The sequence below is a fragment of the Ovis canadensis genome, chromosome 6 (assembly GCF_042477335.2).
Source record: "Ovis canadensis isolate MfBH-ARS-UI-01 breed Bighorn chromosome 6, ARS-UI_OviCan_v2, whole genome shotgun sequence".
Classification (NCBI taxonomy): domain Eukaryota; kingdom Metazoa; phylum Chordata; class Mammalia; order Artiodactyla; family Bovidae; genus Ovis; species Ovis canadensis.
Window position 1 is genome coordinate 121,374,772 of NC_091250.1, and position 142,674 is coordinate 121,517,445.

The window sequence follows — 142,674 nt, forward strand, 5'->3', positions numbered from 1 at the left end:
AGTTTCACGCACTTGCTCTCGCTTGGAAGCTCCGTAGACAGAGCTACAAGGCAACTCACTCTGCAGGGGCCAGCGCGGCTCTGCCGGGCGGCGGAGAGGAAGGACACATTCAGAAGCTGTCAACAGCCAGGCCCTGGGCAGGTGTTTTCAAGTGGATGAGATCATTTGAGCCCTGTAAGACTACCAAAAGCTGTTCACCTCGAGCTACAGAGAAGTGGGAGAAGGCAGTGGCAACCCGCTCCAGTGTTCTTGCCTGGAGAATCCCATGGACAGAGGAGCCTGGCGGGCTACAGTCCATGCGGTTGCAAGAATTGGACGTGACTTAGTGACTAAACCACCACAGAAGAGTGAACCCACAGAAGGTTCTGAGAGGTTGAGGAGCTTGCCCATGACCTGACCGGGATGTGGCAGCCAGGACCCAGGCTCTGATCGGCGGGTTCCTGAAGCCACTGTCCAGGAGGACGGAATAACGGAACCTGTATTCATCCCCAGGGTGAGCCCTCCTGGGTGCTTTTACTTTTGGCCGCACCAGCTCTCTGTCGCTGTACACGGGTGTTCTCTAGTTGTGGCAAGTGGGAGCTGCTCTCTAGTCGCGGCGTGTGGGCCTCTCATTGCAGCGGCTTCTGTTGTTGCAGAGTACGGACTTCAGTAATGGCGGCTGAGGGCTCAGCTGCGTGGGGATCCTCCCAGACCAGGGATCAAGTCCATGTCCCCTGCACTGGCAGGTGGATCCTTAACCACTGGACCCTTTAACAACAACAAAAAAAGCCTTTTTTAACCCTTCAACAACAACAAAAAAGCCTTTTTCTTTTTTTAAGCGTTCATTTATCTGGCTCTGTCAGGTCTTTGTCACGGAAGGCGGAATCAGGGTGTATGGCTTTTCTCTGGTTGCAGCAGGCAAGCTCTCTAGCTGTGGGGCACAGGCTCTGTAGTTTGGCTTAGTTGCCCAGAGGCATGTGGGATCTTAGTTTAGAGACCAGGTATCCAACCTGTGTCCCCTGCATTGGAAGGTGAATTCTTAACCACTGGACCACCAGGGAAATCCTGATGTTTATTTTTATACCACTATTGGAGAAGGCAATGGCAACCCACTCCAGTACTCTTGCCTGGAAAATCCCATGGATGGAGGAGCCTGGTAGGCTGCAGTCCATGGGGTCGCGAAGAGTCGGACACGACTGAGTGACTTCACTTTCACTTTTCCCTTTCATGCATTGGGGGAGGAAATGGCGACCCACTCCAGTGTTCTTGCCTGGAGAATCCCAAGGATGGCGGAGCCTGGTGGGCTGCTGTCTATGGGGTCGCACAGAGTCGGACGTGACTGAAGCAACGCAGCAGGGTCTTTAGGTTAGGGCTTCCCTGGTGGCTCAGTCAGTAAAGAATCCACCTGCAAAGCAGGAGACCTGGGTTCCATCCCTGGGTGGGGAAGATCCCCTGGAGAAGGCAGTGGCAACCCATTCCAATACTCTTGCCTGGTGGCCTACAGTCCATGGGGTCCACAAGGGTCCGACAGGACTTGGCAGATAAACCACCACCACCACGTGGTCTTTAGGTTAATAAGAATGTTGGAGGAAACACAATATTATGCAGAAAGGCAACTTCCATTTATTCAAATTAAATTATTGTATGAGTTCCCTATACAAATAAAATCTTTTTTGTAAATAAACATACAAAATGCTACAAATTTCAACCATGTAAAAATGCAAAAATAGTATCTGGATTATTATAGATGTGTCCTTTCCCTTTACCATGACCAAAATGTGCAGCAGTTCCCCGCAGTCCATACCACCCGGCCCCTGAGCCTTGTTCAGTCCCGTGTGCACCTCCCCGAGGGGCCAGGAGGCTTTCTCCCGCACGCTGAGCTCAAGGTGCTGAGATGCTCACCCCTGCCAGGTCAGGGTCGGGCTCTGTCTGGAGCTGGTGAGAAGGCGTCCCGCTCCGAAGCCCGGCCCCGGCCCCGATGCCGAGTGAGACCCGACGGGGGCCTCATTGGTCTAGCTCGCTTTCGTTCTGCAGCGTCTTCATCGCCAGCCCCCAGAGGGTCATGCTGGAGAAGAACTGGCCCTCCGAGTTCCTGTAGGCGGGGGCGGGGGCGGTGGCGCGGCTGCCCAGGGGGTCGGTGCAGGGGGGGTGGTCCAGGGCCGCCAGGGACGATCGCAGGGCGGCCACGCCGTCGGCCTGCAGCGGCTCGGCGCCGGCCGGAGAGTCCATGTCCGGGTAGCCATAGGCCTGGTGCTGCGCCGGCGGCACATGCGGGGGCTTGGCCAGCTTCACCGGCTCCAGGCTGAGCTTCTCCGGCTCACTCGGCCCGTGCGGGGGCTGAACCACCGACTGGAACTTACAGGGGCTGTCAAACTCCGCCACTGAGTCCTCATCTGCCGGGTGCGCGGGGATTTTGACGGTCACGGCGGGCATCAGAGGCACGGACACGTCCTGGGAGAAGGAGTCGGAGCTCTGGGAGCGCTCCAGGTCCGGGGCCTCGATGGCCCGCGCGAGTGCCTCCAGGGCGTCCGGCCCCTCGTCGCCCGCCCGGCAGTGCGTCTTCTTGTGCCGCCGCAGCACGGCCGAGCGCGTGAAGCACTTGTTGCACACGTCGCAAGTGTATGGCTTCTCCCCAGTGTGCGTGCGCACGTGCCTGCGGAGGTCGCCCGACCCTCCGAAACTCTTCCCTGCAGGAACAGACAGGGCGCTCTTCAGAGGAGGACTTTCGGGAGGGTGTCCCCGCCGCCCCCAAGTGCCCCGCTTTCCTGTGAAGTCGGCCAAGCGCTGCCATCACCCACTCATGCCGGTTCCAGACCCTTCCATGCCCCACCAATGCGGCCCCCCAACCTGCAGCCTCGGTCTCCACGAGCCGTGTCACCTGAGGGTTCCGGAGCCCCATCTCCCTGCTCAGAAGCATCCCAGGGGGCCCTGGGTGCCTGATCGACAGCCCAAGCTGAGAAACCGCATCAGCGCTATTCAGCTATTCCCAAATCGACCACAGCCAATCTCTACTTTAGAAGCATCTTTTCTAAAGTTACTTATACACTCAATTTTTAACGTAATTTTATGCTCCTTCTCCAGGTCCTATTTCCTTTCTCTAGGTATAAACTAGAGATAGGTGACCTAAGGCCTGCCATGAGGTCAGAACACCAGAAGAGAAAAACCAATATATAACCTTATAGAAGCCATTTACAAAGGACTGAAACAAACTATGCTTTGTTTGAAAAGACGTTTGCTCCTTGGAAGAAAAGTTATGACCAATCTAGACAGCTTGTTAAAAAGCAAAGACATTACTTTGCCAACAAAGGTCCGTCTAGTCAAAGCTATGGTTTTTCCAGTAGTCATGTATAGATGTGAGAATTGGACTATCAAGAAAGCTGAGTGCTGAAGAACTGATGCTTTTGAATTGTGGTGTTGGAGAAGACTCTTGAGAGTCCCTTGGACTGTGAGGAGATCCAACCAGTCCATCCTAAAGGTGATCAGTCCTGAGTGTTCACTGGAAGGACTGATGCTGAAACTGAAACTCCAATACTTTAGTCACCTGATGCAAAGAACTGACTCATTGGAAAAGACCCTAATGCTGGGAAAGATTGAAGGCAGGAGAAGAGGAGGATGACATCCACCTCGGTGGATGGTATCACCGACTCAGGGGACATGAGTTTGAGTAAACTCCAGGAGTTGGTGGTGGACAAGGAGGCCTGATGTGCTGCGGTCCATGGCGTCACAGAGTTGGACACGACTGAGCGACTGAGCTGAAACAAACTATATGATTTGCACGGACACACCTTCCAGAACTTCTCACTTAACCCTACGCCCCTGTGTTTGAGTCCTCAGCTATCTAGCCCTGGTCAAGCAATGGTGGGCTGTTTGGACTGCTTCCAACTGTTTGCTACTGTACCTGAGGGTCAGCTCACATCGTCCTTTCCCTTGTTTCCTTAAGATAGATTCTCAGTAGTGGACTTTTATGTGGCAAAAGGTGTCAAAGGATATAAATTTCAGCTGCAGGAAAGTTTCCCAGAGAGGGGAAATGGGAGGAGGAGTCTCTCCTTTGTACCTCAAGTCAAGACAGGGGCTTGATGTGGGTCCCTAGGAGGTCTGAGTGGAGTAGCACCTGCCTCCGGCATGGGGGAAATGGAGACAGCTCGCTTACTGTATGGGCAGCCGACAGAGAGAGAGCAGACGGTCACCTCTGCACCCACGTGGGCCTGCAGACCTCAGAGCACAGAACATGAGTATTTCCACAGATCAGACGAGGGTCATGCTCGCAAGGAAGCCAGCCTTGGAACCTCAGAGGGCTGCCCAGAGGGGCGATGGGACACCGACAGGGAAAGCCTCCTCAGGATGAACGGCTACAAAACCGAGGGCTTAAAGGAGAAAGTCTGGCCAGAAGAAAATGCACCTTTCCATCCTGGAAAGTGCAGCTAAGTGGGGAGGGAGAACAGGGTATAAGGGGGAGACTGTCTTAGGAAGAAGGTAAAATGCTGCAGGGAGGGGGAGGGGGAGGAGGAGCGAGGGAAGAAGAGGCAGAGAGGGCCAGGCTTTCAAGTCAGCAAAGCTCAGACTGTGAAGCCACCATGAAATGGAAACTGTCTTTTGAATCCAAGAAAACGAAAACATACACCCACACATACACTTGCATGTGAATGTTCATAGCAGACTTGCTAAGCGAAATGAAGTCAGTTACAAAAGGCCACACATTACAGGATGCTACTTCTATGAGCTGTCTGGAACAGGCAAATCTAGGGACCGAGAGTAGGTTAAGGGTTGCCGAGGGAGGGAGTGGGGAGTGACTGCGAGTGGGCACGGGGTTTCTTTCCTGGGGTGATGGAATGTTCTAAGACTGTGGCGAGGGCAGCACAGCACTAATGCACCCCAACTGCTGACTTGCTTGCTCCAAGTGAGCAGGTTCCATAGACAGGACTCGACTCAGCAAAGCTGCTAATACAGATTCGAACCTGCCACACAGAATCACTCTTGCTCCCTTCCTCTCCCTGCTTTCCTAAAAGCTGACCTCATGTGGGTCAGAAGCCTCAGGCAGCGAGTAGCGGGGAGGGGTGGAAATGAAGGACGGGGGAGAGAGGGGCCCACTTCACTGCCTTCCCTAGAGGGTCGTAGCTGGCAAAAAGCAGGTCCTGGCTGGAAGGAACAGTTGAATCTGAGGTCAAGTTCACAGTCGTAATAAGAATAACCGACATCCTACACTAGGGATTTGAGACTGCAACTGTGATTGAAAGTGATGCAATTTTATCCTCTAAGAGGGAGCAGACAAATCACGGAGCTGCCGATACTGGTGTCCAGGGAATCTGACCCAGCTTAAGCGGGAGACATGAAGGAAGCTGCCTCCGGCCACATCCCACACGTCCTGCCCCATTTTAGGGACCAACCACAATGAGAACAGAGCCGCTCCGAGGATGCCCCAATTCCAGGCTCCCCATGGCCTGACTCTGAGCATTTTTCCTCTTTGTTCTAACCAGGTAATCATAAAAACGGTTACTCACTGATTCAGTCCACATTGCCAGTGGCACATGTGTACACAAGTGTGCGTGCACACACACATGCACGCACACACACACACATGCACGCCCTCCCCCAGTTCTTCAGAAGCTCTAACACTCTGTGATCACAGGTACTTAACTCGAGGCCCCAGTTCCCTGGCTTGTGCAGTGATGTGCCTGAAAACTGAGCCTCCCGACGATGTCACGGATGCGCCAAATGCCGCAGAGGTGACCTTTGCTTTGTGACATGTGACACGATCTCAAGAAGCCCGCCGTCCCGAGCCCACTGTGTGCCCTCGGTGTCCCGCAGCCCGCTGTGCCCCGGCCCTGCAGCTGCACCACACGCTCTCCCCCACCTTTCCCATTGCCAATGCCCCGTGGCATTTGGGACTCTGTTATCAGTCATCTTTGTATCTAGGGCAGTTGCCGAAACCTTGGGTAAATGGCACATGAACACAGATGAATCAGAGAAGGCCACAGTGATCAAGAAATAGCAATCACTTCCATGTTACCCATGAGAAGAGGGGTGCTCAGATAAGTCACCCAGGACAGTGTGTGGGCACAGAGCCCAGCATCCTTCCCACGGGGCCTGGGGTGGGCGGAAACTTACCACAGGCAGAGCAGCTGTAAGGCCGCTCGCCCGTGTGCCGGATTCTGTGCTTTACCAACTTCCTCTGCATGTTAAAAGACTTCCCGCACTCATCGCAGGTGAAGACTTTGTCAGCCGTGTGCGTCTTTTTGTGTTCCTTCAAATTACTGAAGTTACTGAACCCTAGAGGAGACCACACACCGGGGTTAGGCTGAGGGACGGAGAACATTTTAATCGGAAATCTTCCGAAGGGAGACGCTCAGCCGTACCTCGACCACAGATGTCACACAAGTGTGGCTTTTCTCCTGAGTGGATGATAATGTGACGCTGGACATCTCCCGAGGCTGCAAACCTGCAAACGCAATTTGGAAAGTCAATTAAGAGCCTGCCTGCGTCACTGCAGACCTTTCTAACTCCAAGTCACCCAGGGAGGGGACGAGCTGCTCCCTCGGAATGTGACCAGGAGTGGCCTGATTTCGTTTGAGATGCTAGTTAGAAAAGAACATCTTTTTTTCCTCTTCTTTTTAAAGGAAGAGTAGAGAATGATCCTAATGTTTCATTTCTAAAACAGTTTTTCCCTACCTACTTGCGTTAACCTTTCTTCCTCTGAGGTGATCGCTAGGTGGGCTGGGGGCGGGGGGTGGGAGGGCAATCCTGGCCCAACCCAAGCCCCAGTGTGGAGCTAAGTTCCTCTCTGTCCTGCCTCACTTGATTTCAGGACCACAGGTTGCATCTGGGAAGATGTATCTGGTAACACTATAAACACATTTACTTCTAAATGGGAGTTCAGAAGGCTCACACTGAAAACACCCTGAGAAACAAGACTCTCAAGGACCCGCCCCGCAGCAAAACAGCAGAGGGCCTGTGCTACAAGGCACCCCAGACAGGCAGGACCCAGGACCTGGGTGCTAAACCTGGCCTTCAGCGTCTGGGCAGCTGCAGAGACACTATCAGGCCAGGAAGCCTTTATTTCTGTTTTCTACCATCTGTAGAGACAACTGCTTTTTCTGGAACTGAATCAAGGGTGCTGCCCCATCCCAGTAGAAGACTGTGACTATAACTGCCCCGTATCATCCCACCCCCACCCCCGACTCCTGAATACAAATGTATCAGGAGCAGAAAATGTCAGTGTTCCCATCACAGCACTTAGCATACAGTAGGTGCCTAATAAATGCTGAATGGCTGAACGGTTAAGTAACTGGTAGAGGCCTGGCCATTGCCTCCTGTCCTAGAACGACCAATCACCAGATGATGACCAATCCCAGATGACAGAGGGAGTGGAATCCCAACGAATGCCCCCGAGGGGCAGGGGGTACGCTGCAGGCCGGTGTGCCCACAGGAGGGGGCACCTCCACCTCCAGGGGGAGACTGTGGTCCCCCAAGTCCTTGGCCTCCCCGGCCCTGAGGCTCGCCTGTTCTTCCTGCGGCTGCACTCTGCCTTTCCACGGGTCTGCGAGCGGGGCTGGCGTGCCCCCAGCACTCCCTCTCCTGATTCCAGGCATTCAGGCTGCCGAGTCTCATTTCCCTACCAGACGGTCACCTCCATGGGACCAGTCATCTTTTAACAGACATTTCTGGAATGAATGGAAATTTTAGCGTAATTCTGTTTCCCGTAAAATCCCATTTCCTACAACTGTGTCCTAGATTCTCCTTTGAGTAACATGTCCATCTCTTTCCGCTGTTCTCATGTGTGTCACAAGGAAGGCCAGCAGGCTGGGCTCTGCTGTGTCCCTGGGTGGCAGCAGCCCCGTGGGGCTCGGAGCTGCCGAGCCGGCTCCCCTTGGGCAGCTGACCAAGCCCTGCACTGACCTCTTCCCGCAGACCTCGCAGATGTACGGCTTCTCCCCAGAATGCCGACGCAAGTGAGTCTGCAAGTTACCCGCCTGCAGGAAAGGAAAAGAAAAAATATGCCAATAATGGAAAAAACACTTTTTTAAGGGCACATACATTCAAAAGGGACACTGACAGATTTAGCCAGGTTCCAGTCCAACTTCCCAGTGAAGATCCCAGATGCACGACTCAGAAGCAGCCACGTGCAAGGAGATGGAGGCCCAGCCTGGTTCTGATTTGGGAGCGGCCCCTGCCTGGCAATGAACTGAACAGGGGGCGACTGATTTCAGCTCGGCTCCATGCCAGCCCCTGGCCCGTCCCTCAACAGGGAGACAGGCCGCCATGTCCCTGTAAAATGGGCCCGACATTCTGTGGGGGCTGCTTTTAGGTTTGCTAAGCTTGTATTTTGAACAGCTGTTGATGTCTTATATTTCTTTTTTTTTAACCTCGACCACCTACATGCAAACATCATTTGAAAAAAGGTAGCACTTGTACTTGGTCATTTCGGTATTCATTGTTTTTTCTTGAAAAACATGCTTTTGTTCATAAGGAAGGTAAGACATTTACAAAAAGTATTTCTTCTGGTGGTACAGTTGTTCTTACTGACAGGTTGGTCATTTTTACTTCTGTGCAAAAAAAGCAAATCAGGAGCTTCATGGTGGTCCTTCAGCTGCAGGCCTTTTATGTCTCTAATCTCTGGAACAGCAGGGCTTCACGAAGAGTAACTGATTTAAATGGAGATCACAAAATAGATTTCCATGTGCTAATCAACAGGAAATCGACACTAAATTGCCTAAAGTACAGTGAAATTAAACCTGCAAATGCCTGACTTTACAAAAGCTACTGGCAAATGTTTCAAATTAGGACTGGAAAACACAATCTTCCATCGCTGTGATTTACATTAACAGTCTCAATCTGCCACTTCCCAACTTAATTTTTCATAGTGTTCTGCTATGAACAACACTGAGGAGGACGAAGATATCCAAGGTGATAATGTGCAGGCCTTACGTACAAAATAAGCCAAAAAAGAGAATGAACAATAATCCCCAACTCATAACTTTGGCTTGTAATTTTTTTTTTTTTTGGATAGGTAAGAAGTGGATTTATTTAGAGAAAAACACACAGACACTGTGGGCCACCTCAGAAGGCACGAGTGGCTGGCTTAAACTATATTTTAGATGAGATTCAAAGATAGTTCATGGTTATAGGACTGAAAGTATAAAGAAAACTGCGGATTTCATGTTATGTAACACAGAAGATTCTTTAAATCTATCAGAGTCTGAAAAAACTGAGTTAGATACTGTATTTCAAAATATGATAAATATGGCTTAAGGAAAAAAAAGCTGGTTTATTTTAGGTAACCAAAGAGAAAGTATTTGGCAAAACAATGGGAAATACCTAGCTTTTAACTGAATGACTATTAATAACAATAATAAAACAGCAAATGTCAACAGCAATAGACATTTGGTCTACTCACACATAACCAAATTACCCTCAGAAATTGGTATTATTGTCTCTGTTTTCTAGGTGTACAATTGAGATTCAGATAAATAAATCAGTTGTTCTGGTTACACAGTAGGCCAGAAATTAATGCTGGTTGATCTGAGCTTAAACTCTTGTCTTCCATGAGGGCCTGCAAGCTTCTGTGAATAAGCTAGCTTGTGCTGATTTCTCAGTATGGCAGTGACTGTGCTATCCAGGAAACGGCTCACTGGATTTAAGATAACACACATTTTAAATCAGTCACTTCCAACTTTCAGAAAAGCTGGTCATTTAAATAACAATTTGTATGGCACCATCTGCTCAATGGTTTAATTAGATCCTTTGGTTCAAGTTCTTATATAAACCATGTATTATGGTTAAAATACATTCGGATTCAATTCTTAGCAATGGTGCATCTTTCCTTTTTAAATACAGCTTAACAATTACTTGTTTTCAAAGTAAATAAAACCGAATAGTCTTCCACTTAACATTACAGTGGTGGTGGTTTAGTCGCTAAGTCATGTCTGACTCCTGTGACCCCGTGGACTGTAGCCTCCCAGGCTCATCTGTCCATGGAATTCTCCAGACAAGAATACTGGAGTGGGTTGCCATTTCCTTCTCCAGGGGATCTTCCCAACCCAGGAATCGAACCCAGGTCTCCTGCATTACAAGCAGATTCTTTACCGACTGAGCTACAAGGGAAGTTCAATATTACAGTAAACAACAGTAAAACAAACTTTAAGATGTTTTCTTAGCTATTTAATACTGAAAATGTATAATGAAAATGATTATCATTCCCCTTGATAAAGGAGTATATATTAGTCTGATAAATGGCATAAAAGTAGATTAAATAATGGAAAGATTCAGGCAAAAAAATTTCAATCATGCACTCAGATAATGTATACCAAATTACATAGCAAACTGGGGCCCCGATTATTTGCCCTTTAGTCAAAAGTCGTCATTTTTAGTAATTTTGCTATGCCCTGCGTGCTTGCATGCTAAGTCACTTCAGTCATGTCTGACTCTTTGTGATCCTATTAACTGTAGCCTGCCAGGCTCCTCTGACCATGGGGTTCTCCAGGCAAGAATACTGGAGTGGGTTGCCATGCCCTCCTCCAGGGGATCTTCCTGACTCAGGAATTGAACCCTAGGCTCCTGCATTGCAGGTAGATTCTTTACCACTGAGCCACCAGGTTACTAATTATATCCTAAGTACAAGGACGACATCTTAGAAATTATCTACGTACTGCTGGATCCATGAAAACTCCAGCAAGGGGTAAATACCAGGAGGTCTCCTTTGTTAAGAGTTTACTACGAGTGGAACACTTGCTCACCAGTTACAAACTGACTTTCAGAGAGTCCTTACAATGTCCTCATAAAGTGCCATCACCAGCTCCAGGAGGTAAACAGAGGCCCTGGGAGGGGAGCAGCCATGGCCCCTACAGCTGGCATGGAACACTCCCCAATTCGACTTTGTGGACTCAAAAAGCTTGTGCTGCTGTTGGGGTGAAAAATATTAGCAAAAAAGGAAATTCTACCCTTTCTAAGTGGACACCACTTTAGTTTAGGATGGAGTTGTCAGAACTCAAAAACTCTGCTGCAGAAAAGAAGTTAACACCTGGTTTGTTGAATAATTTAAAAAAGAAACTCCTTCCAACAGGTACCTGAACCTCAGTATTTAACCGTGATCAAATCAAGCACATGTTCTCGAGCAGAGTACCCCTCTAGTGTTTCTGTACAAAATCGGGAACTGTGAGACTTTACAGACCAAACAGAAGTCAGATCTTAAAAATCATCGTGAGAAGTTTTAAGACTATGAAACAGAAAAAAAAAAATCTAGAGATTAGCAGAAGGCTGTCACCTAAGGGACAATGATTACTCCACTGATAAAAGGACATTTAACATCAAAAGTGTGGGAAACACCACCGCAGAGTCAGAAGATTTAATAATTTAGGTCCACTGAAGTATTGCTTCTGGCATATTCACCACAGATGGGATGCAGCTTTGCCACCTCTGGCATGGGGCTGCATCAGCACCCTGGAAAATGTCTCAGCAGCCTCCCAGGGATGCAGCGCCCTGCCAGTCACACCCTGCACAAAGGAGATGCGGGGATGGTACTGAACCTCTCAGAACCCGACCTTCCGCAACAGCTGTTCAGGGTCTCTATTCTGCTTCACTGGAGAGGCGAGGCGACTCCCCTCCCCTCCCTCAAGACAGCTGAATACACCGGGTTTCCCTTTGCCTGTTTTTAGATTTCGCCTGTTTGCACTGAACAGCCCGGGTTCTCCTGCACATGGGAGACACGTGGCTCCCAACGGGGCCTCAGGCACACTGTCAGCTACTGCGTGACTCTCACTTGCTGCTATCCGGGCAAGGGCCGTGTCTGAAATTGCGTTAATACATGCAGAGCCAGCTGTCACAATCTAGGCTTGTCACAGCTTTTCCAAAGCTGAAGTAAACTGTTTGCTGACTCATTATTAACATTGTGGCTAATTTTTTTTTTTTTTAAAGACTAACCAACCCTATTAAATACTACAATGAATAAAGTTAATTCTTATTGGTAGGTCCACTTTCTGAATCTTCCAGAAGGGAGGGTATTTCCAGTCCACTGTAACCACATGTTTTCCAGTTCATATGAGAAATGAAGGCCCGGTTACTAAGTGTAAACACTGCCACTGCTCCCTCCGCCTGGAATGCCAGAGCCTCAGGCCCATCAAGGCCTCCCATCCTCAGGGCCCCGCCCCAGTCACGGGACACATCCCATGACCTCACCCACCCAAACATCACAACTTTCAGGCAGGAATGACCACGCCCCTCTTCGCCCAAGCTGTTCCCCGCACAGGAGCCATGGAAATTCCACCGTTTCATTGTGCTTTACCACTTTATGCACCTGTTTCTTCCTCTAAACACAAAGCTCCTTGAAGCCTTATTCATCTTTGTGCCGCAGCACAGGCAGAGCTCCTCAGACACTGCAGGCTTGTAATAAATACTTGTTCAAAGAGTCCTTATTCACAAAAACTTCATCATTACATTAGGAAGTAAAACAGCGATATACATCTAAAAACCGTAAATATATGGTTATGTTCATTAAAAAAAAAAACTCGATGTCTATAAAAGTCTGATAAAAACACAGACACCGATACAGAAGAGGAGGATTTCTGTAGCGTCTATCAGACACGGCTGCCCTTGGTGGGACTTGAGGGGAACATGTAGGAAAAGTCTGAAGCAGAGGACGGGGTGCTATCAAAACCACCGTACTCAAACGCGCCGACACTGAAGCCCCAGCCCCAGGCAGCAGTGCCAGAATCTCTGAGGGTGAGCCCAGCATTAACTCCAAGAGAGAAAGCTGAAGGCAGACCCAATGCCTCAGTGTCTGGTTTCACTTTATTTGACTAACAGTGAAAACCCACGGGATTCTGAGCAAGAAAAGGATAGAACCTAAACTGTTACCACAGTGTATATGTATAAAGGACTTTCACGTCCTTTTTTTTTTTCATTTAATCCTCCTAATATTCCCATGAGGTGGTATCATCTCTATTCTAAGAATTAGAAAAATGAGACCCAGAGAAGTTGTGATTGCTATTATTAATGGTTGTTAAGCCACTTTTTTAAGGCTTCCCATTACACCAAAGCTGGAAAGATTAAAGTGGTGGGGGGTGGAGTAGTGGGGGAGTGTCCCTTCGGAAGACTGGTCTGTAAGAGCAGAGAGGACAGAGAAATGAGAGGCAATGGCCACGGGAGAGGGGCTACTGATGTGTCCTGAGGACTCACCACGGGCCAGGCGTGATGCTGAACATCTTCAGTTGCTCAGTCGTGTCTGACTCTTTGCGACCCCATGGACTGTAGCCCACCAAGCTTTTCTGTCCATGGGATTTTCCAGGCAAGAATACTGGAGTGGGTTGCCCCATCCTTCTCCAGAGGATCTTTTTGACCCAGGGATCAGACCCTCCTCTGCCTGCATTTGCAGGCAGATTCTATACCACTGAGCCACCTGGGAAGCTGACTGTCTTATAAACTCATTTACTCCTCACACACCACGAGGGCCAGTGGTCCCACACACTTGCTTCACAGATAAGGAAGCCAAAGTGCCAAACACGGAGACTGTCCGAGGTCAAAGCAGAAAACCAGAGGCTGGATCCAAATCCACACTGTCTGGCTCTAGAGGCTGAGTTCTGACCTCCAGGGCAGGCTGGCAGGAAGCAGCACAGGCCTCAGCTAGAGTGCATGGCAGGTAGACCAGCAATCCCTCCACTCAGCTCAGCAGAGGCTTACGGAACACTTGGTGGGGTGCACAGCCCCTGCCTCGACTGATAACGACAAGGACCACACTGGGGCATGGTGAATTATGGCTCACAGCCAGCAGGAAGAGTGAAAAGCAGCTAGATGGCAGGTCTGGGGGTGTGGGAGGCTGAAGTGGGCATCAGCGCTAGGGCCAACCTGCGGTTCCTGTGCTCCACGGGGCGAAGGGGTCCAGCTCCTCCACCGAGGCCCAGCCCCAGGGTCCTTCCCCAGTCAAGGAGCATCTGTACATGCTCTTACTCCATGATTGCCATGCGAGTGTAGAAACGGTTGTGAACTATCTCCTCTGGGCACTGGGCCTTTCGAGCAGCTTCTGGGAACAGCTACCTTCTGTTGCAGAAGGATAAGCAGGTTCCCACAGCCATTCTACCGTGTTCAGAATACCTCTGAAACCTTCGCTCTCTCTGTCTGGTGCCCAGATGAGTACAGAGCCTACATGAGGACACACACACTGGCCAAGTGAGAGGACATGTGCAAAGGCAGGGAATGCAAAGTGTGTGGTCTTTTCTCCAACACCCTAACATCTACAACCCCAATCAGAGTAAGAAGGCATCTGTCTTGGGTCCAGGCTGGCATAAACTGCAGCCCCCACGTGTGTGTTCAGTTGTTCAGACTCTTTGTGGACACGGACGGTGTCTCGCCAGGCTCCTCTGTCCATGGGATTCTCCAGGCAAGAATACTGGAGTGGGTTGCCATTTCCTTCTCCAGGGGATCTTACCCACCCAAGGATCAAACCCATGTCTCCCATACTGCAGGCGGATTCTTTACCACTGAGCCTCCTAGGAATCCCCCAGCCCTCAAGTGGTGCTCAATATGGTTTATATCATGCACAGGAAGAGAAGAAATACACTAGAATTAGACCCATCGTTAATGAGGGATAAGGTATTGTGAGAGTTCACAGTTATGCTTATAAAAAAATGGTACCCCCACAATGAGCTAGAAATTTTTTTTTCTTGAAAATTTTCTCCTGATTTAGTCTGAAGTCTTTTAAGTTACAGATATCATCAGTCTTCTCTCACAAGTCCCAAAATTATGTCTCATCTGTAATAAAAATAAACACTGGGTTTCAGGTTTCTGATTATTAACAATAAATAAAAGTATTCCCACCTGAGAGAAGTGTTTCCCACAAATGTTACATTCAAAAGGTTTCTCACCTAAAACAAAAGAAAACAACAGCGGGTAAAATCATTAGTAATACCTGCACGACAGGTTTCCACTTACAATGTTTAAACTGCCTTCTGTGTCCCACCATTCAAACAGAGCATAACGTACTTCACCATCAGGGTACGAACATGGGGAGCCTCTGTCCTCACCATCTCTCTTACCCTCAGATGACAGGCAGAGATGATAAAAGTGAGATCTATATCTGTGTGTGTGCTCAGTCATGTCTGACTCTGTGACCCCATGAACTGCAGCCTGCCAGGCTCCTCTGTCCACGGGGTTTTCCAAAAAGAATACTGAAGGGGTTGCCATTTCCTCCTCCAGGGGATCTTCCTGATCAAACCCATGTCTCCTGCATTGGCAGGCGGATCCTTTACCACTGAGCCACCTGGGAAGTCCCAATCTATATTTACTTCTCTCTTTAAAAAAAAAAAAAAAAAAGTGGTTCTTGAAATTTAAACCTGTATTGAAATCAAACATATTTATGTGCACTCAAAGTACACTGGGGCTTTGGACACAGATTTCCCTTTCAGTCGAAAATCAAATGTGAGTTTTCTTGCTGAACAGCACAAACCCATCTTTTAGCCTGGCTCCTGCACTGACCACAGGTGAGTCCTAACAGAACCAGGGGGACTCATCCATTTCACATGAGGTATGAACCTCAAACTGCTCCAAGGAGAGCAGGACCTCCTGAGCGTGTGCTGGGAAAAAGCCCCTCCCCACTGCCTTTTAGCCTTGGTTGAAACGTGCTAACAGAGTAAAAGAAGATTCCACCATGGGACGTGTTCCCTTGCTGACTGCTTGGCCCCTCTGACTTCACTAACTTTGAATGATCACATGTTGGGACAGAACAGATGTAGAGAATGGAACTCTACTACAAAGAAACCACAATGGTTCTGAAGGCAGTCTCCAGAAAATCTGTTTAAAGACATACTTCAGGTACTGCCTTTAACCTATAGAACCCTAATAAACAAACAGACCCCACAAAGGCCAAGAACCTTTCACTTTCCCCATCCCCTCAAATCAAGTGCTTTCATTAAAATCCCTTCTAAAAAATGTTTCCCCTCCTATTGTGTTGCTGGAGTTGGCTAGCTTTCTGGGCTTCTGCTAAAGTACTTTTGATCTTTTCCTGAAACTGTTTAATGGCTTCCCCAGGGATGAGTGGGGAGCTCCTGAGCAACAAGTACAGGTGACCCTTGAACCACAAGGTTTTAACCGTGCAAGTCCACTCACACGTGGATTTTTTTCAATAGTTAGTATCACAGTACTACATCATGGAGGTTGGCTGAATCTGCAGCTGTGGAGGGACCGGTACATGCAGGACCAACTATAAGTTATACCAGGATTTGACTGCTCAGATGGGCAGCATCCCTAAGCCTGGCGTTGTTCAAGGGTAACTGTAATTATAACCACATGGATGCGGCATTTTGAACTACATTTATGTCTGAAGATAAGGGAGATAATAGATAACGTTACATTAAAGCCCCCACTATGAGATACGAGAGTCTGAAAAAAGAGGTTACTAGTTCCTTAGAGTCTCAGGTGACCAGGGTTAATAACCCTACACCAGTGGTTCTCACACTTTTTGCTCTCAGGACCCCTTCACACTCTTAACAGTTGAGGACCCTAAAGAGCTTTTCCTTATGTGGGCCATATCTGAGGGTACAGTCTGTATTAGAAATCAAAACGGAATGATTTTTGAAAGAAACGGCCAGACATTTTTCACTGGCCACCAGGTGAAGCCCTCATCACACATTCTGCAGCCTTGAACTGACGCCACTGTACACTTGCCCTGGAGGAGGAAACGGCACCCAGCTCCAGTCTTCTTGCCTGGAAAATTCCAGACGCAGACGAGCCTGGAGAGATACAGTCCACGGGGCCACAAGGAGTTGGACACGACTGAGGGACTGAGCACTGTACACTTGTGGGGGAAGCAGGAGGGAAGGAGGAGCATCCTACATGAGGCTACAAATGGTTCTGGCCTCACTGACCCCCTGAAAGGATTCCCCAAACCATACTGAGAACTGCTGCCCTTCTCAATCTACTTATGTCCCAGGAAGCAACTGTGCCACAGAACTGTCTGACTGCTATTATTCAAAGATGTTCTTGCAGGATAAAAACAAGTCTTGTTTCCTTTAAAGCTAAAGCAGGTAAGTTTCTCAAATAAAAATTATACTGATCTTCAGGCTCCAGAAAATTACAGAATGATCTAAATTAAGCTTTTTCAGGGCAAAATTTAGTCAATGGTACTGTCTTTGTATGGAATAATTTTGAGCAACTAGTAAAAATAATGATAGTAGTTTATATTCAAATACAACAAAATTTATAGAAGGCTTTCATAAATATTAGTTCAGTCTCAACAATGCAATAAGGGAGCAAATGGAGAATCAGGAGTGATAACAGGACATCACACCAATAGTCACAATCACACAAGCACCTTGAAAGCAGTTAGTTTAGAAGCTTCCTGAACATACTCCTTCTCATGCCTCGAAGATAATTGCCAATAATGTGTAATGTGTACTAGGGTCATCAGGCTTAAGTGCAAGAAAGAAAGTAATATACATGTGTTATATTACATACTGTATAAATATTGTATAACACTTTTTCAAAAGCTTTGGAAAAAATAAATATTTTGGAAAGGGGAAGAGGTATAAGCTAAGGTAACAGAACTTTGAAAATTCAGTGTTCAAATGGAAGAATTTTTCACTTGAAAATACCAAATGGTTAAAGCTGATCCTCATTCAGAAGTTTACCTCCTGCCTCCCAAATCACAATTTTTAAAATCTGACATTCAAAGAGGGAGGGGACATGTACACCTATGGCTAAGTCATGTTGATATATGGCAGAAATGAAACCAATATTGTAAAGCAATTCTCCTTCAATTAAAAATAAATAAAATTTTAAAAACACATTAAAAACAAAACAAAAAATTTGACATTCAAATTACTTTCCAAAGCTTTCAGAATTACTCAAACTAAACTACTTTGGTCTGAATTAACCAACATCATGCTTTAAAAAAAAAAAATCTAATTCTGAAGAAAGAACTAAATATTGCTTATCTGTTTTAGAATTAATTTGAAAATCTGAGTGAATCAAAAGAATCTGCCATACTTTGAAATGGAAAGCTTCTCATAGAAAACCACAATTAAAAGATGAAAAGTGCACCATCTTTTAAAAATGGCTCTATGAAAGCTTTTACTAACTTAAGATTATTCTTTAAAAGACATCACCAAAAACACAAAGCAGAAGACAGCGAACACTCTTTGATTTGGGGGGTAAATATCAATGACATCATCAAGCAATAGCAAAACTTCTTACAAAAACGGGAGCAGGCAGTGGTATCTGATCGTCTGGTATTATTTGCTTTCCTTCTGCCTGCGGGGACCAAATCAGTGTACCTGTATGAGACCGTCTGTGCAGCTCCAAATTGCTGGGGTGTTTAAAAGGTTTCCCGCACAATTCGCACGCGTACTGTCTCTGGGACTGCGGCATCTGGGTCTGGTCTTCCAGGGCCGCGGCGTCTTCGGGCCTCTCTGTCTCATTCACGCCATTAAAGTTCTCAGAACTGCTGAGTTCCTCGCTTTCCTTTTCTTCGGCGCTGGGGCTGTTCACTTTCTCCACACCATGTTCCCTGGCAGCTTCAAGCCTCATGGTTAAACTGTCATTGGGTTTCGGTTCAGAGGTTTGCTCTGCAGATTTCTGTGACTTTAGGAAGTTGAGTTTCTTAAGGTGAATGGCTTTCTTGAGCCTCATCTGCCGGGTAGGCTGTTGGCTGGCGTGGTCGGAAGCGGGGTCTGGGGCATTTTCACCCAAAGGCTGGGCCAGGAAGTTGGAAGGCAGGTGCTGGGAGGACTCGAGGACACACTCGGCGTGGCCGACCGCACAGGGCTGGCGATCCGTGGCGTGAAGGTCTGCGGAGGCGCTGAAGGTGAAAGGCTGCTCCGTCACTCGCTCGTGACTGGGACAGCCGGCATGTTTGTAGTACTGCTTACTGTACAAGTTTCTGAGCTTATAGTAACAACTGGGCTGTTTGAAAGACAGTTCTGTGCAGCTGCCATCGAACGGGTCGGGGGCTTGTTTGGAGGTTTCGGCCGTGGGCGGGTGAAGGCCGACTGAGGGTGGGGTGTGCGAGAGTGACCCGTCCACGGCCCTGCCCTGCTGGGTGCCCGCGGAGCACTCCGGCAGCAAGTGAGGCGGGTAGTTTTCACTGAGGACACAGTTCGTGTCGGGAGTCAGGGTGCTCTGCAGGGAGAAGGTGCCGTGACAGGGCAGGCCTGGAGGCTGGTCGACGGTGGCTGACTTCAAAAAGGTGTGACACAGATTGAGGACGTTCTGAACCTGCAAACACTGGGCTGTGTCCAGCATGACTTGTATGTTGTCCTGGTTAAGATCCAGATGCGACGTGTACATGAAGTCCAGGATCTGCCCAATGCCACTCACATTCTTAATATCCAAATGAAAAACATCATTCTTCTGGCCTGAAGAGTTCTGAAAGAGGCTCCTGATAAAAGAAACGATATCTGCTTACAGGGTTAACGATCCATACATTCTGATAGCTTTTTCTTTTAAGTAATATGCGTGCTAATGTTCAAAATGACTATCCTTCGATAAATGCTAAGATTAAAAATTAAGCATGCTTTTGAGAATTCCATGGACAGAGGAGCCTGGCGGGCTACAGTCCATGGGGTCACAGTCAGACATAACTGAGCGACTAACACTTTCACACTTCTATTTACAATAGCTCAGACCTGGAAGCAGGACTTCCCAGGTGGTGCTAGTGGTAAAGAACCTGCCTATAATGCGGGAGACACAGGTTTGATCCCTGGGTCGGGAAGATCCCCTGGAGGAGGAAATGGCAACCCACTCCAATATTCTTGCCTGGAGAATCCCATGGACAGAGACTGGCAGGCTACATTCCCCAGGGTCGCATGGAGTCAGACAGAGCTAAAGCAACTTAGCACAGCACAGGACATGGAAGCAACCTAGATGTCCATCGGCAGATGAATGGACAAAGAAGTTGCACATATATATGGTAGACGCTTACTCAGCTATGAGAAGGAATGCATTCGAGTCAGTTCTAATGAGGTGGGTGAACCTAGAGCCTATTATACAGAGTGAAGTAAGTCAAAAAGAGAAAGACAAATATGTACTAATGCATATATATGGAATCTAGAAAGATAGTATCAACGATGCTGTGTGCAGGGCAGCAAAGGAGACACAAAGAATAGACTTTGGGACACAGTGGGAGAAGGAGAGGGCGGGATGGTTTGAGAGAACAGCACTGAGATACATACACCCCCATATGTAAAAACAGATAGCCAGTGGGAGTTTGATGTGTGACGTAGGGAACCCAAAGTTGATGTTCCACGACAATCTAGAGGGATGAGGTGGGGAGCGGGGAGGGAGGTGGGGTTCAGGAGGGAGGGGATGCATGTATGCCTATGGACGATTTATGTTGATGTATGGTAGAGGCCATCACAATACTATGAAGTAACTATCCTCCGATTAAAATATGTAAATAGAAAGAAAAGGTAACAGTTGTTACGCGACATGAATAACCGCTAGATCTGCTATGCAGCATAGTGCCTATGTTAACAACACTGTGCCGCACACTTAAACACATGTTAGGTGTTCTTACCACAGCAAAAAAATGTTAAGTCTGTCAATTCTAAGTCAAGATCCAGGTGTGTTTGTGATATTATTGATTCTCAATGTTTTTCAGTATTTTTCAAATCACTCAAAATAAAACATGTCCTTTTTAAAAGCAAAAAAAAAAAAAATTAAGTATGCTTCAATCCTTTAAGAAGTGTTTGCAAGCTATTCAATAAAGCAATTTGGATTAACTGAATTCATATGCTGAATATCCAAACTTCCAAGGAAATCTTAAAGTAAGATTTAAAAATATACTCACTGTTCTTTTTTAAGAAAATGTAATTATTCATATGCATTATTCATTGCATACAGATAGATTACAGAAAACTAAAGAAGACACTTTTTAATATTTTGTTTAGTCTGACAAATTACCTATCTCAAACCATAAAACACATACAAAAATACTTCTGTATCTTAAGCATCTTAAAAACATCTGAAAATGAAAATAGCTATAATAAACCAACTCTAGATATACTTCAGATACAGACTCTTAAAAAATATTTTTAATTTGTTAACCATGGCCAAACACACATAATGTCAAACATCTGGCTATATGGTTCATATGATAAATTCAGTGGCACCGTGTACATTCGTATTATTGTGTAACAACCACCACTTCCCATTTCCAGAATCTTTTCATCATCCCAAAAAGCAACTCTATCCATTGAACAATAACCCCCATTATCCCCAACCCCTCAGCCCCTGGCAACCACCCTTCCACTTTCCATCTCTGTCAATCTGACTGATCTAGGTACCTGATGCTTCTCAGAAACCCAATGGTCCATAAACCAGCAGTGAGAGAGCCCTATAAGTTAATGCAGGGAAAAGGCACCATAAAGCCCAGGCACTTTGTTCTGGGCCTAAGTCAAGTTCACAGATGAATGAATTTGTCTCCTGTAAAAATACTGAGTCAGTTAAGTTGTCCTGCAAGTTTGTTAAAGACATTTTATCAAATAAACTAGCCAATGTTTCATAACATATAGACCTAACTGTCCTGGAAAGACAGAAGAAACAGGCAAAGCCCAAGCAGGGGACCACTTTGCACATGGGCAGAATGCTGCCTCAGGGAGTCAATCCACTATAATACGACTTGCAGCACTTATGACAGCTGAGACTTAATTTGATGATTCAGGATTATCAAGGAAAGAGTAAATACTGTTCCGTATATCATTTACTAGAGTAGTAAAATAGTATATATTTTAAGGGGAAAAGTTCTGAAAAAGTGCTTGTGTGTGTGTGTTAGTCGCTCAGTCGTGTCTGACTCTTTGCAACCCCACAGACTGTAGCCTGCCAGGCACCTCTGTCCATGGGATTCTCCAGGCAAGAATATTGGAGTGGGTTGCTGTTCCCTTCTCCAGAAGATCTTCTCTTCTGGTCTCCTGCTTCGCAGGCAGATTCTTTATCTTTTGAGCTACAGGGCAGTCCTGAAAAAGTGCTTCAGGACAGATAAATCCAGTTAACCAGAAAATGTGTGTAGAATACTTAAATGAAATACTACTGCTTGATCTTATTGTTTATAAGTAAATCTTTCATTGAGGCAAAAACAATTACAGGGATAAGTAAATTGAGTTCAAACATGTTTTCTTAGAATAGTAAAATGCAAAACAAAAATGAAAATGTTTTAGTTTTTTAAAAATGGCATATAGGATGTTTCCCCCTCTCAGATTTCTTATTAAGGAAATGTTCTTATCAGAAACTCTATTCCTCAATCTTTTTACCTGGAAAGGACAAGAAATGGATACAGAAGCCTGATATTAATTACAACTCAAAAATCAAAGACAAAGTGCCAAACTACTTTCACAGCCCTAAATATATGCGTGCATGAACGCTCAGTGGCTTCAGTCGTGTCCAACTCTCTGTGACCCCACAGACTGCAGCCCACCAGGCTCCTCTGTGCATGAAGTCTCCAGGCAAGAATACCTGAGTGGGCTGCCATTTCCTCCTCCAGGGGATCTTCCCGCTCAGGTCACTCTAAATACAAAAATGAAAAAGCCCACAATGTGCTACAAAAGATAAGGAGAATGAAATCTGAGGAAAAATAAAATTTAGACAATAGATTTCCATTCCAGAAAAGCTTTCTCTCTGTACAATTAGAACAGTCTAAAACACGTACCTAAAGTACTGGCTGAAAGCTGCTAGAACGTTCTTATGGGCTTTAAAGCAGACTCCTTTCACCACCAACATACAGTCGCAGAGCAGGCCTTGAATCCGCTGCTCGTGCAGCTGCTGGAGAAGGTGGCAGCTGTGGGCAGCAACTGGGTCCATGCTCCACCATCCAGGAGACCTAGGAAAAAGGATGCTCATAAGCAGTGATCCTTGATGCCATGACTGGTCACTAAAGGGCACCCAAACCGACCGACTGATCTGTGCTGCACTGTCATGACTTCCTGTGCCACACGGACGCAGAAAAGCGAGCACTATGTCAGATGGCACGGTGCGGTCCACAGTGCCGAACCCTCAAGGGTGCTGAACGTCCAAATGACTGAGTGATCGGTTATCTACCCTGCCCCACGGTTGCCTGAAAAGAAAAGCCATCTTGGTTTATTATTATTATTAGCTATCATTTACTGGCTCATACAGACCGGGCACTGTGCTAGGAACATTGCAGCCATTAACTCAAATAATGCTACAAGAACCCTTTGATCACCATTTTACAAGCGAGGAAATTAAGAAACGAGGAGTTAAAGTAATGTGGCCATGATCGGAAAACTGTTATATTCCAAAGCCAGGACTTAAATCCTGGTTCCTAAACCCTGAAGTCCATGCTCCTATGCCCATGAGAAAAGGGACAGGAGAAACACAATACAGAACTTTCCTCCAAAGACTTAAATGCTAAAATACAGCAAATGTCTTGAGTCTACATCACACGTTCTCTGGCTATACAGGAGTGACACGCAAAGTTATGAACCATCCCACAACTTGACTATAAAAACTGTAACTATTATTATGTTACTTAGTATAGTTCTCTAACTCCTTCATGATATCCATCCTGTACCTTCCCAAATTAGATTATAAAAAGCTCCAGAAAGAGAATTTGCATCTTACATTTCTTATGTGTCTTACAAATAACCGCCACGAATCATAATGTATCATATACCTCGTAAGGATAATCATCATATTTATCCAATGTTTCCTTTACGTCAGGCACTATTTTAAGCCCTCTACACATATTAACTCATTCAGTTCTCAGAATAACTGTAAGAGAGATACCACGTACCATTAGCCTCACTTTACAGACAGATGAGGACAATGAAGCGCATGGCAGATTAAAGATGGCCACAACATCTACAACTCAAGGGGAGGTGGGATCTAGGTCTCCTCTCCTTGACTTGGGGCAGCCTCTATCTCAATCAACAGAACAGGTGAAAGGAAGGGTGTAAAGCTGCGCTCTTTTCTGGGCCAAGGCCTTTGAGCCAACAGCTCCCACCTTCCATCTGCCGGATGACGGGGCCAGGAGGCCTGCTTTGCCAACAGGCCTGTAAGACGTCCAGCTGGAGCCAGTATATGGGGCAGGAGAAGGGCTCTGCTGAACCGAGACTTCCAGTCATCCCTTCCAAGGGACCAGACATGGGAGCAAAGTCACGCTGAAAGCTCCAGACCAGCCCCACCGCCAGCTGAACCCCATTCGCCACCCACACCAGTGTAAGGCTGGAGAACCATCCGGCAGAGCCCTGCCTGAATTTCTGACTCATAAAACTGTGAGATGAAACAAAACAGTTTTGAAGTTACCAAGTTTTAGGGTAGTCTGTCACAAAGCAAATAGATAACCTGACCACAGTCAGAGAGGACCGACACGGCTAATAATAATAGGTATCAGTAAGAGGCAGAGCTGGGATTTAAACCCAGGGAAAGCCCAAAGCCCACATGCTTAACTGCTACTCCAAGTTACACGCAATAGCTCAAAGGCCTTCCTTGGAATCCAATCAGCACCGTCTTCAGTCTGTTACCAACGCCTGACTTGTCCAGGTGGCCCCACAGATAAGCACCAAAGTAAAGCACAACACACACGAGGACGAACGTGTGCAACACAGGCTTCGTGCTATGACACAAGGAGCACAGTGCGCTGTCTTTGCGGCTCACTCACTTTCTGACGAGCAACAAAAATCTACTGTCTTATCGGTTAGCATATCTTTGGTATCCAGAAGAGTGCCTTGGACATAGTAGGTGCTCAATACATGGTTTTAAGATGGATGGAGACTCTGGGCCTCAGTGTTTTAATCTGTAAAAATAGAGGGTCCCCTATTGGGTTAGATAATCTCTAAGGTATCTTCCTGTTCTAAATCTACATCAAGAATGTGATGGTGGACTGAATGGCATCAAATATGGGAAAGGAGAAAAAAGGAATCATAAGAAAAAGCTTAGACACGAGCGAACGAAGAGGTGCTTCTACTGGGAATAAGAATCAGAATGGAATTTTATCCTGTAGCGACAGCTCCTAGAGCAAAAGCCCTTAGGTTCCATGAGGTGATTGATCAGTTGGCCAAACACCATAGGAAAGAATGTGGGCAGTCTGTTCAGTGGGGCCACTGACAGATTACTTCTCCAGGTGTCCGAGATCCACACACACACTTGCCTAGAGTGGTCCTCCCTTCCTTTCTGGCCATCACGCTTCTCAAGTGGCTTGGTCCCCAGCCCCCTAACCCAATCCTAATGACAAAAACACTGGCCACGTGCACACAAGCCCAGGTTCCTGTCTAAGCGCTACATGACTCTATGATGCTATGGAGACCAACTGAGTTAAGATGATGTTGTGTGCCTGCTGCTGCTGCTGCTAAGTCACTTCAGTCGTGTCTGACTCTGTGGGACCCCACAGACAGCAGCCCACCAAGCTCCCCCATCCCTGGGATTCTCCAGGCAAGAACACTGGAGTGGGTTGCCATTTCCTTCTCCAATGCATGAAAGTGAAAAGTGAAAGTGAAGTCGCTCAGTCATGTCCGACTCTTAGCGACTGCATGGACTGCAGCCTACCAGGCTCCTCCGTCCATGGGATTTTCCAGGCAAGAGTACTGGAGTGGGGTGCCATTGCCTTCTCTGGTTGTGTGCCTAGTACATGGCAAGATATTGTGGTGAGGATGGAAAGTTGATAAACTCAGGATGGAATGCTCCCTGCCCTACACAGGCTGTGTCTCAGTTTGAGTCACTCACATAACTTCAGAGTGCCCACTAAACACTAGGCACTGAGATGAGGTGGTAAACAACTCAGATATAGTCATCCTATGCTTTCACAAAGAGTAAGTTTAGTGAAAGAAACAAAAATAGGGCTGTATTGGCGATATTAAATGGGGAAGGTACAAATTAATTTGGGGGATGAGGGTCAGAAGAAAACCTTCTGGAGGAAAGACATCTATGCTGAAACCTGCAGGTTAAGTTTGCCAGAGAAAGAGCAAAGAGAATTCACCCTGAGTTTCCACAGGGAGCAAACAAACAACAAAGTGCAGAAGAGCACAAACAAGGAAGAGACTCACACATGTGCTCTGCACACAAACCCACCTCGAGTATCCAGCTTTGAAACCCGGGCAACCTGTCACTTCTGTTGGAGAATATTTCCCTCTCTGTCCATCCAGTAAATGCCTTCTTTTGTGGGCTGAATTGTGTTTCCCTCCAAATCCATATGTTGAAGACTGTATTTGGAGATTGGGCCTTAGGAGGTAATTAAGTTAAAATGGGAAAGTTAGGGTAGATCCTAATCCAATCTGACTGCTGTTCTTACAGAAAAACAGGAAAGCTGGACGTTTACACCAGGGATGCTGTGCACAGAGGCAAGATCACCAGAAGGCATGGCCAGAAGATGTGCGGCTGGGAGCCAAGAAGAGCAGCCTCGGGAGCAAACAAACCTGCTGACACCTTGATCTTGGACTTCCAGCTCCTAGGACTGTGAGGAAAATATATGTCTGTTGTTCCGGCCCTCCAGGCTATGGTATTTTGCTACTGGAGCCCTTCCATACACCCTCTATTCCATCCGGACACTGCTCACCTCCAGAGGGAAACCCTCCTTATTACCCCCACACCCGCACCCTAGTCCTAATTTAGCTTCTCACAGCTCTCTGTTCACACCAGGTTCAACCTTCATTTGCTCAGTGAAGCCCCACAGTGACCACCACTGCTATGTGCGGAACCTGTCTTAAGGGTTGAAGTGAGAGTTGCTCATTTGAGTCCGACTCTTTGAGACCCCATTAACGATATAGTCCATGGAATTCTCTCCAGGCCAGAATACTGGATTGAACCCAGGTCTCCCGCATTGCAGGTGGATTCTTACCAGCTGAGCCACCAGGAAGCCCAAGAATACTGGAATGGGTAGCCTTTCTCTTCTCCAGTGGATCTTCCCGACCCAAGAATCCAACAGGGGTCTCCTGCACTGCAGGTGGATTCTTTACCAACTGAGCTATAGAAGCTTAAGTCGGGGCTCCCACATTTCTGGCAAACTCCTTAGCATTGCGGGCAGACTCTTTACCATCTGAGCCACCAGGGAAGCCCCAAAGTGAAACTGAAAGTTGCCCAGTCGCGTCTGACTCTTCGTGACCCCAAGGACTGTAGAGTCCATGGAATTTCCCAGGCCAGAATACTGGAGTGGACAGCCTTTCCCTTCTCCAGGGGATCTTCCCAACCCAGGGATCGAACCCAGGTCTACCCAAGTGAAGGTTGCAGGCGGCTTCTTCACCAGCTGAGTCACCAGGGAAGCCCGAGAATACTGGAGTGCGGTAGCCTATCCCTTTCTCCAGCGGATCTTCTCGATCCCAGGAAATTGAACCCGGGTCTCCTGCATTGCAGGCGGATTCTCGACCAACTGAGCTACCAGGGAAGCCCCTTAAGGGTTGAGAAGAGCAGATAAGCACTCTACTGAGTGCTTTGCAGGAAATCCTACAATAACCTTATCGAGTTAAGCACGGCAGTGTAACACACGTTTACAGACGCGGATCCGAGGCACGGAGAGGTCGCACGGCCACGGGACTGGGGTGGGCTTTAGGAGCTCTGGGGTCTTCAGCGCTAACTCTCTCAACTTTACACGGCGATGGAGGGAGCCGGGGCGAGGAGACAGGACCCGCGGCTCCCGCGGGCGGTGCCCCGCGCGGCCGGGAGGGGAAAGCGGGTGCGGCGTCCAGGCCGAAGGTGCTGCACACGCCGTGAAGGACGCGTTCCGGAGCCCGGCCTGGTCGTCGCGTCTCCTAGCAGAAGCACCTCACGGCCACGGCAGCAGCTCCACGGCCCCTCACGGCGCGGGGCGGCGGCCGGTCCCTGCCCTGACCTGCCCGGCCCGGCCCTTCGGGCGCCCGGCCCGGGGTTCCGTGCCGTTTCCATCGCCCTTAGCCCCGCACACTCTCGCGAGGCCGGCCTACCAGTCAGCAATCCCCACCTTACCCTCAGAGACCGCTTCCCGCCCCGTCGCCTCTTCTTCACCTGCAGCCGCCACCGCCGCCTTCAGCGCTCCTGGCCGGGCTCAGCCGGCAGCGGAAGCATCGCGACAACACCGCCCCTCCCACAGCATTGGGCCGGCGGCACCCGCCCTCTGACTTCCGGTTGCCTCACTTCCGCCAGGAGGTGTGGTCGCGGGGCGCCTCCGAAGCGAATTCTGCGCGCGTAAGCCCTGGAGGGAGGTGCAGGTTATTAAGCCTTGCGGGAAGCCGCGATTCCACGTGCTCCTCTCCGGGCGGGTTGAAACCGTTGGCGGGCGCTGGCTGAGAGGTGAGGGGCGGTGGCTCAGAGGTCCGACCTGGGAGGCTGGAGCTCAGGCTCTGGGGCGGGGGGTGGAATGGGGTAGGGTGGGCGCACTGTGGCCGTTGCCTGCGTTTCCACCTTTAGAGAGTCTTTCCTTTGGCTTAAACGCATGGAAGAAAGAAGTGCATTCAAGTTTCATTCGTGCTCTGGGGGAAATAGAAGAAGTCCTGGAGTTAGAATGACCAGTTCCTCCGGATTTTAAAATGGAAAAGTCGGTGCCGGGAACCCCGCAGAGGGGGTTCCAGCCGGGATGGTTGGTTGGTTCCCCCACCGGACTGCGTTGTGCAGGCTTGCTGCATGTTGGGATCGAGGCGCTTGCCTTCTTTGAGTCTTGGGGAGCTCGATCCCCAAGGAGGAGGCCCTTAGGGCATAATGGTTGAGAGCGCGGGGCTTTAGGGCCGGGAGTAGCTGCGTTGTGAATCCAGGTTTGCCACCAACTGCACGTGTAGCTTGCTGACAGTTACTGAACCCCTTTGTGCCTGGTCTGTCAAAAGAGGATAATAATAGAACCTACCGAACTCAGAGGATTCTTGTGAGTATTACAGGAGCCAGGGCTTGGCACATAGTAGATGATCCGTCAATGTCCGGATTTGCTGCAGCCCCTGCCTTTGTGGAGAGGTTAGAGGCACGAGGTGGGGTTTGATGCTTGCAAGCCTACCGTTCTTGCAGAGTGCCTACCTGGGACTTATACACACAGCACCCCCAGTCCCCCCAGTACCTAACGTAGTGCCTGACGTGTCGGCTTCCACAGGTAGTTATTACACCAGTGAATAGATGCTGTTTAAACCACTGCTGTTGATGTAGTATGTGGGGAGGGTGTGAGACTGGAACTTGGGGTTTGAGAGACACCGCTCAGCTTCTGTGAGCCTTGTCTCATCTGTCAAGTGGAGATGGATGTGCCTTCCTTGAGAGTCTTTGCAGAGCAAGGAAGAGATCCTGCCTGACTATATACCCTACAGTCAGGAGCTTCGGCGTCACGGTGTACAGTGTAAAGTGTGTCCCTTTCACGATGCCCCTGGTTTCTTGGAGTTTTCCTCTTGGGAGGAGGTCCGGGCTAGCCTAGTTGACCTGATGGATTGTTTCACAGCCTGGAGAACTTAAGTCCCTAGGGGACAATGACTTGCTTCAGGTCTCAGGGCTCACTGGAGGCTGTTGACAGCTTGGCCCTTAAAGTGGGCAGTATTGGTGGTGATGGTGTCAGTGGGATTTAGGTCTGTGTGTGTATGTTTGTGAAGGAATTGTTTTTTAAGAATAGCAAGACAATAGAAAAATGTGTAAAGAGGAAGGTTAAAAAATTGCCAACATCCGATGGATCATGGAAAAAGCAAGAGAGTTCCAGAAAAACTTCTATTTCTGCTTTATTGACTATGCCTTTGACTCTGTGGATCACAATAAACTGTGAAAAATTCTGAAAGAGATGGGAATACCAGACCACCTGACCTGCTTCTTGAGAAATCTGTATGCACGTCAGGAAGCAACAGAACTGGACACGGAACAACAGACTGGTTCCAAATAGGAAAAGGAGTACGTCAAGACTGTATACTGTCACCCTGCTTATTTAACTTCTATGCAGAGTACATCATGAGAAACGCGGGACTGGAAGAAACAGAAGCTGGAATCAAGATTGCCGGGAGAAATATCAATAACCTCAGATATGCAGATGATACCACCCTTATGGCAGAAAGTGAAGAGGAACTCAAAAGCCTCTTGATGAAAGTGAAAGTGGAGAGTGAAAAAGTTGGCTTAAAGCTCAACATTCAGAAAACGAAGATCATGGCATCTGGTCCCATCACTTCATGGCAAATAGATGGGGAAACAGTGGAAACAGTGTCAGACTTTATTTTTGGGGGCTCCAAGATCACTGCAGATGGTGACTGCAGCCATGAAATTAAAAGACGCTTACTCCTTGGAAGAAAAGTTATGACCAACCTAGATAGGATATTCAAAAGCAGAGACATTACTTTGCTGACTAAGGTCCGTCTAGTCAAGGCTATGGTTTTTCCAGTGGTCATGTATGGATGTGAGAGTTGGACTGTGAAGAAGGCTGAGCACCGAAGAATGGATGCTTTTGAACTGTGGTGTTGGAGAAGACTCTTGAGAGTCCCTTGGACTGCAAGGAGATAAGCCCTGGGATTTCTTTGGAAGGAATGATGCTAGAGCTGAAACTCCAGTACTTTGGCCACCTCATGCAAAGAGTTGACTCATTGGAAAAGACTCTGATGCTGGGAGGGATTGGGGGCAGGAAGAGAAGGGGACAACAGAGGATGAAATGGCTGGATGGCATCACTGACTCGATGGATGTGAGTCTGAGTGAACTCCGGGAGATGGTGATGGACAGGGAGGCCTGGCTTGCTGCGATTCATGGGGTCGCAAAGGGTCGGACACGACTGAGCAACTGAACTGAACTGAATAAATAAATAAATAAATCACTCCAAATACAAGCTTCCCTGGTGACTCAGATGGGAAAGAATTTGCCTGTAATGCAGAAGACCTGGGTTGGATCCCTTGGTCAGGAAGATCCCCTGGAGAAGGAAATGACAACCCACTCCAGTATTCTGGCCTGGAGAATTCCACAGACAGAGGAGCTTGGCGGGCTACTGCCTGTGGGATACAGAGTCAGACACAACTGAGCGATTTACACGTTCACTTCACAATCCCAGAACCAATTTGAGTTCATGTTATCAGGGAACAGGGTGGTAGTTTAGGCACCCAGGGGATGGGGAGTCAGCAGAGACGGGTGAGTTTATGAAGATAAGATGGGTAGATTGAGGGTCATATTTAAAGAAGCAGTGTTTGGAGGGGACTGGGAGCAATATTACTGATTTGCAAGTAAATAGACCACAAGAAATTTTACCATTGAGTAAGGATTTGTCTTTCAAATCTGGTATCTTTAATTTTCCACACAGTACTGTATGGTATTAGACCCATTTTATAGATAAACAGATTCTGAGAAGCTTAGGTATCAGGTCATTTAGTTTTTAATTGGCAGATGCAGACTCCAGCTCAGATCCTCTGGCCCTGAGTCCAGGCCCAGGTCAACAGAAGGTGGCCACCAGCTTGATAAGAGGAGACTGAGGTCCCTGAATTGCTTCACACGTTCCCAGCTCCTAGGGATGCTATCTGCTACCCATCAGCTCAGGACTGCTGTTCAATACCCATCATCCTCTGCTGTGACATGGGTGGTCTCCTTGTCCAGTGTGGCCTAGCTTAAGAATAAAAGACTTAGGGTTGTAATATTTTTAAATGAACAGTCATGACTTAACAGGGCACTTAGCCGGGTATATAGGTGTCATGAAAGTCTTAATGTAGCATGGTTTTAGCTTTTCTAACTTGTGAAGTCCAAATGTTACAAATTTACCAAAACATCGTTTGAAAATGTGACTGTTTAAATTCCTTTCACATGTATTGAGTCCTGTGAAGTTTGAATGAGTTGTCTTTTGTGTGTAGGAGGTGCTTGCTGTTTTCATTTGGAGGGGCTGCATTTTCACAGGTGTGTCTTTTTGTAAATTTGTAACATGTCCACTTCTGAAATTGTCAAACCTGCACTAGGATTTGCCACACTTGAGTCTGCTGTGCAGTTTGGATGGTTTTGATCTTACGGTTGTTTGCAGCCCCTTCCTCCCACCAGACACACATATCAGAGTTTAGGTACAAAAGAAAGATACTTCTCTGGAGGGCTGGGTGAAGAGGGACGGATAAGCTCCTTTCAGCGCTTATCTCCTTATCAAGCAGGCAGCCACACTGCCCGGTGTAGATCACGGCTCAGTATGCAGCTGTGGCTCTAAAACTCCAGAGGAAGGCCCTAGGAGAATGAGTTCCAGCTTACTGTGCAAGCTACCCATTCTATCTTTGAAAAAAATCCCAACAGATTTCTGAATGTGAACATATGCCACAAAAGACCAAATGAAAACGATTGGAGAGGTATCTTTCCAATCTACATGTGACCAAAATCTAATTCTTTCCTGAATTGATGTTTACGCTGTGTGTGTCTAATCACTAGAGAGAAGACATGTTTTGCACAGATAGGCTGAGCACCATTTTTTGTCAACATCACTGGCTTCATTCAGTAGAGAAATTTTGTCTCCAGCCATCCTTCTCAGGCCTTTTAATTACTGACCTTCCATGACAGGCTGCATCTCTCAACTGGATCTCAAAGCTTGGCAAAGCCTTCCTCCCCTCTCTGCCTCAAACAAGATACAGAATAGACCTCAAAAATAAGGGTTGGAAAGCTGTAGGCCATAGCTGCAGTTTGAGGGGGTTATTCTTTTCGTGGTCGAATCTCACTGTGAAAGTACTTTCAACATTGTCAGCAGGTAATTGAGTTTGTCCCAGCTGCTTCCCCCTGTGTGTAAGGGGGCAGTCCATCTCTCGCTGACTATGGTTTACTCCCGTTTTGAGACCAGAGTGCCCTTGTATGCATGTGCGTTCAGTAGGCTGCCAACTCTTTTGCAACTCCATGGACTGTACCCCGACAGGCTTCTCTGTCCATGGAATTCTCCAGGTAAGAATACTGGAGTGGGTTAGCCATTTCCTTCTTCAGGGCATCTTCTTGACCCAGGGACCGAAGCTGCTTTGCAGGCGGATTCTTTACCACTGAGCCACCAGGGAAGCCCGGCTGCTTTTGTTGCCTGCCAGCAACCTGGTCATCCTTCTGCTGAGAGCAGAATGCTGGCTTCGGGGGAGTGGGTCACAGTCCATGTGAGACCAGCTCCCCCGAACCTGTGACTATTTCATACGTCTTTCACTGTAACCAGGTGAGAAGATGCTCTTGGTTGGTGCACATCCCAGAACAGTCAGGTTTTCTTTCCTTTGGATTTGCTGCTCGGCTGTAACTGACCCCATGTAACCCTGGTGGAGAGCTGAAGAAGGGGGTCTCTGGGTCAGGGCCCCACATTTTATAAGCACATTAATCAAACTGCAGGGCAAGAGACCTCCAAGAGAGACCAACTGAGCTTCTGTAAACCCTGGAGTTGCAGCCAGGATGTACATTTTCATTTGAGGCTGAATGGAGGGGAATAGCCCTGCTCCTTTCTTAGGTTTGTCCTCTCTAGCAGTGACTCAGAAGGTGGGAGCACAGGAGAGATGGTGATCTCGTGCATGAGAATTTTCCGTGAACCAGGAGTAGTCTCTCATTTGTGCCAGAGGAGTCTCAGATGAAGTCTTAACCTGAACAGTGTACTTGACCCTTACCTTCATGATGAGAAAGAACATGCTGGGTTAAACATTTGTTCTCAGTATTTTTGCTCTGAAACTTATTTATGATGTAAAGTGACAATCTAGTGATTAAAAACATCAAGCTCTTAATGACCCAGATAGCCACTATGGTGTGATCACTCACCTAGAACCAGACATCCTGGAATGCGAAGTCAAGTGGGCCTTAGGAAGCATCACTAAGAACAAAGCTAATGGAGGTGATGGAATTCCAGCTGAGCTATTTCAAATGCTAAAAGATGATGCTATGAAAGTGCTGTACTCAATTGCCAGCAAATTTGGAAAACTCAGCAGTGGCTACGGGACTGGGAAAAGTCAGTTTTTATTCCAATCCCAAAGCAAGGCAATGCCAAAGAATGTTCAAACTGCTGCACAATTCTACTCATCTCACACGCCAGTAAAGCAATGCACAAAATTCTCCAAACACATCTTCGACAATATGTGAACTGAGAACTTCCAAATGTTCCAGCTGGATTTAGAAAAGGCAGAGGAACCAGAGATCAAATTGCCCACATCCTTTGGATCATTGAAAAAGCAAGAGAGTTCCAGAAAAACATCTACTTCTGCTTTATTGACTATGCCAAGTCTTTGAATGTGTGGATCACATCAAACTGGAAAATTCTTAAAGAGATGGGAGTACCAGACCACCTGACCTGCCTCTTGAGAAACCTATATGCAGGTCAGGAAGCAACAGTTAGAACCAGACATGGAACAATGGACTGGTTCTAAATTGGGAAGGTAGTATGTCGAGGCTGTATATTGTCACCCTGCTTATTTAACTTATATGCAGAGTACATCATGCAAAATGGTGCGCTGGATGAAGCACAAGCTGGAATCAAGATTGCTGGGAGAAATATCAATAATCTCAGATATGCAGCTGACACCATCCTTATGGCAGAAACTGAAGAGGAACTGAAGAGCCTCTTGATGAAGGTGAAACAGGAAAGTGAAAAGGCTGGCTTAAAGCTCAACATTCAAATAACTAAGATCATGGCATTGAATCCCATCACTTCATGGCAAATAGATGGGAAAATAGTGGAAACAGTGACAGACTTTTTTCTTGGCTCCAAAATCTCTGCCGATGGTAACTGCAGCCATGAAATTGCTCTTTGAAAGAAAAGCTATAACCAACCTAGACAGCATATTAAAAAGCAGAGACATTACTTTGCTAACAAAGGTCCTTCCAGTCAAAGCAATGGTTTTTCCAGTCATCATGTATGGATGTGAGAGTTGGACTGTAAAGAAGGCTAAGTGCTGAAGAACTGATGTTTTTGAACTGTGGTGTTGAAGAAGACTCTTGAGAGTCTTGGACTGCAGGGAGATCAAACCAGTCAATCAATCCTAAAGGAAATCACTCCTGAATATTCATTGGAAGGATTGATGCTGAAGCTCCAATCCTTTGGCCACCTGATGCAAAGAACTGACTTATAAAAAAAGACCTTGATGCTGGGAAAGATTGAAGGCGGCAGCAGAAGGGGGTGACAGAGAATGAGATGATTAGATGGTATCACCTACTCGATGGACATGAGTTTGAGCAAGCTCCAGGAGTTGGTGATGGACAGGGAAGCCTGGTGTGCTGCAGTCCGTGTGGTTGCAAAGAGTCGGACACGACTGAGCAACTGAACTGAATCTTCGAAAGTTACAGTGATTTCTGGCACACTTGTAAATGAATTTGTGTTTTGTTGAGGGCAGTAGCACCTCCATGAACTTTTTAAACAGTAGTTATGTGTAGGTGTGGACCCACTGAATCATGGGGCAATGCTCCAGATGCCTGGGTTTGGGAGCCTTCTCCAGTAGTTGCGCACCCAGCATTGGGACACCTGGAAGGGTTCTGTGGTTTCTGATTGATCCAACAGGGGACCACGCCTGCTCCCATCCACTGAAACTGAGGTGCACATCTGCATTTTTAACACCTGTGGATACATGGTTATGCCCGTATGAGTGCTCTTTGTGCTTATAGGAATGATTTTTAGGCCTCTTCTCCACTCTCTAAACTTTCCGTGATTCCCCTTTGGCTGTGTTCTTACTGTTTTTGGGAACTTGGAGTACTTTTAAGTGCTCACCTAGAGGCAATAGAGAGAAAGAGACTGCATGTGTGCACTTAAAGTTTTTGGAAAAGTAGGATATTGCACATGACGTCCCCAAACTTCATCTCTAGAGCCAACCTGCCAAGTTTAAATCCTGGTTCTGCTACTGCGTGACTTTGGACAGTTTCCTTAGTCTGAGTCCCGATACCAAGTGTAAATTGTGAACAACGATAGTCCTTCCCTCATAGGGTTGCTGTGAGGGTTAATGAAGTCCATACACGTAAAGCTTTTAGAATAAAGCCCAGTGCGTTGTGAGCACACACTCAACCAGTTTTAGCTGTGTTAATATTGTTGAATAGTTTTACTTAGGTGATGGTAAAGGTTAATGTAGATTACGAATCAGCTTTGATTCTGTTGTGTTATTGTCATGTGAAGAGTTAGCTGTCTGAGTCATATATTTGGAAAAGAAGTTTCACATTACAATGATAATTATCTTTTTTCCTTTTTAATTTTTTTTTAGGACAGGGCTTAAAACCCATCTTGGGTAAAAAAAAAAAAAAACTATTTAATCATTTAGCTAAAAATGGTATTTTTTACATGCAATGCATGTGGTGAATCAGTGAAGAAGGTACAAGTGGAAAAGCACGTGGCTCTTTGCCGAAACTGCGAATGTCTTTCCTGCATCGACTGCGGCAAAGACTTCTGGTAAGTCCATGTGGATCTGTACGAAATGTCCAAACCAGTGATGGGATCGTTGGTTCCACAAAGCATTAAAAAAAAAAAAGAGCAAGAGGCAAATTTGAGGAAAGAAAATTAAGAAAAAAATGTAGAGCCTGCCAGGACCATTTGCTCTTTAAAGGTGATGCAAAGGGAAGACTCAGAAAGAAGGGAGTTGCGGGTTTGGTCATAATCTGATGAGTCCGTGGCACTTGCTGACCTGTCCTTGGCACCATTACCGGAGCCAGGGAGGTGACCATGCAGAGCAGGGTTTCTGGGTGTGGTGTGCTGATCACAGGGAAGCGATGGATTTACAGACCAGAAAATGAAGTTATTCATTCACAGTGGAGATGCCTGGGAGAAGAGACCTGGTCCTCTCCCAGAAAATCAGAGGTGATGGAGGGAGTGAAGCTCCTGGCCCCGAGTGTGGCAGGTGCTTCCAGTGAAGGGGTGAGGTGAGGTGAGTCCTCACCTCTCTGGAGAGGTGAGGACTGAGGGGAGGGAGCAGGGTGGGTCCTGCCCATCCAGTGTTTCTCAGGGAGGGTCATCTGCAGTTGGCTAATCTCATTCCTGCACTGACTGCCTTCAGCTTCAGAGGGTTCAGCTTTTGGCACATGGGCCCTACTGGCCTCTGTGGCATTTGAGGGATAGTTGCAAACAGTCCCTTTTAATTTCATTCTAAAGCAGTGGTTAAAAAAAAAAGTTCGGAAACTGATAAAGTCTTTGTTCATACCTAATCCTAGGAGGAAGGATATACAGAAACAGGTGAAAATTGGGCTGTTACTCCTTAAGGGACTTTGCCCCTGACCTCTTCCCAGTGTTTCCCTGAGGACCCTGTAGAGCTTCAAAGGATCATATAAGACAGAATCGAGTGTACTTTTTTTCCAAGACTCCCAAGATCCAGAACTTTGTCATGACCTGATACTACCATTTTATACCACCTTTTAACTTAGTCTATAGCTGATTATTGATTGTGCACTATATATTACCAGGAAACCCTATAGGCTTTGTAACTTAAGATAAAGCCCCCCTGTTGCAGAGAATTCTTTTTTTTTTAAGACTATTTGCTTATGACTTAAAAAAAAATAGTGCCTATCAATATGATTTTAAGACATTTGTATATAAAAATGGGTGGAAAGTTTGGTGATGGGATTTGAACAGTTGGGAGGAAGGAAAATGTGACGTGACGAGGAGGTTATCAGCGTAGTAAGTGAAAGGGATGGGGTGGCCGTGCAGAGCACAGATGGGAAGGTGAGTGTGCACTGCATGCTAGCTTTGCACAGAGACTCCGATTTGGGGATCATTGTAACGGTGGAACTCTCTCACTTTAAGGGGTGATGACTATAAAAACCATGTGAAATGCATAAGCGAAGATCAGAAGTATGGTGGCAAAGGGTATGAAGGCAAAACCCACAAAGGCGATATTAAACAGCAGGCTTGGATTCAGGTAAGGTCTTCCTGATTCACCAAGGAGCTTCATCTGTCACCTGCTTTCTTGGGAAACCTAGATAGCCAAGAATTAATGCATCTTATGCAACCAAGTACATTCACAGGGTTGTACGACCATCACCATCATCCATCTCCAGAACTGTTTCATCTTTTGATAGAGGTTACATCTGAACCTGTAGCTCTCTCTAAGTAGTATTGACATCTTAATATTGTCTTCAGTTCTTGGACATGGGACGGACGTCTTTCCGTTTCCTTGTATCTTCTTTAATTTCTCTCAGCAGTAATTTTTAGTTGTCAGTATATATGTAGTTTACCTCGTTGGTTGGTTAAGTTTATCCCTAAGTATTTTATTCTTTTTGATAGTATTATAAGTTGAATTGTTTATTAATTTCCTCTCCAATTTGTTCTTTGTTAGTGTAGGGAAATACAGCTTGATTTCTGAGTGTTGATTTTTGTATACTGCAACTGCTGAACTTAATTAGTCCTAAAGATTCTTTCTGTGCAATCTTTTGGTTTTTTGACCTGTAAGAAGACCATGTTATCTGGGAACAGAGATCATTTTACTTCTTTCTTTCCAGTGGGGATGCCTTTTATTTCTTGCCTTAGTCATGGGGAGATAGTGAAGGAGAGGAAAGTCTGGTGGGCTGTAGTCCATGGGGTTGCAAAAAGTCAGACATGACTTAGCAACTGAACGGCAACAATAAATTGCTCTGGACTTTGAGCACTCTGTTGAATCTGTAAACATAGGCATTAACCCAGAATCTGGACTTGAGGTCTGAACCCAGTAGTTTGGCTTTCATGAAACTCATCTGTCGATTGTTTATTGCTTTTATCTTCCTTCTCTGTAGAAAATTCATGAATTAATAAAAAGACCCAATGTCAGCCCCAAAGTGAGGGAACTGTTAGAGCAAATTAGTGGTTTTGACAACGTTCCCAGGAAAAGGGCAAAATTTCAGGTATGTATTTGACTGGACTTCCCTGAATGGAGGGGATATGGGCACTTCAGTGACAGCTTCTGTGTACCTGTCAGCATATGGGATAAGTGGGGTTTTTTTCTTTTTTCTTTTTCACCCATTCAGAATTGGATGAAGAACAGTTTAAAAGTTCATAATGAATCTATCCTGGAACAGGTGTGGAATATCTTTTCCGAAGCTTCCAGCAATGTAAGTCCGATCTCACTCTAGACTTGCAGTGTGGCAAAAGTGGTTAGTAAAAATGAAATGGGAATGTCTTATTTTTGGAGGTCAAGACAGCCTTCTTTTTCAGAAAGCCTCTTTGTGCCTTCATTAATGGGAAGGAATACACTGAGTGCACTGCAGAGAAGATTTCCTTATTGTGCAGAGAAAGGTGTTTAATCCTGATGTTTGACAACAGTATCAAACAATCCCGATGTTTGATAGCAATACCAGCTGACTAGACTTGATCGGCTTAGACACCAAGTAGTGGGATGATTGGAAAAGAACAGGTGCTTTGGGTTTCTGACAGACCCAATTTGAATCCTTGCTTTGCTGTTCACCAGGCGTTTGCTCTCGGACATTTTATTTAACCTCTCTGAGCCTTTGTTTCCTTGTCTTAAATAGAGGTGGATCGTTAGACTAAGTAGGGGCTTCCCAGATGGCTCAGTGGAAAGAATCTGCCTGCGGTGTGGGAGACCTGTGTTTGATCCCTGGGTCGGGAAGATCCCCTGGAGGAGGGTATGGCAATCCACGCCAGTATTATTGCCTGGGAAATCCCATGGACAGAGGAGCCTGGTGGGCTACACAGTCCATGGCGTCACAAAAGAGTTGGACGTGACTTAGCGACTAAGCAACAACACAAAAGACCCAGTACTTACTGTGCCCAATACGTGTCAGGCCCTGAACAAAAAACAGAAAAACATCTCAGGAGGGTGATAGTGGCAGGAGGGAAAAATAAATAGGGTGAGGATGAGAGAGGGTGACCAGGTATTCTGGTAGGTGTGGGGTGAGGGGACGTGTCCTAGTATTAAAGCAGATGAGGGAGTACAAGCCTCCCAGCTCATGCCCAGCAGGGCGTGGGCGCTTGGTCGGTGCTGGTCTTCTTCCTTCCGGTGGCCAGAGGGATTGCTTGGAGCACATCAGTAGACCACCTTCCGAGAAGATGTTTTGATCCACGAGGCCCCGGATGTGAAATACACCTGCAGAAAGTTGTAGTGTGACATCTTGTAGGCATGTCCTTGCTTCCGTTGTTCAACATTTTTTCTCATTAACTCGGTTGCACTTTGCCCCTACTTGGGGCTTATATCCCATCTGAAGACCTTATTAGTGTTTCAGAACAACAGTGGGGTCCAACTGGTCTTTTATTCTCCTCACAGTTGTCAGCAGTTGATGTGCTTTATGCAGAGAGAATGGTTTTGACCACAAATTGGGATAAAAAATGAAACTTTCTCTTGGCATGCATCTAGCATTTGTCTCTAAACACACAAATTGGCCCTTGAAACCTTATAACCAATCATTCAATTGGCACTTGTGTGGCACCTGTTTTTTTAAAGGTTATTTCCATTATTTGGGGCTTCCCTTGTGGCTCAGCTGGTAAAGAATCCGTCTGCAATGCAGGAGACCTGGTTTCGATCCCTGGGTTGGGAAGATCCCCTGGAGAAGGGAAAGGCCTGGAGAATTCTACAGACTGTATAGTCCATGGGGTTGCAAAGGGTCAGACACGACTGAGTGACTTTCATGATCACTTCCATTATTTTAATTAACAGTCATAAAAGTTTGTGGTTATTTAGCTTAACTCCAGAGTCCAAAAAATAGAGTTTTCCAATTTCATTTTTGAAGCTGTGAATATATAAGAATTAGATGAGATAACCAGTAAGCAGCTCGTGGTAAACTCTAAGCTCTGCAAAATGTAGCTTGTCGTTGCTTTTGGGCAGTGAACGTCCTGGCATGTGCCCAGAGTCGGAGGTGGAGATGGTGCCAAGGCTCTGGGGGTGCTGGGCTGGAGGCTTTGTATCCTTCTCAGGTGAAACACTCACTGCCCCAGTGCACAGCGCTCCTGGTCCCTGTGGACCCAGCCTTCCTTGGACCTGGGTCCCTCCCTCCAGAGCTGTATTCTGGCAGGAGAGACCAACACCTGCTCTAAGAGCTGATGCTGTGATGTTGGGTGGTGACACAGGCCAGGAAGAAATGGGAGGCAGAGGACAGGGCAGAGAGGGAAGGAGGGGAGCGTCTCGCTGTCAAGACAGAGGCAGTGAAATCGTGTCTGAGGAGACCACATTGGAGGAGAGTCTGGAATGAAGTAGGAAGCTGATGGGGAGTGAGTTTGTTCACTCATTGATTGAGGGGCTGCTGGGTGGGTGACTGTGTGTCTCCCTCCCTCCTTCCTTCCTTCCCTCCTGTCTCCCCTCTCTCCCAGAAGCTGGGGTGCATGCAGGGGGCGGGCTTGGTTAGGAAGTGGAGGCGGGGCAGCAGCCGGAGACTGGGCTGAAGGGGGCAGGCCTGGGGCTGCGGTGCTCAGACCCTGGTGGGTTGATGCTCACAACACACTGTACCATAGGATGGAACTTGTAGGACAGGGCGAGGTGTCCTGGTCCCCCTTCCTCCTGAGTCCTTTCTGAACTCATCGCCTGCCTCCCCCACATGTGCCTGGATGATTTGATCTCTGAATTCTTCCTGAAAAAACTCCAGTTGTTTAGTTTAGTCTCAATACCCTAAATACTACTCTTTGAGCCTACGACTGGGTCTTACAGGCTTTGTGAACTCAGCAGAGTGCTTGTACAGGAGTGAAAGCCAGTCCTCCTCCATTTGGTCCCTTTGTGACCTCGTCTCTGAAAGGAGGAGGACTGCCACCTGGCCAGTTACTTAAGAGACGGAGCTTGACTGTGAGTCCCGGGGTTTGCAGGACACCTGCAGCGGCCCCGGAGCTGCAGACACATCAGGGCTCACGGAGCAGTTCAGTGAATTGCTCCATGTACTCTCTTGGGAAGGGGCAGGCATGGAGGCCACACCATATTTATAGTGAGAGTGTAGCAGGCAGTGGGGCTGGCTGTGCTGAAGTCACTCCTTTTGAGTCAGGTGGTGCAGTAAATAGGAAGTTTGTCTTATTCCAGCATGTGTTTCCATGGTTCCTTACTCACCATTCTTGACATTCTGCCCAGGTGTCCCTCCCTGACATTCCTCTCGGTAGCCATCCATCTGAACAGTGATGGTGATAAGGGCACCTCTGTCTAGTACTCAGGAGTTTACAAAACTCTTCCTGTACATCCAGCTGCTTTCTCAAGCTTAGCTTTTCTCATTTTATTTGTACATAAACTTCCCTGGTGGCTCAGAGGTTAAAGTGTCTGCCTCCAATGTGGGAGTCCTGGGTTTGATCCCTGGGTCGGGAAGATCCCCTAGAGTAGGAAATGGTAACCCACTCCAGTATTCTTGCCTGGAAAATCCCATGGACGGAGCCTGGTAGGCTACAGTCCACAGGGTCGCAAAGTGTCAGACACGACTGAGCGACTTCACTTTCACTTTCTTTCAAACTGTATTAGGTAGGTTTTTTTAATAGATGAGGAAATAGGTTTGGAGCTGATAAATACTTGCTTTGAGTCACCTGGCTAGTGAATAGAGCTGGAACTTGAACCCAGGCCTGCAGATGCATAAATCTGGTGGTTTCTGCCACACCTACATGCCTGTCTTCTACCTAACAGGTGGCTAATGAGCCAGAATTAAAGGTCTGACTTTTCCGTGACATACAGATCCTTCAATTTTCCAGTGGAATGAAAATACATGTTAAAGGCAGAGAGGAATGTGGGCTGGGGGTAGTTTTTCTCATTTTGTGTATTAACTGCTACATGTGAGCTATGGGGCTGGGGTGAGGGTCACAGTTATAAAATGAGAAGTAATAGTTTCCTTAGAGGAATTTATTCAGTAGATACACACAATGATATGTGTTTGGAATGAGTATTTATGTGTGTCTTGGTTTTGCTTAATAATAAGGAACCTGTTGGTAAGGGGCCAGATCAGCAGCCACCAGAGCCAGTGACCAAGCCATGTGCAGAGAACAACACCGAGGTCCCGCCCTCCAAAGCAAACAGCAGCACGGAAGAGCCAGCAGAGGCCAAGAAGAATAAGAGAGAAAGGAAGGCAGAACGGCAGAAGAATAGGAAAAAAGAAAAGAAAGAACTAAGACTAGAAAACCACCAGGAGAACGCAAAGAGTCAGAAGCCTAAAAAGCGCAAAGCGGCACAGGAGGCTGAGCAGGAGGTGGCTGACGGCTCCTCGGGGACGAAGAGCCAGAGGAAGAAGAGCAAGGCCGTGCGCGCCCAGGATGGGGTGGTGGATGGAGGCGCTGAGGTCGGGGAGCAGGCAGATGCTGGTCCAGGGAAAAGAAAGCGCAAGCACTCGGAAGGTTTGTGGCTCATTTACGCTCCAAGGGTTTGTTAAAGAATGTTTGAGCAGTGAGTTGGGGATGGATAAAAATGTGTCAGACCTTGCTGTTTGAAACCACTTGCGGCAAAAAGCATAAGGTTTGGGAGCAGGCCAGCCTGGGCTTAGTCCGGGGCAGGCGACACCACCTCTCAACTGCCCATTTTGTCATCTGTGTTGGAGGAGAAACCTCAGGGCTGGGGTGCCTGGGGGCATGAGCAAGGTGATGGGTGTTTTGTTTTTAGGGCCTTGGCCCTGTAGGCCTCATTAAATAGTAAGTGCTGTTATAAATGTGAAATCTGGTTTTTTTTTCTTTTTTAATCTTCCTAATGACTTAGTTGAAGCAGATTCTAAGAAGAAAAAGATTAAGCTCCCAGAAAATTCCGAGGATGGAGAACCGGAAAACCATGAGGCTCCTGCTAAAGGTATGGCTGCTGTGCTTTGCAGCTCTTCCCTCTCTAGGTTGGGGGAGAGGGGGGAGGGTTGGGCCCGTCGGGTGGGTCGTGCCCTCTGGATGCAGGGAAAAGAGTCTGAAGCAAAACCCATACTCCAAGGTATGACTTCAGAGTAATACTGAGCACTGTCAGTCTCACAAGGGTCTCTCCAGCTTTAAGGATAGAATGTAGAGCCGTCTAGATTGGAGACGTGTATTGTCTTTAGAGCTTAAAGTAAGCCCCTTCTTGTCCCTGCCTCTTGTCCCTGCCTCTTATCACTCCCATAGATGTACCCTGAGGTCCAAGGTACAGGAACAGGCTTGACTCCTCCTCCTGTCTCTGGGTCTGTCCCTGGTGTCCCCTTGCTTGGAGCCCCGCGGCCACCATCTCTTTCAGCCAGAATGCGTACTTGTCAGACTCCAAAGTGAAAGTCTCGTCTGACTCTTTGTGACCCCATGGACTATACAGTCCATGGAATTCTCCAGGCCAGAATACTGGAGTGGGTAGCCTTTCCCTTCTCCAGGGGATCTTCCCAACCCAGGGATTGAACCCAGGTCTCCCACATTGCAGGCGAATTCTTTATCAGTCGAGCCATAAGTGAAACCCAGGAATACTGGAGTGGGTAGCCTTTCCCTTCTCCAGGGGATCTTACTCAGGGATCGAACCCAGATCTCCCACATTGCAGGCCGATTCTTTACCAGCTGAGCCACCTGGGAAGTCCAGAGCTCCTGTTAAATACTGTCTTCTCCACAGAGCTGTTCCCACTGCTCAGACCGGGAACACTCCCCAGGGCTGCCACTAAGAACAGGCCCGAGCGCCCAGATGGGATTTGAGATTTTATTCACGGAAGTTCAGTAACTGCCCAAGTGTAGTTAGATTTCTTAGCTTATAATTTTGTACATGTGAAGTTTTTCTTTTTTTAGTTCTGAGATAATTGTAGATTCACATGCATTTTAAAGAAATAATTAGACTTCAAGGATCCATCTGTGGCCTTACCCAGTTTCCTCTGAGGCTGAGACCTCCCACGTCCGTAGGACAAAACTTCCCTGGGTGTTGACCTTAAACAGTCAAGAGACAGACATTAGACAAACATTCCTGTCCCCGAAGGGCATGCTCCCACTGCCCTCTTATAGCCACGCCCACTCTCCTCTTGCCCCCTCTACCCCAGAGGTCAGCCTATCCCTTACTTCCATGTACCTCTCCGTTTCCCTCTCCATTTTGGAATTGTGTCATTTCCGAATGTGACATAAATGGCATCATTTACTGTGTAATGGGCTTCCCTGATAGCTCAGTTGGTAACGAATCCGCCTGCAATGCATGAGACCCCAGTTCCATCCCTGGGTTGGGAAGATCCCATGGAGAAGGGAAAGGCTACCCACTCCAGTATTTTGGCCTGGAGAATTCCATGGACCGTATAGTCCATCAGGTTGTAAAGAGTCGGACACAGCTGAGCGACTTTGACTTCACACTGTGTAACCTTTTGAGACTGGCCCTTTTCACCCAGCCTTATTCTAGGGAGATTCATCCAGGTTGCTGCACATCTCGGCAGTCCATTCCTCTGCACTGTGAGCAGTGGTCTATGGGGTGAGTGTCCCACGGCTTGGTTATCTGTCATCTGTTGACGGACAGCTGGGTTATTTCCGGTTCATGGTCCTGATGAATAAAGTGGCTGTAAGCCCTCATGTAGAGGTTTTCCTGCGTCATGTTTTCTGGAAGAAGTGTTCAGCAGGTGCAGCAGCTGTGTGGCACATTACTTGGATGTTTGGTGTTTTAAGAAACAGGTTTTCCAAGAGTAGCTGCACCATGCTGGATTCCCACCAGCAGCGTGTGAGAGATCCAGTCTCCCTGCACCCTGGTCAGCATTTGCTGGTGGTGCTGCGTTTGTAGAGCAAGTTTTTGGTCTTGATGAAGCCTCATTTGTCAGTTTTTCCTTTAAGAGATGATACTTCTGAAGTCATCTAAGAACTCTTTGCCAGCATTAAATCCATGGAGGTTTTTTTCTTTTTTCTTCTGTTTTTTTCTTAAAGGTCTTATAGTTGCATATTTTACACTCAAGTCCATGATCCATTTTGAGTTAATTTATATGAGATATGAAACTTGGTTGAAGGTTTATTTCTTTGCTCATCAGTGTCTGGTTGGTCCACACCATTTAAAAAGGCTGTCTTTTCTCTCAGTGAAGGGCCTTTCTCCAGTATCGGTGTGGGTCTATTCTGGGTTCTCCCTCATTGTGTGTGTCCGTCCGTCCACCACACACTCTTGACTAGAGTAGGTATATCCAGAGTCTTGAAAAGGGGTAGGCTTATTCTCACTTTATTCTTTTGCAAAATTAGAAGATTTATAATAATCTTGCCTACATCTATAACAGGTCTTGCTGTGATGATAGAGGAATTGGATCAATTTGGGGAGAATTGATCACTTTATTTACTGTGTTGTCTTCCAAGCCATGAACATGGCATGTCTGTTGATTTAAATCTTTGATTTCTTTCATCAGAACTATGTACCTTCTGTATACTCGTCTTCATCTTCCCAGAAGCAAAGGTTCCCTAGATGAGTCGTAGCCTACTGACAATCTTTGCTTTGCTTCCTGTGTTTAGACAGCCCCTTGATCTCAGCAGATCCTTAGTAAATCTTGAGTTCATTAGACATAACTCATGTCTTTCTACAGGAATTTGTCGGATGGTGGTACTTAATGACACTTAGTTTTTCTGCTCACTCCGAGAATGAGTATTGTAGGCGATAGTCAGTGCCTCTCGGCCACTGTGATTGGACAGGTCAGGTGCCTGCTACACAGAGCTGTGGCATCCCGTTCATTCTGGCCTTGTTCATTTCCTGTGTAGCAAACAGGTGGTGCAGAAATGAGGCCTCATCGAGGCCAAAAACTTGCTCTACAAACGTCGTACCACTACCAAATGTTGACTGGGGTGTAGGGAGACTGGATCTCTCACACACAGCTGTTGTTTCTTAACCCTTTTGGTAGTACCACAAAACACAGTATTTTACATATTATTTTCTATATTGTAGGTAAATTCAACTGGAAGGGAACTATTAAAGCAGTTCTGAAACAGGCCCCAGACAACGAAATAACAATCAAGAAGCTAAGGAAAAAGGTATGAAGGGTGTGAATCAGGTATATAATGCTGGGGAGAATCAGTTCTTTATTTTAAAATGTATAGTGTTGTTGTGTTTTTCTACATCTGAAACACTGTAAACTTGTGTTTGTGTACACACTGTAAACAAAGGTGTGTGTATGTCTCAGTGACGTTCAAGCTTCTCCTTTTTAGCCCTTCAGGGTGCGGGTGGGGATGGAGTCACCCCAATCCACATCTCCTCAGCCGGAGCAGCGTCAGTGTTAAATCTGGAAATCACTGCTCTAGATATGTTACTGTCTTTTGATTATTCCAGGACAGTGTTTTCTTCCCTCTTTGCAAGTGTCACACGCGTGCAGCTGTGTGAATTGCCACAAGCAGGACACCCCCGTGTAACCAGCACCTGGGTTCTTTCATTTGTCACTGTCTGCTTTGCTGGGGGCCAGAGAACTAACACAGAGGGTAAATTTTCAGGACAAATACGTATTTGACCACTCTTTTTCTTTGTGAAGGTTTTAGCTCAGTATTATGCGGTGGCGAATGAACATCACAAATCTGAAGAGGAACTCCTGGTCATCTTCAACAAGAAAATCAGCAAGAACCCCACCCTGAAGTTATTGAAGGACAAGGTCAAGCTTTTAAAATGAACATTTTTATATTTAACAATTGAGTCCATTCTGTTGATCTCTTTCCTTTCATAGTTGTTTGTAAAACATGTAATGAATTGTAACAACGCGAATTTTGCCTTCCAAAGCCGTATTTTTAAGTTAAGAAAAAAGTATATTTTGGTAGAACTTCTATGACAAAATAAAATATATTCTTATCCCAAGTTCTAATTCTGTAGCAGCGAAAATTATTGTACTTAAAATACTCTCGTATGGGAAATAGTACCAAATGTGAGAAGTCAAAAAATAACTTGGTCAGACTAGAAAGCATCTGTTTTTATCACATCATTTTCTAAACATTTAGAGGGCTTACGGGAGTTAATTTTTTGTGTGGTTTAAATGCATGTGAGAGTTGTGTTTCACCCAGGAGCGGGGGAAACAGTCCTTTCTGTGTAATAACCCTTGCCCAGCCAGGAGTTCTGCTCTTCACTGGGGGTTCCTGTGTAAGTCTGGCCCATCCACTGTGGCCCAGTTCATCTTCAGCCAAAGACAGATTGGTCGGTAGCTGGATTTGGGGGGTGTGGCCTGTAACCAAGTATAGGGAACCAGCCATATTAACAATACAGCTAATCCATTGTTCAGCTGTCTTACCATTTCAGTGCCCTGGTTAGATTGGTCTCAGTCCTAGTTCACTGTGCAGGAGGAGAGCCAGGCCACTTTCTAATACCTGGGTAGGTTTTGCCCACGAGTCCCTCAACAGCTGGTATGTATGGTGAGAATCACTCCTTTGGGACTTCCCTGATAGTCCAGTGGCTGAGACCCTGCGCTCCCAATGCAGGTAAGCTGGGCTGCATCCATGGTCAGGGAACCAGATCCCACATTCCCACACTGCAACGGAGATCGAAGATCGTGCATGCCGCAACTAAAACCCGGCACAACCACGTGAAAAAAAAAAAAAAAAGAATAAAATTTAAAAGAAAAGAATCACCCCTTTTACCAGTGTTAACTATCATCCTTAATACCTCTTGCTAGAGGTGAAAGCAAGAGTGGGACATGGAACAAGTGTTGGAAGGATTAGGCCAGGGGGGATTAACAGGAGGAAGTGCAGCGGGGTGGATGGAGATAGGCTGTGGGCCTCTAAGTCTCAGGCCCGCTTACCTGCCCTGGACCTTCCCCACGTTCTGGTCTGATTGGGGACTAGCTGCTGTGTCTTGGCTGGATGCAGGGGCACTGTGTCCAGAGGAAGGAAGACTCTTGGGAATCAGGCCTGGAGTCAGGCCCTGGCTTGGTCCCTTCATTGTTAACCTCTTTGAGCCTCACTCTTTTCATCCAGACAGTCAGACAGTAAAGGGTGTTCTCTGGTTGCGATTGAAGGAACTGATTTGTGAAAAGCTGACAGCACTGTACCTGGAGGCCTGAGGCATCCGTTCGGTGGTTGCCAACTACTGTTAGCAAGAACAACTTCTGAGCCATGAGCGGCTTTAGACATTTTGGAAGTAAAGGGGGAAAAGTGGGAAAGTGAAGCTTGACCCAGAACACATGCAGGTGTGCTAAGTCGCTTCAGTTGTGTCTGACTGTTTGCAGACCTTTGGACCGTAGCCCACCAGGCTCCTCTGTCCATGGGATCCTTCAGGCAAGAATACTGGAGTGGGTTGCCTTACCCTTTTCCAGGGGATGTTCCCAACCCAGGGACTGAACCCGCATTTCTTACATCTTCTGCATTGGCAGGCAGGTTCTTTACCTCTAGTGCCACCTGAGAAGACCCAGGACACAGGGGCAAAGCAGAGCCCTGCGTCCAGCCCAGGATGTCTTCCTGTCTCAGGGCTGAAGGAGCAGAAGCAAGCGACGCTGTCCTCGGTGGGGCGGGGTGTGCAGCACTATTTCCTGTGCGCACGAGCACCACGGTATTTCAGGATTTGTGTGGATTTTTATTCTTGTCAGTTTTGCTGCCTTGCCTTGAAGGCAGAGTTTGGTAAATGTGACAGAAAACTCATACTTGAACTGGGGTGGGTCCTCACTTCTGCCTTCCGTGTCAGCCGTCACCCAAGAGTCTCTGGCGTTACAGCTTGCTGGCAGCACAGCACACAGGGTTGGCTGTGTCAGAATGCTGGCAGAGAACCAGGGCTGGAGAAGGTAGTAGTAGCCCCTCAGCTCCCTGGTGAAGCCAGGCCAGCAGACAGTGATTCTGACAGTCAGAGTCACAGCCACGCGTCTCTTCATTGGAAACTGCAGTTGGCAAGAACGGCTCCTGTGTCTGCTGTCGCCCATGGCTCTAACTGCAAAGCACAACCCACAGGTCCTTCCCGTGGTCTTAGCTCAGAGACCACCCTTTGGTCAGTTGCCGGCTTGACTTGAACTCAAACACACACGATATTGGAACTCCGGGAACTTTGGAACCAGTCTAATGATGTTTGTTTTGGGCTTTACAGCTTTGTTTGTCTAAGTTGAGAGTAAGATTGAATTCTATGTTCTTCTGTCCCCTTGGTCTGATGGGTCTGGTACCTGACTTTCCCCAAACCTGCCAGGGATGCATTTTGACATGTCATTAAAAATTTTTTTTTGATTCATTTCTTTCTAGTATTCCTGGTTTTGTCAGCTGGCCATTTTCTGTGAGGCTGTTTACAAACAGGATTTGAGAGAAGATGGGCTGTATTCTGCCCAACAAAAGATTAAGATGTGTTGCAGGCTGGGGTCCTCCTCAATGTCAGACACACCAGGCATCTTGCAGTCTGATGAGGAAACTGAGCCTCAAAACAGTGAAGGGAGGCCACACAGGAGTGAACCCAGGGCTACCCTTGCCTCTGATCAGTTGTAGCAGCCAGACTCAGGTAATGCAGAAGTCTAAAAATTCAAGCAGCTGATGACAGGGGGCATTGAGGTGGAAAAGTTTAAAAATTGCAAAAGCACTGGAGTTTCCCCAGGTTCATTTTGCTTCAGGCAGGTATAAGTGACTTGTTACCTTGGTATGAAGTAAGACAACCCCTCTGAGGAAAGAGGACCCTGTTCCTAGTTCTCTGTTTAAACCCACCCTCACGGGGTGATTACAAGAATAAGGTAATAAAAGTCAAGATTAATAACATTGTTACAGATCTGCAGATTTTATGAATATCCTTAAAAAATTCCTGCTGCTGCTGCTAAGTCGCTTCAGTCGTGTCTGACTCAGTGTGACCCCATGGACGGCAGCCCATCAGGCTCCCCGACCCTGGGATTCTCCAGGCAAGAATACTGGAGTGGGTTGCCATCCTAGTATCCTTCAAAACGTGTCATTTTTTTTTGAAGTTAAAACTTGAACTGACCAATTGCAATTAAAACACTTTACATTGATAGTATCAAAGCAGCCTGAAATTACTTGTCTTTCCCCCCAAAATTTCTAGGAGTAACAAGAAGATTAGCAGTCTTTGATATAGACTGTTTTCTTTTAGAGAGCACTTTTGCAGTTGAATAAAGAAAGTTTTAAGAAATCAGTGGTTTTATTAGTGAAAGCACATTGATAGTGTATCTTAGTTCTTTATTCCACCACTGAAAACTGATCTTCTTAGCTGTTTTTTGTTTGTTTTTGTGTGTTTTTGTTATAGGGTTTTTTGGTCTCAGTGATGAACCTGGACTCAGCATGAATAATTGTATGTTATTGATTTTTACCTCAATACAGAACCATGATGCCATAGCACTCTAAAGATTATAACTCCTTCCCTGTGGAAGGAAATTAGAGATCAATTATTATGCTCATTCACATGAAAGAAAAGGCATATATATTTACGAGTACTTTGTGGTTACTGGAAGGGCTTTCCTGGTGACTCAGATGGTAAAGAATCTGCCCACAATGCAAGAGACCCAGGTTCAATCCCTGGGTCAGGAAGAACCCCCGGAGAAGGGAATAGCAACCTACTGCAGTATTTTTGCCTGGAGAATCCCATGGACAGAGGAGCCTGTCAGGCTATAGTCCATGAGGTCGCAGAGTCCGACAGGACTGAGCAGCTAACACACACATGGTTACTGAAACAGTATATATTCAGCCTTTATCCCTTCTTCTAATTAAGCATTCAAGATGGCTAGAATAGGCCTTCTAAGTTTCTACTCTCCTTAGTGAGCCAAGAAGAACATATTGTATTTCTCATTTACACTGGAACAGAAGTGTTACTTTATATTGATTCCTAAATTGCACCTGGGCAGGAGGCTGGTTATGTAGTTCATCCTTGTTCTCTCTCCAGTAAGCTGGATTTTAGTATATTTCTACTAAAGAGAACTAAGATTCTGTCTCCAGAAAAGCTGGTCCCTGTGAGAACCTTGCCCCTTTCAGCTTTAGACAAGGAATCGTTGACCATAAGCATGTATTGGGATTTTCCTTGAAGAGATGCTGTTGGGAAGTTGTCTTGTATATACTGATTTTTGCTTTTCCTCACAAACGTGTTTGGGCCTGAATCCTCCAGTACTGGTCCTGTGGTTCTGCTCTAAACTCTCTTGTTGAAATCATTCTAAGTCACAGGAACAAATGAGATAATTCCAGAGTGTCCACCCTGGACTGGGCTGTGTGCTGTCTTTAGGGAGAAGGAGACAGAAGACCCTGAGGCAATCTCAGAAGTCCTGGGGGCTGAACTGGTTGTAGGGTGCACTCAGGGAGGGAGGGAGTCATTCTGCCTAGCATGAGGATAGAATGGTTGGGTTATTACCAGCCCCCTGGATTAAGTGATGGCTATTTATTAACTACTTGCTGATGGGGTCGTCTTTCTCACTTCTGCTACCTCACTGTAACGGAGCAGGACCCTTGAGGCCTTCCCTGAATAGAACCCCCCACCGCCCATGTCCTCCACCTGCCTTTTGTCTGTAGAAAAATTTAGGCAAAGAATAAACTTTAATCAGAGGAGCGAGAAAATGTCAAATCAGACAGAATAATCATACTTTAGCCATTAAACAAAGTCAAGGACCTTTAGTTCTTCCTCAAGGACTATAGATAATATTCTGAGCCATGTCTTTTGAGCTGCTTTGGAAATGGTTAACTTCATGCTGACCATAAGCACTTAGACCCTAGTCCAGTTGGAACCTAGAGGTTGATAATACCGACTCCTGGTGACCTCACCACCAACCAATCAGAATGTCCATGAGTTGGCCACGCCCTGCTCCCTGAACACTGTAAGACTCTTCACTAACCCCTCCAGTTGGGGACATGCAGTTTTGAGGACATTAGCCCACTGTGGGCCCCTTTGCCTGGCAAAGCAATAAAACTGTTCTTTTCTGAAAGTGAAAGTCGCTCAATCGTGTCCGATTGAATTCTCCAGGCCAGAATACGGGAGTGGGTAGCCTTTCCTTTCTCCAGGGGATCTTCCCAATCCAGGGATCAGCAAAGCAATAAAACCATTCTTTTCTACTTCACCCAAAACTCTGTCTCTGAGTTCCTATTTGGTACCTGTGAACCGAGGCAGAGTTTTAGCAACATCACTTACCTTTCACCTGACACCCATTGGTACGTACATAGGAGACAACAGGAGATGATAAACTCTAAACAGTTTACTTTGCCCCAAATGCACTGAAACCGAATATTTCTTAAATTCCATCTCTGTATCTTCATGTATGCATGCTGTCGTGTCCGACTCTTTGCGACCCCATGGACTGTAGCCTGCCAGGCTCTTCTGTCCATGGGATTCTCCAGGCAATAATACTGGAGTGGGTTGCCATTTCCTTCTCCAGAAGATCTTCCTGTCTCAGGGATTGAACTTGCATCTCCTGCATTGAAAGGTGGATTCTTTACCACTGTGCCACCTGGAAAGCCCATCTCTGTATCTAGCTTCTCAAAATAGCTGTAAAATTCAACACTGTCAAGTATAATCTCTGGGGTTTACCACTAGGTTATAAAACTGGAAAAGGTCATCTCCAAGTTTTCACAGATTTCAGTCTTGAATGATGTTAAAGATAAATCAGAATAACAATTTCCCTCAGTTAAAAAAAAGACATCTACTTATTAATAGATACTCTGCGACTGTCCTTTTAGATTTTAGATTTTTTAACTTCTGTAGTTTGGGACTGAACCTTCCTTCTAACTCTCCGTCTTGCTTTCAAACAGTAAGGATTTCTGAGAAAAGCTGTGTGCACCAGTGAAAAAAGAGAGGTTTCTTTGACTGCAAAGGCTAGTTGAGCTCTTTTTGTTCTGGGATCCAGGGAAGTTTTAATTTATTCCCTTTGATAAAAGTGATTAAACTGCCCCTTTAGTAGCTTAAGTTGTAATTGCTGAGAAAATACATACATTTGTCAAGAGTTGAAAGGTCAGACATTGATGGGAAGGTCAGGCCATTGTTTGTCCACAGAGAAGGTATTGTGAGCCGCTGAAACATGACCTTTGCTGCTGGCCTTCCTGGTGACCTGTTGGAAGCCTGTGGTCATCCATATATTAGATTTCTCCATTGTAGATCAAAGGTAGGTAAAGACTCAGTTCTGTTGGATAGTTTGAACAACACTGCTCTTGGGATCTGGCATCACATTGACATCGGATACTAATGGTAACATTATAGGATTGCCCTGCTCCATCCAATTTTATCCTGAACAGAGGGAGACTTTATAGTTAAAAATGGAACGATAATCTCTCTTCTCAGTTTTAGAGAAAGGTTAATGTAATAGAATTTTCTCATTGTTAAGCTGTCCCTGCCTAGAATTTCTTCAGCCTCTTGGCCCGTATCACCCTCCATTCTAGTTTAGATGCTGTGAGAATTGACATAAATTTTTATAGGGTATGGCTGTTTTTATTTTTTGCTTTCTAATGAGAATCAATTCGATTAGAAAAGACCCTGACGTTGGGAATTATTGAAGGCAAAAAGGAGAAGGGGATAACAGAGGATGAGGTGGTTGGATGGCATTACTGACTCAACAGACATGAATTTGAGTAGACTCCAAGAGATAGTGAAGGACAGGGAAGCTTGGCGTGCTGTAGTCTATGGGGTTGCAAAGAGTAGGAAACGACTTCGCTACTGAACAACAAAACTTTTTGCCTCATTTATCCATATTTCATGAGGTCCCCCAAAGTGCTTGGTATTCTACTATTTGAGGATGTTTGAGAATACTGGGTCTGGAAAGAGAGGGAGTGGTTCCAAAGCACTGTTGTGGTAGCAGGCTTGGGCGTACGCCAAGCCTTTTGTGTATATGTATATGCATGCGTATACATATAATTAAATCTTTCAACAGCTCTGGGAGGGTGATATTACCATATCCATGTCACGGATGATGAGTTGCAGGGAGCTTAAGAGACTTGCCCTAGGTCACGCAGTAGTAGCAGAATCAATTCAAACTCAGGTGTTCCTCTGATAACTTAGATTTTTTTCCCTCTTTGGTCAGGATCCCCATCTTTGCTTGCATCTGTCTTTTCTTAGCACTGGTGATTTAGATCATTATTATAAACTCCAGGTAGAGCTTTAAAATAAAAAAAAAAGTCCAGGCCAAGGATTCCCAAGTGGTTTGTTTCCGTAATTTCATGGTTTTATCTAATTCAAGATACTTTGTGGTGACTGGATCTCAGAATGTATTGTCTTTATCCCCTCTACCAATTAAAGTTTTCAAGAAATGGCTGAAATAGGTCTTCTAAATTTGTATATTTAGTGGAAATATGACAGTGTGAGGTAGTGAGGGAGAAAAGGAACAGGCCAAGCTGACTCCATCTTGAAAAAGAAGGAAACTCCATCTTGCACTTTCAGTGAGCTTTGGACTATATGCCTGGTATCCATGGGGATAACATACCTATGGCCAAACTGGCCTCTGGGACTGATAAACACCAGATTCCACACCAAGATTTCCCGACGCCAAAAAGAATGTAATAATTCCCTGTGTAGTCAATCACCTGTGTAATCTTTGCAGCAGCCACTGGTGTAGGCTACAATGTATACCCAGCTGACCCTTCTGGTTATGAATCATGGCTGTAACCTGATTGTATCTCCCTTTAACACTTTCCAGGCTAGGTTTAAGGAATTTGGGGATGTGGGCTTGAGCAGTAACACTTAAGGTATATAAGGTTTTCACCAAAGTCGGTTGGGGTCCTTGGCTAAGAGGAGACTCTGCCTTGGGCTCACCAGTGTAATAAACTTCACTCCGCTATCTGCATTGAGTTTGTTTCCCAGAACTCTCGTGGCTACAACAGTAGAATATATTATTAAAAATACAGGAGTTGGATGAAAGGAAAAAAATTGTTTTATTTGATGACATTAGTAACAGGCCAAGTTCTAGGCTCTGAACAGTTTAGATCATGTCGCTGGTCGACCAGCATTAACAGCCTGGAAGATTCTGGGCACCTGGGGAGCAGAGGCAGCCAGGACACACCTTCATCCTGCTCAGGGTTTGTAAGCCTGATAGCAGGTTTCAACAGCAGTTTAATACAAGGGGACAGTCCTCCCACAGAACCCGGTGGACCCAAATGTAGTTCCCAAACTGGCCACACAGCCAGAAATGTCAGGAGTGTTTGGGGACATGCACTGACTAGGATTCCTGCCTACCTAGCCTCTCAGTGTTAGGCCAGTCCCCACCTACCAACCTCCTCTTCTTTCTCGTTTTAGGAACGATCCTTTTCTGTGTCCTGATCTTTTGGTTGAGACCAGCACCTGTCTCTCTTCTGCCGGATGAGCTGGCAGCCACAGGGAAGTTTCTCCACTCTTCTCCCCAAAGCCCTGTCCAAGAAAACAGCATGCTGCATGGCCTTAAAGGGTGCCTGGAGGCTTCTTTGCTAGTTCAGTAGACATCTGTTTGGTTCATGTTGATTTCCCTTCTGCGAGAATTTCCTCTCTTTCACTGCTAAAAAGGATGGACCAGAGGGACCCCAGGCAGAGTGACATCTGAGCTGAGCAGGCTGGCATGCACAGAAATGCTAAGGGCCGGAGGAATGGGGCTCACTGCCATCTGCTATAGACTTATTCCTGTTTGCTTTCCCAGAGCCATCCTGGGTGTCACCCTCACCCAGACTTGGTTGAAATCCTATTCATCTTTCAGTCTTGTGAGATACTTCAGAGGAATTCCAACAAGTTTCTGTTTTCTTTTTTTGGCCGTGCGGGATCTTAGTTCCCTGGCCAGGGATCGAACCCATACCCCCTGCGTTGGGAGCACAGTCTTAAACGCTGGACCACCAGGGAAGTCCCAAGGTTCTTTTCTTTCTGCTTTTTTTTTTTTAATTGTACATGTATTTTGTAAGGATTATTATTACGGCTGTCATTATTTTTGCTTAGTTATTTTCAGTTGTGGTTTACTAAAATAACTTCTCCTGGTAGTTAGTTGAATGACAAATGGGCAGGGAATAACTAGGTCCACTAAAAGAGGGTTCAAGTTATAGTCACGGTGGAGTGAATATATACGAGCACTGCCTGGGCACTTTCCACCTGCCTGGATCATCCATTTAGACACCCACTGGGCAAATTCATCCAAACTCTTCATCACAGGCTATGGTGAGTGAAGAAAGACAAAACAAAACAGAGGTATGAGCATGATCACCCTCAAAAGGTAAATAATAAACTGGAAAAATATATAATGATAAAAAATAAGAGATGAAAATCCCCAAAGAAAAATGATGTACAAATGGCCAATTAGTGTGTGAAAAGAATTGCTAATAAAAAATTGAAATGATAGATTTTTCCCTCCAACTATCAATTGGGAAAATTTTACCAAAATGATAAAGCCAGTGGTTGGTGTAAATGATGAAGATGGTTGCTCCTGTCCACTGCTGCTAGGAGTTAAGTAGTACAGTCTGCACTTTGTGAATGAAGCTAGTTTTAAAATGTAGATCTTTCTTTCAACTGAGTGATTCCGGTTCTATTGCTTTTATCAGAGAAACAGACATGCAGAGAGACATATTTCACTGAATTATTTATATAATAAAAGGGAGACTTTTAAAAAACTGCCTTTCTCTTTGGAATAAAGGGTTGCATTCCAAATGATAGATATTATCATTTACTGAGCATTTTCCACATGGCAGGTGCTTTTCTAAGAACTTTACATGTATGAACTCACTCCTGGAGGCATTTGCAGTCCAGTGAAAGACCAAGGGGGCAGGTACCAGGTACAATGAGAGAACATTGTACATGAGAGGGTGGTATTGGTATGGCCTCACCAATGGTGAGAAATGGTGAGAAATGGTGAGTGGTATCAGAAAACCACTCAAACTTGCATTAGTTTGAAAAAAAAAATCCTTCTTTTATTTTTGGCTCAGAAATCTGTGAAATGTCAACAATAGATAATAAGAACAGCTAAGACTTATTGAACTATAGTTAATACACCCTGTGTGTGTGTAGTCACTCAGTCATGCCTGATTCTTTGTGATCCCATGGACTATAGCCCGCCAGGCTCCTCTGTCCATGGAATTCTCCAGGCAAGAATACTGGAGTGGGTTGCCATTTCCTTCTCCAGGGGATTTTCCTGAGCCAGGGATCAAACCTGGGTCTCCTGCACTGTGGGCAGATTCTTTAACGTCTGAGCTGCCAGGGAAGCCCAAATATCCTGTAATAAATCATAATGGAAAAGAACATGAAAAATAATATATATATGTGTATGTGTGTGTATATATGTATAACTGAATCACTATACTATACAGCAGAAACTAACACAGCATTGTAAATCATCTGTATTTCAACTAAAAAAAAAGAAAGGCATATCAAGAGCTTTCTGTGGGCTAGGCATTGTGCTAAGCAATTTGCATATATTAATACTTTTAATCTTTACCTAATCTTGTAGGCAATGGAGAAGATCCATTACTTGCTCAAGGCTGAAACAGCTAGTAATGACAAAACCAGTTATGACAGCTGGCCCGGCACAGCTGGCAGCTGGTTCCAGAGTTCTTATTCTTAACTACATCAGCTAGGTCTTGGCTGGATTTGGAAGTTGAAACAGTGCTATGAGACTTCTTAGCTTAGCTTGCATCTGAGCTTCCTTCCTGGGTGGGCTCCTCTGTGTGTCTCCACAGTGGGTGGTATCCCCAAGCCCACACTGACCTCTGAATGATCTTCCCAACAGCCCCAGCCTGAGTCCTGGGGGCTGACAGGTCTGGGCTAGGTCCTGAGCCCTCCCCAAGGACAGAATCAGTCTACTGAGAATATTACAGGGCTATTACAGAAGGGAGAAAAAGTGGTTTCTCAGAGGAAGACACATAGGCAGACATATAGATGTCTATATCAAAGGCCAGACTTAATTGTGACAAGGATCAAACTGAAAACCAGGGAATAGAATCCTTGCTACATGCTAGGTGTTTGCAAAGCACTGCTAAGATGTGACTGTAGCCCCCAGTCAACTGGGAGAGCCCAAGCAAAAGGAAACTGCCACAAAGAGAAACTGGAGCCCAAGGAGAAAGGAAGACCTGATAAGGAGGTAAGCAGGAACCAGATCCAGAAGATCTGGCAAGCCCAATTAAGTAGTGAACAATGACTTAACCTGAACATAACCCTGCTTGACCATGGGAAGCATTAGGCTAAACAGTCAGCATACATTCATCTTCACTCTGGTACCCCTGGTGTCGCTGATGAGGAAACTGATACCTAGGACAATGAAACAACTTGCCCAAGGGATCCAGAACGATGGAGCCAGGATTCAATAGTCTATAAACACCTTGGACCTAACCACATTGCTAAGGGGAGGCCCAGCAAAGATCATGGTCAAATTTATTTTTCCCCCACAAGTAATCCACATTGAAAATGGAATTTCTTGGTTGGTAGCAATCTGATATCATGTATCTATCATTATGGTGCACAGTACACACATTGAAGAACTTATTTAATGGGCCCCAGCCATGAAGATGTGGTCATTAAACCCTGGATTTTTTCCAACCTGCTTTTAAGTATCATCAACGTGGTCTGCAAGTTGTGCATTTAAAATATTAGTGGGAAAAAAGGGCTGAAAGGAGTTCAGATCCAAATACAAAGACTCTGAAACCACCAAAGGGGAAACTGATCGGACCTGAACACACTACATATGGAAACCCTGGAATGCCTGAGATGCTCTTGGGAATATTCAATTACAGGGAGACCCAGCGCTGACCTTTTCGCAAGGAGACAATCAACAGAAGACCGTATTTGATGAGGAATTCGCTTCCTGTTAACAAGGCTTCTAACCTTGTACCAGAGAGAAGAGAAGGGAGGGCAAAGACCCCAGGTGGCTTTGAAGAGGTGAACTCTGGTTATTTACGAGTCTGAAAAGAAAAAGGGGGGGGGGGGGGAAGCAAGACAGGAAAAAGAAGGTATTGTGTAGAAAGGCCATATGATCCACCCAGCTGTTAAATCCTATGCGCAGAAGCGTTTGCTATAAAGGCTGAGGAAATGATACTAATAAACCTGCAGAAACTTGACATTCTTTTCTTGAATATTTATTACATTTCTCCTGCAAATACTCAGGACATATAGAAGATATTAAAAAGCAACCACTAATTCAAATTTTACTTCTGGGGTGACTTTTCGGACTATCCATCCCTGAATATAACCCACCTCAAGCCACTCAGTGATCTCCACACAGTCCAGCAGAATGAAGGGCTGCCCTTTATGAATTGAGTCACTTAGTCATGTCTGACTCTTTGCGACCCCGTGAGCTGTAGCCCACCAGGCTCCTCTGTCCATGGGATTCTTCAGGCAAGAATAGGGGAGTGGGTTGCCAGTGCCTTCTCCAGGGAATCTTCCCGACCCAGGAATCAAACTCGGGTCTCCCACATTGCAGGCAGATTCTTTACCATATGAACCACCAGGGAAGCCCTTTATTCAGCCCGTATACAGTATCTCTGTCATCGCCTTGTATGGAAATTTTGTCCTCCACTAGATCTAACTTACCTCTGTCCTCAGCATTTTAGCAGATGTAGCTGCTCAGAAAACGTTTGTTGACTGAATGAATAAAATGCTTCCACACATTTATATAAACTGCTCTCTACTGTAGTAAGTCTCTGTGGTCATTTTTAGCCCAAGGAGCTACTCAAGTGCAACCTTATGTCTTATCCATCTTATCTCCATTGTCTAGCAAGGTGCCTAAGGGTTCCTTATGGAGGAGGCAATGGCACCCCACTCCAGTACTCTTGCCTGGAAAATCGCATGGATGGAGCCTGGTAGGCTGCAGTCCATGGGGTCGCACAAAGTCCTACACGACTGAAGAGACTTAGCAGCAACAGATAGTAGGTGCTCAGCAAAGGTTGGAAGGGTTAAGAACAAAATTTCTCAACAAATGACAGGGTAGGAAGGAGGCAGGAGACTAGTAAACAGGATTAATTCTTTTGCTTGATTTTTTACAACTCATAACTTTATGTATTTGCCTTTGAAATATTTTTTAAATTTTATTTATTGGCCATACTGCTGGGGCATGTAGGATCTCAGTTCCCTTACCAGGAATGGAACCCCATGTCCCTGGCATTGGAAGGCAGAGTCTTAACCACTGGACTGCCAGGGAAGTCCTGTAAACAGGACTATTGATGGAGTAAAACTTGTGAATTTGTGGCAAGAGCCTTTTTCAGTTTATGAGCATTACTGATGGGAAATGGTGGGTTCCTGGCCAAATACCATGTACATGAGTTTGAGCAAACTCCAGGAGACAGTGAAGGACAGAGAAGCCTGACATACTGCAATCCGTGGGGTCGCAAGGAGTCGGACACGACTTAGTGACTGAACAACCACCGGTTTAGCTTCCACGATCCTGGCTGGGGGCAATTTCTCACAAAAGTCCTAAGAAGGGAGCGAACACAAACCACACACAGGTGCTTCATATTTAAACCCCCAAACATATCCATGAAGCAGGTATAATCCCCATGGTACAGAAGAGCAAACAGGCTCAGAAAGGTTTTTATTTCTTGCCCGGAGTCCGTCCAAGCGGTCAGTGCCAGGCCCAGGCTCCACCGCAGGCTCCCGGCCCCGGCCCCGGCCCAGCGGTCCTTCCCTCCTCCTGGGCGTTCTCTAACCCTTTCAAGTCTAGCTGGGCGATTCCTGAGGAGGAAAGAAGCTGACGGGCTGAGACGCTATTGGCACAGGGGAGCCACGGAGGGGTCCGGATGCAGAGAGCGGGACGCAGCCAAGTACCAAGGCAGGGACCGACAGTCCCGCCCGCGCGCATCCGCCGGCCTGTAAGTTTGATCCTTCTGGGCTTCCGTAGCTAGGAATAAACGGAGCGTCTTTCGTTTGAGAAAGGTCAAAGTTTCGAAATTCAAATCCTGTTCGCAAATTTGAGCACGGAGACAGCGAAGCCAACGCTACCCTACGTTCTTACCAACTAAAACCTAGAAGACAACATAGTCTCCACTTTTCATAGACGGGAACCCCCTCCTTCCGCCCGGATGTCGCTACAGGAAGTTCCGGTGAGGTTAACGTCACTTCCGCCCTGTTTCTGGGTGGTGCCAAGATGGATGCTCTACGGGCTCGGGAGCAGCTGCGGCGGCGGTACTTGTTCCCGCCGGACGCGGAGGTCCCACTGGAACACGAGGGCTACCCCAGGCCGGGTGAGGCGCTTCCCCCGGGCACGCTTCGAGCCGCCTCGAGGTTCCCGTAGGCAAGGCGCCAGGAAACGGCCGGCCCCGCCGACCTCCCGCAGGCCCACCCATTCCGGAGGGACTGGGATTTGTTTTTATCAAGGCTTACCAAGTAGTTTTGCAAGTTAGGTATTTAAGTATCGTAAAAGAGCGTTAGAGGTCAGGTAGCCTTCCGCATCTTCATCTCAGCTGCGCTTCAGGATTCCCTGGAGAGCTGGTTTCACACCTATTTGGCAGTATCCATTAAAATAAAAAAAAAATTTCCACTGGTTGTGTCTCCTAAGAAAAGAAGCATATTTGTAGCAGTACACAAGGACGTATGTGCGTGCAAAGTGTTTCATCTCCGCATTGCTATTGCTAGTTATAGCGAACGACTGGAAGCATCTAATTGTCCGTCAGCAGGGAGCTAGTTAAATACTCTTGGATATCCGTACGTCACACGGCAGGCCGACTTTATGTACCAATGTGGGTAATTTTCAAAGGGAGGCGCAGAACAAAGTATGATATACCACCGCTTGGGTTCAACCCAGATAACATGCGGTGTATGCCCTCCTGTAGATGCATAGAATATGCAGGAACTCAATAGACGTTGATACCGGTAGTTGCTTTGGGCTGGGGAACTGGGGTTAAGGATCGAAAGAGATTACATCTTAGATGTTTTTTGTCCTGTATGATGTTAAAACGTTCTGTATTTATTACCTTTAAAAAATAAACACAGAAAACTTGATGATCAGACTTTCTGGTTTATAAATTTTGAGGATGTTTCCCAGAATTTGTATTATGAGTAAGGCGCTGGGGAATTCTGATGGTCAGCTAAAGTCAGGAACCTCGGATGCATACCAGTGGTTCTCACATGAACTGGGAGAGCGGGTATATCAGTCACCTGGGGAACTTGTTAGACCCCATTTGACCCAGAGCCAGCCAGTTGTTCTTTCAGATCGGGTCCCGGTGGAAGGAATTTGACTTGTCCATCAGTAGTCTAGACAGTGTGGTGTTGGAACTGTACCTCCAGTGTGACCTTTCCACTTTTGAGGTGCCTCAAAGGTTGTGTTTGTTTAAAACAAGTAAATATGTAGTGTTTGTAAGTAGTGTTTTTGGAAAATCAAAGTCCATTTTGTGTTCTAATGTTTGTCACTTGCATTTTTCTGAATTAACAGGAATAATCACTTTCCTAGGCAATATATGAAGCACAACGTGAAAATTCCTATGCTACAGGATAGCGTTATTTCCAAAAGACTGTTTAAGTAAATTTAGATCCAAAATTGATTTGGTGGAAAAAAGTTGATAATACTGAACAAGTTTTATAGCAGCTCCTATTATTTCCAAAAATATAAACCTATTTTGGTGGTTTTACAGAAGAAATTCTCTAATAGGAGAGAATCTGGCTGTTAGAAAGCTCTAGGAAATTATTTTATTTGACTTGAAATAGGTGTAATTTTTCCTGTGAAGCTAATGGTTACTTGATCAGTTGAAATCTCCCTTATTTGCAGAAACCTCTACAGCTGTTGAGAAAAAGGAAAAACCTCTTCCAAGACTTAATATCCATTCTGGGTTCTGGATTTTGGCATCCATTGTTGTTACCTATTATGTTGACTTCTTTCAAACTGTTAAAGAAAACTTCCACACCAGTAGGTAAGAAAACTTGATGGCTCTTATTTTTTCACATTATGTTTTGTTAGACTCTTAGTAAGCACCTGCTTTCTGCCAGCCAGGGTGTCGGAGGGGCTGGTGATACAAAGTTGAAAAAGAGTGCACGTCCTGGGCATGTGCAACAGAGTGGACATTATTTCAGTGGGCCTTTTCAGCCTAGACGTTTTGTAGGATGAGGAAGGCAGTGAATTTAAGAAGGACCTGCTGCTGCTGCTGCTGCTAAGTTGCTTCAGTCGTGTCCGACTCTGTGCGACCCCATAGACGGCAGCCCACCAGGCTCCCCCGTCCCTGGGATTCTCCAGGCAAGAACACTGGAGTGGGTTGCCATTTCCTTCTCCAATGCATGAAAGTGAAAAGTGAAAGTGAAGTCGCTCAGTTGTGTCTGACTCTTCGCGAGCCCATGGACTGCAGCCTGCCAGGCTCTATCCATGGGATTTTCCAGGCAAGAGTACTGGAGTGGGGTGCCATTGCCTTCTCTGAAGAAGGACCTAATCATTTGTAAAACATGGAGAGAGAATGACTAAAGGTGTTTAGGAGATCAGATCCACAAGCCTTGGGAGGAAGGAATGAGAACTGTGGTGGGTAAGAATCAGGTCTCAGAGCTCATTTTTAGAGAGTAGTTAATGGCCAGTGAGGTACATGTACAGGCTGTGATTGAGCTAGAGTTGAGTTCACTGGTGCAAGAAGTGCGGCAGGATGTCAATTAGTCCATCATTCACATAAATTGAGATCTCTTTCAGGAGCTGATGGTGGGTGCGGGGGCGATTGGGGGGGAAAGGTTGTTGATCACTCTCCTGAGTCTTCACTGAATGTTTGAGAGTGTTCTGGAGGCCCCTAGATAACGGAAAAAGGTGGGGAGGTGTTGGTGAGCGTTAGAGCTCTATCAGGAGGGGTGGTTCTCTTAGAGAGCAAGAGTACTTGTCTGGAAGTAGGCCCCTAGATAACAGAAAAAGGTGGGGAGGTGTTGGTGAGCGTTAGAGCTCCATCGGGAGGGGTGGTTCTCTTAGAGAGCAAGTGTACTTGTCTGGAAGTATCAGTAAGACTTCCCTGGTGGCTCAGATGGTAAAGAATCTGCCTGCAGTGCAGGAGACCTGGGTTCAACTCCTGGGTTGGGAATAACCCCTGGAGAAGGGAATGGCAACCCACTTCAGCATTCTTACCTGGAGAATTCCATGGACAGAGGAGCCTGGTGGGCTACAGTCCATGGGGTCCCAAAGAGTCAGACACGGCTAAGTGACTGGCACACACACACCTCAGTGAGGCCAGAAAGGTGCAGACAGGACTGCTGATCAGGTGTTTTCACTGGGGATGGGGGCATACAGTTTTTCTCTGTCAAGGCCTTCAGGAGGGGCGGTGACTGCTGGAGGGGCGCCTGTGGAGAGTGAGGGAGCAGGCAGCCAGGGGACAGCAGGGGTGGGGGGTTGATGTAACCTGTGGGAGGGAGAGAGCTTGTTCACTTTCCTTATCTCCACAAGCAGGAGCTTTCCCCGAACACTCCCCATCACTGCTTCCCCGTCCTGCCCCATCACTGCTCCTTCCCTGGGAGGTGCTGGACCTCCTGATGGGGTTTGGGATGAGAACCAGACTTGTAACTCAGCCCCTTCTTTCTCTTCAGAGCCAGCTGCTCACAGGAAGCAGATTCTGGGATGCTTGTCTGTGCCATAGTTTTTGTTGTTGTTTGTTTTAGTAATTTTGGATCTCTTTTTCTTAAAATTTTTTTTAAAATTTGAGTTTTAATTGTTTTTTATTTTGGCTCCCCTGAGGTTTCGTTGCGGTGTGGTGCACGGCTTTCTCCGGTTGCAGTGTGTGGGGGCTTCTCTCTATGTGTGGCCTCTCTTGTTGGCGAGCACAGGCTCTAGAGACTTGAGCTGAGTAGTTGTGGTGCAGCGGCTCAGTTGCCCTGAGGCATGTTTGATCTTAGTCCCCTGACCAGGGATTGAACCTGTGTCTCCTGCATTGGAAGGAGGATTCCTAACCACTGGACCACCAGGGAAATCCCTGCACCATCGTTTCGTGGGGCAACCCTAAGATGAGAAGGTCTCTAGGTTTTCACTGTGTCTTGAAGCCAGTGGCTAAGTCTGTCTATTCCTGGGTTTCAGTGTGAGGAAGCACTCTGTGACCGTTCACTAAAGCCATCTTCTTTCCATAGCTCCCATTAGTTAAAAAAAAAAAAAAAGCTGACACTTGATCTTCATCAGCCTGGCTCCTTTGTCTCTCTCAGTTGGCTGGGAAAAGAGGGAACATTCACTTCAAACACCACTCGTATCAGCTGCCCCTTCGTTCACTGAATATTTAGCGAGAACCTGAAGTGTGTCCAATTTTGGTGCCAGTGATGAACAAGGCACGTTTCTCACCCTCCACCAGTTCATTTTAGGCCGTGATAGATGAACAGGTCACGTGGTATGTACTGTGTTAGTGTATGAGTGTGTGTGGGATGACATAGGAGTGCCTTGAAGGGGCGCCTCGTCTTGCCCAACCTCGGGTTGTTGTTGAGTTACCCAGTCATGTCTGACTCTTTGCGACCCCATGGACTGCAGCACACTAGGCCTCTCTGCCCCTCACCATCTCCTGAAGTTTGTCCTGGTTCATGTCCATTGCATCTGTGATGCCGTCCAGCCATCTCATCCTCTGACACCCTCTTCTCCTTCTGCCCTCAATCTTTCCCAGCATCAGGGACTTTTCCAGTGAGTCAGCTGTTGGCGTCAGATGACCAATATCCTGGAGTTTCAACATCAGTCCTTCCAAGGAGTATTTAGGGTTGAGTTCCCTTAAGATCAACTGGTTTGAGCTCTTTGCCGTCCAAGGGCCTCTCCGGAGTTTTCTCCAGCCCCACAGTTGAAAGGCATCAGTTCTTCGGTGCTCTACCTTCTTTACCATCCAGCTCTCACAACCGTATGCCAAGCTTGTGAGGTGGGCGTCTTTGAGGTTTTAGGAAAGATGAGAGTATTTATCTATTTGTGTCCTTCTATATCCTTACATAAGAGAATACTAAGTATTAGCAGTTAAGGGAGATGGGAGGTGAGGAATAGCTCCTTCCACCGTGAGATGTTTGGGGGCGCCTGCAGGAGTAAGAGGCACGCCCAGGTGTGTGGCAGAGCCTGACTCAACCGCCAGATCAGGGCAGTGGGGCATGAAAAGGAAGTGGAAGTCATAGGTCTGTCCTCGAATAAGTGTCATCTTAGAGGAAAAGAGACAGAAACACCCACTCAGAGGCTGAGAACTTTGAACAGCGTTGTGTTCTTGGCTAAGGCCTCAGTTCACGGGGAGCTGGAGCAGCCAAGGCGTGAGAGCGCTGCCCAGAGGTGGTCCGTGGAGGCTGCCTTCTGCTTCCTCGAAAAGGGTTCTTTCCTCTGATTTTCCAGATCCGGTCACATCCCGGTGACTGGCCGGGACTGATGAGGGTTCTCCACATACACTGAGCCAGGCCTTGGATGGAGTTGGAAGGAGAAAAAAGCCATTGCCCCTTGGGGGAGTACTGGGAGATAGTCTAAGAACGGGAGGGTTTCATTTGGAAATCTTTTATGACAGGCAGTTTAACTCCTTCCAAACTGATTTTCAGTATTCCAAGAAACCCTGCCTGACTTGGAGAAGTTGATGGTATCTGTTGAAATATTTATTAATCTCACACTCAAAGCTTCAGAAACAACCAGAAAGCTGCTGTTTTTCCTGTATTTTTAAAGAAAATGCACTACTGTAACGAGGGCTCTTTTTTGGTTGGTTAGTTTATGAAAGAGTGTGTGTGTGTGTTTAAAGCCTTCCTTTTTCATCCTTTCTTGCGTATCACTCCCATATTTCTCGCCCATTTCCTACTAGACCTAGACCTTCTGAAACCTGGGATTGAGGAACGGCGTCCCTCTGTGCCCCTTCCCCAGTTGACACCTTCTTAGAAATAGGTATCTTGTCTATTAATGAAAACTTTTAAGATCCCTGATGTGCTAAGTGCTGTCATTCAGCACTTTAAAAAATAAATCATTTTAGTTTTGTGTCCATATTTGCTTAACAGCCACTGAATGTCTAGGCCAGCTTCAGGGAACTGAAGAGCCTTTATAAGTAGTTTATGTTGTCTACACCCAAGTTATGTGCACACAGTTGGGAGCAAAATTGCAGAACATGGGCTTGATCCGAAGAATCGTAAAGACACTTCCTTGCTCTAGTAGCAGGGCTGAGTCACAGCTGGCTGGTGGGACACCAGACACAGGTACAACCAGGAAAAGGGTGCAGAGCACGAAAAACCAAGCTGTCCCCCCGTGGTTGGCACAGTCTCCCAGTTCAGACCGCCTGTATGCAAAGAGCTTAGGAAACCTTCGTCAGGTACATACACTGTTAGGAATGGGATTACTGCCATTGGTATGGTTAGCCAGCAGCTGTCCTGTGTCACACTGGAGATGCGTCAGAAAAGACTCTCTGCCCTTGGGCCTCAGAGACGACGTACGAGCGGCTGACAGAAGGGTGTTCCTTTGTCTCTACAGTTGGTTTCTCTTCGGCAGTGCCTTGCTGCTTGTCAGTGTGTCGATTGCGTTTTTCTGCATCGTCTATTTGGAGTGGTATCGTGGAATTGAAGATTATGATATCAAGTATCCAGCACTGATACCCATTACAACTGCTACTTTTATTGTAGCAGGAATTTGGTGAGTTACCTTTGGAATGACTAATAAGAATAAAGATTGTTTGATCGAGTAGTGATATACATGGTACAGAATTCAACAGGGGGAAAAAGGAATAATGAGAAAGTAGTCTCTGATTTCTCTTTTCAGTAGTGTCTTTGTTTACTTGTATAGCAATTTAAAATACAAATGGTGACATGCTATATATATTTTGCATTTTGCTTTTTAAATCACTTTCATTGTGAAGTTTAATACAGAAAAGTGGAAGAATGAAAATTGTATGGCTGAGAGAATTATCATGCAGTGAGCCTTTGGGTAAACCCTAACGAGGGCAGGAGAACTGTGCCAGCCTCCTGTAACCCCTCCCCTGCCCCCCTGCCCCCCTGCCCCAGTCATTCCCTCTTCCTTCCTGCCCACAGGAGGACACTGTCCCCACCTTCCTGGGAGTTCCTTTCTTTTGCATCTCTTCAGAACTCTTACTTTTTTTGTTGTGTCCGTTTTTTTGAACTCTATAGAGATGGGTTGCTGTAGTATGTGTTCTTTTATCCTTGGCTGTTACATGCGACACGGTGTATGATTCCTCTGTTTTGTTGTGCGTAACAGTTGCTCATTTTCATTGCTGTTCAGCATTCCGTCCTATAACTGAATTCCAATAGATCCATTCTGCTCTTGATAGAATTTGGATTGTTTCCAGTTTGAGGTTATCATCTGTGATGCTGTTAAGTAAGACGTTAGAGACATATACAAGACATTCTTGTATGCGCGCCTCTGTATAATTCTGTTGGGCGTCTGTGTACACGCATACATATGTATACATAGGTCTCTCTAGAAGGGAAATCGTTGGCCTACTGGGTATGCATGCCTCCAACTTCAGTAAATAGTGCCAGACTGTTGTCCAAAGTGATCTCCTTTTTACACTGAGTTTGTATTTCTTCCGTATTGGTGCGTGTAGATGTGGTTCATTATTTTTATGGTTACATGGTTATCACTGCATGGACATAGCATGATTTATTTAACCAGCCTGATATCTTTAAAAAATTCTTTTGCTGTTATTAAAAATGCCACAATTAATATCCCTTTTCCTACTGTTCATGGGGTTCTCAAGGCAAGAATACTGAAGTGGTTTGCCATTCCCTTCTCTAGTGGACCACATTCTGTCAGACCTCTTCAACATGACCCGCCCGTCTTGTGTGGCCCCACACAGCATGGCTTAGTTTCATTGAGTTAGACAAGGCTGTGGTCCGTATGATCAGATTCGCTAGTTTTCTGTGATTATGGTTAGAGTGTGTCTGCCCTCTGATGCCCTCTCGCAACACCTACCGTCTTACTTGTGTTTCTCTTACCTTGGATGTGGGGTATCTCTTCACGGCTGCTCCAGCAAAGCGTAGCCGCTGCTCCTTACTTTGGATGAGGGGTATCCCCTCACGGCCACCCCTCCTGACCTTGAACGTGGAGTAGCTCCTCTCGGCCCTGCTGTGCCCGCGCAGCCACCACTCCTTGGACGTGGGGTTGCTCCTCTCGGCCACCGTCCCTGACCTCAGGCATGGGGTAGCTCCTCTCAGAGTGCAAAAGTATGAGGTCAAGAAACACCTGGGGTAACAGGCAAATTTGGCATTGGAATATGGAATGAAGCAGGGCAAAGGCTAATAGAGTTTTGCCAAGAGAATGCACTGGTCATAGCAAACACCCTTTTCCAACAACACAAGAGAAGATGCTACACATGGACATCACCATATGGTCAACACCAAAATCAGATTGATTATATTCTTTGCAGCCAAAGATGAAGAAGCTCTATACAGTCAGCAAAAACAAGACCAGGAGCTGACTGTGGCTCAGGTCATGAATGCCTTATTGCCAAATTCAGACTTAAATTGAAGAAAGTAGGGAAAACCACTAGACCATTCAGGTATGACCTAAATCATATCCCTTATGATTATACAATGGCAGTGAGAAATAGATTTAAGGGCCTAGATCTGATAGAGTGCCTGATGAACTATGGATGGAGGTTCATGACATTGTACAGGAAACAGGGATTAAGACCATCCCCATGGAAAAGAAACACAAAAAAGCAAAATGGCTGTCTAGGGAGGCCTTACAAATAGCTGTGAAGAGAAGATAAGTGAAAAACAAAGGAGAAAAGGAAAGATATAAGCATCTGAATACAGAGTTCCAAAGAATAGCAAGGAGAGATAAGAAAGCCTTCCTCAGCAATCAATGCAAAGAAATAGAGGAAAACAACAGAATGGGAAAGACTAGAGATCTCTTTAAGAAAATTAGAGATACCAAGGGAACATTTCATGCAAAGATGGGCTCGATAAAGGACAGAAATGGTATGGACCTAACGGAGGCAGAAGATATTAAGAAGAGGTGGCAAGAATACACAGAATAACTCTGAACTCTACGAAAAAGATCTTCATGACCCAGATAATCATGATGGTGTGATCACTCACCTAGAGCCAGACATCCTACAATGTGAAGTCAAGTGGGCCTTAGAAAGCATCACTACGAACAAAGCTAGTGGAGGGGATGAAGTTCCACTTGAGCTATTTCAAATCCTGAAAGATGATGCTGTGAAAGTGCTGCACTCAATATGCCAGCAAATTTGGAAAACTCAGCAGTGGCCACAGGACTGGAAAAGGTCAGTTTTCATTCCAGTCCCAAAGAAAGGCAATGCCAAAGAATGCTCAAACTACCACACAGTTGCATTCATCTCACATTCTAGTAAAGTAATGCTCAAAATTCTCCAAGCCAGGCTTCAGCAATATGTGAACCGTGAACTCCTTGATGTTCAAGCTGGTTTTAGAAAAGGCAGAGGAACCAGACATCAAATTGCCAACATCCGCTGGATCATCGAAAAAGCAAGAGAGTTCCAGAAAAACATCTATTTCTGCTTTATTGACTACGTCAGAGCCTTTGACTGTGTGGATCACAATAAACTGTGGAAAATTCTGAAAGAGATGGGAATACCAGACCACCTAACCTGCTTCTTGAGAAACCTATATGCAGGTCAGGAAGCAACAGTTAGAACTGGACATGGAACAACAGACTGGTTCCAGATAGGAAAAGGAGGACGTCAAGGCTGTATATTGTCACCCTGCTTACTTAACTTCTATCCAGAGTACATCATGAGAAACGCTAGGCTGGAAGAAGCACAAACTGGAATCAAGATTGCTGGGAGAAATATCAATAACCTCAGATATGCAGATGACACCACCCTTATGGCAGAAAGTGAAGAGGAGCTAAAAAGCCTCTTGATGAAAGTGAAAGAGGAGAGCGAAAAAGTTGGCTTACAGCTCAACATTCAGAAAACGAAGATCATGGCATCCGGTCCCATCACTTCATAGGAAATAGATGGGGAAACAGTGGAAACAGTGTCAGACTTTATTTTGGGGGGCTCCAAAATCACTGCAGGTGGTGATTGCAGCCATGAAATTAAAAGACGCTTACTCCTTGGAATGAAAGTTATGACCAACCTAGATAGCATATTAAAAAGCAGAGACATTACTTTGCCAACAAAGGTCTGTCTAGTCAAGGCTATGGTTTTTCCTGTGGTCATGTATGGATGTGAGAGTTGGACTGTGAAGAAAGCTGAGGGCCAAGGAATTGATGCTTTTGAACTGTGGTGTTGGAGAAGACTCTTGAGAGTCCCTTGGACTGCAAGGAGATCCAACCAGTCCACTGTAAAGGAGATCAGTGCTGGATGTTCTTTGGAAGGACTGATGCTAAAGCTGAAACTGCAGTACTTTGGCCACCTCATGCGAAGAATTGACTCATTGGAAAAGATTGTTATTCTGGGAAAGATTGGGGGCAGGAGGAGAAGGGGACGACAGAGGATGAGATGGCTGGATGACATCACTGACTTGATGGACATGAGTGTGAGTGAACTCTGGGAGTTGGTGATGGACAGGGAGGCCTGGCGTGCTGCGATTCATGTGGTTGCAAAGAGTCAGACATGACTGAGTACTGAACAGAACTGAATATCCCTTTTCATAAACTAATACGTTGTCAATGAATAAGATGGTTTTTTTATGTTTATAAAAGTATTTTATAACTTTCTCACTAAAGAAAAATCTGTAAATTACAGAAAAACACAAAGGAAGTAAATCCCATGGTTCCTGCCAGCCAGTGAGAAAACTATATTGAACGTGGTGTATGGCCTTTTAGGGTTTTTTCCTCCCTTTATATTAATGGAATTTTAGTTTGGGGAAAACCACACACCTTTGTACATTTGTTGTTGTTCAGTTGCTCAGTGGTGTCCAACTCTTTGTGACCCCGTAGACCGCAGCACTCCAGGCTTCCCTGTCCTTCACTGTCTACCAGAGTTTGCTCATACTCATGTCCATTGAGTCACTGATACCATCTAACTATCTCATCCTCTGCCGCCCCCATCTCCTTTTGTCTTCAGTCTTTCTTAGCTTCAGGGTCTTTTCCAGTATTCAGTGTAAATGTAATTTTTCTGTGATTTATTTTATGTAGTTGAAGTTTATGGATTTTTGACATGTTACATTGTGATGTTATTATTAACTCTTCAGGAACAAGTGTAGACAGGTGTGTTATTCAACAATTTTTTAAGAAGGCTAACATCACCCCCAAGAATGTTACTTTATTTTTAGCACAGTAGGATTATAGTTATTTAAATTTCTACTTGTCAAAGTGTTATATATTAATCATCAACTCTCTGAAACACTTAAGTGACTATAATTTTCCTTTATTAGCTTTAACTCTTAAAAAATGCAGTCTATAAAAATCATTTGCACTTCAGAAAGTATTTTATTCTTACCTTGGTGACAGGAATAGTGTTTTTCTCAATGGAAAATTTAATAGCAGCTTATAAATGTTTTTCAATCTATTTCTAATGGGAAAATAAGCATCTTTTTTTTTTTTTTTCTCGTGATATTTTGGTGGTGTGTGAGATTGTAACACCAGGCTATGGTCATTTTATTTCATGTTCCTTCACAGACACTTAACTTTTAAGAGACTGATGTCTCTGTTGAGCCAGCCCAGTGCTCATTAGATGAGCTTTCGTGATTCCAGTTCCAAGTACTTTGTGAACAGGTTGTGATATTTCCAGTATTGCCTAAATCACATATCTGAGAAGCTGTATATATATAGTAAAGTTACCAGCTGAATGAACTTTCCCAGCCTGGGTAGAAAGTGAGTCTTCTAAATCTAGAACCTACAGTGCAGTGTATTTGTATAGAGTACAGCTACAGTTGTCAGCGGTGTGGTTTTTTTGTCCTTTTCAGCTTCAATGTTGCTTTATGGCACGTGTGGTCATTTTTCACTCCACTGCTGCTGTTTACCCAGTTTATGGGGGTTGTAATGTTGACCTCACTCCTTGGATGACTTCTAAAGGTAAGATTTCTGGAATTGTAATTCTAATAAGGAAATAGTCTCTCATGACAGCTTTCAGTGAAAGTGAAAGTTGCTCAGTTGCGCCCGACTTTTCACGACCCCATGGGCTATACACTCGATGGAATTCTCCAGACCAGAATACTGGAGTGGGCAGCCTTTCCCTTCTCCAGGGGTTCTTCCCAATCCAGGGATCGAACCCAGGTCTCCTGCACTGCAGGTGGATTCTTTACCAGCTGAGCCACAGGCAGGCATAGCAATAACAGACGAGTGGATTATTTCAGCCATGTTTGCACCAAGCTGTTGCCCATGGAACTCTGGGATGAAAGGGACTGTGATCCCTTCCCTTTTGCATTATTTAGTTCTAAGTGGCTGCTTCTTAGAGAAGTCACCCCGCCCGTCCAAGATCTCATGAAGAGGGTACCTTCCACTATAGATAAGTTCACACGTTAGTCCATTTTCTGTCGTGGCCGACTTCCATCAGGTTCTATGCAGATGACTCTTAGCTAGATCATTCTTGCATGCATCTTCAGTAGCTCAGTTGTGTCTGACTCTTTGTGACCCCATGGACTGTAACCCACCAGGCTCCTCCATCCATGGAATTTTCCAGGCAAGAATCCTGGAGTGGGTTGCCATTTCCTACTCGAGGGGATCTTCTCGACCCAGGGATCAAACCTGCCTCTTCTGCATTGGCAGGTGGATTCTTTACCACTGCACCATCTGGGAAGCCTGGATCACTCTTAGTTAATGGAAGTATAGAATTAATGGGCAGTTTTACCCAATTGAGAAAAAAGGTGTGTTTTCTAATTGTCCTGATTGCCGTATAAAAGTCTAATGGACGGCACATCAGCCTTTTCTTTCCAAGTTATAGAATTTCTGCCTCCCCACAGACCACTGCATCCCTGGGCCTGCCACCTCACAGTGGGGTCTGTTTGCTGATTGTCAGATAACTCATTTACTAAATAAGAATGTCCTGAGAGCCCTTACTCTGAATGCTCAGGGGCTTGGTAAAAAAGGCAGTCCTCTTTTCATGTTGCTGATGTCAGAACTCAGAGGAAATGTACTCCATGTGTCCATTTACAAGTATAAAACTGGGGCCCAGAGAAGTAAAAGTTAATATGCTCAGTTACTGGGGTGCAAATGACTGACATTTCAGCTCACAGAGTGTTCTCCCTTTGGAGTTTGTAAGGAAAGTCCCTGTAACCAGGTAAAGGAGAAATGGCTGTCCTCTCATTGGTCATCTGTCTGAAAATAGTTGCTCGCACACACATACCGCTGTGTGGAGTCCCCTCCACGCGTTGTACTGTGTCTGGGACCGTTTGGACTCTCACAGTCCGGCTTCTGTCCGTGTTGACCTATTGCCACAAAAACGTTCCCTCCTCTGAGCCTCTCTCCTTTGACTCTCTGGCTGTTCAGTATTGACCGTTTCCATGTTTTTGGGAATTATAAATAGAGTTTAGAAAAAACACTAGATTGTGAATCTAGTAACAGAAGACTATACCTTCTTATTTACCCAAAAAGTGTGCAAGAGGTGCTAATTCTATGCTTTTGATTTACTGCTGACATCAAATTATACCTGGTAAGAGAGCCACAGTGTGTTGTAGACGGGGGGATTGAACTGTGTTTTGAAATATTAAATCCAGCAGTCTAAGATAGATTGTCTCATTTGGTTTTTCTTTCAGGGGGAAGGGCGTGTCAGTGATTAACATCCTGCTAGCTGAAGGCACTACAGACACAGTGGTGAAGCTACAGTGTGTTTTTGCATCTACAAAGTGAATGGTTTCCTTGGAAGAATTTTAACTTTATAACTTTATAGCTGAAATCAGAATAAATTATATTTCATTTGCATATTTCTAAACTCAAGTGATTAGCGAATTTTTCAGACTCAAAGTATTCAAGACAGGAATAACTTAATTTGCAATGTTAATCTGTTTGGATCATTGGAGAAACTGTTGGTGTAAAAATTTAAACAAGTTTTCATAGAGATGCATACTGTACTCCAGTATTATAGAGCATTTAAGGGCAACAATTCATTGTATGAAGTGACTGGCTGTGTATTTAAAGGTGTGATAGTGTCATGTGCCTTTAATCCAACTTCAGCAATTCCTATAAAATTTCATTTTGATAATAGTTTTGTTAGGGGGAGGACCAATCGAAAGGATTTGTGTTTTCCCAACTTGGGGTTTTATCACTGTGTAAATTATTGGGTTTTTAGTGTTTGTTTAACATAGGAACTTTTAATCATTTTAAGTATGTGTAATTTTTTTCTTAATATTTAAATAAAATATTTTTATAGCTTTCTTGTGGGTTTTGTTAATATAAACTTTGGAATAGTTTCTGTTTTCAGCTATTAGTACTTTGAATTGACTATAGAAATAAGTGTTCTTTTCAGAGAAGGCTACTTGGCCTTGCCAGGACCAGTGGAAGACAGGATCCACACTTTTAAATGCAAGTATGTTTACGTTAAACCTGAAACATCTTAAGCACTGTGACATCTTAAGTACCCTACATGGGTTTCTGCCCCCCCTGTACCCACCCTGGGGGTTTCAGGGATGGTGTTTCAGTCACTTGTGTCTGGCTGGGCTCACACCCTGTACTTACCCTGCAGTAGTGGTTAATCTTGACCTTGCGTAGCAGTGAACCTTTCTCCAGCTGGAGGCAGGAAGAACATTTGAATTGTGGGTGATGGGAATAATGTTTATGAAACACCTGTTAACAGTGGCTGGCACACAGTAGGCACTCACCCAATAAATGGTAACGGAGAGGGATTGGAAGACAAAATCGACTTAAGGTCAGGAATGGGAATGGGCAGGCATGATCAGTAAACAGAATCAAACCCAATTTGTGTACACATATGGGAGGGTTTGTAGAGAGTCATTCCAGTTAAGCTGCAAAGTTAAGCAAAGGTCAGAGTCAGGAGGCTGAGTCAGTCAGTGATGGGCGGCTCCAGTGCAAAGCTGAGGGTGCAGACCCAGGAAGTGGGATTAGAGAACATGGGTTCAGACTCCCCCGAGAGAACCTGGGTGGAGCTAAGGGATAGCGCCCCAGTGACCACTCCTACAGATTCTTTGGGCAGATTCGGCAAGAAACCCCTTCCTTCCTTCCCTCTTACCTTGTGAAGTTTAACTACTTGGATAGAAACCTAAAGCTGAGAGTTTTTGTTTAATCCAGTTCATTACAACCCAGCCAGCCAATGCTGATACTGTGGCCAACTAGGGTGGTAAGGAGATGACTGTGTTACTTATAAAGAGACTTTTGAATAAATTTGCTTAAAAGAGATCATGCCCTGTCCCTGTTTCTGTAAAATAAGTGCTATGCAGACTGATTATGGGTCTTTTCCTGTTGTTGTTTTAGTCACTAAGTTGTGTCCAACTCTTCACAACCCCATGGACTGTAGCCCACCAGGCTCCTCTGACCATGGGATTCTCCCAGCAAGAATACTGGAGTGGGTTGCCATTTCCTTTTCCCAGGGATGTTCCCCACTTAGGGTTCGAAACTGGGCCTCCCACTGGGCCTCCTGCATTGGCAGTCCAGTTCTTTTAAATAAATAAACATTGTGTCAAATAAATAAACATTGTGTCAAGCAGTGTTGTTACTGCTTCTAAACAAGCCTGTGGGGGGACCCTCCACTCAGAATAGTAGTGAACAATAGAATTAACAGTTGTGAATGTTTATTGTGAGAGGCAAGGATATGATAGAAGCAAGGATGTGCTCTTAAAAATGTCCCTGACTGACAGTCCCAAGTGTCAAGACCAAGTCTTCGACCTGGGTTACACACTTCATCCAGGCCTGCCCCTCCCATGCAGCTGCTGACAAGGCTGTCTTGTGAAGAGTCCTCCAGGTGATTCTGCCCTGCAGCCTCAGTCCAAAACTATCCTGTTCTAATCATCACTTTGGACAGAGATGTCTCTGCAGAAGCTAGAATGTTTTAATTGTCTGGAAACACAAGAGGTAGTGGAATCGAACTTAGCTAACTAGGGTAAAAATCAGATCGAAGCTCTCCCTGGATCTGTGTCTGGGACCTAGCTTGGGAGGCAGTGGTCTTTCTTGGAGACTTAAAAGAGACTTTTAAACAGGATTTAGAGTCCTGGCTTTATCAGGGTTCCTTGGTTTTATGCAACAACAAAAAAAGGTCTCTGGCTATCCTTAAGCAAAAGAGAGATGCATTGAAAAGCTAAGAGCCACATCTTTATAAGTAGGGTTGTTTGGGGAAGGGGAATGGGTCTGGGGAGTAGGGGTTATTAGATGCCCTCTTTTGTGGCCACAGTTAGGAGAACTATCCTTCCCTTACACATGTGCCACAACTACAGAGCGGGGGGAACTGCAACTACGGAAGCCCGTGTGCCCTAGAGCCTGTGCTCGGCAACAAGAGGAGACACTGCGTTAGCAAGCCTGTGCGCATAACTGGAGAGCAGCCCCCACTCGCTGTAACTAGAGAAGAGCCCGTGCAGCAACGGAGACCTAGCACAGCCAGAGACCCAGCACAGCCAGAGACCCACACACAGTCGCTCAGTCGTGTCCGACTCTTTGCAACCCCGTGAATTGCAGCACACCAGGCCTCCCTGTCCATCACCATCTCCTGGAGTTCACTCAGACTCACGTCCATTGAGTCCATGATGCCATCCAGCCATCTCATCCTGGGTCGTTCCCTTCTCCTCCTGCCCCCAATCCCTCCCAGCATCAGAGTCTTTTCCAATGAGTCAACTCTTCACATGAGGTGTCCAAAGTACTGGAGCTTCAGCTTCAGCAGCATTCCTTCTGAAGAAATCCCAGAGTTGATCTCCTTGCAGTCCAAGGGACCCTCAAGAGTCTTCTCCAACACCACAGTTCAAAAGCATCAATTTTTCGGCGCTCAGCCTTCTTCACAGTCCAACTCTCACATCCACACATGACCACAGGAAAAACCATAGCCTTGACTAGACAGACCTTAGTCGGCAAAGTAATGTCTCTACTTTTGAATATACTATCTAGGTTGATCATAACTTTTCTTCCAAGGAGTAAGTGTCTTTTAATTTCATGGCTGTAATCACCACCTGCAGTGATTTTGGAGCCCAAAAAAATAAAGTCTGACACTGTTTCCACTGTTTCCCCATCTATTTGCCATGAAGTGATGGGACCAGATGCCATGATCTTCGTTTTCTGAATGTTGAGCTTTAAGCCAACTTTTTCGCTCTCCTCTTTCACTTTCATCAAGAGGCTTTTTAGTTCCTCTTCACTTTCTGCCATAAGGGTGGTGTCATCTGCATATCTGAGGTTATTGATCTTTCTCTCCAGCTTGTGTTTCTTCCAGTCCAGCGTTTCTCATGATATACTCTGCATAGAAGTTAAATAAGCAGGGTGACAATATATAGCCTTGAAGTACTCCTTTTCCTATTTGGAACCAGTCTGTTGTTCCATGTCCAGTTCTAACTGTGGCTTCCTGACCTGCATACAGATTTCTCAAGAGGCAGGTTAGGTGGTCTGGTATTCCCATCTTTTTCAGAATTTTCCACAGTTTCTTTTGATCCACACAGTCAAAGGCTTTGGTATAGTCAATAAAGCAGAAATAGATGTTTTTCTGGAACTCTCTTGCTTTTTCCATGATCCAGTGGATATTGGCAATTTGATCTCTGGTTCCTCTGCCTTTTCTAAAACCAGCTTGAACATCAAGGAGTTCACGGTTCACGTATTGCTGAAGCCTGGCTTGGAGAATTTTGAGCATTACTTTACTAGCATGTGAGATGAGTGCAATTGTGTGGTAGTTTGAGCATTCTTTGGCATTGCCTTTCTTTGGAATTGGAATGAAAACTGACCTTTTCCAGTCCTGTGGCCACTGCTGAGTTTTCCAAACTTGCTGGCATATTGAGTACAGCACTTTCACAGCATCATCTTTCAGGATTTGAAACAGCTCAACTGGAATTCCATCACCTGCACTAGCTTTGTTCGTAGTGATGCTTTCTAAGGCCCACTTGACTTCACATTCTTGGATGTCTGGCTCTAGATTAGTGATCACATCATCATAATTATCTGGGTCATGAAGATCTTTTTTGTACAGTTCTTCCGTGTATTCTTGCCACCTCTTCTTAATATCGTCTGCTTCTGTTAGGTCCATACCATTTCTGTCCTTTATCGAGCCCATCTTTGCATGAAATGTTCCCTTGGTATCTCTAATTTTCTTGAAGAGATCTCTAGTCTTTCCCATTCTGTTTTTCCTCTATGTCTTTGCATTGATTGCTGAGGAAGGCTTTCTTATCTCTCCTTGCTATTCTTTGGAACTCTGTATTCAGATGCTTATATCTTTCCTTTTCTCCTTTGCTTTTCACTTATCTTCTTTTCACAGCTATTTGTAAGGCCTCCCTAGACAGCCATTTTGCTTTTTTGCATTTCTCTTCCATGGGGATGGTCTTGATCCCTGTCTCCTGTACAATGTCACGAACCTCATTCCATAGTTCATCAGGCACTCTATCTATCAGATCTAGACCCTTAAATCTATTTCTCACTGCCACTGTATAATCATAAGGGATTTGATTGAGGTCATACCTGAATGGTCTAGCGGTTTTCCCTACTTTCTTCAATTTAAGTCTGAATTTGGCAATAAGGAGTTCACGATCTGAGCCACAGTCAGCTCCTGGTCTTGTTTTTGTTGACTGCATCTTTAGCTGCAAAGTATATAATCTATATATATATATATATATATATATATAATCATCTGATTTCAGTGTTGACCATCTGGTGATGTCCATGTGTAGAGTCTTCTCTTGTGTTGTTGGAAGAGGGTGTTTGCTATGACCAGTGCATTTTCTTGGCAAACTCTATTAGTGTTTGCCCTGCCTCATTCCGCATTCCAATGCCAAATTTGCCTGTTACTCCAGGTGTTTCTTGACTTCCTACTTTTGCATTCCAGTCCCCTATAATGAAAAGGACATCTTTTTTGGGTGTTAGTTCTAAAAGATCTTGTAGGTCTTCATAAAACCATTCCACTTCTGTTTCTTCAGTGTTACTGGTTGGGGCATAGACTTGGATAACTGTGATATTGAATGGTTTGCTTTGGAGATGAACAGAGATCATTCTGTCATTTTTGAGATTGCATCCAAGTACTGCATTTCAGACTCTTTTGTTGACCATGATGGCTACTCCATTTCTTTGAGGGATTCCTGCCCGCAGTAGTAGATATAATGGTCATCTGAGTTAAATTCATCCATTCCAGTCCATTTTAGTTAGCTGATTCCTAGAATGTCAACGTTCACCCTTGCCATCTCTTGTTTGACCACTTCCAACATCCCAGGTTCCTATGCAGTATTACTCTTTACAGCATCAGATCTTGCTTCTATCACCAGTCATATCCACAACTGTAATTGTTTTTGATTTGGCTCCATCCCTTCATTCTCTCTGGAGTTATTTCTCCACTAATCTCCAGTAGCATATTGGGCACCTAATGACCTGGGGAGTTCTTCTTTTGGTATCCTCTCATTTTGCCTTTTCATACTGTTCATGGGGTTCTCAAGGCAAGAATACTGAAGTGGCTTGCCATTCCCTTCTCCAGTGGACCACATTCTGTCAGGCCTCTCCACCATGACCCGCCTGTCTTGGGTTGCCCCTCAGGCATGGCTTGGTTTCATTGAGTTAGACAAGGCTGTGGTCCTAGTGTGATTAGATTGACTAGTTTTCTGTGAGTGTGGTTTCAGTGTGTCTGCCCTCTGATGCCCTCTTGCAACACTTACCATCTTACTTGATCATGATCTTAGATAATTAAAAATATCACAAAGTCTTCGATTCAGCTCAGTGAGTCTTGAGGTGGGGAAGCATTTGGCAGATTTTAGGAAATGTTTACATGGAACTTGTAAAAAACATAGCAACCAGGAATAGTTTGTATACACTAAAGACTAATTTTTAAGACGATTTACTTCTTCATTTTTGGTGGCACTGGGCCTTTGTTGCTGCACATGGGCTTTCTCTAGTCGCGGTGAGTGGGGGCTACTCCTTGTTGCAGTGCCTGGACTCAGCATTTTGCAGCTCATGGGCTCTAGAGCGCAGGCTCAGTAGTTGTGTCCCATGCGGGCTTAGTTGCCCCACAGCATACAGGATCTTCCCACAGCGGGGATCTAACTCGTGTTCCCTCCATGGGCAGGTGGATTCTTAACCACTGGGTCACTACCAAGGAAACCCAAGGACTAATTTTTAAGAGTAACATGGAAACTTACATTACTGTATGTAAAATAGACAGCGGGAATTTGCTGTATGGCTCACGAAACTCAAACAGGGGCTCTGTATCAACCTAGAGGGGTGGAATGGGGAGGGAGGTTCAAAAGGGAGGCGATATATGTATACCTATGGCTGATTCATGTTGAGGTTTGACAGAAAACAACAAAATTCTGTAAAGCAATCATCCTTCAATTAAATAAATTTAGAAAAACTGTAAAGTAACAACAACACTGAACTGCAAGCTCTGGGTCAAGGGAAGATTGGGAGTTAACGGAAGAGAAAATTATTCTCCAGAGGGCCACAAAGATGTCATCTAAGTGACGGATTCAGTTCTTGAGGTTGAGGAAGAGGACTTTTCCAATTTCGCAGAAATGTCCTGAGTAGCTGTTTTGTTTCAAAAGCAATGTGAGTGACTAGCTTTTAGCAGAGCTGCAGCTTCTCCAAGCCTTTTCATGCCTCGCTTTGGGTGTATTCATGATGTCTTGAGATGCATCGCTTATGTCTGCACGCCAATGTGTTGAACTGTTTCCCATCTTCAAACAAACACACCCCAAACAGGGCTCCCTCATGCTTCTCCAGTTATTGACCACTTTTTGGGTCTCCTTTCCAGCAAAATAATTCTTTTATTTATAAAATAAAAGAAAATAATTCTTTTATTTATATTTAATAATATTTCCACCAAATAATTCTTTAAAAAAATTATTTATTTGGCTGCACCAGGTCTTAGTTTCAGTGTGTAACTGCAGGATGGTTAGTCGTGGTTAGTCGTGGCATGTGGGATCTAGGAACAGTTCCCTGACCAGGGATGGAACCTGGGCCCCCTGCATTGGGAGCGTGCAGTCTTATCCACTGGACCACCAGGGACATCCCACGAGCCCCTCTTTTACTCGGAAGTTCTGCCTCTTCTGATGGTCACATTAGCTCTGACCCTCCCCCCTCCACCTGCCTCCTTCATTCCTAAGGGCCTGTGTGGATACACTGGGCCCACCCACCTGGTTACCCAGGATCATCTCCCTGTTTTAAAACCCTTACTTTGTTTCAGTGTTCCTTTTGCCATGTAACACAACGTTTTCATAGGTTCCAGGGATGAGTGAACTCCGGGAGTTGGTGATGGACAGGGAGGCCTGGCGTGCTGCGATTCATGGGGTCCGCAAAGAGTCGGACACGACTGAGCGACTGAACTGAACTGAACTGAGGGATGAGGGTGTGGCCGTCTTTGGGGCCATTACTCCGCCATTACTCTGTTGTTCCCAAAGACAGGACATGGAAGCTACTGTTTAAAGCGTAGACTCAGAAGCTGAGCATGTCACTTCCATCCTGTGCTATCGGTCAAGCACTCACAGATCCCAGACTCAAGGGGAGGGGATGTGGCTTCCACACATCCTAAAGGAGTGCCAAGGAATTTGGAGCTCGTGGTTTAAAATGGCCACAGTCTAGCAAACACTATGGAGAGCAGTATGGAGTTTCCTTAAAAAAAACCTAAAGATAGAGTTGTCATGTGATCCAGCAATCCCACTCCTGGGCATATATCCAGAGAAAATTCAAATTCTAGAAGATGCATGCACTCCAGTGCTTATAGCCCTGTTCACAACAGCCAGGTGACAGAAGAAACGAAAATGTCCACCAACAAATGAACGGATAGAAAGGGTGTGGCGCATACACACAGTGGAATACTACTCGGCCACGAAAAAGAATGAAATGATGTCATTTGCAGCAACATGGATGAACCCTGGAGATTATCATACCAAAGTCAGACCAAGAAAGACAAACGTATGATACTACTTCTATGTGGAATTCAAAGTACAATACAAATGAACTTACTTCATGATTCCTAGACATAGAAAACAAACTTGTGATGGCCAAATGGGAAAGAGGGTTGGGGAGGGATAAATTAGGATCTTTGGATTAACAGATCCTACTATATATACAATAGATAACAAGGTCCTACTGAATATATACGTATTCTTTTTTATATATATACACACACACACACACACATATATATATACACACACATATATATACACACACACATATACCAGAAACTAACACAACATTGTAAATCAACTATACTTCCCAATTTTAAGAAAGGGAAATTGCTACAGTGTAATCTCTGTTCACAAATTATCTAGATTCCTTCCACTTGTAAGAGTCACTTACCTTCCAGGGGCCCCACTTGTAGCATCAGGTTTAGGCTTTAGCTCCCTGATCTCATAATCTTAAATCAGTAAAGGGTGCCTCATCAGAGGCATGGTCCTCTTGATCTGCACACCTTTAAAGGTAAAAGTGAAACTGTTAGATGCTGAGTGGTGTTCGACTCTATGCAACCCCATGGACTGTAGCCTGCCAGGCTCCTCTGTCATGGGATTCTCCAGGCCAGAATACTGGAGTGGGTTGTTGTTCCCTTCTCCAGGATATCTTCCCAACCCAGGGATCAAAGCAGCATCTTCTGTGTCTCCTGCGTTGGCAGGCAGTTTCTTTACTGTTTGAACCACCAAGGAAGCCCTTTTGAAGATAAGTTACCTGCCAATTATACACCAAACATAAAGGGATGAGGTAGCCATAGGGTACTCACAATAACATTCCCATTCAGAAAGAGATAAACAAGGCATGTGGCCTTTGGTCCACAAAAATCCTGAATGCCACCTGGGCACAAGTCCCCCTTTATTGATTAGGGACCAGTGCTGCTTCTTAGGATGTGCAAAGCTTTAGGCTCTATCCTCTGGGCTCTATTCCACCCTCTGTGTCTCTTCTAGTGGAAGCCAGTAGTGCTTCCGCTAGGGCAGTTCTCAAAAAGTGAGAAATAGAGTAGCTTCTTGATAGCATTTAAAGAAATCTTCATCTTCTGGAGCTGAAGGATAGACACAGCTAAGGGTCAGCACAGAACTGAATTGTGAGAGGGGCAGAGGGGCAGAGAACGCTGAACTCTCAGTCTAGGAAAATATCTTCCACCAAGTTCAGAGCCCTAATAGGGAAGGAGCAGGACTTTGAGAAGTGAGATGGGGATCTTGGTGAAATGCACTTGAGAACCTTGCACTCCTAGATTCCTCAGAACCTTCTGGACCAACAGAAGGGCCACCTCTGCTTCCTGGGTAACAGAGCCGTTCCTTGCTTGAGGACCATGCGGAGGCCCCAGAGGAGGTATGTGTGTGCTTAGTCGCTCAGTCGCGCCCGACTCTTGCAACCCCATAGACTGTAGCCTGCCAGGCTCCGCTGTCCATAGGATTCTCCAGGCAAGGATACTGGAGTGGGTTGCCATTTCCTGCTCCAAGGGATCTTCCCGACAGAGGAATCGAACCTGGGTCTCCTGCATTGAAGGCAGACTCTACCGACTGAGCTACGAGGGAAGCCCAAGGCCCTGCAAGGGTTCCAGAGGAGGTAGGAACCTCACAAAGCAATGCTTACTCTCTTCAGGATTTGTCCCATGTCACATCCTCCTGGCCACTCAACCGTTATCCTGGATCAAATACTAGCCTTACTGGGGATGCACTGGCCCACTCCTGGCCACTCAACCATTATCCTGGATCAAATACTAAACTAGCCTTACTGGGGATGCACTGGCCCACTAAGAGAGAGGGATCCATACATGGCAAAGTTGTTTCAGGACCTAAATAACTAATGATAAATATCAGGAGTGTGTGATCCTGGTGGTGCTGGATTAAAAGTGGATAAGGGAGCTATTTCAAATCCTAAAAGATGATGCTGTTAAAGTGCTGCATTCAATATGCCAGCGAATTTGGAAAACTCAACAGTGGCCACAGGACTGGAAAAGTCAGTTTTCATTCCAATCCCAAAGAAGGGCAATGCCAAAGAATGTTTAAACTACCATACAATTGCATTCATTTCACATGCTAGCAGGGTAATGCTCAAAATCCTTCAAGTTAGGCTTCAACAGTACATGAACCAAGAAGTTCCAGATATACAAGCTGGATTTAGAAAAGGCAGAGGAACCAGCGATCAAATTGCCAATATCCATTGGAAAAAGCAAGGGAGCACAGAACTGAATTGTGAGAGGGGCAGAGGGGCAGAGAAGGCTGAACTCTCAGTCTAGGAAAATATCTTCCACCAAGTTCAGAGGGAATTCCAGAAAAATATCTACTTCTGCTTTATTGACTATGCTAATGCCTTTGACTGTGTGGATCACAACAAACTGGAAAATTCTTAGAGATGGGACTAAAAGGTCACCTTACCTGCCTCCTGAGAAACCTGTATGTAAGTCAAGAAGCAACAGTTAGAAGCAGACATGGAACAACAGATGTTCCAAATCGGGAAAGGAATACATTGAGGCTGTATATTTTCACCTTGCTTATTTAACTTATATGCAGAGTACGTCACGCGAAATGTCAGGCTGGATGAAGCACAAGCTGGCATCAAGATTGCCGGGGGAAATATCAATAACCTCAGATATGCAGATGACACCACTCTAATGGCTGAAAGTGAAGAGGAACTAAAGAGCCTCTTGATGAAGGTGAAAGAGGAGAATGAAAAGCTGGCTTAAAACTCAACATTCAGAAAACTAAGATCATAGCATTGGATCTCATCACTTCATGGCAAATAGATGGGGAAATAATGGAAACAGTGACAAACTTTATTTTCTTGGGCTCCAAAATCATTGCAGATGGTGACTGCAACCATGAAATTAAAAGACACTTGCTCTTTAGAAGAAAAGCTATGACAAACCTAGACAGTATATTAAAAAGGAGAGACACCACTTTGCCAACAAAGGTCTGTATAGTCAAAGCTGTGGTTTTTCTGGTAGTCATGTATGGATGTGATAGTGGGACTATAAAGAAAGCTGAATGAACCAAATGTAGATCTTGCCTTTGGGTGTGTGTGTGTGTGTTGTGGGTTTAGTCACTTGGTCGTGTCTGACTCTGTAACCCTTTGGACTGTAGTCTGCCAGCCTCCTCTGTCCATGGGATTTCCCAGGCAGGAATACTGGAGTGGGGGCCATTTCTTCCTCCAGGGGATCTTCCCAACCCAGAGACTGAACCTGTCTCTCCTGTATCTCCTGCATTGCAGGCTGATTCTTTACACACTAGGCCATCAGGGAAGCCCAGTTCTTGCCTTTCGGAGTTCAGAATAGGAAAGACAGTTAAAAGATTATGCCATGTGCAAAAGAGAGGAATAGAGAGGTAGATAGGTCCCCAGGGGACCACAGAAGGAGTAAGCTGGATGTCTTAGTTTCCTGCGACTGTTCTAACAAAGGCCACACTGGATGGCTTAAACAACAGAAATTTATAGTCCACAATTCTCAAGACTAGAAGTCCAAGATCAAGGTGTCCACAGAGTTGGTCCCCTCTGAGGGCTGAGAGGGAAAAATCTGTTTCAGGCCCCTCCTAGTTTCTGGTAGTCTCAGATAACCCTTGACTTGTAGATGGCATTATTTCTATATCCTCACATCCTCCTCCCTCCATACGTGTCTATCTTCAAAGTTTCCTTTTTTAAAGAAAGAGGCAGTCATACTGAATGGGATCCTATTACCTTAACTTGATCACTTGCAAAACATTTATTTCCAAACAAGTTTCCATTCACAGGTACTTCAGGGCTCCTCTGCTGGCTCAGATGGTAAAGAATCTGTCTGCAACGCAGGTTCGATCCCGGGGTTGGGAAGATCCACTGGAGAAGGGAATGGCTACCCACTCCAGTATTCTTGCCTGGAGAATTCCATGGACAGAGGAGTTGGGTGGGATACCATCCGTGGTACTTCAACATCTTTTGTGGGGAGACACAATTCAATAGGTATTGATTGAGTACCTGCCATGTGCTGGGTACCACTGTTCTATGTGATGGAGATACAGCAGTAGACGAGACAGGCCATGTCCTTCTCATAGAGCTTTCATTACAATGGGAGAGACAGGCCCCAGAAATACACACATTCCGGGTAACACTATGCAAAGAAGGAAAACAAAGTAAGGTCAGGGGTGGAGCACAGTGGGGAGGACTCATTGGATCCCACTCCCCCCATTAGTGTGATGAGAAGATGACGCCTGGCTTACTTACTCATTCATACAGCCTCCATCCACGAGTGCATTCACTAACTCCTCGGCTTTTTTACTGACAGCGACCTGGCTTACCTCTGGGGACACCCAGGTGAAGGGCACACTCTAAGCTTTGGATGGATGGACACGGTCCCTGATGTTCAGTCCCTTTTTGCACTCATTTCTGTGCATGCGCTCCATCCTCTCTCTTGAACCCCCTCACTTGCCCTCCCATGTCACCTGGCCAACTCCTACTTCTCCCAAGACTGTTCAGGTGCTGCCTCCTCTGGGAACCTCTCGCCTTGCTTGGCAGACTCAGGGCTCCTCCACCCCTCCGCATCCAGACAGCCCTGGGTCATGGGCTCCTGCAAGACAGGGCTGAGTCTCACCTGTGATTCTCTCCCCGTTTCCAGACAGTTAAGTGCTTGTCCCACGAGGGTGTCTCCACTAGAAGGTGAGCTCCATAATGATACTCTTTCAGAGCTGAATCCCCCACACTTAGAGCAGAGTCCGGCAACTAATTCAATGTAGGATAAATGAGTATCCATCACATAAGTGAATGAACAAAGTGAAAATGTGAACGATGGCGGAGTCCTCAGGTTGACTCCCAGCTGGGGGCTCCCTGCAGCCAGGACCCTCTGGCAGTCAGAACCAGCCATACAATTTGCTGGATCCACTGCAGAATGAAATGTGGGTCCCCTGTTTCAAAATTAAGAACTTTAGAATGGCAAACAACAGGATGTTAAACCAAGGGGAAGAGGGTGTTTCCGGGCGCTGAGCCCTCTGTTACTGCACTGTGGCTCGCTGTGAGCCCTGCCCACCCTCCCCAGCCTCCATCTCCCTGCCAGCGGTGCTTCCCAGCTCCCTACTCTAGCCCGGATCTCCGGTGCGCCTGAAGACCTCCGGAGAGGGGCACCTGTCGGACAAGGTCTGGCCGGGCGGGGGGCGGGGGGGGCGGTGCGGAGGGAGCTGAGGGAGGGGCCCTGGGCCTCGAGTTCCAGGGAGGACCCGGGGGCAGCCCCCAGCCCCAGCTCGGCTCAGTCCAGAAGCAGCTCCCCATGCTCCTGTAGGAGGGAGAGAGATGATATTTTCTTGGGAAGTGGCTCCCGTCTTTATCCGCTTCTGGGCATCTCCAGGCAGACACACAGGGACAGCTTCTGCGGCAGACGGGCGAACAGAAACAGCAAAAAAGAAACAGAAAAAGCAAAAAAGCACCAGAAAAAGCAAAAAAGACAAGCCATCCCCATAGTCATAGATCTAGGGACGGGCGCTGCCACTCCGTCCCCTCCTCTCCGCCCCAACCAGGCACACCCAAAGACTGACGGGCCAGACAGAAAGACCCCGCACAGAGAAAACAGACCACAGAGACACGCAGGGACGAGGACAGGCAGACTCACGCACAGGGACACCTTCCCACTAACCCGAGCTTCCGCGGGCTGCCACGCAGACGCTGCGGGCACGGGAGCCGCGCACGCACCCTCCGGGCTCGCGGTTCCCCCGCTGCCACGCCCCCGTGCCCACCCTCTCGGCCGACTCTGGACAACCCCTCTCTCCCTCGCACCCCAACTCCGGGAGCCACCTGTCGCCCGGGCAGGGCTGGGTCAGCCGGCGTCGGCTCAGGGGACAACAGAGCAGCGGACGGCGGGCGGGTTCGGACGCGCTGGGCTGGGGAGCAGGAGGACGCGCGGCCGTCGCGGCAAGGCTGGTGCCCAACCGAGGCATCGGGGACTCCGCGTGGGTCCAGGGTGCTGGGAAGGGTTGCCCCGGACCTTGCGGAAGGAGGGGGAGTGGGTAGTGTGCATAGGGGAGCGCGAAGAAGCTGGGGTCGGCGGGTGGGGACGTGGTAAGTGGATTGGGTGAGCGCCTTGACTGAGGGCACGGGGCAGAAGGCTGGAGACCAGGTGTCCGCGGGTGATCAGGACAGGGGGGCTGATCGGCTGAGGCCCCTCGGGGCTAGGGCAGGGGAGGACGGGAGCAGCGGGTGGCGCGCAAGTCGCAGCCATCCCCGAGGCAAGACTAGGTGAGGGTCACTCAATGATTCGCGAGGGTCAAGGGGCGCCTGCCGCCTCCCTGGCGGCTCCGAGCGACTCGGAGAGGGGCTCGTCCTGGCCCGCGGCCCGCCCGCCGGCCCCGTTCTTGGCTCCGGGGTTCCGGGGATCCCCGGGTTCCCCGGCGCCTCGGCGGGGCGCTGTCCGCGAGAGCTTCCCGCAGAAGCTGGCCGAGGCCCTGAGCAGCCAGTACGCGCTGAACGTGTTCGTGGCGGGGCTGCTGTTCTTGTTGGCCTGGGCCGTGCACGCCTCGGGCGTGGGTAAGAGGGACCTGCTGTGCTTCCTCACGGCGCTCATGCTGCTGCAGCTGCTCTGGATGCTGTGGTATGTGCGCCGCAGCTCCGCGCACCGCCGCCTCATCCGCCTCAAGGACACGTACGCCGGCGCGCGCTGGCTTCGCGGTGAGTCCCCGACGCAGCAAACCAGCGGGCGGGCGGGCTAGCGCACCGCGAAACCAGCCTGCTCGCCCGCTAGCTGCAGCCCCGCGGTATCTCGCTCCCTTCCACCTCCCTCCTGTAGTCTTTTCTGCCTCCATCTTCCTGTCCATCTTTTCTGCGCCCCCTCCCCCACCTTGACTTTTCTCTCTCCCTCCGCCTTCAGGGTCTTGCCTTACATTCCGACGTTGCAGCTACGGTTGCACAAACCTATTCACATCCTTCTTTCCTTATTTAAAGCCCTGCCATGGTTCCACTGACCCCGTGACGGAGGCCACACTCCCTATCCTGGCGTTCCAGGGTCTCTCTGATCGGGTCCCAGGTGACTCTTTGGTTTTATCTTCTCTTTTGTCCTCATTCTGTGCTCCAGGCTCAAAGGCTTCAAGTTCCCGTCACAGTGTGCCATTCCTTCACAGATCTGGCCCCAACGCCACCTTCTCCACGCACTTGGCAGGAATTACTCCTCACCCCCATGGGTCACCATGCCTCTGTGTAGAGCTCTTTTGGCCTTTGTGAATTTCCGCCTTGTCTTATGACTAGCTGGATACGAGCCTGGTCATTCAGATGAGATTTGAGGTTTCTTAGGCTCAGGGACTGTGTCTAGTTCATCTTGCCTTTGGAAAAACTGCACACAACTCCAGGGTGGCCCAAATTCCTGCTCTGAAAGTGGTTGTTTCAAGGAAGTTCATGGTTTTGTGATCCTACAAACAGCAGTGAATCCAGAGCCACAGCAAACAAACATGCAAAAAGAATGGAATGTTACTTTGGGCTGTTGACTTAGGCTCAAAAATATCACACACAGGCTTTTGACCTTCACTTCTCTGTGGTGGCAGAATCTTCCCTTGGTCTTTCCCTCACTTCCTTCCTCCTCCGTCCTTCTGTCCTTCTTTCTTCCCTTCTTCTCCCCTCATCCAACCCTTCCCTTCTCCTCCATGCCTCCCTTTTCCATCTACCCTTCTTCCTTCTTTCCTTTCTCTCTTCCTCCCCTACTTTCCCTCCTTCCATCTTTTCTTTCTCCCACCCTCCCCTTCTCTTTCCTTCTCTCCCTCCTCTGCCCTGGTCTTCCTCTCTCTTCCCTCCTCTCTCTTTCCCTCCTCCCAGGAAGACTCTGAGCAATGCGGCCCCAGTCAATGGGTAGGTGGCACTGCCATGTTCCAAGACTAGGAAGACAGAGGAAGGAGCAGGGTGGGAATGCAGAATCAGGGCCCCTCCTGTGGATGTGTTACATCTGAGATGTCCATTAGACATCAGGCAGAGATGGAATAAAAGAGGCAACATCGAGAGAGCACGAAGTAGGTGTTCAGTAAATGGTGTGGCTGTTTAGACACTCAGCAAGTTGTCCATAATAACAGAACGCTTCAGGTGAGGCATGTGGATGATGGAAGTGGTGTTGACTCTGAAGGCATGGCGCGATAACTCAGCTCTGTTACCCTTGCCTTTCTGAGTCCCAGTTTCCTCATCAGTAAAATAAGAATCCTGGTTGCCTTTCAGGGAAGGAGCTGGGAGATGTTGCCTGAACGTGGTTTGCGAAGCACTGTCTACCCCTGTAAGTGAGCTGTGGTTTATCAAAGAGGCAAGAGCCTAATCATCCCAAAAGTACGCTAGGAGGCCACAGTGCCAAAGGAAGTGCCTTCAGCTGAAGCAGGGACTGAGGTTTTCCTTGGAATCCCAGCTGGAAAGACAGGTTTGACTTAGCTCTGCCCTGGCTTCTGTGTTGGTCTTGGAAGTCTGCAGCTCTGACAGAGAGCCAGCCTGTGGCATTCCGGACACTGAGGTTTTCCAGAGAAAGTTTTTGGGTCTTGGTATGAGCTGTGAAACATTTCTTTGAGCAGAAGACATTCTGTCTCACCTACTGCATATGAGAAAGTGAAGACTTTTGGGGGAACAAAAATCATTGGCTGTCATAAAAAATCAGCAGGCAGGATGAATTATTCATCCAGATCCTCTATTTGCTGAGTAAAGAGACTGATTTCTTCTGGAAGAATCGGCAGCAGCAGGACATCTCATGCCAACCCCTGGTGCGCCGTGACAGGAAAATCCCATGAGTAGCTGTTTCATCCTGTTAATTACCAAGGTCCTGTTTCTGTTGTTTCTGGTCTCTTGAAGGACTGCAGTGGTGAAGGGAGGTTTCTTTTTTCCTGGTTTCTGGCCTGTCTCAAGCCCAGAGAAGTGTTATTAACACAAAATCATGGCAATGACGACAATAGGACTAATAGCCACGTTTAATGAGTGTGTTCGGAATGCTGGTTAGAGATATTGTCCCTAACAAAGTCGTTTGTTACGGTGATGCTTTCTTTGTGTGTGTGAATAATCACTCCCAAATCTACTCCTTTTAAAATGAGATCAGATTTTTACGGAGTGCTCCCCCAATTTTTTTCTTTCTTTCGTTTTTTTTTCTTCTTTTTTTTATGCAAAGAGGGCTTAGGAAAAGATTCATTGGTTGCTTCTCTGCCCTCTCCTGCACCATAATTGATTAGCTCTTATCATTACTTCTTTTTTTCTCTTTCTTTTTTAAAAACTGAAGGATAGTTGATTTACAGTGTTGCACCAATCTCTGCTGTGCAGCAAAGTGGCCCAGTTATACACATATAGACATTCTTACAAAGAGCTTTTTTACGTAGAATGAGGTGCATCTGTGTACACGGCACATTGCCTCTCCGTCTGCTCTGAGCACTGTGGCCCTTATCTGTTAGGGGGCTACAAGTAAAGCCAGGTGCATCTGTAAGACATGCCCAGGACAGGTGGCCATAGAGATAAAGGTTGGGATGCAGTGATGGATTTCAAAAAGAGGCCGTCTCCATGTGTGAGAAATTGAAGGCTGCAAAAACAGATGGTTCCAAGCACCTGTGTGAAGAGAGGTGGGTCCTGTCGGGGATGGTGGCAGGGAGCAGAGGAGGAGATAGAGGCAAGGGATGAAGGCTACAGGATCCAAGGATGCAACTGTCCCTGAACCCAGGGAGCCCACAGTCTGGCAGTGCAGCCAGAAACTCCTGGAGCATGCTTGGCAGGATTGCAAAACCCAGCATGCAGCTCTGTGGCAGTGTCTGTTGTGGCTAAGAAGGGAACAGTCAGGGTGGGTCCCCGTGGGATTCCAGTCCACCCTGCTGACTTCAGGGCGGATGCAGCAAGTTCATAAACGTGGCACTGGGCTTCAGGTTGGCTCCCTCCTCAGGATGCATGTTCATCTCAATCTGATCACCTCAGGCCTCTGCAGACACAGCCTCTCCAGACACCCCTTGTTTTCCTGGGCTTCTGTTCCTGCTGCGAGTATAGTGAGCACGTGTCAGCGTGCCCAGCAATTCTTATCCTGTTTCTTAAACAATAGTCCTCTTGAGACATAGTCCACATAATCTACAATTTACCCATTTAAAGAATCCACCTGCAATGCAGGAGATTTGGGTTTGATCCTTGGGCTGGGAAGATCCCCTGGAGAAGGGAATGGCAACCCACTCCAGTATTATTGTCTGGAGAATTCCATAGACAGAGGAGCCTGGCAGGCTATAGTCCATGGGGTCGCAAAGAGTTGGACACAACTGATCGACTCACACACACACACACACACACACACACAAAGTGCATAAGCTGATGGGCTCTGAATAACCCTATTCACAGATATGTGCAACTATCACCACAGTCAGTTTTTAGAACGTTTTATCATCTCAAATAGAAGCATGTGCCCTTTAGCTCTTATCCCCTGATACCTCTTACCCCCTGAGAGCCCTTACCCATATCCACCTTAGGAACAGATAACCATGAATCTACTTTCTATCTCTAGATTTACCTGGCTTGGACATTTTAGTGAATGGAATCACCTAATATGTCCTGTTGGTGATTAGCTTCTTTCACTTAGTGTAATATTTCCAGTCTCACAGCGGTTCTTGAGGTGGATGTTATCACCTTCATCTTCTGGACCAAGAAGCTGAAAGGGCATCAGGGGGAGGGTTGAGCCCCTGTCAACGGAGACATTCAGATAGAGTGAGAAAGAGAAGAGGGCTGAGCTCCTTGTGATATTAGAGGGTGACAGAGGGGGCAAAATCCCTCACTTCCATGTAACTTCTGTCCTCTCCACCCAGCAGAGGAATCTTTGGAATATGCAGAGAATAACAGAGCCCACAGCATGGGGGCACCTTTTGTGGTGGCTGGGCAGAAACATTGATTCAGTTTGGTTCAACAGCCTGGACTGAGCTCTGGGGCACTGGCTGGGCTCTGGGGACAGGATGCTCGGGTGTGGCCCCTGTATGGAGAGCTGCAAGAGGGGGCAAGGATGGTGCAGACAGTGAGGGGCGTCAGAGCATGAGGGCTAAGAGCTCTCTGCCCCACCCCCCTGCATGTAGCCTCACTTTTCTGCCTCAATTTCCTCATTTGTAAAATGGGGTGATACCCTAATGTCGGGGGTGGGGCTTCCCTGATGGCTCAGCAGTAAAGAATCTACTGCAATGCAGGAGATTCGGGTTCGACCCCCTGGAAGAGAGCAGGGCAACCCACTCCAGTGTTCTTGCCTGGAGAATCCCATGCCCTGGACAGAGAAGCCTGGAGGGCTACAGTCCATGGAGTTGCAAAGAATCAGACATGACCAAGCAACTGAGCAGGCGTGTACATTACATATAGGGAGAATATGTAGGGTCTCGGGAGGCTACCTTGAATTTAAAAAAGGATAAAAGAATACACAGAATATAGAGAACTGAGCATGATAGTGACACCCAGCAAAATTCTGGAGCAGGTGAAGATGCAGGGGTTTCTGAGCGATATCCCCAGGAAAGGGAGCGACTATCTCCTAGGCTCAGCCTGGGCTCACTGTGAGAGAGTCTTGCCTAACTGCCTGCATTCTCTCACATGTACTTTTTTGTTTTGTTTTTCGAATGGGATTTCTGCTCTAGTAGAAAATACAAATCTCCTCTCAGGATTTCAGCCTTACAATGCAGCTGCCTAAAAAGCTGATGCTGATTGGGCACTGATTGGAAAGAAAGTCAGGCTGCAAGTGGAGTGTCCCCTGTTGAGCATCACATGGGTGCCGCTAGGGGGTGGCCCCAGGAGGAGTGAAAGGGGTGTACAGACAGTCCAGAAGAGAGAGGATATGGAGATGGTAGGGGGTTTCCTAGAAAATGAGAGTCATTTTTTCAGGGAGGCCTTTCATGTTGCTTTCAGACCAGGTGGGTCTTCCAGGTTGTATGTTCTTATAACATCCTGTCCATTTTCCTCCTAGCACTTCACAAGCAGGAGACTGTGTCTTTCAGTTTGTTGATCTAACCAGACAGTGAGCTCTTCGAAGCAGAGACCCTGTTTGAATGCACTTCCCATTATAACCTGAGCTCCGGGCACACTGCCTAACATGCAGTGAGTGCCAGTTGATATTTCTGAATCATCAAATGGATGAGTGGGTAGCTGAATGGATGGATGAAGGAATGAGTGAATGATGGCGGAACTGCCAGGAAAGAGGATGGTGGTTCTGGGACGCTGGCTGAAGTTCTGTGTGGGGAAGAGCATTCTAATCGAAGCAGCAGCTGGTGATGCAACGGGTGAGCCTCCCAGCCCTGGGCACATTCAGGTGGAGACCAGACAGGTGCTGGTCGTGATGCAATGGGAAGCATCTTTGCATGAGACGGGGGATGTAGACTAACTCTGTGGTAACTTCAACCTCTAAGAGTCTACAGTTCAAGATTCTAGACCCCCTAGGAGGGCTCTGGGCACCTAACACAGAAGAAGAGGTCTCCCCTCTGCCGACACTAAACATTTTAGGATTATTCTCAAGAAATGTGACTGCAGAAGCTTCTAATTGGCTCTACCTAGTTAAGTGATGATAATAAGGATGATAACATCCTTGTAGAATTTTTTTATTTGTGGGACCCTGTTCTGGGTGCTTTCCATGTCATGACTCATTTAATCTCCTCCACACCCCTAGGAGACAGTTGACTTTATTAATCTCCTCTACACCCCTAGGTGAGATAAGAGATAAAAAAGCCATCCTCGGTGATCAGTGCAAAGAAATAGAAGAAAACAATAGAATGGGAAAGACTAGCGATCTCTTCAAGAAAATTAAGAGATACCAAGGGAACATTTCATGCAAAGATGGTCACAATAAAGGACAGAAATGGTATGGACCTGATAAAAGCAGAAGATATTAATAAGAGGTGGCAGAATACACACAAGAACTGTACAGAGAAGATCTTCATGACCCAGATAACCATGATGGTGTTACCACTCACCCAGAACCCGACATTCTGGAATGCGAAGTCAAGTGGGCCTTAGGAAGCATCACTACGAACAAAGCTAGTGGAGGTGATAGATTCCAGCTGAGCTATTTCAAATCCTAAAAGATGATGCTGTTAAAGTGCTGTACTCAAAATGCCAGCAAATTTGGAAAACTCAGCAGTGGCCACAGGACTGGAAAAGGTCATTTTTTTCATTCCAATCCTAAAGAAAGGCAACACCAAAGAATGTTCAAACTACTGCACAATTGCACTCATTTCAGATGATAGCAAGGTAATGCTCAAAATCCTTCAAGTTAGGCTTCAACAGTACATGAACCGAGAACTTCCAGATGTTCAAGATGTATTTAGAAAAGGCAGAGGAACCAGAGATCAAACTGCCAACATCCGCTGGATTGTCGATAAAGCAAGAGAGTTCCATAAAAGCATCTGCTTCTGCCTTATTGACTATGCCAAAGCCTTTGACTGTGTGGATCACAACAAACTGTGGAAAATTCTTCAAGAGATGGGAATACCAGACTATCTTACCTGCCTCCTGAAAAGCTTGTATGCAGGTCAAGAAGCAACAGTTAGAACCGGACATGGAACAAAAGACTGGTTCCAAATTGGGAAAGGAGTACATCAAGACTATATATTGTCACCCTGCTTATTTAACTTACATGCAGGGTACAACATGCAAAGTGCTGGACTGGATGAAGCACAGGCTGGAATCAAGATTGCTGGGAGAAAAATCAATAACCTCAGATATGCAGATGATAGCACCCTTATGGCAGAAGCAAGGAAGAACTAAAGAGCCTGTTGATGAAAGTGAAAGAGCAGAGTGAAAAAGTTGGCTTAAAACTCAACATTCAGAAAACTAAGATCATTCCATTCGATCCCATCACGTCATAGCAAATAGATGGGGAAACAGTGGAAGCAATGAGAGGCTTTATTTTTTTGACCTCCAAAGTAGCTTTTAGGCAGCTGCAGATGGTGACTGTAGCCATGAAATAAAAAGACGCTTTCTTCTTGGAATAAAAGCTATGACCAACCTAGACAGCATATTAAAAAGCGGAGACATTACTTTGCCATTTCCAGTAGTCACATATGCATGTGAGAGTTGGACTATAAATAAAGCTGAGTGCTGAAAAATGGATGCTTTTGAACTGTGGTGTTGAAGAAAACTCTTGAGAGTCCCTTGGAGTGCAAGGAGATCCAACCAGTCCATCCTAAAGGAAATCAGTCCTGAATATTCATTGGAAGGACTGAAGGTGAAGTTCCCAAACTTTGGCCACCTGATGGGAAGAGCCAACTCATTGGAAAAGATCCTGCTGCTGGGAGAGATTGAAGGTGGGAGGAGAAGGGGATGACAGAGGATGAGATGGTTGGATGGCATCACCGACTCAATGGACATGAGTTTGAGCAAGCTCCGGGAGTTGGTGATGGCCAGGGAAGCCTGGTATGCTGCAGTCCATGAGGTCACAAAGAGTTGGACACGACTGAGTGACTGAACTGAACTGAACATCCCTAGGAGACAGTCAATCTTATAATCCACATTTTACAGATGAGGAAATGGAGGCACAGGGAAGTTAGGAAGTTGCTCAAGGTCATCAACAATAAAGTGGTAGCAAATGGATTTGAAGCCAGGGCGTTAGTACCTACCATGACACTTTATGTTCTGTGCTTTTATGACATAATTGATTTTTATCAACATGCTCGGTGATGTCGTAAAACCAAGTCTGTCAGTTGTGCAGTTCAGTTCCTCTATGTCCTGTCTGTGTCTGCTAGGTCTGCCTGGTTCTGAAATCTTTCACTCAATTTTTTTTTTAAAAGTAGGAGTTAAATACACAAAACAAAAATGATTTCATTTGGATTATTTGATTATGATGTCTTCCTCATACATGATGTTTTTTTTTTCACATGTAATGATAAAGATGGAAGAATTATTTGTCCTAAGTGTTTACAGTGAATCCTGAATCCCGTGTGGTCGGATATGAACATTCCTCTACCTCGTTTCTTTTAGTTTGTGTTGCCTACTTCCGCTTTTTCCACCTCCCTCTTTTCCACTGTTGTCACTCAGCTAAAAGTGTGTTTCATGTAAAGATCATATAGTTAGGTTTTGGTTTTAATTCAGAATTCCCATCTTTGCTTACTAATTAATGGGAGACTTAGACCATTCCAATTGTAATGGTTTATATTCTGAAATTTGTTGTTTCTGTTTTTATTTAGGGTGATTATAATGATTTATTGTACATGTTGTTGACTCATTTGCCTTTTCCAGTGTTTGCTCTTTGGAGAACTTGAACATTCTACTGTGTTTTTCTACTCTATTAATCACTAGCTTACCTTTCCTCATTCTCATAATGAGATAAATATTACTCCATTCTCACCGCATTGCTTCCCACTCCAAGATCCTCCCATTCCTCTCTATTCCAAAGAGATAAGACCTTTAGAGTGCATGTTTCCCTCTTTTCCCCTAGTACCCATCTCTTTACCATAAGAACTTTGAAAGGTTGTTCTGCTCCTCACTCAGTCCATCCCCAGCTTTAGTCTGTATCACAAGTCTTTAAAGAGCATGTAAATTACACATTTCCAGACAGTTTATCTTCATCCATTTAGATATAACTTCTATCATCTTCTTCTTTCTTTTTTTTTCTTCTTATTTCTATTAAACTGGACTATTCATCCATTCACTCATGCATCCATCCATAATCCATCCATCCCTCCTTCCATCATCCATTATCCACCATCCATCCATCCATCCATCCATCCATCCAACCATCCATCCATCATCCATGCATTTACACCCTCCCTCCCTTCCTTCTCTCTTTCCTTCCCTTATACATCCATCTACCTCTTCAGTCTGTTGCAAAGTTTATCCCTCATTGTTTCTCCCTTTCCTCTCCATCTTCCCTCGCTAAGAGGGCTCCTGATTGTTTGATTAAAGCTCCTGATTGTTTGGTTAAAGCTCCTGATTGTTTGGTTAAAGCCCTTTGTCAGGTGAGTTCTGTGGATATTTTTCTCCCATCATTTTTCGTCTGTCCAGCTGTCACCTTCTCAGAGAATCCTTTTCTGACTACCATCGTCGACCTCATGCACTTGACACTTCCTGACATTTCTTCTGTGTTTATCACTTATTTGCTTATTTTCCTGTCTTCCCCACTAGAAGGTTAAACTCACCAAGGACATATACTTTATTTTATTCATGTTTTTATATCCCAAGTGCCTGGATCTTATTTGAACAACAAAGAGGTGTCAAACAATTATATTCTGCATATCTTCAAATATCTTTCTGTCTTTTGCCCTGACCCGGGGGCACCCTCTTGCCTGGGAACAGGGTTTCTCAACTGCAGTCCTTTCCTTGCAGTGGACTCTTGCTACTCTTCCACTAGCTTCTGATTTTGCATGATGCAGATGAGAAGTTTGGGGCCAGCTCACCCCTCTATATCTTCTGCACACCCCAATTTATGCAGTGTTATATGCGTGTATTTTTTTTTCCTCCAGCAATCTTATTGTTTACCTTTGAGCGCCTGACAAAATGCCTCATGCCCCTGCCAGGCTTCTCTGTCCATGGAATTGCCTAGGCAAGAATACTGGAGTGGGGTGCCATTTCCTCTTCCAGGGGATCTTCCCCACCTAGGGCTTGAACCCATGTCTACCTGCGTCTCCTGCATTGGCAGGCAGATTCTTTACCACTGTGTCAGTTGGGAAGCCCCTCAAGTATAGTAGGAGTCCCTAAAACATTTGTTGTAAAAAGAAATGGATGGGAGGATGGATGAAGGAAGAAAGGGCTGCAGGAATATGAGAAGGCAAGTGATGTTCTTTTTTTTTTTTTGCATGTGATGTTCTTATCACAACTCTTGAAATGTCAGTGACAGAGATGTCCTAAATCAGTGATTCTCCAGGTGGGGTCCCAGGCCAACAGCATACGCTCTACGTGAGAACTTGTTAGAGATGCAAATTTGGGCACCCCGCCCCAGCTCTATTGAATCAGAAACTCTGGGGGTGGGACCCAGTACTCTTTGCTTTAACAAGTCCTCCAGGTGATTCCAACCCAGGCTCAAGTTTGAGAACCACGGCGGTGGACCAGTCTCATTTTATAGATGGGAAAACCAAGACGAGGAGCTTGGGAATGACCTATCTGAACTCACACATTCTGTCTGTGACACAGCCGGGTCCCCAGAGTTTCAGCCTCTGCCCTTGCCACCCAATCAGCCTGTCTCACTTCATCTGGCCATTTCTCTTTGTAATCGAAAGGAACCATGCATTTGTCAAACCATTTCAAAGTCCTGGGATTGAATCTCCACTCCTGTGAGGTTTCTGATTTCACTGGGGGTTTTCCAGAATTTGGAAAAAAAATTAAAAAAGTGACTTAGAGTTGTTTCTGCAAGGCTTTGAGCAGTGGAAAGGAGCCAGGCGATTGCATTACTCCTCACTGGAGGCTTCTTAGGCCGGAGCTGTAATGTTATAGCTCCCTGTGATGGCCCAGGCCCTCCTCGCTCTCTTGCCATAATGCATGTCACACACGATCTGGTTTCCTGCTTTCATGGGAGAGAATGTATGAATGGTGGTTGATGCTGGCCCAGAGGAGAGACTAGGGACTTTGGCCTCGATCAAATCTCCACAGTTATTATGCTTTTCTTGCTAATTTCTTCATTTGGTTACAAGTTCCTTTTTAAATGTATTTTGCATACTCCTTTCCAATCTTATTCATATGCCTGTTTTTGTTTGTTTTCATTTGCTGTCAACCATGCCGGGTATACCATCAAAGAGTGTTTCCTTTCTCCATGTCACTAGCACAGCACTTTACATGCCACGACTATAGACATGTCCCTGTCATTCTTAAAAAGTAAACTTTCTATTTTAAAGGAGAGTTGCAAAGATAGTACAGAAAGTTCCTGTATACCTTATACCCCTTACTTTTATTCTTTAGCGAGCGGGCTTTTAGGATCAAAGAACTGAGATATTTTGAGCAGAACAATGACACTCTTAGATTGATCATTTTGCATGGGAAAATCTTCTAGAGGACTTCTTTTGTTTTGCCCAAATTCTGTTGAATGTACATCATTTGTCAGACCCCAGAATATGCCTGAGGCCTGTACAATGGTAAACAAGTCCTAATGTTTTCCTCTCGTTTTAGCTCTTGAGGCCAATAGTAGAATTTGCTTTATATATATTAAAATTTTTTTAAATTATGATAAAATAAACATAGCATACAATTTACCAGCTTAATCATTTAAAGGTACAGTTCAGTGGTGTCAAGTACATTCATTTTTGTGAATTAATTACAGTTAATGTTCAATACTCTTTCATCTTGTAAAACTAGAAGTCTGTATCATTAAATAACTCCCGATTTCCTCCTCCACCCAGCCCCTGGCAGGCACCGTTTTACTTTTTGTTCCTGTGAATGCGACTACTCCAAGGAATAAGTGGAATTATGTAGTATTTGTCTTTTTGTGACTGGCTTATTTCACTTACGGACCTTGAGCTCCATGATGCCCTCACTGTTTGTCCAGGTGGTATCACGTGTCACAACGGCCTTCCTTCTTCAAAGCTGAATCCTATTCCACTGAATGGACATGCCACATTTTTATCCATTCCTCCAATGGTAGACGCTTGGGTTGCTTCCTCCTTTAGGCTCTTGGGAATGATGCTGCCATGAACGCAGGTGTCCACGTACCCCTTTGTGTCCCTGCTTTTGATCCTTTGGTAGAAAATTCCCAGAAGGGGAATTGCTAGACCATGTGGAGTTATTGTTTTTGATTTTCTGAGCAACTGCCATACCGTTTTCCACAGGGGCTACACCATTTCATGTTCCCATCACCAGTGTATAAGGATTCTGGTTTCTCTGCATCTCTGTTATTATTTTCCATCTTTCCTCCCTTGCTCCCTCCTTTCTTGTCTTCCTTCCTTCCCTCCTCCCCTCCTTTCCCCTCCCCCTTCCCCTCTCCTTCCCCCCGCCATCCTTTTTCTCTCTCTTCTTTTTTGGGTAGTGGCCATCCTAATGCATGTGAGATGGCATTTCATAGTAATTTTCATTTTCCTTTCCCTGATGGCTAGTGATGTTGAGTGTTTTTTCATGTGTTAAATATCCATTTATGTATGTTCTTTGGAGAAATGTCTATTCTAGTCCTGTGCTTATTTTTTTAATTGCTTTTTAAAATAAAATGGTTATATTGTAGTTTCTCATAGAATCTGGATACTCTCAGCTTATCAGATATGTGATTTGTGAATATTTTCTTTCATTCTGTGGGTTGATAGTGTCCTCTGATGCCTAATTATTTTTTCATTTTAATGAGGGCTTCCCCCGTGGCTCACCTGGTAAAGAATCCACCTGCAATGCGGGAGACCTGGGTTTGATCCCTGGGTTGGGAAGATCCCCTGGAGAAGGGAAAGACTACCCACACCAGTATTCTGGCCTGGAGAATTTCATGGACTTTATAGTCCATGGGGTTGCAAAGAGTCAGACATAACTGAGCAACTAATGTAACTATTTTTTACTTTTGTGGCTTGTGCCTTTGGTGTCATATCCAATAAATCATTGCCAAACCCAACATTATAAGGATTTTTTTCCTATGTTTTCTTCTAAGATTTTATAGTTTTAGGTTTTAGAATAAGTCTTTAATTCATTCCCTGGTGGCTCAGATGGTAAAGACTCTGCCCACAATGTAGAAAACCTGGGTTCCTACATCTTTTATGACTGAAAGATTAACATTTTTCATTTTGAGTTAATTTTTATATATGCTGTAAGGTGAGCATCCAGCTTCATTAAAAAAATAATAAATTATTTATTTGGGCTTCCCCAGTGGCTCAGATGGTAAAGAATCTGCCTGCAATGTGGGAGACCCAGGTTCAATCCCTGGGTTGGGAAGATCCCCTAGAGAAGGGAATGGCTACCCACTTCAGTATTCTTGCCTGGAGAATTCCATGGACAAGGAGCCTGGTGGGCTACAATCCATGGAGTCGCAGAGTCGGACTGAACGATTAAACAACTAACACATACATGCATAGACACACACACACACATTTATTTGGCTGCCCTGGGTTTTATTAGATGCGGTATGTGCTATCTAGTTCCCTGATCAGGGATCAAACCCAGGCCCACTGCTTTGGGAACACAGAGTCTTAGCCACTGGATCACCAGGGAAGTCCCCAGCTTCATTTTTTTGCGTGTGGATACCGAGTTTCCAAGCATCAGTTTTTGAAACAAATGTCATTTCCCAGTTGAGCCATCTTGCCAGCCTTGTCAAAAATCATTTGAGTTTATACATGAGGGCCTAATATAATTTGTTTTGAAGTGAGATCAGTGCATGCTAACACTTATATGTGTGTGTTTCTGCCACCTCCCCACCCCATTTAGGCAGTATCGCATTGTTCGCATCCATCACCGTCATCCTGGGATGCCTTAAAATTGGGTACTTCGTTGGATTTTCTGAATGTCTGTCAGCCACTGAAGGAGTTTTCCCTGTCACCCATGCGGTGCACACTCTGCTGCAGGTAAACCACACGGTGTTTGCTTATGCTGCTTTGACATCTACCAACCGTATCCCAGGGTATCTAAGAGTCTTTCGGCCACCTCCTCTGCACAGTGGAACTGTGTCCCCGTGGCCACTTTTGTGGGAATCTTAAGGGGCAAAACTTACACTGATGAAGAGTCAGGAAATTCAGCCAGGCTGGAGCCCATGGGAAAAGGCTTGGGGAATTTTAATTAACAGTTTTATTGAGATATAATTCACATCCCACACAACACACTGATTTAAATTGTACAGTTTGGTGGCTTGGTATATTCATAGGGTTGTGCAACCATACCTATAATCCATTTTAGAACATTTTCATCATCCCCCAAAAAACTTTGTGCCATTACAGTCTCTGCTCTGAGTCACTGAGACACTTTTTTTTTTTTTAAGCTTACTTGTGGATTAAAATCTTTAGAAATGTATGAGAATTTCCTTCTCAACCTTGGTCAACTTGGTGTGGCTAAGAAGGAAGGACTTGATATGTAATTTAAATCTGTAGCTTAGAATCAGAAAAACCTCATGTTTGAAGAAGACCCGAGATGGGTCTCCAGCATAGCTTCCATTCTTGGCCAAAATCCCTGGTGATAGCTACCAGGGTTGACATAACTACAAAAGTAACAAGTAGTGTTTCTATTGGACTTTTGCATTTCACTTCGTGTGTGCTTTCAACATCTCCACAAGCACAGCTCTTGGATCATCACAATAAGGACAGAGGGGACAAATGACTTGCCCAAAGTCACAACCAAGCTGCCGTGATTCTTTTTGTTTTAACTGCAGTGTAATTGACTTACAGTGTTGTGTTCATTTCTGCTGCACAGAAAAATGATTCAGTTATTTACATGTACAGTCATTCTCTATACATATACACACACATTCTTATGTTGTTGTTCAGTCGCTAAGTCAGGTCCAACTATGTGTGACCCCCTGCACTGCAGTGTGCCAGGCTTCCTTGTCCTTTACTCTCTCCTGGAGTTGCTCAGACTCATGTCAGTTGAGTTGGTGATGCCATCCAACCTTCTCATCCTCTGTCGCTCCCTTCTCCTCCTGCCCCCCCATCTTTCCCAGCATTAGGATCTTTTCAAATGAGTTGACTCTTTGCATCAGGTGGCCAAAGTATTGGAGCTTCATCTTCACATTCTTACACATGTATATATTCTTTATACATACATAAACATTCTCAGATGGTTTGTCTCCACAGAAGTCACCCTGAAAAGCTATGATCCAGGTATACTGTTATTGCTGAACATGTTTCTGCATTCCCCATTGAGGAACGTTCTTTAGGACAAATTTCTCACTTCTGAAGGCCCATGATACCATTTTTTAATCTCCATCTTTTATTAAAAGTAGCCTCCACCCGCATCCAGGTGACTACCAGTCAGCTTTTGGTGACCTTACAATGTTTCTTGAGATGGAACACATTCTCACAAGTGAGGTTCTCTGAGAGGATGTGCCAGGCGAGCTTGGCAGAAGTTTGTCTTTGTGGGAGCATCTCTGGAACTGGGCAGGAGCTCCCAGGGTGATTTGTGCAAAGGGGTCACCTTGAGTTTTGAGAATTATTATGGGGTGAATTGTGTCCTTCACACTCACATGTTGAAGCCCTATAGTCCAGGACCTCAGAAAGTAATTGTTTGGAGACAGAGTCTTGACAGAGGTAATCAAGGCTCAATGAGGTCACTTTGTTGTTGTTGTTCAGTTGCCAAGTCGTGTCCAACTCTTTGTGACCCCATGGACTGCAGCCCGCCAGGCTTCCCTGTCCCTCACCATCTCCTGGACTTTGCCAAAGTTCATGTCCAGTGAATGGGTGATGCCATCCAACCATCTCATCCTTTGTTGTTCCCCCTTGCCTCTTGCCCTCAATCTTTCCCAGCATCAGGGTCTTTTCCAATGAGTCAGCTCTTTGCATCAAGCGGCCAAAGTACTGGAGCTTCAGCTTCAGCTTCAGTCCTTCCAGTGAATGTTCAGGGTTTACTTCCTTTAGGATTGACTGGTTTGATCTCGTTGCTGCCCAAGGGACTCTCAAGAGTCTTCTCCAGCACCACAGTTTGACAGCACCAATTCTTCGGTGCTCTTCCTTCTTTATGGTCCATCTTGGGTGTCACTAGAGTGGGCCCTAATCTTACAGGACCGGGGTCCTTATGAAAAGAGGAGAGGAGGACGCAGACTCGCAGTATGAGAGCATTGAAGGGAGGTGGCCATCTACAGGAAAGGAGAGAACCAATCTGCCAGTACCTTGATCTCAGACTTCTGGCTTCTAGACCTGGGGGAAAATTAATTTCAGCTGTTTTAAGCCATCTGATCTGTGGTATTTTGTTCTGGAAGTGCCAGCAAATGAATGCAATTAACTCCAGGGGCGTGCAATTCATCCCATTCCACGAGGACAATCTTCTGGAGATTCCAGTGACAATGTGGAAAGCCTAGGGGACCAGAAAGAACTTCCTTGTGCCCTCCCACCTTCCCTTCCTCCCCCGCCTCTTCCTTCCTTCATCCCCCAAATGACAAGCCCTGTGTCCAGTACTCTTGAGTCTAGCCATGGTCTGTTCTCTTTGGAGAAGTCAGTCAAGGGGGAGGCAATCAACAAAACAGACAATGCCAGCACCACAACTCAATGCTTAGACAAAGTCACCCAGGGACGAGGGAGAGCCAGGAAGGCCTCTCACTAGTTTTGAGGTGGGGGTGTTGTCAAGGAAAGAGGGGTGTGGTGTGTCAGACACCATAACGGAAGACATTTGGGGGTATGCAGCCTCTCCACATGATGGGGAGGAGATGTGTGGGCTGTAGGGGGAGGCGATGGGCCTGGACTGAGCCATGATTTGGTGTAGGGCTTACGAGCATGGACTCTGGCTTTGGCTCACACCAGCAGTGTGACTCTGAGCAAATGTCTTAACTTCTCTGGGCCTCATGGTCTCATCTGTGAAACGCCTACTTTATGGGGTTGTTGTGAAAATTAAAGGTGTGGTGTGTGTACCAAGCACATTGCTGTGAGTGCTTGGTCAAGGCTGATGCCCACTTTAGGAGCTTTGACTTTCCCACAAAGGCAGTAGGGACCCATCGAAGGTTCTGAGTAGAGGAAAGACCTGGGCAAACTTTTCCACAAGGGCAGTGGGGAGCCATTGAAGGTTCTAGGCAGAGGAAAGACCTAGGCAGATGTGGTTTTCAAAATATCACTCTGTTACTTGGTGGCTTGGGGATCTCTTCCTTCCTAATTTGAGACATTTTGTTAGTCAGTCAATTAATCCATTTTTCTATCCTTATTGGATCCTGACTGTGTGCATTTGCTACATTAGATGATGGAAAAATAAAAATGTTACTTTTTAAAACAGACTTTTTGTTTTTAAATTGTGGTAAAATACATGTAACCATAACATTTGCTGCCTTAGCCATTTTTACCTATTTGCTTCAGTTCAGTTCAGTTCAGTTCAGTTCAGTCTCTCAGTCGTGTCTGACTCTTTGTGACGCCATGAATTGCAGCACGCCAGGCCTCCATGTCCATCACCAACTCTCAGAGTTCACCCAAACTCATGTGCATCTATTCGGAGATGCCATCCAGCCATCTCATCCTCTGTCGTCCCCTTCTCCTCCTGCCCCCAATCCCTCCCAGCATCAGGGTCTTTTCCAATGAGTCAACTCTTCACATGAGGTGCCAAAGTATTGGAGTTTCAGCTTCAGCATCAGTCTTTCCAATGAACACCCAGGACTGGTCTCCTTTAGGATGGACTGGTTGGATCTCCTTGCAGTCCAAGGGACTCTCAAGAATCTTCTCCAACACCACAGTTCAAAAGCATCAATTCTTCGGCATTCAGCTTTCTTCACAGTCCAACTCTCACATCCATACATGACTACTGGAAAAACCATAGTCTTGACTAGACAGACCTTTGTTGGCAAAGTAATGTCTCTGCTTTTTAATATGCTGTCTAGGTTGGTCATAACTTTCCTTCCAAGGAGTAAGCATCTTTTAATTTCATGGTTGCAATCACCATCTGCAGTGCTTTTAAAGCCCCCCCAAATAAAGTCTGACACTGTTTCCACTGTTTTCCCACCTATTTCCCATGAGGTGATGGGACCTGATGCCATGATCTTCGTTTTCTGAATGTTGAGCTTTAAGCCAACTTTTTCACTCTCCTCTTTCACTTTCATCAAGAGGCTTTTTAGTTCCTCTTCACTTTCTGCCATAAGGGTGGTGTCATCTGCATATCTGAGGTTATTGATATTTCTCCCGGCAATCTTGATTCCAGCTTGTGCTTCTTCCAGCCCAGTGTTTCTCATGATGTGCTCTGCATAGAAGTTAAATAAGCAGGGTGACAATATACAGCCTTGATGTACTCCTTTTCCTATTTGGAACCAGTCTGTTGTTCCATGTCCAGTTCTAACTGTTGCTTCCTGACCTGCATATAGGTTTCTCAAGAGGCAGGTTAGGTGGTCTGGTATTCCCATCTCTTTCAGAATTTTCCACAGTTTATTGTGATCCACACAGTCAAAGGCTTTGGCATAGTCAATAAAGCAGAAATAGAAGTTTTTCTGGAACTCTCTTGCTTTTTTGATGATCCAGCGGATGTTGGCAATTTGATCTTAATACCACGGGCGGCTGCTACCAGCGTGCATAGCATGGCCAAGAGGAGCTACCCCACATCTGAGGTCCGGGGCAGAAGCCAGGAGGACCCCATGCCTTAAATGTTCCCTTGGTATCTCTAAGAGATCTCTAGTCTTTCCCATTCTGTTGTTTTCCTCTATTTCTTCGCATTGATTGCCAAGGAAACCTTTCTTATCTCTCCTTGCTATTCTTTGGAACTCTGCGTTCAAATGGGAATATCTTTCCTTTCCTCCTTTGCTTTTCACTTATCTTCTTTGCACAGCTATTTGTAAGGCCTCCCCAGACAGCCATTTTGCTTCTTTGCATTTCTTTTCCATGGCGATCGTCTTGATCCCTGTCTCCCTATAATGTCACCTCATTCCATAGTTCATCAGGCATTCTATCTATCAGATCTAGACCATTAAATCTATTTCTCACTTCCACTGTATAATCATAAGGGATTTGATTTAGGTCATACCTGAATGGTCTAGCGGTTTTCCCTACTTTCTTCAATTTAAGTTTGAATTTGGCAATAAGGAGTTCATGATCTGAGCCACAGTCAACTCCTGGTCTTGTTTTTGTTGACTGCATCTTCGGCTGCAAAGAATATAATCTATCTATCTATCTATCTATCTATCTATCTATCTATATAATATATACATAATCAATCTGATTTCGGTGTTGACCATCTGGTGATGTCCATGTGTAGAGTCTTCTCTTGTGTTGTTGGAAGAGGGTGTTTGCTATGAACAGTGTGTTCTCTTGGCAGAACTCTATTAGCCTTTGCCCTGCTTCATTCCGTATTCCAAGGCCAAATTTGCCTGTTAGTCCAGGTGTTTCTTGACTTCTTACTTTTGCATTCCAGTCCCCTATAATGAAAAGGACATCTTTTTTTTGGTGTTAGTTCTAAAAGGTCTTGTAGGTCTTCATAGAACTGTTCAACTGCAGCTTCTTCAGCATTACTGGTTGGGGCATAGACTTGGATAACTGTGATATTGAATGGTTTGCTTTGGAGATGAACAGAGATCATTCTGTCATTTTTGAGATTGCATCCAAGTACTGCATTTCGGACTCTTTTGTTGACCATGATGGCTACTCCATTTCTTCTGAGGGATTCCTGCCCGCAGTAGTAGATATAATGGTCATCTGAGTTAAATTCATCCATTCCAGTCCATTTTAGTTAGCTGATTCCTAGAATGTCGACGTTCACTCTTGCCATCTCCTGTTTGACCACTTTGAATTTGCCTTGATTCATGGACTTGACATTCCAGGTTCCTATGCAATATTGCCCTTTACAGCATCAGACTTTGCTTGTATCACCAGTCACATCCACAGCTGGGTGTTGTTTTTGCTTTGGTTCCATCCCTTCATTCTTTCTGGAGTTATTTCTCCACTGATCTCCTGTAGCATATTGGGCACCTACTGACTTAGGGGGCTCCTCGTTCAGTGTCCTATCATTTTGCCTTTTCATACTGTTCATGGGGTTCTCAAGGCAAGAATATTGAAGTGGTTTGCCATTCCTTTCTCCAGTGGACCACATTGTATCAGACCTCTCCACCGTGACCTGTCCATCTTGGGTGGCCCCACACGGCATGGCTTGGTTTCATTGAGTTAGATAAGGCTGTGGTCCATGTGACCAGATTGACTAGTTTTCTGTGAGTATGGTTTCAGTGTGTCTGCCCTCTGATAGCCTCTCACAACACCTACCGTCTTACTTGGGTTTCTCTTACCTTGGACATGGGTATCTCTTCACAGCTGCTCCAGCAAAGCTCCTGCTCTGGAGGAGCTACCCCATATCCAAGGTCAGGGGTGGCGGCCGAGAGGAGCAACCCCACATCCAAGGAGCGGTGGCTGTGCAGCCGCAGGAGGGCCAGGAGGAGCTATTTGGTTCAGCAGTGTTAAATGTATTCACATTGTCATGCAACTAGTCAGCACAACTCTTTCATCTTACAAACATGAAATTCTGTCCTCTTTAGATACTAACTGCTGATTTCTACCACTCCCAGCCCTGGGCAACTGCCATTCAACTTTCCAACTCATTCAGCTTTCTGTCTCTTTGAATCAGACAAGTGGAAACATAGAGGGCTTGTCCTTTTGTGACTGGCTCATTTTGCTTAGCATAATGTCCCCAACATTTATCCATGTTGTAGATGTGTCAGAATTTCCTTCCTTTTTGAGGCTGAAAAGTATTTCATTCTATGGATGGACCACATTTCTTATCTGTTCGTTCAATGATAGACCCTGGCGTTGCTTCCACATTTTGGCCGTTGTGAGCAATGCTGCTGTGAACGTATGTGTGCAAATATATTTTTGAGACCCTGCTTTTTAAAAAATATTTATTTATTGGCTGCACTGTGTGGGCTTTCTCTAGTGGTGGTAAGCAGAGGCTACTCTCTACTTGCGGGGTGTGGGCTTCTCACTGAAGTGGCTTCTCTTCTTGCATAGTATGGCCCTAGGGTATGCAGGCTTCAGTAGTTCTAGGCTTGTGGGCTCTAGAATGAGGGCTAGAATGTCATTATGGTGCTTAGTTGCTCCATGGCTGGTGGCATCCTGCCAGACCAGGGATCCAACCTGTCACTTGCATTAGGCAGGTGGATTTCTAACCACTGGACCGCTAGAGAAGTCCTAAGGCTCTGCTTTCAATTCATTTGGATATGTACCTAGAAGTGAAACTGCTGGATTGTATGGTGATTTAAAAATATTTATTTTAAAAATGTAACATTACTGAAAAAAATTGAAAAAGAGTCTAAAAATACACCTGTAAGTCTTCAACTGAAATATTAGTTGCTGTTTTTATGTGTTCCTCCTCCTTGTCCTCAAGTGCATATTCTTATCAAAGTTTTATATATAAGGTGCAGAGTTTTCTGTATACAATTTTTCACTTAAATCATAAACTTCTTTATTTTTCTATATGGTCTTTTTTAAAGTATTCTTGTTAAGATATTTATTTATTAATTGGCTGTGCTGGGTCTTAGTTGCTGCAGGCTCCTGTCCAGCTGCGGCGAGCAGGGGCTCCTCTCTAGCTGTAATACTCGGCCTTCTCACTGCAGTGGTGTCTGTTTTTGCGGAGCACAGGCCCTCGGCACACGGGCCTCAGTAGTTGTGGCATGTGGGCTCAGCAGTTTTGGTTCCCGGGCTCTAAAGCACAAGCTCAATAGTTGCAGTGCACGGGCTTAGTTGCTCCTTGGCATGTGGGATCTTCCCGGACCAGGGGTCAAACCGGTGTCACCTGCATTGATAGGCGGACTTTCCACCACTAAGCCACCAGGGAAGCCCCTGCTATGTAATTTTCATCAAAGCATCAGCTAAGTAGCCATCTAACTTAGAATTCATAGACAAAACTTAATTTACTTTAGCGCTTCCCTGTTGTTGGGCTGAGTGTCATCTTTACCAGGGGTCACTGCTCTCTGTTTCTCTGTTTTTTAAGTTGTTAGATGTTTCATGAATCATGCCTGACAGTGTTTTCCAGAACAGGATAGTAAATCTTAGGCGAAATGATGTGGATGAGAGAGTATGTGTGGTGTATTTTTGAGTGTGTGTCGTCTGATTACTTTTTTATAGCACGCACTTGCAAAATGAAGGCTGAGACAAATTTATGAAGTGCCCGGCTGTGTTTGACAAGTAGTAGGTGCTCAACATGTGTTTGTGTCTAAAGCGTGTAGTCACTCAGTCGTGTCTGACTCTTTGTGACCCCATGGACTGTAGCCCGCCAGGCTGCCCTGTCCATGAAATTCTCCAGGCAAGAATACTGGAGTGGCTTTTGCCATTCCCTTCTCCAGGGGACCTTCTCGGCTCAACGATTGAACCCATGTCTCCCGCACTTCAGGCAGATTCTTTACCATCTGATAATAAGGCTCCAAATGCTTTAGGAACTCAGATTATGCATAAGACAGAGGAGTAAGTTGACAACAGAGAGCTTTTACTGAAAACATACCTACTGTAGGCTCTGTTCTAAACAGACATGGATTATCTTATTTCACTGCTGACAATACCCACCAAGGTAAGTTTCATTATCACCCCCATTTCACAGATGGGAAAACAGACTGGCCCAAGGCCAAGGGAGCTGAGATTTGCACATGGGTCCAATACAGCCTCCCCACATTTAGCCTGCATCCTGAGTTGCTTCTAGTGACTGCATGGCCAGGGGCCTGGGCAACAGATATAATATAGTACATATAAGTATATAATCGCCTACATAAGAAAGTTCTGTTCTGAGAGTGCATTTGTAATTCAAATTTTTTTGTAAGTCCAACAAAGTTAGCCTAGTTACCCACCTATCACAGTTAGATATGTAATGCTGTGCTTTAGTTGATCATTCATTTCCAACTCTTTGTGACCCCATGGACTGCAGCCCGCCAGGCTCCTCTGTCCATGGGCTTTCCCAGGCAAGAATACTGGAGTGGGTTGCCATGCTTTTCTCCGCGGGATCTCCCCAACCCAGAGATCGAACCCAAATCTCCCACATTGCAGGTGGATTCTTTACCGACTGAGCCACTAGGGAAGTCCAGCTATATAATACTGTACTGTAATAGGTTTATAATACTTTTTACATAAATAATACATACAAAAACAAACATAAAAGTAAAACATTTAAAATCTTACAGCACAGTACCTTGTGTGTGTGTGTGGAGGGGCTTCCCACGTGGCGCTAGTGGTAAAGAATCCACCTGCCAGTGCAAGAGACGTAAGAGATGCACATTTGATCCCTGGGTTGGGACGATACCCTGGAGGAGGAAATGGCAACCCACTCCAGTATTCTTGCCTGGAAAATCCCACAGAGGAACCTGGCAGTCTACTGTCCACGGGGTCTCGAAGAGTCAGACACAACTGAGCGACTGAGCATACAGCGCACACACCTTGAAAAGTAAAGTATTACAGTACAGTAGCGGGCATACAGGGGCTGGCATGAGCGGACAGGTGAGAAGAGTTACTGACTGGAGGATTGTCAGTGATAGGAGACGGAGGGGAAACTATGATTTCACTCACGGCTGACTCCTTGGAAAATACCCTGATGCTGGGAGAGATTGAAGGCAGGAGGAGGGGATGACAGAGGATGAGATGGTTGGATGGCATCACTGACTCGATGGACATGAGTTTAAGTATGTTCCAGAAGTTGGTGATGGACAGGGAGGCCTTATGTGCTGCAGCCCATGGGGTCGCAAAGAGTCGGACACAACTGAGCCACTGAACTGACTGAGGTTGCTAGAATGCATGCTTGCATCTCTGAAAGTTCGTAACTTGCGGATTCATATATAGTGGACTTACTGTAGAGTGAGATAAAAGACCAACCTGAATCACTTCTGTTCTTCATTTTAAGCACTCAAAATTTGGTTTCCAGCCACTGATGTAGTAACAGTTCAGTGGATATTTCTCGAATGAAGCCCTATAAGGATGGTATAAGCAGGTGAGCAGGCATCATGGTGGGCAGGCTGCTGCTCCCCAAGGCCTGCCCCACAGCATGCAGGGTACCATTTCCTCCTAAACCTGGAGGCCTCCCGCCCCCGGAGCACTGTCTTCATGAGAATGGCACCATCACCAGAAATGACTTGTCATGTTTGGATGGGGTGGTCGCTAACGTGCCCAATGCTTTCCATATCATTCCCTTAGGTTTTATAACTTCTCATGGTGCAGATGTAGTGATGGCTTTCCCATTGATATATCCTTATTTTCTTTGTTTCCATTTAGGTATACTTTCTCTGGGGGCACTCAAAGGATATCATCCAGTCTTTCAAAACACTGGAAAGGTAAACATTGCGGGTAATCGCTACATGCTGGATTTAGTGTTCATTTAGAGCAAACAAAGCTAATCACTGCCATCTTACTTGGGTTTAAAATATGAGAACCACTCTCTTCTCCATTCTGACAAGTGAAGCCTTCAGTTGTGGCCTGGAGAGGGGACCCTCTGCCTTTGGCCTTTTCTGGGACAGCCCTAAAAGTACAGTGATGTGAGTTGAATTTTGCCTCTGCTGTCTTAGAAACTTTCCCTCTGTGAGCCTCAGTTTTCCTCATTTGTAAAATGGGGATAATAGCATAGCCAGCCTCTGGGGACTGAATGCAGTAATTGATGTAGAGCTTGTTCCTGGCACAGAATAAGGACCCTGAGTGTTGGGTCTATTATTTTGTCTGCCCGTCTTTCTCTAGAGATGATTGTGAGGATCAAGGGAAAGAATCTGTTGGCTAATGAGGTGAGTTACCTAAATGCAAACTATGATTATCAGGTAAGAAAGCCTCTGTGGACACATATAGAGGCATCAAGGGATCACTGTATGCTTTCTAGAAGATCCCTCATCATATAAACTGTCCATAAGGCACAAAAAAGTCCCCCAGTATCATTTGAAATGAAAACTGCTATTTAAGAAAGCGACTTACATATGACCACTGGTTGGAACTATTTTATTGAAGTAGAGGGCTTCCCTGATAGCTCAGTTGGTAAAGAATCCACCTGCAATGCAGGGGACCCTGGTTTGATTCCTGGGTTGGGAAGATCCACCAGAGAAGGGATAGGCTACCACTCCGGTATTCTTGGGCTTCCCTTGTGGCTCAGCTGGTAAAGAATCCACCTGCAATGCAGGAGACCTGGGTTCGATCCCTGGATTGGGAAGATACCCTGGAGAAGGGAAAGGCTATCCACTCTAGTATTCTGGCCTGGAGAATTCCATGGACTAGAAATAACTGTCACCAACCTCATTATGCAAAAAGGATCTGCTCATCCAGCAGTGAGGCATCTATTGTGCTCCTACTGTGTGCTGAGCCTGATGCCAGGCACTAGTGGTGATATGCAGAGGTAATGGGTCAAGGTACCCAGGCATCCAAGCATCATTGCAGAAGTGTGTGGACTGCTCCCCAGTGCAGCCCCGAGCAGTGGCCTTGGCAGTGATCTTTAACTCCCATCTTAATTGTCCCTTGTGTTCAGCTGCTCTGTCGTGTCTGACTTTTCATGACCCCATGTACTGTAACCCATCTACGTCTCTTGCGTCTCCTGCAGTGCCAGGTGGATTCTTTACCACTGAGCCCCCAGGGAAGCCCCCAGACTACACTTGATCTTAGCCAAAAGCGAATTGTCCCTTAGGTCAGGACAAAGACGTCCCCACCCATCCTCGTGTTTCATCTGGGCTCTGTCCGGGTAACTATGGTAACTGTTCTTCTCTGCATTTCACGGATGTGGCAGCAGGTTCTAGCAGGTTAGGGGACTTCCCTGGGTCTCCAGAATACAAGTGGCCAGCCAGGGATTTCCATCCAGTGTCTCCTCTCTCGTGTGCTGGGCAGTGACGGGTGTGTGTGTTTCACCTGCTCCTTTTTCCATCAGTGAGGCTGGGTTCGGCTCGCAGTTTGGGGAGAATGCTTGCTGATTTTGTTCTGGAGTGTGAGTTTCACTGTGTCTACTCCATAACATTCTTCTTAAAAAATGCAGTTTGTTTCCTGATAAAACTTTTAAGGACACAGTGGAAGTTAAAAATCACCATAATGTCACCATTATGGACTGAACATCATGTCTCCTTCAAATTCCTGTGTTGGAGCTCTAACCCCCAAGGGGATGGGTATTTGGTGGTGGTGCCTTTGGGAAGTAATTAGGTCATGAGTTCATGAGGGTACGGCCGTCCTTATGGGATTAGTATCCACATAGAAAAGAGACACATGATTCGCACCCCCTGCCCTGAGTGTACCCGTGAGGACACAGTGACAGGCAGCCATCTGCAAGCCAAGAAGAGAGGCTTCACCAGAAACCAAGTCTGCTGGCACCTTGGTCTTGGACGTTGAGCCTCTAGAACTGTGAGAAATAAGTGTCTGTTGTTTTGTTATAGCAGCCACAGCTTCCTCAGACAGCTGCTACCCAGAGGTAACTACTATTCGTATTTTGGGCTGTTTCCTTCCAGCCGTTTTTTCAGTGAATAGATAGTTAATATTTTTTTTCTTTTTACAGTTGTGGTCCTGCTCTTCTTGCCTTTTCTTTTCATTCTGTCATTAACATTTCCCCTGACTTCCATGATCTTTACCGATTGCATAAAGTGCCATTGCTGTAGTTGATCACGTTATACAGCCCTGTTGTATTCATCTTGGGCAGCCCTGGTAGGTACCCCACGCTGGGCAGGGTAGGAGGGGCGTAAACAGCAGAAACGTACCTTCTCACAATTCTGGAGGCTCCAAATCCATGGTCAAGGTACCAGTAGGTTGATTTCTGGTGAGGCTCTCTTTCTTACTTGCAGGCATTGCCTTTTTCGCTATGTCTGCTCCTGGCCTTTCCTCTGGGCATGGGGAGAGAGCTCTTTAGCGTCTCTTCCTCTTCTTATAAGAATACCGGTCCCATTGGATCTGGCCCCCACCCTTATAACTTCATTCAACCTTGATTACCTCCTTATATGGGCTTCCCAGGTGTCTCAAACAGAAAAGAATCTGCCTGCAATGCCAGAGAGCCAGGTTAAATTCCTGGATCGGGAAGATCCCCTGGAGAAGGGACTTGTTACGCACTCCAGTATTCTTGCCTGGAGAATTCCATGGACAGAGGAGTGGGCTACAGTCGATGGGGTCGCAAAGAGTCAGACACAGCTGAGCGACTGACACACACACCTCCTTGTACACCATCTCCAAGTACAGTCACATTGAGAGTTAGGGCTTCTACATATAAATTCTGAAGGGACCCAATCCAGTCCATAACACCTCTCACTGAACATCGAATTTGTCTGAAAGTTTTTGTCGTTATTATGAATAGTACTGTGATGAACATCTTCAGTTGAAAGTACTTTTGAACATCTCTGATTTTTTTTTAAAATGTATATCATTAAAATATAGTTGATTTAGGGGCTTCCCAGGTGGTGCTTGGAGAAGGCAATGGCAACCAACTCCAGTCTTCTTGCCTGGAGAATCTCAGGGATGGGGGAGCCTGGTGGGCTGCTGTCTATGGGGTTGCACAGAGTCAGACATGACTGAAGCGACTTAGCAACAGCAGCAGGTGGTGCTAGCAGTAAGGAACCCACCTGCCAATGCAGGAGATATAACAGATTCAGGTTCAATCCCTGGGTCGGGAAGATCCCCTGGAGAAGGGTGTGGGAACCCACTCCAGTATTCTTGCCTGGAGAATCCCATGGACAGAGGAGCTGGGTGGGCTACAGTTCATAGGGTCGCAAAGAGTTGGACACAGCGGGAATGACTTGCCCCTACACAGCTGATTTACAGTGTTGTGTTAATTTCTGCTGTACAGCACAATGATTCAGTTACACTTATATATACATTCTTTAGTTTATCACAGGATATTGAATATAGTTTCCTGTGCTATATAGTAGGACCTTGTTGCTTATCCTCTGATTATTTTCTTGAGTTAAATTCCTGGAAGTAGAATTGTTGGGATAAAGTGTAAGATGTTCTCAACAAATGTATATTGGGCCACTTGTCCTACCAGGAACTCCTGGCTGAATAAAATGGGCTTTCCCATTCATAAAGCACTTTCTTTTACATGTGTTACTTATGGAAGTGTCTCATGATAGCCCTGGCAGTTAGGGACAGTAGCTACAATCATGATCCTATGTAGCACGTGAGGAAACCGAGAAAGGAAGTGACTGTCCAAGGTCAAGCAGCTCACCTGTGCATAGCTGGGCGGGACCCGGATGCTGACTTTAAATCCAGCGCTATTTCTGCGGCATCACAGTGGCTCACTGGCCATCTGGGTTTACTGGGGGAAATCTTTCTTTTTGATTAGTTGACATCATAGTATATTAGATATACTGGGGTTAACAAAAAAAATCATTAAAATTATTTTCACCTGTTCCTTTTTCCTGTTCTTTAAATGTGACTACTGGGAAATTTAAAAGTGTCTTCTTAATTAAAAATTAAATTTAAATTTAAACTAAAAATTAATTAAAAAATTTTTTTAATTTAAATGAAAAATTACCTCCGTGTCTTACATTATCTTCTTTAGGATAATGCTGCTCTAGGCCATGTACCCAGATGTTTCCCACCGAGGTTTTTCATCTAAAGGAATTCCAAAGGACTGGAACCTGGTCCTGCCTTGACCTTGTTCGTTGAGCAATTGGAGACAAGGCTGTCTGTCTTGGGCCTCTTTCCTAAACTGAATAGTAGGTAGTTTTAACTAGATATTCTCACAGCTTGATTTAGCCTGTTATTTTTTTACAATAGGGCAAAGCGTAAACCATTTTTGACTTATCACCTTTTGGTTTTAGATTTTTTAAAAACATTTTTATAAAAACTTTTTGTCATGCTGGGTGGCACATGGAATCTTAGTTCCTTGATTAGGTATCAAACTGGTGCCCTCTACAGTGGAACTGTGGAGTCTTAAGCACCGGACATCCAGGGAAGTCCCTAGAGTTAAATGTTTCCAGAAAAATTGGAAGGTTTGATAATCCAAAATGTGCATGGCAGCAAAGAGCTAGGGCTGAGTCGGGATTGTTCCCTCCAGATGGGAGCTGGCCACTCATTTAGCTACAGTCCCTACTGTAAGACGGAGTGCGGAGGAAAAGAGAGCGACCCGGGCAGTCAGGCAAGAAAAGGGAAATTTATTAGAGGGGGATGAGAGGGTGACTGGCCCTTATGAAGAACAAGCGTCCTCCCTTTCTGATGGGATCTTTCTTATATACCACCAATGAAAAATTCTCTGAAGGGATGCTTAATTTTTAACCTGTAGCTGAGTCCTCTGGTCACATAGCCAGAGGTCTGGAATCCGGGGGTCTTGTAGCTTTGAGAAGGTAGGTGCCAGCGGGGAAAACAAAACTTTGATTGGGCAATTTGGTCAGTTTCAAGGGTCACTGTGATTTTATTCTTTGTTTGTGAGGTCAACATAATGAGCCATTTCAACCATGAGCCCCCATGTAGACCCTATCACCCACCCCTCCCTAATGTGTCCGAGGCCTGGTTTATTCACTGACACTTCCTGCCACGCCCTGGAGGTTTCAGAACTTCCCACTCTTGGACATACCCTTTTCTTCTGGTCTTTTGAGCCAATACTCTGCTATCCACGCTTTTAGTACATACAGGGACTTTCCTCCTGATTTGATAATTCTTATAGGTTTGAGTGCTTTTCTTTTCTCAAGAGTGAAATTTAGAGAAATAGCACTTCTGAAATCAGAGCTGGAAAGATAAACTGAGGTCAAAACACGGCTCATGGAATCTTTCTCTTTATTGTGGTCTGGGGTTACTCGATCCGAGTATGAGCAAGGCAGCCTGGCATGAGGAAATGATGTTTGCCGTTAGTTTGCAGGACAGTTTCCAGATCAACCAACCGGAGGTTGTCAGCTCCTGCTGCGTGACAGAAAAACGCCTGCAGCCATGGGTGGCGTTGGTCCTACCTGCTTGGGTTCTGTGGAACTGGGATTAGGCAACGTCATTTGGACCAGGAAAGAGGAGAAGAAAGGGGAGCTGTGTGCATTATAAGTAAAAGAAAAGCCAGCCAGCCAGCCAGAGGCAAACAGTATTGTCTGCATTTGTCAAAGGCTCTATACATACAATGCCTCCCAGGTGCCCTGGGGAAGGCTGGCCACAATCTGGAGCAAATGGATGAGTACAAGGGGCAGGCAGATGGGCAAACACCTGATTCAGACTGCCCACCCGCACCCCTCTGCGGCTGCTGCCTTCTCCACTTGCGCCTGGACGTTGGGAAGCGGCCAAAGGAAGCTAGAGTTCAAATAAGGAAAGACTTGGCTTGCGAGTGTTCGTGAGAGCCCCAGAGGAGTCATCTGGGTTAAAACTCAAAGAAGAAGCAAGGTCAGGGATGAGGACCCAACTGTACCGTTTTTCCTGTAGGTGCTCTTGGTTAAAGGGGGCTTGCATCCTCTGGGCCTCTGCTCTGCCACTGGGAAGTGATCAGTTAGAAGTTTCAAGGAATGTCCTTCTCAAATCACCTGTATTTGCTGCACCTGCTTCATGCACGGCCCATTGTTAAGCACCCTAGAAGCGACCAGTGTGAACACATGTTAAAGTGGCAGCCGTGCAGAGACTTTGGAGGCTCTGAAACAGACCGTGAGTCCATTGGAAGCATACTGCCCTAGTTCCCTCCCCTGTCGTCCAGAGTCCAGAGTCATCCCTTTTCTTCTTCCTTAGGAGGCAGTGTGGTCAGAGGCAGGGATAGAACTCTGCTCAGACTAGAATAGCCTTGCGCTTACTAACTTTTAAACTCCAAATGTGGCTATTTACTCTATTTATGAAATAGTAGTGTGGTGTTAGTTGCTCAGTCGTGTCTGACTCTTTGAGACCCCGTGCACTGTAGCCCACCAGGCTCCTCTGTCCATGGGATTCTCCAGGCAAGAATACTGGAGTGGGCTGCCATGCCCTCCTTCAGGGGATCTACCTGACCCAGAGATTGAACCCGGGTCTCCCATATTGCAGGCAGATTCTTTACCATTTGAATAATATGGCCTAATTCCTAAACCTGGGCTTCTTGGTGGCTCATCTGGTAAAGAATTCGTCTGCAATGCGGGAGACCTGGGTTCGATCCCTGCATTGAGAAGATCCCCTGGAGGAGAGCATGGCAACCCACTCCAGTATTCTTGCCTGGAGAATCCCATGGACAGAGGAGCCTGGCGAGCTGCAGTCCACGGGGTTGCAAAGAGTCAGACATGACTGAGCAACTAAGCACAGCAGCATTCCTAAACCTGTCTGCTTAACAGTGTTGCCACAGAATAGGCTTTCTGAATGTTTCCACTCTGCCTCCTTCAGTGGGTGAAGGTTTCATCCAGTGTTGGTTGCTTCATGGTTACAAGATAGCTGCCACAACTCCAGCTTTCACGTCTACATTCAAGGATGGGAAAAAGGGGGAGAAGGAGACTAAAGAGGCTTTTCTCGTTCTGTTGTCTTCCATCAAGAAACTGAAAGCTTTTCCGCAGTGCCCAGTAGACTTCTCCTCACATCCTATTGGCCAGGATGGCCATGCCTAATTGCAAGGGAGGCCAGATATCAAGTCTGTGGTTTGTTTTGGTGCCTTTGAAGTAAATGGTAAGACAGAGGGGATTGATAATGACCATTGGGTTGGCAACCCAACAGTAAGGACGTGCTGAACTCTCCAGATGTCCAATGTAGCCCTTTTATCTTTTCTTAACTGTCCTCTTCCCTTCTGGAAGAAAGGGTTTGGGGGTATGGTGGGGTTGGTTGCCTGCTTTTAGTAAATTTCCATCCCTGTGTCCCTGCTTTCAAGACCCAGGGCTTTTTTTTTTTTCTTTTGTCCTATAGACAATGAATTGAGTCCTGGCAGGTTCAAGATTAAGGCAGAGCCAAGACTGTGGTTTTGGAAGGTTCCATGCAACTGCTTCTCCTAGCCAGACAGGGGACCTACCCAGAGCTTAACTTGCCAGATGAAACCACAATTGCTGCAGAAAGAGGCTTGTGTATATGTGTGTACGTGTGCGATGCATAGAAAGTCTCCACCTCATCTCTTGGGCTCAGAGTTTCCCAGGGCTGCTCAAGCAGTGAGTCCTTGTGTTTTTCAGGTTTGGGGTGATCCACTCAGTGTTCACCAACCTGCTTCTGTGGGCTAACAGCGTCCTGAATGAGTCAAAGCACCAGCTTAATGAACACAAGGAGCGACTCATCACCCTGGGCTTTGGGAACATAACTATAGGTGAGTGGTAAGAGCTGCCTGGCTGTCAAGTTGGAAGAGCTGGGAAACCTCAGAGATGGAGGGATGGGTTCCAAAGACCTGCAGGGTCCACCCAACTGAACATCGTCCAGACAATCCCCTGTTGTTGAAACTGTTTCGAAACCTCCTAAGTCTTTCATCCTGCCTCCATAAGTAGGGTGTGCTGAGCATAATTAAAGGGTTCTTCAGTGACTTGTCAGACCCAGGGGTCATCATTTTGATCATCATTTCTCACGGTTCAGTTTGGTATGGAGGTGAATGTCTTTATTTACAACTGCAGAAGATTGGTGGTTTTTACTGTTTGTGTTTTTAATTAAACCTCTATGACCAGTTCTTTCTACTACAAGTATAGCATTTAAAAATCCATAGATGTCTAATGTATGTTGTGGTTAGTTGGTTTTTGCTCATTTGAAGTTTTTATTTAACTCTACTTAGTTTATAATTTTGGCCCGTCTTTATTTCCCCTTGTACCTATTTGAGTGCCTGTAGTGCGAATCTTTTCATTTTCTTCCAAAGTTCTCTTTTGGAATCTATCTGTCGATTTGATCTTAGAGCATTGGAGTTGAGAAGAATGTGGGGTAGAGGAAGGTGCAATGCACAGGGGACTGATGCCTCGGGTTTGGGTCCTATGCCTATCGTGTTTTGGCTGTGTGACCTTTGGACACCATTCAACCACTCTGAGCCTCTCTTTTCTCATTCATAACGTGAGGGGGCTTGAACCACGTACTTTCCGTGAGTCCTTCCAGCATTAATGTACTGCACATCTGTCCTCTCTGTATGAACCCAGATCAGTCACAAAGAGAACTTTAAAACCTGTTTCCTCACCAGTGGGATGAAGATGACAAAATCGGGGGACACGCTGTATTTCTTCACCACCCCCGACCAGCAGCCTACTCTTGGGAAGGACATGCTCCTTGAGCCTCATTTCCTCATTGGAATCAGTAATAGTAACAGCAATGACAACAATAACAACATGTTTTGTTAAGCATTCTCTGAGTGGCTGGCACATTAAACACTTGTCCCAACACTTGGAGGTAGGCAACACTGACCTTATATATATATGGATGAAACGACTGGGCCACAGAGAAGTTAAGTGACTAACGCAAGATCACACAGTGAGTAGACGATTGAGCCAGGATTTGAATCATAGCAATGTGGCTCCAGAGACCTTGGTGAAGGTGAGATTAGATTAATTTATGAAAAAGGAAACTTTGTCAGCTCTAACATTCTATTAGTCTGAACCTTTTTCTTCTGAGTTCTTCCTTGTCTTTTGCATCATACAGTCTTAGGTTACAAGTGGTAGGGAAACTCCTTATGTATTGAAAATTGCAGTGCTCTGTGAAAGTAAGGCAGATTCAGTTCAGTTCAGTTGCTCAGTCATGTCCGACTCTTTGCGACCCCATGAATTGCAGCACACCAGGCCTCCCTGTCCATCACCAACTCCTGGAGTTCACCCAAACTCATGTCCATCGAGTCGGTGATGCCTAGGCATATATATATATATATATATATATATATATATACATATATATATGTATATGTATATATATATATATATATACACACACACTCAGACAAAGCTATAATTCAAAAAGATATATGCAGCCCTATGTTCATAGCAGTGCTGTTTACAATAGCCAAGACATAGAAGCAACCTAAATGTCCATTGACAGATGAATGGATAAAGAAGCTGTGGTACATATATACAATGGAATATTACGCAGCCATAAAAGAATGAAGTAATGCCATTTATAGCAACATGGATGGACCTAGAGATTATCATACTGAGTGAAGTAAGTCAGCCAGAGGAGGATGAATATATATCACTTGTATGTGGAATCTCAAATATGACACGAATGAACTTATCAACTAAACAGGAACAGATTCACAGACATAGAGAACAGGCTTCTTGTTGCCAGTGGGGAGGGGAATAGGGGAGGGAAGGACTGTGTGTTTGGAATTAGCAGATAAAAAAACAAGTGAGGGTAATTAATGCTACCATAAAGCCTTTTTTGCCTGATTTTGTAAGTAGTATATGCATATCATAGATTAAAGCAATGGCAAAATGTAAAGAAAAAACTCCACAATAACACCTACTGAGGAATGCAGGTAAATGCTTTTAACATCTGGTTAGTTTTTGGTAGTGTGCTGTGTATTTGTTTGTAGTTGAGATCATACAGTATATATTCAATCGTTTTTTTCTACCACCTACAGTAAGAAATAGATTTTACATTGCAACCCAAATGCCCTTATGTCTACACGTATGTTCCCATGAAATAATAATCATGCTATATCAAAGATGCTCAAATTTCTATTGTGTTTGATTCCATTCAGTCAATCCTATTTTATTCCATTGGAGTTCCATTAAAAAATATTGGCTGCTATCCTTTAAACTGAGCTCACAACTGAATTCCGGGCTGTGGTATGCATTTAAAAATACTGGATATACAATTTGTTCTTGCTGTTTCCCTCATTGTTATTGTAGCATAATTATTTTCTTACATCATTAAAACACACAGTTGTTATTTTTTTAATCTTTAAAAATTTTTTAATTAATTAATTAATTTATTTATTTTTTCTTTCTTCTTTCCTTTATTTTTTTTTTTTAATGCATCAGGTTCTTCCTATTTTTATTTTTTTATTTTATTTTATTTTTTTTATTTTTAGTTTTTTATTTTTTAAATTTTAAAATCTTTAATTCTTACATGGGATAATTGCTTTGCAATTTGTGTTGCTTCCTGCAGTACATCAACATGAATCAGCCACAGGTATACGTATGTCCCCTCCCTCTTGAACCCTGCATTGTGGGTTTGATTTCTGGGTTGGGAAGATGCCCTGGAGAAGGAAATGGCAACCCACTCCAGTGTTCTTGCCTGGAGAACCCCTTGGGCAGAGGAGCCTGGCAGGCTATAGTCCATGGGGTCACAGGAGTCAGACATGACTTAGTGACTAAACCACCACCACTATTCCATTATAAAGACGTATTATAGCATTCATCTAATTTTGTAAATTCATCTAATTAATTCATTATAAAATCCATCTGCTGCTGCTGCTGTTGCTGCTAAGTCAATTCAGTCATGTCTGACTCTGTGTGACCCCATAGACGGCAGCCCACCAGGCTCCCCTGTCCCTGGGGTTCTCCAGGCAAGAAGACTGGAGTGGGTTGCCATTTCCTTTTCCAATGCATGAAAGTGAAAAGTCAAAGTGAAGCCGCTTAGTCGTGTCGGACCTTCAGCGACCCCATGGACTGCAGCCTTCCAGGCTCCTCTGTCCATGGGATTTTCCAGGCAAGAGTACTGGAGTGGGGTGCCATAAAATCCATCTAATGCTTTCTGAATTGTGCCACATTGAGTGCTTCTGTTTCTTTCTCAGAAACACACAACAAAATTTTACCTAAAGCTTTGATTATATTTTTGACTTGTCCCCTAGAATAGATTGGAATTACAGGCCATAGACTTTACACCATCTTTAAGGCTTTTGTTGCATATTTAATTATTTACTTACAGCATTTCCCCTCCTTGTTATGAAATGGTCCTTTATACAATCAACAAGCTTCTTCCGGAAGATGGGACATGTCTCTTACTACACTTTCTGGCTTCAGATATTCTCAAGAGGAAAATCTTTACTAATAGGAGGCATTTACCCTCACAATGTTGTTTTTTAAAAAAGTCATTTTAAAATAATACATGTCAATCATATTCATATAGAAAGCTTAGAAAATACAGTGAAGCAAAATCTAAAGGAAAACTTACACAACTTTGTCAATTATATCTCAGTAAAACTGCAAAAAAGATACTTTGAGATGTTTCTTTTCCTGAAAGAAAGAAAATAGAAAAGTAAACCAAAGGAAAATCACCTGCTGTTTTTCCATCCAGCGATAGCCATTGTTAACATTTTAGTGTGTGGCCTTCCAGACTTCTTCTATGTCCATCTTCCTGTCTCTCTATGTCACATTTATATCTATAAAAACAGAGTCATGCTCTAGCCTTTTAGGCAAGTTGCTTTTGTTCACCAGTATCTTCTGAACATCTTTGTGTGTTGGTAAGTAGATGTCTACCCACTCCAGTGTTCTTGCCTGGAGAATCCCAGGGACGGTGGAGCCTGGTGGGCTGCCATCTATGGGGTCGCACAGAGTCGGACACGACTGAAGCGACTTAGCAGCAGTAGCAGCGGCAGCAAGTAGATTTCTACAATACCATTTCCAATGGTTGGACAGCATTCTGATGTCTGGAAAAGATCTAATTCACGTAATTAGTACTCTCTGGGGGACGTTCACGGCTGTCAAGTTAGACAAGATATTCAGCATGACAATAAGCCATGACACAAAGCTTTTCATTCAATGGGCAAACCCAGGCATGCATCCCCAGTTACAATATTTCTTTGTGGTTTTCCATGTCATCACATGAACGTGCTAATCGCTCTCCCCTGTGATCTGCCTCCCCTAGTTTTAGATGACCACACGCCTCCATGTAACTGCACACCCCCAACCCTCTGCCCGGCCATCTCCCACGGGATGTACTACCTCTATCCTTTCAACATAGAGTATCAGATCCTGGCCTCCACGATGCTCTACGTCTTGTGGAAAAACATCGGGCGCAAAGTCGACAGTCACCAGCATCGGAAGATGCAGTTCAGGTCGCGCGGGGTCCTGCTGGGCTCAGTCCTGGGCCTGACCGCGCTGGCCACCACCATCGGGGTCGTGGTGGTGTATCTGATCCAGATCGGCCGTTCCAAAACCAAGAGCGAGGCGGCACTCATCATGTTCTACCTGTATGCCATCATCTTGCTGATGCTTATGGCGGCGGCAGGGCTGGTTGGGATCCGGATTTATAGGCTAGATGAGCAGTCACTAGATGAGTCCAAAAACCCGGCCCGCAAACTGGACGCGGACCTGCTGGTGGTCACCGCCTCTGGCTCCTGGTTCATCTCCTGGGGGTCCATCCTGGCCATCCTTTGCGCCGAGTCCCGCCCCCCATACACCTGGTACAACCTGCCCTATTCCATCCTGGCGGTTGTCGAGAAATACATCCAGAACCTCTTCATCATCGAGTCCATTCACCGAGAGCCAGGGAGGCTCTCCGAAGACATTAGAACCCTGCGGGTGGTCACAGTCTACAACGGCAATCCCACGTCTCTCCCTTCTTCCTGCTTCAAGAACGGACCTACGGCCGGGGACATGGCTCCCCAGGCCCTTGAGATGCCACCTGCGGCCAATGGAAATACATGTCTGAGAGAAGTCGGTGGCAAAGACAGAGAGGATAAGAGCTGGGAAAGGGCCCAGGGCTCAGCCTGCCACCCCTGTTTCCTGCAGGGCAATGCCCAGAGAAGAGTCTTGAGGAATATTGCAGCTTTTTTGTTCCTCTGCAATATTTCGGTAATCTGCATCAATATTTCTTTATTTTTAAAAATTGATAAATCTATTTTCCCTGCTGTTTTTGAATGAGGAGTGAAGGCAGCTTATAATCAAAATAATTTAAGTGTAAGGTTAAAATATTAGGCTGGAACATAGGCTTATATTCTGTCAATATAAATCCATGTACTGAGTATCTGTGTGCCAGGGGCTGGGGTGGGAACTAAGAATTAAAGGTGGGAAAACTCAATCTGTTTCCTCAAAAAGGTCATAGTATTTGTGGGAGAAGGAGACAAGGAAACAAATATAATGTAGTGAAGATGGCAAATGCTGTGACAGCACTATGTGCAAGGTAGAATGGGAGTGTGGATTCAGGGATGGACTTGAATGAGCAAGGGATGCTTAAGGTGAGACATAGTCTCAGTGAGGAGTGCTTTTGGCTGTAAGCAGTAGAAAACTTGACAAGTAGTATTTTCAGTCTTAAGAATTCTGGAAGTTGGCTGCTCAGGGCTGGCCTGGCAGCTGAACCTTATCATCAAGGATCCAGGCACTGTTCACCTTTCTGCTTGACTGTGGCTGGTGTAGTGCTTGTTGCCACATGGTCATAGGATGGCTGCAGCAACCGCAGGCATCATGCCTGTGTTCAAGACGGGAAGACAGAGGGAAGGACTGGTGCCAGGCAATGTCTGTGATTGATGTGAATACCCCTAACTGCCAGGGAGGATGGGGAAGTGGATGCTTTGCTTTCTAGCCCCTATGATGGAAGGTGGAAAGGAAAATGATGTACAGACAGCCACTCAGTACTGGCTGTCTCAGCCTTTACGAATGGTTGGAAATCTGCCAACTGTAGTCAAGGCAAGGAAAAGCCTTGGGGCAGAGGGCACATGATGTGCAAAGGCACAGAGACATAGGATCCCAAGGCCTGTTTGGGGAGCACTAGCAGCTTAGCATGAATTCCATCCGTGTGAAACAGAGCAGGAAGCAGGATGGAGTGTGTGCTTAGATGGATCTGGCTTAAGCAGAGCTTCATAAGCCTGCCTGAGTCCGGTCTTCATGCTGAGGGTGGTAGAATTCTCAGCCTTTGTGTTTTGGAGTGATGTCCTTGCATCAGTGTGCAGGAAGGATGGAGAGAGATAAGACAAAGATCAGGAAAGCTGGTATAGAAGCCTCTGCAGCTGCTCAGAGAGGAAATGATGGGAACTTGAACCAGGGCAGTGCCAGTGGGGATGGGGAGAACTGTATAGGATTTATCTCACTTGGTGTGAGGACCCTCAGGTTCATCTGACTTGAGTTCCTGGGTGGATAGTGATGCTATTTATGGAGGTTGAGGGGAGGAGACTTTGGAGGGGGGCTCAGGGGGAGGGTGAGTTCAGTACTGAACAAATTCAATGATAAGGTCTCTCTAGATATCACCAACAGGCAGATTTTTTTTTTTTTTTTTGGTTTTCTCTTGCTGTGTGATCAGTGACCCCAAATGCATGACAAAAGCAACAACCATTTTACTATATCTGATGACTCTGTGGGTTAGGAAAGCTGGCAGGGCTTGGCAAGACTTTTCTGTTCCTCACTGTATCAACTGAAGCTGGTGGTAGGGTTGGAAAGTCCGCAATTTGGCACCTTGGGTGGAGGAGGCCAAAAGGCTGGATTCAGCTGGGATTCTGGTTGTAGCGTCTGCATGGGGGTCTCTCCAGCACAGTGGTTTTGGGGGAGGTGGACTTAGATGGCGGCTCAGTACCTCAGAGCCAAGCTTCCAGGGGATTGGAAGTGCCAGTCTTTTTATTTTTTTGTAAATTAATTAATTTATTTTAATTGGAGGGTAATTACTTTACAATATTGTAGTGGTTTTGCCATACAGTCACATCAATCAGCCATGGGTGTACATGTGTACATGTGTACATGTGTACCACCCCCTCCCACCTTCCTCCCCATCCCATCCCTCAGGGTCGTCCCGGTGCACCGGCCCTGAGTACCCTGTCTCATGCATGGAACCTGGACTGGCGATCAGTCTTTTAAGGCCCGGTGTGGACATTGCACGGCACTGTTTCTACCCGATTTTACGGGTCCAGCAGTGACAGCATCCATCCAGACTCAAGGGAAGCGGGCAGAGGTCTGCCTCCCAAGGGGATGAGTAGCAAGAACTGTAGCCAACTTCACAGCAGACGGAAAGGTCTGGATTTCAGGAAAGAGGCTTATAATCTCTTCTTCTCATTTTCCCTCCCGCCCTCCTTCCCTTTCTTCCTCCCTTCCTGAAAATAGAGAAGTGGTTGCCTACTGAGGGCCTGCACTGCTGTGAGTCACAAGGGTACCACGTGCCCTTTTGGATGTTGGTCTTCCTCCTATGGGGCTTACAAACCAGATGGCAGAACTAGCAACAACAGTCTAGTAGGAAGAACGCCCGTAGTGACGCGTACCCTGCAGAGAACTACAAGGGAGGGTGTGTGTAGTGGTGCCTGAGGTTGATCTGAAGGCCAGGCTGGTGCAAAAGGTACTCTCAGGAGGTGGGCTTAGAGCCCAGGGCTGAACAGAGAAGGAGCCATGGGTGCTCCAGGTAGAGGAGAGAGCCATGCAAAATCCTGGGTGGGAGAGCTTGCCTCCTTCCAGAAGAGGAGGCAGTGCATGTGACCACATGGGCGGGTGGGGAGCAATCTGGGCAGCAGGGCTGGGGCCGGGAAGGAATCATCTAACACTGGGCTCTGCCATTCTGTGTAGGGGTAGATTGTTTTTAAAAAATATGCTGTGAAGCCTTTGGGAGTTTAACCAGGAAAGGGACACCATCTTACATAAATAATCTGGTGCTGAGTGGTGAATAGACTGTGGGCTGGGAGCATAAGCGAGGCACGGGAGCCACTGATGGTCCAGGTGAGAGATGGGGGTGGTGGCCTGGCAGGTGGAGTGGAGAGAGATGGGTGGATTGAGGATGCTGTTTCGGAGGAAGAGTCGTCAAGATTTACTCAGATGGTAGGCGGGTGGTTATGAGAGCAAATCAGAAGACCAGGATGACACTGGAGTTTTGTTGAGCCCCTGGGAAGAAGGTGTTCCTGAGGAGATGGGGAGAAATGGGAATGTAATGTTGAGTTTGAGATATGTTGTAGACAGCTGAGTAGACTGTGAGACATATGATCCTGGAATTCCGAGGGTGGACCAGGCTGGTGATTTGGATTGGGAAGTCGTGGGCCCAGAGCTGGTGTTGGCAACCCGGACTGGGTGAGATCACTGGGGTCACGGGTGTAGGGAAGAGAGGACCCAGGAATGAATGAGCCATAGGACCAGCCAACACTGAGAGACAGCAAAGGAAGAGGAGCCAGCCAAGGAGGCGAGAAGAACCAGCTGCGCGGGAGGAGTACTTCTAAGGACCCAGAACCCAGGGCTAGAGATATAAGCCTGAGAGGTTTCTGTGTGGAGATGTGAGTGAAAGTCACTTGTATCAGTTACCCACTGCTGTGTAAGAAATGACCCCAACTCACCAACTTAACACAACAGACATTTATCATTGCACAGCTGTTTTGGGTCAGGAAGCTGAGCATGGCTTAGCTGGGTGACTCTGCTCAGGGTCCCTCACAGGCTGTAGTCAAACTGTCTGCTGGGGCTGCAGTCATTCCCTGGGTTGGTTTTTGGGGGAAAGGGGTCTGTTTCTAAACTCATGTATGCGACTGTGAGTTTATCATATATGTAGACTCATTCCCTGGTGAGTTGTTGGGCTGAGGGCTTGAGTTCCTTGCTGGCTGTGAGCCTGAGACTCACCCGCCCACAGTTCCTGGATATGTGGCCTCTCCATAGGGTGGCTCACGTGGAATCTGGCTTCCATTCTTGTGGGAGGGGGTGAGCAAGATGGACTCCAGAGTCCTTTTGTAACCTAACCTCAGTAGTGACATCCCATAACTGGTGTCATATTCTGTTGGATCAATCCAGATCACAGCTTTGGAGGGGGCTCCACAGAATGTGAATCCCAGGAGGTGGGACCTTTGCAGGGGGTCACCTGAGAGGCTGCCTGCCACAGTATGGGGATGGAGGAAGTTGCAGAAGTGTCGGTGTGAGAAAGAAGCAGGACTAGGTGCCTGAGAATTTAAGGGGAGGTGGAGCAGAAGCTGGAACAGGAAGGCTGAGAAGGGGGAACCAAGGTATAGGTTCCACGAGCAACAAATATAATAGGTTATTGCTCTATGTTTTGCGGATTTAGGTGCCATCTTATTCTCATCTGAGCCCCCTGAGACAGGTGTTAGTATTCCCGTGTTACAGATGAGGAAACCAAGGCTTGGAGAGGTTAAATCATAGTCTGTAAGTGGCAGGAACCCATGGCTGGCTCCAAGGCAGTGCTTCTCCCCCTGGTCAGGAGGATGTGGGCACGGCCTGGGCTGTCTTTCTAAGCCAAGGACAAGCCAGAAAAAAGACCATCAGCCCAGACCCATGGGCCCAGGATCTGCAAGCACCAACGGTGATATGTACAGATGGGTGAGGAGAAATAGGGAGCACCACTGTGGGAAAACACGGTGGGGCTGTGGGAAGACAGAGGAGGTTCCTGCCTGACCGGTTAGATCGAGGAGGGCTTCCTGCAAGGGGGGTTGTCTCCAGACTTGGAAGAAGGTAGGACTGAGCAGAAGAAGGAAGACAGGGAGTCCCTGATAGAGGAAGAGGCAGGAGCGAAGCCCTGAAGACTGGGGAAAGAAAGGCATATTTGGGGGCTGTGCACAGTCCGGCGGGGCAGAGTGAGATGAGTGATAAAGGACGTGAAGATGTGGACAGCTGTCTAATTATTGAGGAGATTTGGCCTTTCTCCTGAAGGCATACGGAGCCCTGGTGAGTGACCCGCAGAGGAGTGACAAGGTCAGATGTGTGCTTTATAAAGATCATCCTTGCAGACATATTGAGGGGGTCGCGGGGAGATAGACTGAAGGTGCCCCCTAGAGTGGGTGGTCTTGGGAGGCTTTGCAGCAGTCCAGGTGGGGAGACCAAGGACCAGGGACTAGACCAAGGTGAGGGCCATGAGGATGGAGAGAAGCAGGTGGGTTTGAAGAGCGTTCATGCAGAATTGGGGCTCAGTGCACTGGCCGGCTGCATGGAGATGCGAGACAACGGGTGGGGGCAGTTTGGCTGTGGTTTCCTTGAGTTCAGGTCAGCACCAGGGTTTGTGTGGGACCCCTGGCAGCCGCTGGGACTGTCTCCTCTTCTCTTGCAGCTCTGGATCCCTCCCGCCTTTGGCTGCCGCCCTGAGTACGACAACGGATTGGAGGAAACTGTCTTTGGCTTTGAACCCTGGATAATTGTGGTCAACCTGGCCATGCCCTTTTCTATTTTCTACCGAATGCATGCAGCTGCCTCCCTCTTCGAGGTCTATTGTAAGATATAATCTGTGTCCACATCAGAGACGGAGGGGAGCGCTAACAAGAGAATTTGGTGGAGCCACCTGGGAATGGCGAGGTCAGGCAAATATTGCCTTACAGATGTGAGAAGGGCCCCTTTTGTCTGTGATAATTGCTTTTCCCATGAGCTGGAATTGCCCGTCACCCTGGATGAGTGTAAACGAGTTAGATCAAAATCGATGAGGTGGCTGAAATCTGCCCTAGGTTAGTTAATTCTAATCAAACCCAAATTTGATCTCCTTCAAAATGAGATCCTTTGTTTCCAAAGAATGTGGTTGCAGGTTGAAAAAATATATATCCAGTTTGTTTTTCATTAAAATCGCTTTCTGTTATCGTGTTACAATATACAGTCTTTTTCTGACCATCCGGATGGTCTAATCACCCTTAAATTTTACCATTCTCAGAATTGTGAATGTAGCTACAATTCCATTTATTTTACATTGTACTTTTGAAGATTTTTAATTTTTAAATATTTTATGTCTAATTTTTTGAACAAAGTTATTTTATCATCTGGATGGAAAACTGTGTATAGATCAATATAAATACATATTTCTCACCTGAAATTTTGGCACATTTTCATTGTAATCATTCTGAAGTTTTAAAAATAATACATCTTTACTATCTTCCTCTCACTATAAAGATATATAGGCCTATTTTAGAAAATTTGGATATTTCAGAAGAATAGGGAGAGAAAAATCACCTAGGATGTTTAATTAATAATACTTTTTTAAATTGACACTCATTTTTAATGTTTAATTGACATTTTCCCCAGATTTATTGAGATGTAATTGACATACAGTACTGTATTAAGGTATACATTAATTATTTGACTTACATACACTATAAAATGTTTATCACAATAAGTTTAGTGAACACCTGCCATCTCATATAGATAGCAAATTAAAGATAAAGATCTTGACAGTCATTTTTCTAACAACTTGATTGATGTGTTTCCTTCAGTTGTTTGAAAGCAGAGGATTCTTTTTACTGCTGTTTTGTTATACTTACTAGTGATATGCAGCATATTCAATTTTGTATGCATTTCCCTTCACTTAACAATATGGCATTAACCTTCTCCCCTCATTGTTATAAACTCTCTGTAAATATCATTTTCATGTTTTAGTCTATCAAGCACTGTAATTAACTTCATTTTTGTTCCTGTTGGTTTTAGGGTGTTTATAACTTTTTGTTTTTATAAGTAACTCTGCAAACATCAACCATGTATGTAAAACACTTTTTATATTTAGGATTGCTTCTTCAAGATATATCCTTAAAATTGAGATGCTTATCCAAAGGTTATAAATAGTTTAAAGCCTCTGAAGGAATAGTGACATTTGGGATGGCTTTGTATATGCTTTTTCTTAAGTCTTTTAAAGTCATAATAAAATCAGTTTACTTACTGTAAATACTAATGTAAACATCTTTTTATCTGAGTGGTTTTTTTTTTTCTTTTTTGACAGTACAGAGAGTGGGACATTAAGAAACACTTAAATTTTTACATGACCGAAATACTTTATATTAATTTTAGAAAAAACTAAGTAATGGGCAGAGATACTAAAAAACAAAGTAAAACATTATCTGTTGTAATTTCCATCTACAGCGGTGAGTCTCAGCTGTGGATGGTCTTGCCTTCCAGGGCAATCTGGGCAATGTCTGGAGACATTTTTGTTAACCACTAGTGGGCATTATGTCTTCCTCTCTAGTATACTGGTGTGTACCCTGGCATGTCCCAGGTGGCTCAGTGGTAAAGAACCCACCTGCCAATGCAAGAGACGTTAGAAACTTGGGTTCAACCCCTGTGTTGGGAAGATCCCCTGGAGGAGAGCTCCAGTATTCTTCAACCCACTCCAGTATTCTTGTCTAGGAAATCTCATGGACAGAGGAGCCTGGTGGGCTGCAGTCCACGGGGTCACAAAGGAGCCAGACACGATTTAGCAACTGAACAACAACAAAGTCAGATAAATAGCACAAGTGACGAGGGGGTGTCTTGAGTGGTAAATTTCTAGTGCGACAGAAATTATAAAACCGATTCAAGCAGAGACATGTCTAGATATTCTATTTCAATCTCAAGAGTCTGGTGCAGGAGACAAGCTTGTAAACAACCAGCCGTAGCATAAATGGTACTTCTCATTCTGCAGTTGCTTTTGCATTCAGCAACAGGGGGCATTACCGGCAACTCATGGGTAGAGGCCGGGAAAGAAGGTTCGCACCGGACTGCCTCCATCACAAAGAATTATCTGGCTCCAATTGTTAATAGTCCCTAGGTTGAGAATTTGCAGTCTAGAAGTAATTGCTGTTAATTTTTGGTACCTGGGTACCCCTTATTGCACATAGACTCACATATGAACTCACACAAGCACTCACACAAGCACAAACAATACTGTTTTTATACGCGTTGTCTTTGCATGCGACTTGCTTTTTAAATCTTAAGACACCAGGGTATTTCAGGGTTCCCACGGCACTTATTCTCACACGGTTGGGTGCATTAGAATCATTTAGGGCCTCTGTTAAGATTCCTGCCTCCTCAGTGAAAGGTCAGCTTCCACTGGGCTGGAGTTCAGTCCTGGATGCTTAAATAAGCATCTCAGGTGATGCCGATCATTTTCCAGAAGCATCTTAGGAGCCCATGGACCTCAAGTAGAGACTCCTAGACACTGTGTTCTCTTCTGTAACATGACTTTAGACAGCTTCAAAGTATATTCCTTGGAGGGCTGTGCCATAGCTGATTTAGTCAAACCCTGATGTTGGACACCTAGAGACATTTATGTGGTTTGCTTGCTTGTTTGTTTGCTTTCATAAATGACACTCTGGCAAGCATCTTCTCCTGAGTCTCTGGGCATATTGGTAAATGAGCCTGTGTGAGACGACCCTATGTGAATGCTGGTTTCTCCAAGGCATCCCATTTTGGTTGATATTAATTTCTCCCTGTTCTATCAGTATCCACCAGTACAGCCTTAGGGCCTCAGCCTGTGGGTTTTAAGCCCTGCCAAGAGATTCAGGGAATCACAGTAGTGCTGGGAACAACTGGTCCTGGCTTGGTGGTTTTGAGATAGACACAGGATACTATTAGTTCAGCTCAGTTCAATTCAGTTGCTCAGTCGTGTCCGACTGTTTGCAACCCCATGGATTGCAGCACGCCAGGCCTCACTGTCCATCACCAACTTCTGGAATTTACTCAAACTCATGTCCATCAAGTCGGTGATGCCATCCAACCATCTCATTCTCTGTCATCCCCTTCTCCTCCTGCCTTAAATCTTTCCCAGCATCAGAGTCTTTTCCAATGAGTCAATTCTTCACATCAGGTGGCCAAAGTATTGGAGTTTCAGCTTCAGCACCAGTGCTTCCAATGAATATTCAGGACTGGTTTCCTTTAGGACAGACTGGTTGGATCTTCTTGCTGTCCAAGGGACTCTCAAGAGTCTTTCCCAACACTGCAGTTCAAAAGCATCAGTTCTTCAGCATTCAGCTTTCTTTATGGTCCATCTCTCACATCCATACATGACTACTGGAAAAACCATAGCTTTGACTACACAGACCTTTGTTGGCAAAGCAACATCTCTGCTTTTTAATATGCTGTCTAGGTTGGTCATAACTTTTCTTCCAAGGAGCAAGCGTCTTTTAATTTCATGGCTGCAGTCACCATCGGCAAAGAATTTGGAGCCAAGAAAATAAAGTCTGTCACTGTTTCCACTGTTTCCCCATCTATTTGCCATGAAGTGATGGAATTCAATGCCATGATTTTAGTTTTCTGAATGTTGAGTTTTAAGCCAACTTTTTCACCCTCCTCTTTCACTTTCATCAAGAGGCTCTTTAGCTCCTCTTTACTTTCTGCCATAAGGGTGGTGTTATCTGCATATCTGAGGTTATTGATATTTCTCCCGGCAATCTTGATTCCAGCTTATGCTTCCTCCAGCCCAGTGTTTCTCATGATGTACTCTGGACTTAAGTTAAATAAGCAGGGTGACAATATACAGCCTTGACCTACTCCTTTCCCGATTTGGAACTAGTCTGTTGCTCCATGTCCAGTTCTAACTGTTGCTTCCTGACCTGCGTACAGATTTCTCAAGAGGCGGGTCAGGTGGTCTGGTATTCTTGTCTCTTTCAAAATTTTCCACAGTTTGTTGTGATCCACACAGTGGAAGTCTTTAGTGTAGTTAATAAAGCAGAAGTAGATGTTTTTCTGGAACTCTCTTGCTTTTTCTATGATCCAGCAGGTGTTGGCAATTTGATCTCTGGTTCCTCTGCCTTTTATAAATCTAGCTTGAAAATCTGGAAGTTCACAGTTCATGTACTGTTGAAGACTGACTTGGAGAATTTTGAGCATTGCGTTACTAGTGTGTGAGATGCATGCAATTGTGTGGTAGTGTGAGCATTCTTTGGCATTGCCTTTCTTTGGGATTGGAATGAAAACTGACCTTTTCCAGTCCTGAGGCCACTGCTGAGTTTTCCAAATTTGCTGGCATATTGAGTGCAGCACTTTCACAGCATCATCTTTTAGGATTTGAAATAGCTCAACTCTATGTCTGATGCAGGATACAGCATGCTTGGGGCTGGTGCATGGGGATGACCCAGAGGGATGTTGTGGGGAGGGAGGTGGGAGGGGGGTTCATGTTGGGATCGCATGTACACCCGTGGTGGATTCAGGTCAATGTATGTTGAAACCAATACAGTATTGTAAAGTAAAATAAAGTAAAAATTAAAAAAAAAAAAAAGAAATAGCTCAACTGGAATTCCACCACCTCCACTAGCTTTGTACCTAGTGCTGCTCCTAAGGACCACTTGACTTCACATTCCAGATGTCTGGCTCTAGGTGAGTGATCACACCATCGTGATTACCTGAGTCCTGAAGATCGTTTTTGTATAATTCTTCTGTATTCTTGCCACCTCTTCTTAATATCTTCTGCTTCTGTTAGGTCCATATCATCTCTTTCCTTTATTGAGCCCATCTTTGAATGAAATGTTCCCTTGGTGTCTCTAATTTTCTTGAAGAGATCTCTAGTCTTTCCCATTCTATTGTTTTCCTCTATTTCTTTACACTGATCACTGAAGAAGGCTTTCTTATCTCTCCTTGCTCTTCTTTGGAACTCTGCGTTCAGATGGGTATATCTTTCCTTTTTTCCTTTGCTTTTGGCTTCTCTTCTATTCACAGCTATTTGTAAGGCATCCTCAGATAGCCATTTTGCTTTTTTGCATTTCTTTTTCTTGGGGATGGTCTTGATCCCTGCCTCCTGTACAATATCATGAACCTCCGTCCATAGTTCATCAGGCACTCTGTCTATCAGATCTAATCCCTTGACTCTATGTCACTTCCACTGTATAATTGTAAGGGATTTGATTTAGGTCATACCTGAATGGTCTAGTGGCTTTCCCTACTTTCTTCAATTTAAGTCTGAATTTGGCAATAAGGAAGGAGTTCATGATCTGAGCCACAGTCAGCTCCTAGTCTTGTTTTTGCTGACTGTATAGAGCTTCTCTATCTTTGGCTGCAAAGAATATAATCAATCTGATTTTAGTGTTGGCCATCTGGTGATGTCCATGTGTAGAGTCTTCTCTTGTGTTGTTGGAAGGGGGTGTTTGCTGTGACCAGCGTGTTCCCTTGGAAAAACTCTATTAGCCTTTGCCCTGCTTCATTCTGTACCCCATGGCCAAATTTGCCTGTTACTCCAGGTGTTTCTTGACTTCCTACTTTTGCATTCCAGTTCCGTATAGTGAAAAGGATATCTTTTTTTGGGTTTTAGTTCTAGAAGGTCTTGTAGGTTTTCATAGAACCATTCAACTTCAGTTTCTTCAGCATTACTGGTTGGGGCATGGACTTGAATTACCATAGTATTGAATGGTTTGCCTTGGAAATGAACAGAGATCATTCTGTCATTTTTGAGATTGCATCCAAGTACTGCATTTTGGACTCTTCTGTTGACTATGATGGCTACTCCATTTCTTCTAAGGGATTCTTGCCCCCAGTAGCAGATATAATGGTCATCTGAGTTAAATTCACCCATTCCAGTCCAGATTAGTTTGCTGATTCCTAAAATGTTGATGTTCACTCTTGCCATCTCCTTTTGACCACTTCCCATTTGCCTTGATTTATGGACCTGACATTCCAGGTTCCTATGTAATATTGCTCTTTACAGCATCGGACCTTGCTTCTATCATCAGTCCCATTCACAGCTGGATGTTGTTTTTGCTTTGGCTCCATCTCTTCATTCTTTCTGGAGTTATTTCTCCACTGATCTCCAGTAGCATATTGGGCACCTACTGACCTGGGGAGTTCTTCTTCCAGTGTTCTATCTGTTTGCCTTTTCATACTGTTGATGGGGTTCTCAAGGCAAGAATACTGAAGTGGTTCGCCATTCCCTTCTCCAGTGGACCACATTGTGTCAGACCTCTCCACCATGACCTGTCTGTCTTGGGTGGCCCTACATGGCATGGCCCATAGTTTCCTTGAGTTAGACAAGACTGTGGCCCATGTAATTAGATGGGTTAGTTCTCTATGATTGTGGTTTTCAGTCTGTCTGTGCTCTGATAGAGAAGGATAAGAGGGTTACGGAAGATTCCTGATAGGAGAGACTGAGAGGGAAACTGGGTCTTGTTCTGATGGGCAGGGCCATGCTCAGTAAATCTTTAATCCAATTTTCTGTTGATGGGTGGAGCTGTGTACCCGCCCTGTTATTTCAGTTCAGTTCAGTTGCTCAGTCTGACTCTTTGCAACCCCATGAATCACAGCACGCCAGGCCTCCCTGTTCATCACCAACTCCCGGAGTTCACTCAGACCCACGTCCATTGAGTCCGTGATGCCATCAAGCCATCTCATCCTAGGTCGTCCCCCTCTCCTCCTGCCCCCAATCCCTCCCAGCATCAGAGTCTTTTCCAATGAGTCAACTCTTCTCATGAGGTGGCCAAAGTACTGGAGTTTCAGCTTTAGCATCATTCCTTCCAAAGAAATCCCAGGGTTGATCTCCTTCAGAATGGACTAGTTGGATCTCCTTGCAGTCCAAGGGATTCTCAAGAGTCTTCTCCAACACCACAGTTCAAAAGCATCAATTCTTCGGCACTCAGCCTTCTTCACAGTCCAAATCTCACATCCATACATGACCACAGGAAAAACCATAGCCTTGACTAAACGGACCTTAGTCGGCAAAGTAATGTCTCTGCTTTTGAATATATTATCTAGGTTGGTCATAACTTTTCTTCCAAGGAGTAAGCGTCTTTTAATTTCATGGCTGCAATCACCATCTGCAGTGATTTTGGAGCCCCCAAAAATAAAGTCTGACACTGTTTCCACTGTTTCCCCATCTATTTCCCATGAAGTGATGGGACTGGATGCCATGATCTTCGTTTTCTGAATGTTGAGCTTTAAGCCAACTTTCTCGCTCTCCTCTTTCACTTTCATCAAGAGGCTTTTTAGCTCCTTTTCACTTTCTGCTATAAGGGTGGTGTCATCTACATATCTGAGGTTATTGATCTTTCTCCCGGCAATCTTGATTCCAGCTTGTGTTTCTTCCAGTCCAGCGTTTCTCATGATGTACTCTGGACTTAAGGTAAATAAGCAGGGTGACAATATACAGCCTTGACGTACTCCTTTTCCTATTTGGAACCCGTCTGTTTTTCCATGTCCAGTTCTAACTGTTGCTTCCTGACCTGCATACAGATTTCTCAAGAGGCAGGTCAGGTGGTCTGGTATTCCCATCTCTTTCAGAATTTTCCACAGTTTCTTGTGATCCACACAGTCAAAGGCTTTGGCATAGTCAATAAAGCAGAAATAGATGTTTTTTTTGGGAGTCTCTTGATTTTTTGATGATCCAGCAGGTGTTGGCATTTTGATGTCTGGTTCCTCTGCCTTTTCTAAGACCAGCTTGAACATCAAGGAGTTCACGGTTCACATATTGCTGAAGCCTGGCTTGGAGAATTTTGAGCGTGAGATGAGTGCAATTGTGCGGTAGTTTGAACATTCTTTTGCATTTCTTTTCTTTAGAATTGGAATGAAAACTGACCTTTTCCAGTCCTGTGGCCTCTGCTTAGTTTTCCAAACTTGCTGGCATATTGAGTGCAGCACTTTCACAGCATCATCTTTCAGGATTTGAAACAGCTCAACTGGAATTCCATCACCTGCACTAGCTTTGTTCGTAGTGATGCTTTCTAAGGCCCACTTGACTTCACATTCCAAGATGTCTGGCTCTAGATTAGTGATCACATCATCTATGGTAGAGGTAATGAAGATAATGGCGACCTCCTTCAAAACACCTCTTCTGAGCACCATTAGAGCTCAGAAAAGTCAGCACAGTCTTCTGCGGCTCAGGGCATTTGGGAGTATTCTTAAAAATGGGTCATCTCTTTTCCCTAAACAGGAAGAGCTCACAGCTTCAGGGGTGGCTATTCTAGCCAGGCAGCTTCAACCCATGAGTAGTCAAGCATCCTGACTCAACCAGCTTAGGCACCAAGGAAAATTCATTACCTTGATATTAATGAAATTTCCAGAATAGGAAGCAGAGTGTGCAGTTAACAAGTGTCCAGATCTCAGGGCTAGAATGAGAGCAATACAAGTTAAAATAATAATGAGATACCATTTCCCATTCATCAGATTGGCAAAGGTTGTCAGCAAGATGTGAAAGAAAGGGAACTCACGGACATGGGTGGTAGGAGAGCAAACTGGTAAAACCAGACAGAAGAAAATTGGTAATATTGATTAGGGCTGAAGGCGCACAGTCCTTGAGATCTAGCAATACCACTCCTCTGTGGGTGTGTGCCCCAGAGGCACCCTCCCTCACATGTATTCATCACACATAGGAGATGTGTTCAGCAATGTCCACAGCAATAGCCCTTGTCATTGGGAAAAATGGAAAACACCCTAAATGGCCATCGATTAGGAGTATGTATAAACAAATTATGGATTATTCCGGCAATGGGATATTATACAGGAGTGAAAAATGAACGAGCCAGAATGTGTATCAACCTGGATAATCCCACAAGAAATGCTGAAATAAGTATTAAGTAGCAGGATTTCCCTGGCTGTCCAGTGGTTAGTACTCCATGCTTCCACTGCAGCATTTCAGGGGGCCAGGGTTCAATCCTGGTTAGGGAACTAAGATCCCGCATGCCTCAAGGCATAGCCAAAAAAAAAAGGAATGAAATAGCATAAAACTATAACTGGTATGATACCATTAATAGAGTGTTTTAAAACAGGCAAAACAATTTCTGATGTTTAGGGGCTACATCCATAGACAGTGAAATTATAGACACACATGAAGAAAGGAGGCACCACAAGTTTAGTGTAGTGGTTCCCTGTGGGCTGGGAGGAAGACAAGGGCCAGAACTGGGGTGGAGGCTAACCAGTTCTGTACTTGCATCCAAGTACATGAGGTGTCTGAAATGTCTGATGTCTTTGGCAAAATGACTGGTATAGAAGCATTCATATGTTTTCTTATGTGCTTCTTGATATGCATGACATATTTCATAGTAAAAGCATTTGAAAGAGAAGGAAAAGAAAGCCAATGTAAGGAAGACGGACTAGAGTCGTCAAACAAGGTGAACTTGCAATATTCCCCCATCATTGTTGGGAGGAGGGTGTCCAGGTCACCGCTGTATGATCTCCTTGGCAGCAGGTAGATCCAAGAAGTGGAGTAGCTCAATGCCATTAGCTTGTAAACATCACCCAACTTGCTCCCCAGGGATGATTCCACATCCATCAGAAACCTGACATGGGTTTGTTTTCCCACGTGGTTCTTTACTGTGAGGACTGATGTCTTGGGCAGTCAAGTTACCAGAAAAATCTCTTACCTGTTCTCACTTGTTGCAACCAGACTGGGGAGGAGCCTGCGCATTTGGCAGCTTGAGCTCATCCATCAAGTGATGACTTGAACTTGTGATTTTGGGGTACCACAGCTATTGTTAAGGTCAAGTGGGAGAGCAAAAACTTTGGATTTTGCTCCCAGGATCACAACTAGCCCCGTGGCATGTGGGTGTGCCTTACAAAAGGCATCGCTTCCACCAGCATCTGTCTAGACGTCTCTATCTGGAGGTCACATTGGCCTCCTAAATCTCCCCAGGGTGAATATCATCATGAAGTCCAGCTGGAGCAATCACTCCTCGCGCCTCCCTAACTGCATAACCCTTCAAGTTTACCAAGCACTTCCAGGGTCTGTCTACGAAGTCTCAGAAGCTCCCAAACCTCTCTGGATAAGAATTCCTACTCTATTAGAATGGAGGGAACCTTTGATCACAACTGCATCATGAGGAAGTTGTAGCATCAGGACCAATAAACCTTTTTAAAACACCCTGTTGCATTTCCCTCTCTATTAGACATATCATCTCATGAAGAAATGCAATTCAGTGAATATGAC

The 142,674-nt window shown here is 45.7% G+C and overlaps 4 protein-coding genes across 10 annotated transcripts; 3 read left to right on the forward strand and 1 right to left on the reverse strand.

Annotated features, from left to right (window-relative positions):
- Positions 1 to 1,579: 1,579 nt before the first annotated feature.
- ZBTB49 (zinc finger and BTB domain containing 49) lies at positions 1,580 to 28,009 on the reverse strand. 7 transcript variants are annotated; one of them, XM_069593248.1, is made up of 9 exons: positions 27,844 to 27,976; positions 25,978 to 26,127; positions 22,601 to 22,771; positions 18,234 to 19,336; positions 14,782 to 14,828; positions 7,873 to 7,946; positions 6,333 to 6,415; positions 6,085 to 6,246; positions 1,580 to 2,666 (listed from the first exon to the last, which is right to left on the reverse strand). In XM_069593248.1, the coding sequence occupies exons 3-9, from the start codon at positions 22,750 to 22,752 to the stop codon at positions 1,984 to 1,986; spliced, it is 2,304 nt and encodes a 767-aa protein (XP_069449349.1). In that variant the 5' UTR covers positions 22,753 to 22,771; positions 25,978 to 26,127; positions 27,844 to 27,976; the 3' UTR covers positions 1,580 to 1,983. The 7 variants fall into 7 exon arrangements, with proteins under 7 accessions (XP_069449349.1, XP_069449352.1, XP_069449346.1 ...); XM_069593251.1 differs by lacking the exon at positions 25,978 to 26,127 and adding an exon at positions 22,408 to 22,458 and having other exon boundaries at positions 27,844 to 27,914; XM_069593245.1 differs by lacking the exon at positions 25,978 to 26,127 and having other exon boundaries at positions 27,844 to 28,009.
- Positions 27,989 to 47,329, forward strand: LYAR (Ly1 antibody reactive). The gene is made up of 9 exons (XM_069593253.1): positions 27,989 to 28,167; positions 35,959 to 36,143; positions 37,488 to 37,602; positions 38,453 to 38,560; positions 38,684 to 38,767; positions 42,545 to 42,956; positions 43,312 to 43,398; positions 46,429 to 46,514; positions 47,006 to 47,329. The coding sequence occupies exons 2-9, from the start codon at positions 36,022 to 36,024 to the stop codon at positions 47,138 to 47,140; spliced, it is 1,149 nt and encodes a 382-aa protein (XP_069449354.1). The 5' UTR covers positions 27,989 to 28,167; positions 35,959 to 36,021; the 3' UTR covers positions 47,141 to 47,329.
- Positions 47,330 to 61,384: 14,055 nt separating this feature from the next.
- TMEM128 (transmembrane protein 128) lies at positions 61,385 to 75,440 on the forward strand. The gene is made up of 5 exons (XM_069593254.1): positions 61,385 to 61,505; positions 63,026 to 63,167; positions 67,655 to 67,813; positions 73,036 to 73,144; positions 74,824 to 75,440. Exons 1-4 carry the CDS (start codon positions 61,409 to 61,411, stop codon positions 73,133 to 73,135), a joined length of 498 nt encoding a protein of 165 aa, XP_069449355.1. The 5' UTR covers positions 61,385 to 61,408; the 3' UTR covers positions 73,136 to 73,144; positions 74,824 to 75,440.
- Positions 75,441 to 95,198: 19,758 nt separating this feature from the next.
- Positions 95,199 to 133,743, forward strand: OTOP1 (otopetrin 1). The gene is made up of 6 exons (XM_069595086.1): positions 95,199 to 95,301; positions 103,331 to 103,467; positions 113,740 to 113,798; positions 121,482 to 121,612; positions 126,076 to 127,004; positions 132,154 to 133,743. The coding sequence occupies exons 1-6, from the start codon at positions 95,199 to 95,201 to the stop codon at positions 132,322 to 132,324; spliced, it is 1,530 nt and encodes a 509-aa protein (XP_069451187.1). The 3' UTR covers positions 132,325 to 133,743.
- Positions 133,744 to 142,674: the final 8,931 nt, after the last annotated feature.

Bases quoted from the DNA above. Each gene is read 5' to 3' on its own strand.
- TMEM128 (XM_069593254.1), top strand. From the start codon at position 61,409: ATGGATGCTCTACGGGCTCGGGAGCAGCTGCGGCGGCGGTACTTGTTC. The intron at 63,168-67,654 runs GTAAGAAAACTT...TTGTCTCTACAG, and splicing joins GAAAACTTCCACACCAGTAG to TTGGTTTCTCTTCGGCAGTG. The intron at 67,814-73,035 runs GTGAGTTACCTT...TGTCCTTTTCAG, and splicing joins TTTATTGTAGCAGGAATTTG to CTTCAATGTTGCTTTATGGC.
- LYAR (XM_069593253.1), top strand. From the start codon at position 36,022: ATGGTATTTTTTACATGCAATGCATGTGGTGAATCAGTGAAGAAGGTA. The intron at 37,603-38,452 runs GTAAGGTCTTCC...CCTTCTCTGTAG, and splicing joins AACAGCAGGCTTGGATTCAG to AAAATTCATGAATTAATAAA. The intron at 38,561-38,683 runs GTATGTATTTGA...TCACCCATTCAG, and splicing joins GGAAAAGGGCAAAATTTCAG to AATTGGATGAAGAACAGTTT.
- ZBTB49 (XM_069593245.1), bottom strand. From the start codon at position 22,752: ATGGACCCAGTTGCTGCCCACAGCTGCCACCTTCTCCAGCAGCTGCAC. The intron at 6,247-6,332 runs GTACGGCTGAGC...GGTCTCCTCTAG, and splicing joins GTGTGACATCTGTGGTCGAG to GGTTCAGTAACTTCAGTAAT. The intron at 2,667-6,084 runs GTAAGTTTCCGC...CTGTTCCTGCAG, and splicing joins TTACAGCTGCTCTGCCTGTG to GGAAGAGTTTCGGAGGGTCG.
- OTOP1 (XM_069595086.1), top strand. From the start codon at position 95,199: ATGGCGGAACTGCCAGGAAAGAGGATGGTGGTTCTGGGACGCTGGCTG. The intron at 113,799-121,481 runs GTAAACATTGCG...TGTGTTTTTCAG, and splicing joins TCTTTCAAAACACTGGAAAG to GTTTGGGGTGATCCACTCAG. The intron at 121,613-126,075 runs GTGAGTGGTAAG...TGCCTCCCCTAG, and splicing joins CTTTGGGAACATAACTATAG to TTTTAGATGACCACACGCCT.